The sequence below is a fragment of the Mustela erminea genome, chromosome 19 (assembly GCF_009829155.1).
Source record: "Mustela erminea isolate mMusErm1 chromosome 19, mMusErm1.Pri, whole genome shotgun sequence".
Classification (NCBI taxonomy): Eukaryota; Metazoa; Chordata; class Mammalia; order Carnivora; family Mustelidae; genus Mustela; species Mustela erminea.
In genome coordinates, this window is record NC_045632.1 from 5451197 (window position 1) to 5585034 (window position 133838).

At 55.5% G+C, this 133838-nt stretch overlaps 9 protein-coding genes and 1 long non-coding RNA gene across 34 annotated transcripts in view; 5 read left to right on the forward strand and 5 right to left on the reverse strand.

The window, feature by feature from the left end:
- Positions 1 to 6601: 6601 nt before the first annotated feature.
- Positions 6602 to 36540, forward strand: AP2A1 (adaptor related protein complex 2 subunit alpha 1). 2 transcript variants are annotated; one of them, XM_032323203.1, is made up of 24 exons: positions 6602 to 6806; positions 18059 to 18127; positions 18248 to 18390; positions 18540 to 18733; positions 24293 to 24422; positions 24844 to 24945; positions 26376 to 26484; positions 29826 to 29976; positions 30305 to 30473; positions 30599 to 30736; positions 30902 to 31084; positions 31549 to 31646; positions 31876 to 32107; positions 32197 to 32364; positions 32445 to 32608; positions 32903 to 32968; positions 33280 to 33336; positions 33444 to 33526; positions 33645 to 33734; positions 34900 to 35023; positions 35131 to 35247; positions 35340 to 35409; positions 35635 to 35769; positions 36101 to 36540. In XM_032323203.1, exons 1-24 carry the CDS (start codon positions 6740 to 6742, stop codon positions 36176 to 36178), a joined length of 2937 nt encoding a protein of 978 aa, XP_032179094.1. In that variant the 5' UTR covers positions 6602 to 6739; the 3' UTR covers positions 36179 to 36540. The 2 variants fall into 2 exon arrangements, with proteins under 2 accessions (XP_032179094.1, XP_032179095.1); XM_032323204.1 differs by lacking the exon at positions 32903 to 32968.
- On the reverse strand, positions 36481 to 41032 carry FUZ (fuzzy planar cell polarity protein). Of its 2 annotated transcripts, XM_032323208.1 has the most exons (11): positions 40750 to 41028; positions 40367 to 40488; positions 39996 to 40080; positions 39808 to 39876; positions 39506 to 39610; positions 38542 to 38739; positions 38310 to 38405; positions 37901 to 38007; positions 37761 to 37825; positions 37608 to 37682; positions 36540 to 36802 (listed from the first exon to the last, which is right to left on the reverse strand). In XM_032323208.1, the coding sequence occupies exons 1-11, from the start codon at positions 40858 to 40860 to the stop codon at positions 36576 to 36578; spliced, it is 1260 nt and encodes a 419-aa protein (XP_032179099.1). In that variant the 5' UTR covers positions 40861 to 41028; the 3' UTR covers positions 36540 to 36575. The 2 variants fall into 2 exon arrangements, with proteins under 2 accessions (XP_032179101.1, XP_032179099.1); XM_032323210.1 differs by lacking the exons at positions 37761 to 37825; positions 37901 to 38007 and having other exon boundaries at positions 36481 to 36802; positions 40750 to 41032.
- Positions 41033 to 47496: 6464 nt separating this feature from the next.
- MED25 (mediator complex subunit 25) lies at positions 47497 to 63902 on the forward strand. 3 transcript variants are annotated; one of them, XM_032323205.1, is made up of 18 exons: positions 47500 to 47967; positions 48063 to 48108; positions 48455 to 48579; positions 54860 to 54958; positions 55337 to 55457; positions 55691 to 55853; positions 55977 to 56107; positions 56380 to 56467; positions 56560 to 56753; positions 57185 to 57313; positions 57696 to 57781; positions 57861 to 57918; positions 58061 to 58168; positions 58280 to 58468; positions 58822 to 58893; positions 59028 to 59246; positions 59554 to 59734; positions 62088 to 63900. In XM_032323205.1, exons 1-18 carry the CDS (start codon positions 47651 to 47653, stop codon positions 62330 to 62332), a joined length of 2571 nt encoding a protein of 856 aa, XP_032179096.1. In that variant the 5' UTR covers positions 47500 to 47650; the 3' UTR covers positions 62333 to 63900. The 3 variants fall into 3 exon arrangements, with proteins under 3 accessions (XP_032179097.1, XP_032179096.1, XP_032179098.1); XM_032323207.1 differs by lacking the exon at positions 62088 to 63900 and adding an exon at positions 60215 to 60347 and having other exon boundaries at positions 47508 to 47967; XM_032323206.1 differs by lacking the exon at positions 58822 to 58893 and having other exon boundaries at positions 47497 to 47967; positions 62088 to 63902.
- A 10272-nt stretch (positions 63903 to 74174) lies between these two features.
- Positions 74175 to 82685, forward strand: PTOV1 (PTOV1 extended AT-hook containing adaptor protein). Of its 2 annotated transcripts, XM_032325265.1 has the most exons (13): positions 74180 to 74760; positions 77282 to 77419; positions 77536 to 77618; positions 77708 to 77765; positions 77866 to 77973; positions 79313 to 79468; positions 80031 to 80117; positions 80223 to 80296; positions 80388 to 80445; positions 80710 to 80814; positions 81999 to 82196; positions 82285 to 82354; positions 82557 to 82685. In XM_032325265.1, exons 1-12 carry the CDS (start codon positions 74590 to 74592, stop codon positions 82294 to 82296), a joined length of 1248 nt encoding a protein of 415 aa, XP_032181156.1. In that variant the 5' UTR covers positions 74180 to 74589; the 3' UTR covers positions 82297 to 82354; positions 82557 to 82685. The 2 variants fall into 2 exon arrangements, with proteins under 2 accessions (XP_032181157.1, XP_032181156.1); XM_032325266.1 differs by lacking the exon at positions 79313 to 79468 and having other exon boundaries at positions 74175 to 74760.
- An 85-nt stretch (positions 82686 to 82770) lies between these two features.
- PNKP (polynucleotide kinase 3'-phosphatase) lies at positions 82771 to 89517 on the reverse strand. Of its 7 annotated transcripts, none has more exons than XR_004281370.1 (17): positions 89384 to 89516; positions 88954 to 89117; positions 88262 to 88308; positions 87417 to 87716; positions 86650 to 86729; positions 86489 to 86546; positions 86290 to 86397; positions 85911 to 85982; positions 84958 to 85006; positions 84788 to 84858; positions 84612 to 84704; positions 84439 to 84535; positions 84285 to 84346; positions 83977 to 84086; positions 83649 to 83754; positions 83112 to 83542; positions 82771 to 83001 (listed from the first exon to the last, which is right to left on the reverse strand). XR_004281370.1 is itself a non-coding variant. In XM_032325261.1 (17 exons), the coding sequence occupies exons 2-17, from the start codon at positions 89102 to 89104 to the stop codon at positions 83425 to 83427; spliced, it is 1566 nt and encodes a 521-aa protein (XP_032181152.1). In that variant the 5' UTR covers positions 89105 to 89117; positions 89384 to 89513; the 3' UTR covers positions 83352 to 83424. The 7 variants fall into 7 exon arrangements, 6 of the variants coding, with proteins under 6 accessions (XP_032181149.1, XP_032181148.1, XP_032181150.1 ...); XM_032325261.1 differs by lacking the exon at positions 82771 to 83001 and adding an exon at positions 83803 to 83890 and having other exon boundaries at positions 83352 to 83542; positions 83649 to 83710; positions 89384 to 89513; XM_032325258.1 differs by having other exon boundaries at positions 82771 to 83542; positions 89361 to 89517.
- A 770-nt stretch (positions 89518 to 90287) lies between these two features.
- Positions 90288 to 99422, reverse strand: AKT1S1 (AKT1 substrate 1). 6 transcript variants are annotated; one of them, XM_032325272.1, is made up of 5 exons: positions 99404 to 99422; positions 94415 to 94800; positions 93052 to 93129; positions 92799 to 92968; positions 90288 to 91375 (listed from the first exon to the last, which is right to left on the reverse strand). In XM_032325272.1, exons 2-5 carry the CDS (start codon positions 94791 to 94793, stop codon positions 91232 to 91234), a joined length of 771 nt encoding a protein of 256 aa, XP_032181163.1. In that variant the 5' UTR covers positions 94794 to 94800; positions 99404 to 99422; the 3' UTR covers positions 90288 to 91231. The 6 variants fall into 6 exon arrangements, with proteins under 6 accessions (XP_032181163.1, XP_032181161.1, XP_032181158.1 ...); XM_032325270.1 differs by lacking the exon at positions 99404 to 99422 and adding an exon at positions 98710 to 98856; XM_032325267.1 differs by lacking the exon at positions 99404 to 99422 and adding an exon at positions 98080 to 98352.
- TBC1D17 (TBC1 domain family member 17) lies at positions 99019 to 110159 on the forward strand. 3 transcript variants are annotated; one of them, XM_032325248.1, is made up of 18 exons: positions 99022 to 99224; positions 99505 to 99603; positions 99833 to 99907; positions 103022 to 103145; positions 103872 to 104079; positions 104762 to 104873; positions 104982 to 105140; positions 105475 to 105603; positions 105705 to 105808; positions 106412 to 106506; positions 106942 to 107058; positions 107163 to 107263; positions 107353 to 107452; positions 108373 to 108470; positions 108630 to 108746; positions 109272 to 109358; positions 109452 to 109688; positions 109810 to 110159. In XM_032325248.1, exons 1-17 carry the CDS (start codon positions 99204 to 99206, stop codon positions 109653 to 109655), a joined length of 1950 nt encoding a protein of 649 aa, XP_032181139.1. In that variant the 5' UTR covers positions 99022 to 99203; the 3' UTR covers positions 109656 to 109688; positions 109810 to 110159. The 3 variants fall into 3 exon arrangements, with proteins under 3 accessions (XP_032181140.1, XP_032181139.1, XP_032181138.1); XM_032325247.1 differs by having other exon boundaries at positions 99023 to 99224; positions 109452 to 110159; XM_032325249.1 differs by lacking the exons at positions 109452 to 109688; positions 109810 to 110159 and having other exon boundaries at positions 99019 to 99224; positions 109188 to 109286.
- Positions 110160 to 110440: 281 nt separating this feature from the next.
- Positions 110441 to 133838, reverse strand: part of IL4I1 (interleukin 4 induced 1) — a 37142-nt gene continuing 13744 nt past the window's right edge. The window contains exons 2-9 of one of the 6 annotated variants that reach the window (XM_032325251.1): positions 122234 to 122368; positions 119477 to 119620; positions 115896 to 116134; positions 114959 to 115071; positions 114228 to 114429; positions 112349 to 112417; positions 111901 to 112037; positions 110441 to 111379 (exon numbers count right to left, since the gene is read on the reverse strand). In XM_032325251.1, coding sequence (XP_032181142.1) covers positions 110458 to 111379; positions 111901 to 112037; positions 112349 to 112417; positions 114228 to 114429; positions 114959 to 115071; positions 115896 to 116134; positions 119477 to 119513 — 1719 coding nt within the window. In that variant the 5' untranslated portion in view covers positions 119514 to 119620; positions 122234 to 122368 and the 3' untranslated portion in view covers positions 110441 to 110457. Of the gene's footprint in view, positions 111380 to 111900; positions 112038 to 112348; positions 112418 to 114227; positions 114430 to 114958; positions 115072 to 115895; positions 116135 to 116239; positions 116565 to 119476; positions 119647 to 122233; positions 122369 to 133838 lie in introns of those variants that run through there. The other 5 variants (XM_032325250.1, XM_032325255.1, XM_032325253.1 and 2 more) reach the window with 5 other exon arrangements.
- Positions 118404 to 123847, forward strand: LOC116579676. The gene is made up of 3 exons (XR_004281371.1): positions 118404 to 118626; positions 119836 to 119949; positions 123481 to 123847. It is a non-coding gene; the product is annotated as an uncharacterized LOC116579676 (long non-coding RNA).
- Positions 123918 to 133838, reverse strand: part of NUP62 (nucleoporin 62) — a 23689-nt gene continuing 13768 nt past the window's right edge. The window contains exons 2-3 of one of the 2 annotated variants that reach the window (XM_032325264.1): positions 127740 to 127934; positions 123918 to 126681 (exon numbers count right to left, since the gene is read on the reverse strand). In XM_032325264.1, coding sequence (XP_032181155.1) covers positions 125036 to 126619 — 1584 coding nt within the window. In that variant the 5' untranslated portion in view covers positions 126620 to 126681; positions 127740 to 127934 and the 3' untranslated portion in view covers positions 123918 to 125035. The remainder of the gene's footprint in view (positions 126682 to 127739; positions 127935 to 133838) is intronic. The other variant, XM_032325263.1, reaches the window with a different exon arrangement.

Below are 133838 nucleotides of genomic sequence, written 5' to 3' on the forward strand. Positions count from 1 at the left end.
ACACTTAACTTACTGAGCCACCCAGGGTCCCTGAACACCTTCTAGTTCTACCAAATAAGTCCCTTCCATTAGAATGGCAATGGTTTTATTCATTCTTTTTTTTGTTTTAAGATTTTATTTATTTACTTGACAGATAGAGAGTACAAGTAGGCAGAGCAGCAGGCAGAGGGAGAGGGAGAAGCAGACTGCCCGCTGAGCAGAGAGCCCGATGAGGGGCTCGATCCCAGGACCCTGGGATCATGACCCGAGCCAAGGCAGCCACTTAACCGACTGAGCCACCCAGGTGTCCTGGATTTATTTATTCTTGTCTGGAACTTACAATGGATGGGCCCACTGGTTCTTTTTTTTTTTTTTTTTTAAGATTTATTTATTTATTTATTTGACAGGCAGAGATCACAAGTAGGCAGAAAGGCAGGCAGAGAGAGAGAGAGGTGAAAGCAGGCTCCCCACTGAGCAGAGAGCCCGATGTGGGGCTCGATCCCAGGACCCTGAGATCATGGCCTGAGCCGAAGGCAGAGGCTTTAACCAACTGAGCCACCCAGGCGCTCCGGGACCACTGGTTCTTGGGAGGGGTTCAGCTTCCCTTCCCTTGAGACTGTGGAGTCACCCAACCCCTAGCCCGCCATTCATACTTGATTTTTCATGCAGTTTCCTAGACTTGGCACTTTCTGGGATCTGGGAGACCGTGGTGAATGAGGACTGAGTCCCAGTGCTGCAGGAGTCAGTCAACATTTCGGGTTGGGGGTGGGGCAGGCAGGCAACAGGCCAAAACAAACCAAACTACCAGATGTCTGTAAGTGATATGAGAATCAGCATGAGGAGATGGTGGTGCCTATGCTGGTGGAGGCCCCTCCATCTACGAACTTGAGATGTGAGCCTTTTGTTGCATGTGGCTCTTGCCTATTAAAAAAAGAAACTTGGGGGGCGCCTGGGTGGCTCAGTGGTTTGGGCTGCTGCCTTCGGCTCGGGTCATGATCTCAGGGTCCTGGGATCAAGCCCCGCATCGGGCTCTCTGCTCCGCAGGAGGCCTGCTTCCCTTTCTCTCTCTCTCTCTCTCTCTGCCTGCCTCTCTGCCTACTTGTGATCTCTGTCTGTCAAATAAATAAATAAATAATCTTAAAAAAATAAAAAAGACACTCGGGACGCCTGGGTGGCTCAGTGGGTTGAGCCTCTGCCTTTGGTTCAGGTCATGATCTCAGGGTCCTGGGATCAAGCCCAGCATTGGGTTCTCTGCTCAGCAGGAAGCCTGCTTCCCCCTCTCTCTCTGCCTGCCTCTCTGCCTACTCATGATCTCTCTCTCTCTCTCTCTGTGTCAAATAAATAAATAAAATCTTAGGAAAAAAAAAAGAAAAAAAACCTCAACAGACATTGAACTATAGTCAATGACAGGCATTTTGAAGAATTTGGGGTTGTAGCTGTTTCCTGGAGCTGCCATAACAAAGAATCACAGACGAGGAGGCTTCAACAGCAGACATTTACTGTCTCCCGGTTCTGAAGGCCAGGAGTCCAAGATCAAGGTGTCCGCAGGGGGGCTTCCTTTGGAGGCTGCAGGGAGGGTCTGTCCAAGCCTCTCTCCTCGCTTCTGGTAGCTCAGTTATGACTTGGCTTGTAGATGTTCACCTCCTAGTTCTTCACATTATCTGTCTCTGTATCTAAGCCTCCTCCATTTTTTTTTAAGATTTTATTTATTTGACAGAGAGAGATCACAAGTAGGCAGAGAGGCAGGCAGAGAGAGAAAGGGGGAAGCAGGCTCTCCGTGGAGCAGAGAGCCCAATGCGGGGCTCGATCCCAGGACCCTGGGATCATGACCTGAGCCGAAGGCAGAGGCTTTAACCCACTGAACCACCCAGGCGCCCCAAAGCCTCCTCCATTTTAAATACATGGTCATGGGGGCACCTGGGTCACTGAAGTGTTTGACTTTGACTTCGGTCATGATTTCAGGGTCCTGGGACTGAGTTCTGTGTTGGGCTCCACGTTCAGCAGGGAGTCTGCTTCTCCCTGTGCCCCTCCCCCTGCTTGTGGGGTCTTACTCTCTCAAATAAACAAATAAAATCTTTGAAAAACAGATTTTAGGGGCGCCTGGGTGGCTCAGTGGGTTAAGCCGCTGCCTTCGGCTCAGGTCATGATCTCAGGGTCCTGGGATCGAGTCCTGCATCAGGCTCTCTGCTCAGCAGGGAGCCTGCTTCCCTCTCTCTCTCTCTGCCTGCCTCTCTGTGTACTGTGATCTCTCTCTGTCAAATAAATAAATAAAATCTTTAAAAAAAAAAAGGAAAGAAAAACAGATTTTATTTATTTGACAGAAAGACAGCGAGAGAGGAACACAAGCATGGGGAGTGGGACAGGGAGAAGCAGGCTTCCTGCAGAGCAGGGAACCCAAGCAGAAGGCAGACAGTTAACCCTCTGAGCCACCCAGGTGTCCCTAAATAAGTAAAATCTTTAAAAAAAAAAGGAAAAAAAAGGACACGGTTGTGTGGTGCCCAGATGGCTCAGTCAGGGGAGCGTGCAACTCTTGATGTCAGGATCGTGAGTTTGATCCCCATGTTGAGTGTAGAGATTACTTAAATGCATGAATAAATAAACTTAAGAAGAAAATAAGGGTATGGTCATCCTGGATTAGGGCCCACTCAAATCCCCTCAACTTAACTTAATCATCTGCAAGAACTCTATGTCCAAATAGTCAAATTCACAGGTCCCGTGGGTTAGGACTTAAACATGGAGACAGGATGATGTTAGGACACAGCTCAACCCACAACAGAGATGAACTGCGTTGATGTCCGAAACTCATATTTTGTATAGATCAAAACACAAAATGATGGAAGGAGGGAGGGAAAGCCAGATGGTGAGATATGAGCTAGATCAAGTGGCATACAACGTTAATAACAGAAGGAGGTCAAGATGCATGTTCGCTTACCATTGTTTCAACTCTCTGAATATTTAGAAATTTTCGTAATAAAATACTGGGGTAGAAACTTGGTGATGGGCACGAAAAGATCTGATATGGATAGCTTGCTTTAAAATAATCCAGTAGGGGGTTGGACGGGGGCCTGGCTGGCTCAGTCGGCAGAACGTGTGACTCTTGATCTTGGGGTTGTAAGTTCAAGCCCCATTTTGGGTGTAGAGAGTACTTAAAAATAAAATCTTTAAAAGTAATCCAGTGGGAGGTGAGGAAGTGAAGTGGGGGGGTTACAGATGAGAGGCAAGATCATACATTGAGGATTGTTGGAACTGGCTCTATGGGGGTGCATTATTCCCTCCCAATTTGGGGTATATTTGAAATTTTCTGTAATAGGCTTTTTTTCTGAGAGTGTGAGAGCGCATGCGCATGAGGGTGGGGGGCAGAGGAAGAGCGAGAGAGAAAAACTTTTTTTCTTTAAATGTTATTTATTTAATTTTTATTATTTATTTTTTAATTTTTTAAGAAAGATTTTATTTATTCATTTGACAGACAGAGATCACAAGTAGGCGGAGAGGCAGGCAGAGAGAGAGGAGGAAGCAGGTTCCCTGCTGAGCAGAGAGCCCGATGCGGGGCTTGATCCCAGGAGCCTGGGATCATGACCTGAGCTGAAGGCAGAGGCTTTTACCCACTGGGCCACCCAGGTGCCCTGAGAGAGAAAATCTTAAGCAGAGCCTGTTCATCTCATGGAGCCCAAGTTGGGGCTCAATCTTATGACCATGAGATCATACCCTGAGCCGAAATCAAGAGTTGGATGCTTAACCAACTAAGCCACCCAGGTGCCCCGGTAACAGACTTCTTCAAATGCTGCACAATGTGTTAAAAAAAAATGACAGGGAGTGCTAATTTAATTCCCCTACAACCAGCAGTTCTCTCTTGAGCTGAGATCTGAGGCTGGGGGAGGCGTGGGTTGTGGGGTGTAGGAATGGGTCCAGAGGGTCTGAATGGTCAAGAGGAGGCCAGTGTGACTGGAGCGTTTATGCTGGGGAAGGACATGGCTGACTGATGTTGTAAAAAGTGTCCTGGTGTGTGTGGGGGTGGACTGTAGGTGGCCAGGATGGAAGCAGGGAGAGCCATGAGAGGCATCACTGGAAGATTCCAGGTAAGAGATGATGGTGGTGGTGGTCTGCATGGGTGAGACAGTGCCTACAGAGGGAGGTGGCCGGTTTCAGATGTTTTCTGCCCTTAGTTTGGGGTGAGGGACAGGGAGAGAGGGGTTCTGGCAAGAGTGCCCAAGAGATCGATGGAGGGCCCATTGGCCCAAATGGGAAGACTGGGGATGAATCCAGTTTTTCTGAAGAAAATAAAGAGTTGGTTTGCTGGGGCCAGATTCGTAGAAGCTATTGCTAGTTCAATCCATGAGATCCTTGATGGCCCGTGGGGTTTCCTCTTACGCTCCATCCTAAAGGCAAAAAGGGTCTACTTAAAGCTTATTAGATGCCCCCAAATGTAGGCTTATTCATAGTCTGGTCTTAAAACCTAACAGTGGGTAAGCCCATGAGCCCCTGAGCCCATCATGATCTTTCTCAAATCAGCTCTGTAATTATTTTTTTAATAGTCCTATAATTCTATACTGTCCACGTTCACAGCCACTATCAATGGCTTGTAGCTGCTGAGTGCCTACAGTGTGGTTAGTCTCAGCCAAGACATGCTGTAAATAGAAAATACAGATTTGGGAAACTTGGGAAAATTAGGGATGCCTATGAGGCTCTCTGTTAAGGGTCTGCCTTTGGCTCTGGTCCTGGGATGGAGTCCCACATCAGGCTCCTTGTTCAGCAGGAAGCCTACTTCTCCCTCTGCGTGCTGCTCCCCCTGCTTGTGCTCCCTCTCTCTCTGACAAATAAATAAATAAAATCTAAAGGAAAAAAAAAAGACTTAGGAAAATTAGAATGGCAAATATGTTGCAGTGGCAATATTTGGGTATATTAAGTTAAATACAATATATTTGTTTGAGATTTTATTTATTTATTTGACAGACAGAGATTACAAGTAGGCAGAGAGGCAGGCAGAGAGAGAGGAGGAAGCAGGCTCCCCATGGAGTACAGAGCCTGATGTGGGGCTGATCCCGGGAGCCTGGGATCATGACCTGAGCTGAAGGCAGAGGCTTTAACCCACTGAGCCACCCAGGCGCCCCTTGTCTGTTGTTTTTAACAGGGCTGCTGTCTGTTCTTTAGAGGCATATTAGGAACGGGCTCTAAAACAGCTGAGCATGCCCTTTCTCCTAGAACCCAGAATAATTTTCCCAAGACCCATTCCCAGAAACCCAAATGGATAGATCCATTAAACCTGGAAGGCACACCCCGGCTCTTGTCCTGGTCCCCATGCCCCCACTTTGTCCCCACCCCCACTCCTGGAGTCAGCGTGGAAGTTCACAGGATCCAGGACACTCCCTCAAGCCCAGTTCCAAGAATACTGGAGTACTGAGATTAGAAATGTGATGTGGGGTTTAGTTCCTCTAAATAACAGAAATGTACTCTTCAAGTTCCCTTTGCCCCAAATTTATTAATAGCCTGGGGCATCGTAGTTCCTGAGGCTTTGCCTTCCCCAAAATCAAAGAGGGTCTTGGGGTGCCAAGAGGTAGCTCTTGGGCCAAACCAAGCAGATTCATCTATTCCTTCTTTTTAACCAGCGTTCTTCAATACCAGGTCCCACTCTTGCTCAGGAGGAACTCCAGGTTTGGTGGAAGAGAGATTCACGATTTGCTATGGTATCTGTAGAATGGCGCTATGGTTACCCCCCACCCCAAAAAGCACTGTATTGTGGAAAATGGTTAAAAAACAAAATATAGTAATTCCCCGCTCTGTCATGCTGAGCTGTGTGACCTTGGGCAAGTCATGCAACCTCTCTGGATCTCAGGTTTAAGGTCCGCTTAGTGGGGCTAGATTTAAATTTCTGTTTCCTGGGCTCTGAGATATTAGGTTTCGACATCTCTGCCACTAGATACGGGAGAAGGAGGGGTAAGGGAAGACTTCCTGTTAGAAGATTTTAGGAGTCGGGGGTGTAAGAGAGGAGGGAGAAAGGGAAACAAGGGGACGCTTGCGCAGTAAACACCTCACATTTTCTCGCCCCTCCCAACCACTTCTCTGCAGCAGGGAATTGCAGGCTACGCTCCACCTATCCTAGCCCAGCTGAGTGACAACCCCCATTCCCCTTCCTTCTCTACCTATGGTCGCCCTTCTCCCTCCCCCACAACTGCCCAGTCGGGGGTGGGAATAAGGCAGACTGGCGAGTCCGCGGCGCCTGCGTGGGCGATATACCCGCTCATTGGTCATGGTCGACACAAGTCCCGCCTCCTCGAGCCCACTCCCCCGCCTTCCTTCATGTCAATCCCTCCCTTAGCTGGATCCAATCAGCATCGGACCCGGCCGCACAGAGGGGGCGGTCCCACCGCACGTAACCGAACTCCTCCCGTCTCTCGGGCAACGCCCCTTCCCCCCTCCCTTCCTGAGAACGGAAATAGCGGGCCGCTGGGCCAATCGTAGCAGCGTGCCTTTGTCTAGCAACCAATGAGAGAGGAAGTGGGGGGGAGGGGTGAGCCCGAGTCTGAGTGGCAGTAATCCAAGCCAATGGAAAGCTGATAGCTCAGGACGGCGGACGGGAGGGGCGGGACCCGGGGGCGGAGCCGCGGCCTGCCGCCCGCCCGCCCGCCAGCCCGCCCTCCCCCCGCCCCGCGGCCGGCTAGGCTCCTCAGCGCTGCTTGGGGTCTTTTCCTCCCGGTCCCCGCCTGCCAGCTCCCGCCGCGCTGTTCCCTGCCCGGCCAGGCCTGGAGCCGACACCACCGCCGTCATGCCGGCCGTCTCCAAGGGCGATGGGATGCGGGGACTCGCGGTGTTCATCTCCGACATCCGGAACTGTGAGAGCGCGGCCGGGGGACCCTAGAGGGAGGGGGAGTGTGGAATTGAGGGGCTCAGGGATTACAGAGGGGCCCGGGGCATAGAAAGCCATTTCGGTCGTAGAGGGAGAGGATAGAGAGGCCCCGGGGGGAACTTTAGGGTGGGGGGAATGGAGTGACTTAGGGTGTCATAGAGTGCCCCTTGAGGTGACGACACGGAGTGGCTAGAGGCGTCCGCGAGGGTCTTAAAGCAGTGGAAGCTAGTACGGTCTCATGGCTGGGGACATAGAAGTGTCCCCCGGGAATGCTAGAGAGGCTTGGGGAACGTATTAGCGACGGGGTTAGAGAAACCCCGATGTCGGTAGAAAGGGAAGGAGGTACATGGGTGGGGGGGTACCCTGTGGAGCGATAGAGTGGGAGAGGACCAGAGGAGGCCGGGAGAACGTAAAACACGGGAAGCATATGGGGCCGGGCCTCTAGGGCCTGGCTGAGGGGGTGTCACAGAGGGGAAGAGGCTAGGTAGGTCACTGGGGCTCCTGGCTAGTACACAGAGAGGGCCTGGGAGTAATAGAAAGTCCTAGGGGGTTGGGGAGGAGAGATGGGAAGGTGGGGTACTATAGTGGGACCCTGATGAAGGATAGAGGGGCTCCAGGATGGAGGGCGGTGGAGAGTGGGCTAGAAGGGTCACTAGGCGGGGACAATGGATCAAAGAATATAGAGGAGAGGTGCTGCAGATGAAGGGTCTTAGGAAAACCTGAGACAGGAAGTTGGGGGCCTGGAAAAGAAGACATTATAAAGTGGGGGTTTGGGGAATGTGCCAGAATGGGGAGAGCCCAGAGCTCAAAGACCAGCTCAGGAGCCTTAGGAATTTTCAGGGACAAGATCTGGAATCAGGGGGTTGGGGGAGGCCTGGTCCCAGAGAGAGGTCAAAGGTCAGGGAGCAGGCCAGTCCTGAATCTGGAGCCCTCTCCTATCTGACCACATCAATCTGGGCACAGCGATCATCAGGAGGAGGGGTTGTCGTGACGAGGAGAGACCTGGTGCCAAGTCAGCTCCCAATTCCTGGGAGTGGGTGTTGGTGTTTGGCACTGCCAAGAGCTTCAGAGGCTGTATCCGCATGGGCTCTAGGGTCAGCCAGACCTGGGTTTGGGCGCTGTCACTCCCTAGCCATGTGACCTTGAATGGGGTACCTTACCTCTTGATTTCCTCATCTGTCAGGAGGGACTGCTGACTGCACCTTCCTGGTGAGGTTGTTGTGATAATGTGTGTGACTGAGGCCTTTTGCACATTCCAGGCCCTGGACGGTCTTGGGTGTTATTTTTGTCATTCAGTGGATCTGACGCCTGGACTCTCTGTTAGATGCCCAGAGATTATTTTAGAATTTAGTAGGTATGAAAGAACCTGGCACGTAGTAGGTGCTCAGTGAACGAGGGGGGTGGAAGCCATTGGGTGTCAGGTGGAGGAGAGATGTTATGGTTGTTATGGAAAGAGGTGAGTAAGAAGGGGCTGTGGATCAGGTGGGGGGGCCAGCTATCAGGAGTGGGTGTGCATTGCCAGCCATGTGAAGCTGTGTGACTCTGGGCAAGTCACTTAACCTCTCTGAGGCTCAGTTTTCTCTCTTTTTTAAAGATTTGATTATCTTAGAGAGAGAGAGAGATCATGAGTAGGAGGGGCAGAGGGAGAAAGAGAGAGAGAATCTCAAGCAGATTCTGCACTGAGCTCCAAGCCCAACACCAGGGTCAGTCTTACAACTGTGAGGTCATGACATGAGTGGAAATCAGGAATCAGGAGTTGGCCGATCAACTGACTGTGTCACCCAGGCACCCCTAAGGCTCAGTTTTCTTGTCTGCAAACTCCCCTGATAATAGCATCTTCTCTCTGAAGGCTCATTCATTTGTTCATCCAGCAAATAGTTTTTTTTTTTTTTTTTAAAGATTTTATTTATTCATTTGACACAGAGAGATCACAAGTAGGCAGAGAGGCAGGCAGAGAGAGAGAGAGAGGAGGAAGCAGGCTCCCCGCGGAGCAGAGAACCCGATGCGGGACTCGATCCCAGGACCCTGAGATCATGACCTGAGCCGAAGGCAGCGGCTTAACCCACTGAGCCACCCAGGCGCCCCAGCAAATAGTTTTTGATCACTACTTTTTTTTTTTAAGATTTTATTTCTTTATTTGACAGACAGAAATCATAAGCAGGCTCCCTGCTGAGCAGAAAGCCCAATGTGGGGCTTGATCCCAGGATCCTGGGATCATGACCGGAGCTGAAGATAGAGGCTTTAACCCACTGAGCCTCCCAGGCACCCCTGATCACTACGTTTTGACACTGTACCTGGGACCGGGCAATAACAGTGACAAGAATCCCTGGGTTGGGAGCACCCAGGCTGTGAGGGACATAGAAAATAAACACAATAAATGATACATGCCAGAGGGTGACTGGTAGTGGGAAGGAAAGGTGAGGAGGGACCAGGATTGAGATGATGCTTTGGTAGGCCTCACCAAGGAGGTGACACGTGAGTAGACTTTTAAGTGAGGAAACAGGCCCTACAGATTTTGGAGGGAAGGGAGGGTCCAGATAGAGGGATGGTGCGTTCAAAGGTCCTGGGGTTGCAGCATGCTTGGTGTGTGTTCCGGTAAAAGCGAGGGGACCCGTGTGGCTGAAGCTGACTGGGAGAGGGCAGGAGATGAGGGCAGAGAGGGGACAGGGAATGTGGAAGGCCATGTGGGCCTTTATCTGGGTGAAACGAGAGTGGCGGGAAGGTTTAGAGCACAGAGGGGACGTGAGCTGATTGATGTTTTAAAATAATTCCTCCGCTGCCATGAAGAGGACAGACTCGGGAGGTAGTGGTGGAAGCAGGCAGATAATTAGGGGCTGCTGCAGGCATCCAGGTGAGAGATGGTGTTGGCTTGACTGGGGTGAGAAGGCAATGGTGAGAAGTGGTTGGTTTGGGGACAAATTTTGAAGGATTTGCAAGGGGATCGGATGATGGGGCAGGGAAGGAAAGAGAAAACGGGTCAGTGTCAGTGCAGGACCACAGAGGGGGAGACTCTGACTTGGGGCCGGTAGAGGTATTTTGGCCAAATGAGCTGGGGCTAGAGAACCAGGTGTTCTTCTTGTTCCTCGTCTTCTCATCAGTAAATGTCGAATGGCTGATGTGTTTCAAACCTTATAGAAGGTGCTGGGGACACAGTGGTGAACAGGACAGATCTGTCTGTGTCCCTGGGAAGCTCCCAGCCCCATGAAGGAGACAGGTACTTCCCAGAAACCATAGCCGTCCTTCTCACAACCATGTATACAGATGTTCATAGTAGGGTTAGTCACTGTAGCCGGAAAATGGAAGCAAACCACCCAAATGTCCGTCATCGGATGAATGGGTGTACAAGATGGGGTCTGTCACACAGTGACATAGCAAGCCATTAAAATGAATGATCAGAGGTGCCTGGGTGGCTCAGTGGGTTAAGCCTCTCCCGTCGGCTCAGGTCGTGATCCCAGGGTCCTGGGATCGAGCCCCAAGTCGGACTCTCTGCTTCGTGGGGAGCCTGCTTCCTCCTCTCTCTCTCTGTGCCTGCCTCTCTGCCTACTTGTGATTTCTCTTTCTCTGTCAAATAAATAAAATCTTTAAAAATAAAATAAAATAAAATGAACGATCACATGGGGCACCTGGGTGGCTCAGTTGAAGAAGCGTTTGCATTCCAATCCGGTCATGATCCCAGAGTCCTGAGGTTGAGCCCCATGTTGGGCTCTGCGCTCAGTACGGAGTCTCCTTCTCCCTCTCCTTCAGCTCCTCCCCACTGCTTATGCGCTTGCTCTCTCTCTCTCTCTCTTTATCTCAAATTAAAAAAAAAAAAAAAAGAATGACGCACACTACAACATGGATGAACCGTGGTGAAAACCTCATTGTACATGAAAGAAGCCAGACACAAAAGGCCACATACATGATTTCATTTGTATGAGATGCCCAGAACAGGCAAGTCCGTAGAGGTAGAAAGTAGGTTAGTGGCCACCCAGGCCTGAATAGGGAGTGATGGAAGGTGGAGTGATTGCCAGTGAATGTAGGGTTTCTTTTTGGGGGTGATGAGAATGTTCTGGAAGTAGATCATGGTGATTATTGCATGAGACAGTGGATATACCAAAGACCGCCGAATTGCACGCTTTAGAATGGTGAACTTTATGGTATGTGAATCGTATCTCAATTTTTTGTTTTAAGTGGAAAAACCTTGAGCTGTCCTAAGTCAGTGAGAGAGAAGGCCATGTTGTTGAGAGAATGAAGACTGTGTTTGGCTGCATTGCCCAGACAATGTGGCGGGGTTTGCCAGGCCAAGGGAGGTGGGGAAGAGCTCTGAAGACAGAGGGGCAGCCATGCAAAGGTCCTGAGGCCCAGAGGAAACTGAGCTGAGGCCTATGTGCCTGGTGCACAGGAGGGTGGGGTGGCACCTGACATCAGGCAGGTGGACAGAGGCCATGTTGGTGTTTGTCCTGAGAGCACTAGGGAGGGTTTTAAGCAGGAATGAGGGAAAAGAAGGCCTGCAGGTTGTGTGTGAGCCACGGCTCAGAAATGAGCAGGGGGAGGAAGGGGAGGGCTATGGAGTCCTCCTGCTGGAGAGAACCTGAAGACATCTCGGGAGTTCAGCGGGAAGACTGTAGAAGGAGGTGAAAGGGTTTGAAAACCGAGGGCAAGAAAGGGCAAACTGTGCAGATAAGAATGGGAAAGGTTTGGGCTGGGTCCAGCCTGAGGGCATGGTCCTGTGCTGTCTTGAGCGGGAATCTGCCTCTCAACCACTTAATCTGGGAGCTTCCAGGGCCCAAGCTAGGGCTGTCTGGGTGTCTCCTCTCTGGGGCCCCAGCTCTCCCGCAGGCCTGGGGGAAGTTTGCGAGGGAGTGAACCGGAAGGGGGGTCCTGGATTGCCACAGTGCCCTGAGCGCCTCCATTAGGGTAACATCCTACTCCAAATTGTGACCCATTCCTTTTGTGACTTCTCCCCAAGGCCCTGGAGCACAGGCCCTGCTCTGATCCCTCTCTGGGTCCCCAGGAGACTGGGTCCTCAGGAGACATTTGCTGGTTGAAAGAATAAGTGAACAAACGAATGAATGAATGAGCAAACAGAACGGTCTTTACTGCGCACTGATAGAGTGCAAGACACAGCTCTGAGTAAGGGGATTGCAACAGTGAACCGAAGTCCCTCTCCGTGGTCCTCATATTCTAGAGGAAATGGATCAGTACACAAGTAAATATATAGTATTCAGGTGTGCCGGCAGGTTGGGGGAGCAGGGGGTTGAGAGGAAATAAAGCAGGAAAGGGGTATGGGGACAAAGTTAGGGATAGTGCTCTTGTGTAAGCTGTTCAGAGAGTTTCTTGCTGGAAAGGTGACATTGGAGCAAAGCATCAACTTTGGTGGGTGAATTAGGCCTGCACAAATCTGGAGGAGGACATTCTTGGCAGCCTGTGCAAAGGCCCTGAGGCAGGACTGTGCTAGGAAGAATTTGAGGAGGAGGAGCAGCTGGAAGAGGAGGCCGCTGATGGCCGGGAGGCTAGGAGTTGTGGTTAGAGAGGGAACTAGTGAATCTGTAGGGCCCAGAGGATGACAATGAGGGCTTCACCTTTAGTCTGAGCCATCTGGGAGCCATGGAGGGATTCGGAGCCCAGAAGGGACAGGATCTCTCTGGCCTCTGTGTAGAGAGCAGGAAGAATGTAGAGACCACACACACTTTGGTGTGCCATTGGGGGTCCCCACCCTACCCCAGGCCCTGCACTTTAAGGAACGAGCTTTAGGTTATGAGCGTCCTTGAGATGCTGATGACAGACAGCCCCAGGCCTGGCCTCACCCCCTTCTGTGTGTCATCTAGTGAGCTGGGTCCACAATCTGCATTCACCACCTTTCCTGTGCCAAGACTATTCTGAACGTGGGGATGCCCCCTGGGAATGAAGCAGCCACTCTTCCCAGCTCTGGGGTGCTGCATTCTGACCAGAGTACAGACCCAAGGGCTGACTACACCCTTCCCTTAACCCTTAACGTGCCAGGCTGCCTCTTAGGGATGGTCTTTGCAGCTGTGTTCAGTTTGCAGCTGGTTGTTCCAGGAGACTATTTTCTCCCTCAGGGGTGGTGATGACTTTGCTAGCATGAGCACCACATAACCCAGCCGGCCAGATATAGAAGCTGAAATTTTCCAGTAGCCGCATTCCCAAAGTACAGCCAGTAAAATCAGCTTTAATGCATTTTATTTACACCAGCATGTTCACTGGATTATCTGGACGTGTAATCTGTATTTTCGCAATTATTCCTGAGATGGTTTATGTGCCTTTCTCAATGAGGTCACTTTTTTTCACAGACAAACACTTGCTCCGTATTTCAGAGTTTTCAAAACTTTGAGAGTTGAGAAAACAGATTCGTCAAGTGCCCAGCTTGTTCCAAACCTACCTCTTGAGGTGACTGAGCTGAGAATTGGTTTTTAATTTTGGATGTATGGAAAATACGAATTTCATCCCTCCGTAGCACCAACCGTGGGTCAGGTGCCAAGTGGCCCTGTGTGGCCTGTGGCTCCCGCATTGGGCAGCACAGGGCCAACGTGTTCTGGATTCTGTAGTGGCCCAGAGTTAACAGGCATCAGCTTCCAGAACTCTCTGTGGGACTCTGGGCTGTTGGGACTCCTGTGGGAGATGCAGCACAGGGGGTCCTAGTAGAGAGGAACATCTGTTACCCTGTATTGTAAGCAGGAGGTGTCTCCCGCTGAGGTACTAGACCCCAGGGCCTGCTACCTCCCTAAAAGTATCCCAGTCCCGCCAGGGCGGAGGAGCCAGGGTTTTAGGATGCCTTCTGTGGCAGGACAGGCCCACCTGCTGCTGCAGCTTAGCGCCCGCACACGAAGACTTGAGCTCCCGTCACTAGCGGAAGCCCCAAGGTAGGCAGGCAGGTCCTTGCTCAGCCTTTCCTTACCCTGGCCTACAGCAAGCCCTCTTTTCCCTCTGCATGCTCCTCACAATTACAGCTACCAGCGGACAAGGGGCCCTGCAGCCTCCCATGGCTCCCCAGCACTCTGAGAAAACCCGGAAGAGTCTGGGAGGTCTGGGCCCGGATGCTGTGCTAGCCTCCAGGCCTTTATATGGCCTGGAGCACATTTCCCCTTACTTCTGCTTGGTCCAGTGCCACTCCGAATTTTGATCCTCAAATCCCAGGAGCTGTGTACCAGGAAGACTTCCTCCCCTAGTCTGAGTCCCGTCTCCCAGCCCCCATCGCGTTTGCCTGTGTCAAAGTACTCACTTGTCCCCGTCAACCAGCCTCCTTTCCAATCCAGGAGCTCCCCCAGCACAGGGCTCGTGTGACTCATCCCTGAGCCTGGCCCAGGGACTGTTTGAGGATAAGAAATCCCTTTAAAATGCCCAGACACACTTGCATGCCGCCTGTGATGGTGAGCTCATCTCTCTGTCACTGGCTGGCCCTGAGTGCTAGAAAGTCGTTCCTTCCGTTAGCCCAGCTGCCCTCATCCCCTCTCTTCCATGTGTTACCCTCAGTAGCACCCATGTGCTATCTCTGGGCACCCAGGCTACCCCTTGCCTCAAGATCTCTGCAGAGACCTGCCCCTTGCGGGGATGCCCTCCCTCCAAGGCTGCAGCCCCTTCTCTTCTGGAAACCTGATGCTTTTTTCTTTTTTCTCTCTCTGAACTCTTTTTTTTTTTTTTTTTTTTTTAAAGATTATTTATTATTTGAGAGAGAGAGCACAGCGGGGCGGGGGGTGCTGGTGGGAACACGAAAGGGAGAGAGGAAGCAGATTCCCTGTTGAGCAGGGAACCCGATGCGGGGCTCGATCCCAGGACCCTGGCATCATGATCTGAGCCGAAGGCAGATGCTTTACCAGCAGAGCCACTCGGGTGCCCCTGTGAATTTTTTTTTTCCCCTGTGAATTCTTTTTTATAGCAAAGTGTATCAGTTGTGCAGGAAGCAGTATCGAACAGGTGTGGACCGTTAAAGACTAGACTCTTTTAAAGACAAAATACACACACACACACATGTATATTCTCTAAATATCCCTTAAACTGTCCCTATCTGCTTGATGTGGTCTTTTGCATAGCAGACTGCTCATCTGTGAATGTATATTTATATGTAACTTAATATATAAGTATAATAACTTATGTCTGTATATGTACATATGGAGATAGTACATGTACAGAAAAGCCCACAGATCATGAATGTCAGGCTTGATGAACTCTTCCTGACTGAGTACAGTTGCAGAATCAGCCCCCGGAGGCCGAAACGGCATCCCTGACTCCCCAGCCCCGTCCTTGTCCCCTGTCCTCCCCCGCCAGAGATAACTGTAGCTTCATCATCCAACACTGTAGGTTATTTTGCCTGTGTCTTGAAGCTTTTAATAGTGGTTTAAATGAAGCCCAGGGAGTGCTCTGGCCTCAAATTCAATTGCTGTTCAAATGTCTCTCTCTCTGCGATGAAGTTTAAGCAGGTGCTTTGTAATATATGGTCCATTTATAAAAGAGGATTTTTTTTCCCCTGGTCCCTCCAGAATAGTTTCCAGGAGAGCACTTGAAGCAACTGTGGTCATTGTCAGGAATAGACTAGAGCCTGCATGCTGGTTCCCAGGGCTCCCCCCAGCACCCCGCCCCACCCCCAGGCCCGTCCTCAGCAGTGTGGCTTCCTTCTGGCCACACTCACTGGGTGAACTGCTCCTGAACCCTCCTCACCTTTCAGAGCCTCCTCAAATGTCCCCTCCTCCTGGCAGCCGCCACTGAGGTCCTGGCAGCCTCTGTCTCTGTGCGGTTCCCTCAGGTGTGGGGATAGGGCTGGTTGCCTGTGCCCTCTCGGGCCGGGAACCCCCAGGAGCAGATCAGAAGTGCGGGGTCCGTATGGGTCCTGGGTGGGTGCCCAGATCACCCCCATGTGGGCCCCGCACGCCTTGGGAAATGTGTCATTAATAAATGAAGGGTCAGGTGGCTTCTGGGGTCACAGAGGGGAGTTAAGCTCATCCCTGAAGAAATGGCCCTTTCTCACCTGGGTCCCAGAGACCCTCTCCCACCCTCATCCCCGGGCCCTCCACCCCCTTCCTGAGGATGGAGAGCTGCCACTCTACACTACTTAAGGCCCTTAGTCACGTCTTCGTGCCTTTCCTGAGGTTGGCACTTGGTAAGCCCTTGGAACATGGAGTGGCCACCCAGAAGAGTGGCAGGTGGTGGCCCTGCCCTCTAGGGGTTCCTTGTGTGGTCTGGGGGACAGGGGCAGACCCCTGACACCCACAGCAGGTGCTCTGCTGCAGGTGACCCAGGCCGCGTGGGAGCCACACGGGTGGTTTTAACTTTAACAGCAGCCACATTGTTTGTAAAAGAAGAAAGAAGCTGGCAAATTTCATTTTACTAACATGTTTACATAATCTAATACACCAGAATGAGGTCATTTCAACACGCCATCAGGATTTTTAAGCTTTTGATGAGATATTTTGGGTTCTTTTTCTTGCCCCCACTTGATCTTCCAAACCCAGGACGTCTTTGTCGCCTAAACCCCTTCTCAGGCCGGAACAGCCGTATTTCAGGTGCTTAGGAGCTGCCTGTCTGGCGGCTGCCGTATTAGACTGTGCCACTCAGGAGCTGCTCAGCACTGGTCAGAAAGTACTAATCAGGGGGGCTTCCTGGAGTAGGCGGTAGCTGCAGTGAAGCTTGTGGAAGCTTCCCTGGAAGTTGGGAACTGGAGGTGAGGCGGGATCTGTAAAGACAAGGAGAGCTCATACCCTCGCCTGTTCGCTCGTTCACTTGTTGCACATGGCCTCCCAGGTGCCTGGTCACACGCTTGGGGACACGGATGACACGGCCATGGGTCTGAACAGGCCTCTGCCCTTCAGATGAGCGCATACTTATTAAGCACTTGCTGTATGCCAGGCACTGTGCTCGTGGTGCTCATAATCTGCAGTGGGAGCCGGAGTTGGACCGTAAATGTAAAGACAATGGTAACATGGTGTGAAATGTCCTGGGGAGGGTTTTTTTGTTTTTTTTTTTAATGATGGAAACAAGTATAAGGCATTGGCTTGAAAGAACTGGTCAGAAAAGCCTCTCAGCGGAGGCGACAAAAGCTGAGACCCAAGTGCCAAGGAGAGAACCTGAGAGATGGGCCCAGGCGGAGTCTCCCTGAGATAGGAAGGAACGTGGTGTGTCCATGGACGCGGTGGAGGCCAGTGGGGCAGAACACACAGTAACGTAGGGAGGGGTGACGTTGGTGGGTGGCCAGGGCAGGGCCAGAGGGCTCGGTAGCCACGGGCTGGGTTCCCCCAGCAGGGAGGCAGGGAGGTCAGAAAGGAGGCTGCTGCTGTGATCTGGGTGAGGAGGTCGTGGTGGCAGTCCCATGTCCTGATGGTCAAGCCGAGGGGACTATCAGGTAGAGCCCCCGGGGTTCTGTCTGGATGAGCTGAGTGAGCCGGTCAAGGACAAGATGGTGAAGTCTGGCTCCAGGGGAACTGGGGGACATGGGGAGGGACATGGCAAGCAGCGGGGGTGCCCAAGACCTGGTCACCGTCCTGTTAGATTGCCCTGACGGAGGTGCTGGGCATCAGGGGGCCCAGGACCCAGCCTGTGGGGTCAGGGAAAGCCCTCTAGACTCTCCCAGAAGTGGATCTTGTCAGAAGTGTAGGAATGTTGATGACCAGCTGGGGAGAGGTAGGCAGCCAAGAGATGGAAGAAGTGGGTGTGTGGGGCTGGCAGCTGAGGACCGAAGGATGTGAGGAGAGATAGGAAGGGAGGGGGCGATCTCAGCACCCAAGGATCTGGCCTGGTGACTGGGAGGCAGTGGGACCTTTGTAACACCAGAGCAGGTTTTCAGAAGATGCTGAGTTCGGGGTTGTCGTGGGGGTGAGAGTCCCCGGGGACAGCTGGAAGGTAGCTGAGCCTGTCCATCCGTCCGTCCTTCCTTCCTTCCTTCCTTCCTTCCCTGATCACATATTTCTTGCCAGACCAGTTCTGGGGGCTGGTGGTGGAGGCATAAGTGGCTCTGTGGGCGGACACAGGAGCCCTGAGGACCAGTACAGTTCGGGGACTGCAGTGAGAGGAAGAAGGGAGCAAGTCAGAGATCACCCCATAATGTGTGCCAGTCTTCTCTGCGTTGGAAAGACCATTGAGCCATGGTTCTCACCTCTGTGAGGCTCCCAGCTAGAGATGGGGCCCACCCAGACTTGGCCCCAGACCCAGGGCCCCGGGACCCCAGCTGGGAGGGGCCTTGCCAAGGAAAGAGAGCATAGGGGGTTTAGCTGTCTGGGACCCTCGTCATCTGGCCTGCCCTCTCCTCCCCAGGTAAGAGCAAGGAGGCAGAGATTAAGAGAATCAACAAGGAACTGGCCAACATCCGCTCCAAGTTCAAAGGTAGGCTGGAGGCCTGGTCCCGGGTCTGAGGGGGGAGGGTCTGGGAACTAGGATACTTGGGACTTATAGGTATGATCCTTCCTCATTCTCTCCCCTCTTTCCTCCTTCCTCTGGCCCTAGGGGACAAAGCCTTGGATGGCTACAGTAAGAAAAAATATGTGTGTAAACTGCTGTTCATCTTCCTGCTTGGCCACGACATTGACTTTGGGCACATGGAAGCCGTGAACCTGCTCAGCTCCAACAAGTACACGGAGAAGCAGATAGTGAGTCTGGGGAGGAAGGACTGGGGGCCTCAATTCCTGGGTCTGAGGGAGGAGGGGGCTGGAAGTACAGACTCCGGGGAGGAAGGATCGGGGCCTTCGACCCATTAACCACAAGGCTCCCAACAGCCCCCACCTCCTTCCTCGCCCAGGGTTACCTCTTCATCTCGGTTCTGGTGAACTCAAACTCCGAGCTGATCCGGCTCATCAACAATGCCATCAAGAATGACCTGGCCAGCCGCAACCCGACCTTCATGTGCCTGGCCCTGCACTGCATCGCCAATGTGGGCAGCCGCGAGATGGGCGAGGCCTTTGCCGCCGACATCCCACGCATCCTGGTGGCTGGGTGAGGCACTGGCGACCCGGGTGGGCTGGGGTCTGGAATGGAATAGATGAGGCCCAACAAGGATGAGGCCAAGGTCGAGGGTCAGAGAGATTGCATCACCTGCGCAAGGTGTCCTGGCCAGGAAGTGGGGGCGTTGCGGGGCTGAGAGTCTGTTGGCGGCTCCACGGTTCTCTTGTCATTTCACCAAGCCAACTCAGCGGTGTGATGCAGTCTCCCAGCAGATCTGATAGGGTGTCTGTCTGATTAACTAACCTTTAAGACCTACTGTAGAAGAGGGGATAACCGTAAGTTCTGCTGGAGACAGCCCTCCAGAACTGCTGTATTTTCATTCATTCATTCAGCAAACATCTTTTGGGCATCTGTTATAGGCACCGTGTTGTGCTGATTGCTGGGAATATAGTCATGACCAGAAGTAGACATGGCATCGTCTTCCCAATCATTGGTGGTCCAGAGTGGGAAACAAAGACTGATTGATACTTGCAGGGTGGAATGTACAATTCCTCACGGAACCATGCTGTTGGGGCACATGAGCCCTTTAGGACATTTAGCTGGATGCCTGACCTAGTCTTGGGGATCAGGGAGGGCTTCCTGGAGGAAGTGACATCAGGCTTAGACCTGGGTGAGGAGGAGTTTTGGCTGTACTGGGGTCAGCCTATGTGATTATCCTGAGGCAGGAGGTCATTCGTCACATATTTTTTGAGTCCCTGTGATGTGCTAGGCCCTCTCATGGGTTTGGGGAGGCAGGAGGGAGAAGCAAGGACTGTTATGCCTACCCTCAGGAAGCTTACATCTAACAGGAAGCTTACAGGAGAGGATACCCAAAGAGCAAACATATACATAAAAAAGTAAGATGAGTTCAGATAGTAATCAATGCTATGAAGGAAATAAAACTGGGTAGTGGGGGCAGTGGGGTGGGGGGGTGTGGTGAAACTACTTAAATATACTCCTCAGGGGGGATCTCTCCAAGAAGGTGACTTGCAGTTGAGACTGGAATGATGAGAAGATAGTTATTTTAGAATGTTGGCAAGTGTCCCAAGCGAAAGGAGCAACAAGTGCAAAGGCCCTGAGGCATGAGCCTTCTGTATTCAAGGAACCAAGAGATAGTCTTTGTGGCTGGAGGGCAGTGAACAAGAGACAGAGTAAGGGGAGTTTGGATTTTATTTTCGTTGAAATGGAAGGAGTTGGTGTGTGTTAAGTGGGCACGTGACATGATGGGCTTTGTATTTTTAGAAGATCACTCAGCTTGGTATGGGGGAAGGTATGACTTATATTTCTGGCAATATGGTAGACTAGATTCCTGACTAATGCTCTCACTGAAACCTAACAATGTGGGATAAAAGAGGAAAGGAAGTACTCCAGTGCATTTAAGGAACGTACAGGCCACAAGCTAAGAGGGGCCTGGCACCTGGGGAGATGGGGAGAGGGCCAAAGCCAGAGTTTGCCTAGAAGGCGAACCTAGATATTGGCCCTGCAGCCTCTGGGAACAGGATACAAAGCTTGTCTGAGGAGAAGCTCCAGAGACAACACTTCAAAGTGAGGGTGACCTAGAAATAAATCCCCTTGGGGACTATAAGCAAAATTACCTGTTTCAGACCTTGGCACAGAGCAGCCCACACACTGGTTTTCAGCCTGATTTTCCCCTACCTGGGTTGTCTACAAATTCTTAAGCCAAACTTTAAAGTGATTTAAGCAATTAGTAGCCCAGTGCCCGAGAGAGGCAAACAAGCCTTTTCAGGAGAAACCCGCCTTCACCACAGAAGCCCTAAGTTACGTGAGTAATGCGCAATCAAAAGTCACCAAACACAGGCCACACAACACCATGAGGGAGAACCAGCAGAAGGAAAAGGAAAGTAATAGTAGAATTGGAATATTCATATAGGATGTAAAATAAATATGTTTAATATGTTTCAATAAATAAGAAAACAATTTAAAAATGGAAATGCAAGCAAATTCAAAAAAGAAATGGAGACATTTTTTTAAGCCATCTAGCTTAGCGGCAAGATGGACAGAGCCAAAGCAGAGTGAGTGAACAGGAGGTAGAACTGAAGAAATGATTCCAAACGCAGCCCAGAGAAAAAGAGATGGAAGATTCCAAGAGAGATTAAGAATCACGGAAGATGGAGAGGTCTAATGTAATGCTGTTTAGAGCTCTAGAGGGACACCTAGCTGGCTTAGTGGCTAGAACATGTGACTCTTGATCTGGTGGTTGTGAGTTCCAGTTCCAGTTATAAACACTGGGGTTAGAGGTTATTTAAAAACCTTTAGAAGGGGGCGCCTGGGTGGCTCAGTTGGTTGGACGACTGCCTTCGGTTCAGGTCATGATCCTTGAGTCCCAGGATCAAGTCCCACATCAGGCTCCCAGCTCCATGGGAAGTTTGCTTCTCCCTCTGACCTTCTCCTCGCTCATGTTCTCTCTCACTGTCTCTCTCTCAAATAAATAAATAAAAACCTTTAGAGGGACGCCTTGGTGGCTCAGTTGGTTAAGTGGCTGCCTTCAGCTCAGGTCATGATCCCAGTGTCCTGGGATCGAGTCCTGCTTCGGGCTCCTTGCTCAGTAGGGAGCCTGCTTCTCCCTCTGCCTCTGCCTGCCATTCTGCCTGCCTGTGCTTGCTCTTTCTCTCTCTCTCTGACAAATAAGTAAATAAAATCTTTAAAAAACAAAAACAAACAAACAAAAAAACCTTTAGAGCTCTAGGAAGGGGAGGGAGAGAATATAACAGAGGTGTTGTTTGAACGGATAACGCCGGAGAATATAGCCTAGAACGAAGAAAGAAGCTGATCCTCTGAGTCAAGTAGCTTAAGAACCCAGCAGCAGAACTAGAGACTGGGGTGTGGGTGGTGGCAGGGAGACCACTGAGACTGTTACCGTCCAGGTCTGAGCTAATGGTGGCTGGGACCCCGGTAGTAGCCGTAGAAGACGTCACTGGGTACATTCCGGAAGTGAAGCCGACAGGACGGGTTACATGGGGTAGGAAAGCAAGAGGGGGGCAGCTCGAACAGGTGGGTGGATGACGAAGCCTGGGGAGAAGCAGGGGAGTGAGAGGCAGGCCCCAAGCCGGGTTTGGCCCCGCTAGATGCGAGGTGCCTGGTGGACACCAGGGCAGAGATGTCCCATAGGCAACTGGACGGCAGGGAGTTGGGGCCAGGGAGGGAACTAGCGAGAGGGGGCTAAAAATAGAACTCGAGCCACACACCCACTCTGTGGTTCTAGTCGCCACATCAAAATGAAAACAAACAGGCGAAACCTCTTTTAATATTTTAATTTAACCTAATCCATCTGAAATATGTTCATTTTGACACTGGATCTAACTGAAATTTTCTGTATAATTGTTCATGTCATCACCACACGTGAGGGATGAGAAGCGACCTAAGGCTAAGCCCTGGCGTGTGCTCTGTGGCCTTTTGGGTCTGGCTTTTTCCCCACCTGGTGGAACGTTTTCGAGGTTCTTCCGTGTAGTATGTTGCTCTGCTTCTTTCCTTTTTTATGGCCCAGTAATACCCTTCTGCTGTCGAGGGACCACGTTTTAGTTACCCACTCATCAAAAAGATTCTGTTTGACTCTTAGGAATATTGTACAAATACATTGTGTGAACCTGGTTTTCAGCTCTTACGGGCAGACGCCTGCGCGCGGATTGCTGGGTCATGTGGTACCATGACTTTTTTTCTTTTTCTTTCTTTTTTTTTTTTTTTTTAAGAAAGGGAACAATTGAATTCCCCTTTCACGTCCCCTGCAGCATCTCCATCTCCCCGCCCCCCGTGGCCTGTATTCGATGGTGGTTATTCCCACGTACCTCCCTGTTCTTCTGTACCTGCACACATGCCCCTGTGTGCTGTAGTAGCCGTAAGCCTTACCTCCTCGGTGGAGAGTCTCCGGTTAAGCAAGGCGATAAACAGCTCTTAGTCCTCCGTTCGGGATCTGGTGGGTGTTCCCTCCCCTGTAGCTGGAGGGAACGGTAGAGGTCATCTCCTTCAAGGGCTTGAGAAACACGTCGAACAGAGCCTGGCCCGGGGTCGAGGCTCGTGCTGTGCGCTGTGACGATGGTGGAAAGGCCATGGGATGGGGCACCATTCTACTGCTCTTGGACAGACCTTCTACTGGTTTTGGTTTTGAGCTGATGATGGTCAGACGTTCTGGCGCCGGGACCTTGAACATGGATGCGTGCCCGCCCCCAGGGTGGGTGTCCAGGAGCAGCCTCGCTGGGCTGGGTCTGCGTCACTCCCGGTGACCCCGCTCCTCTCCTGAGGGCCTGTCCCCACATCTCCTCGAGGGCTGCTGTGTCCGAGGCTCGGCCAGCATGCGCGTGTCCACCTGGCTGGAGGGAGGAAACAACACTGCCTCATCGCTACCGTTCGTGTTTCCCCTGCAAATCCAGCAAAACCCCCTTTCACCTGGCCTTTGACTTGCTCAGTCACCCCTCCTGGGGCTTCCCTCTGTGTCCTTTGCCGAGGCTTCAGATGGGTCCTCTCCTGGAGGCCGCAGCGTAGGCGGTCAGAACAGCTCCCTGCACCCCCTCTGTGCCCGAGGCTGTGTTGGCTTCCGGTCCATGGTGTTCTTTCTTCACCCCCCAAGTCCTCTTGCAGAGGAAACTGCCCATCAGAGAGTCAGTGGCCTCTCGCAGGCGCGTGCTCCACCAGTCAGGACCTCAAGCATACGTGTCTGGCCCCAGTTCCTCGGTTTGTGGTGGAGAGATAAACAAGTTAGTCCCAGACTGTGCCTGGCTCAGTGCCGGGAGGAGCGGGAGGACCCTGGCTGGTGCTTTTCCTGCTGTCACCCCAGTATTGGTGCTTCCCTGCTCGCCACCTGCAGCGACTCCTTCTCCCCCTGGGTAAAAAGCAGGGTTGGCACCATGGCCCTTGATGCCTGGCATGGTTTGGCCCTGTCCCCCAGTCCCTCTGTCCCATCTCCCGGCCTCTCCCCCTCCACTTCTCGCTCGCTCACAGCAGCCGCACACAAGCCTGCGGCCACCTCATGGCCTCCACACAGGCTGTGGCCTCTCCCCGAGATGGGCTGTGCAAAGATTTTCGGGATTTTCTCACTAAGCTCAGCTTTCCATTCACCTCCCACCTCGTCAGAGAGCCCTTCTTGCAAAATAGCGTAAGTGGTGCTCCTTGTGCCTGTGCTCATTGGCACCGTAGCACTGACACTGGATGGTGTCTGGTGCGTGTGCTGGGATCCGGGCTGCCTGGCTGGGAGGTTAGCTCTGTGAGGACAGACGTTTGGACCAGTCTGTCCACCCCTCTGTCCACAGTGCCTCCAGCAGAGCCTGCTGCCCGGAGGTGCTCCGGAAGCATTCGGTAAGCGAGTGAAGGTGCACAGGCAGGCTTGGTGGTTGGCGGAGTTCTGCCAATGACCCCAACGCTGCCGAGATGGAGCCTATCTTGCAGATAAAAAAAACGGAGGTTTGGTGCGTGATGAGGCCAGCACCAGAGTGGATCTCTGGTCCCCCGGCTCCCCCACCTGCTGCTGGCCACCCTTCCTGGGAGGAGCGGAAGAGGAAGGAAGGTCTGTGTGGGGCTGGGGAAGCGCTGACCTCCCCCCACCCAATTGTGTCACCACAGGGATAGCATGGACAGTGTGAAACAGAGCGCGGCCCTGTGCCTGCTGCGGCTGTACAAGGCCTCGCCCGACTTGGTACCCATGGGCGAGTGGACGGCCCGGGTGGTGCACCTGCTAAATGACCAGCACATGGTGAGCCCCGGGCCTGGCGCCTGGACGCCCCGGGCAGCCGCCTTCCAGAGCCATCCCTACTCACCCAGAGACCCTTCTGCCTTAGACGCTTATTGTGGAAACCTGGGGGATGTCCCACTTCTGCCCCAATTCCCACCTGGATGCCCAGGGCCTCCCACCTCTGTCCCTGCCTTTACTCAGGTACTTAGAGATCTTGGTCTGGCGTCCTGAGTACCTATCACACACCCAAGTATCCAGAAACCCCCATGCCCATCCCTGATACCCTCCCCCACCCCAACTACCCAGGGATCCTGTCCAGTGTCCCCTGCACCCATCATCCACCCAGCCCTTGAGTCTCTGCTTTCAGATCCATAGGCTGGACACTTGTCCCCAGGCTGACCACCCCCTGCAGCCCTGACCCGCCACTTCTCTGCCTCTGCAGGGTGTGGTCACGGCAGCTGTCAGTCTCATCACCTGTCTTTGCAAGAAGAACCCGGACGACTTCAAGACCTGCATATCCCTGGCCGTGTCTCGCCTGAGCCGGGTGGGTGTGGTCTCATCGTGGGGTGTGGGAGGGGGCCCTGGCACCTGTGTCCTCTGGAGCAACTCCCTGGTCCCCCTCACTGTCCCTGAGAAGCAGCCCAGCACAGTGGTTATGAACTCAGCCTCTGAGCTGGGCTCATCCTGGCCCACACAGCTCATTCCTGCTGTGTGGCCTGGACAAGCGGTTTCTTTCACCTCTGGTCCTCACTGACCCCATCTGTTCACTGGGGACAATACCAGGCCCGGTTCACAGTGTAGCTACTGTCAGTCGGTGTGTATAATGTCAGTATGGGCCTGGGCATCATTGAGCACCCACGGGGTGTGAGTGTCTTTCCTGATTTCCTCCCCCTTACCCCACTGTCTCTTGCTTCCTCCTGCATTCCCTGCTCTGTCTCCTGTTCCTTTTTCTCGAACCTCTCCATTCCCCTCCTTCCTTCTGTTTGTCTCACCATCTTCGCCCCTGTCCTGGGAGCATGCCCAAGGCTGCCGGTGTACCAGGCTCTGGGGACACAGATGAGTCAGAGCCGAGCCCTCCAGGAGCTCCCTGTCCTGTTGGTGGGGAGAAATGTGGCAGGGCAGGCTGGACAACACAGATTTTCATAAAAAGGGTGATCTGGGCTGTCATGAAGGTAGTACAGGACATTGTAGACCCCAAAGGAGGCATTTACCCCAGCCTGGAAGTCTAGGAAGGCTTCCTGGGAGAGGTGATCCCTGAATGAAGACATGGAGTGAATTCAGTATTCCCTGGGCAAGTCAGAGGAGGCCGAGATTCACAGGCAGAGAGGACAGATGCACCAGGTCATTCAGTCACTTTGTCATCGATTCACCATACGCCCGAATACTCGCGTGCGCCGGGCTGGCCGGGGAGAGACAGACAGGGACACTGGGGGCCGGGCACGCACCATCATGGTCATGGCACAGCGCATGGTGGGGAATGCTTCCTAGAGGAGGGATTTCCCAGGTTGAGCAGGCACTTGCCATGAGGGGAAAATGTCACATACTCTCCTGCTAATTCTCCATCTCTTCCCAGAGCCTTTCTTATGTCCAATCTTGTCTTAGGCCTGGGAACCCAGGAAAGGGTCATAGCTAGTTACTAACCCCTGAGCTGCTTCCAGCCATGGGGGACAGCTATAGGGACAGAAGTCTGCAGTGAGCTGATGTGCTCTGTGCTTCATGGAGGAGCCCGGGGCACTGCAAGGCTCCTGTTTGGAGTAAGCGGCTCGCAGAGGGGAACACGGGTTGGCAGAGACTTCCTGCCCCCTGACAGCAGCATTACATGGAAAAGTCAGGAGCCCTGGCTTAGGTCTAAGCTCACTGCGTGCTCCAGGCTTCCTTACTCCCCTCCCCGGGGCCTCAGATGCTTGGGAAGTTGGTGTGGCTCTGCCCCACCCCCTTCCTTGTCCATGCCTCACCCCCTCTTCCGCCCCCCAGATTGTCTCCTCGGCCTCCACCGACCTTCAGGACTACACTTACTACTTCGTGCCGGCACCCTGGCTCTCGGTGAAACTCCTGCGGCTGCTGCAGTGCTACCCACCGCCAGGTACTGCTGCCAACCCCGCCCGCGCCGGGCCCTGATGCCTTGGGCCTGTGCTCTGTCAGGGTTTCTGTGAGGCTGTGGGTGCTGGGGCACAGCCTAAAGGATAAGACAGATCACTCCTGTCTTGTGATCTCCTGCTCTGGGCCAGGGTCCCTGTGATGCTGTGCTGGGGTTTGCTCAGCCCTGGAGTGTAGGGGCTGTTGTCACATCTGTCTTGGGACAAAACCAAGGCTGTGGGAGGAGAGGCCCTTGCCCACGGTCCCCACAGCCAATCTGGGGGTGATCCCGGGCTGTGTTGTTTGGATGACCGTAGCTCTGTGAGAGGTTTTCATGGCCTTACTGTTCAAGGTCATGGCCGTGGTGTGGATGATGAGCCTAGTGTGAGCCAGGCAGCACACTGGGGGTGTCTGTGCCCTCCCGACAGAGCTGGTGAAGGGGAGCCCTCCCTGCAGCATGCAGACAGGGAGACTGAGGCTTGGAGATGAGATGTCATGTATCCCGGCCTGGGCAGCGACTAAGGGGAGGAGCCTGATGCCAGCATCTGGCTCCAAGTCCCTCCCTCTACCCTATAGGCCTTGGGTCCATAGGGCTGAGTGCCCCATTTCCTCTTGCCTGCCTCGTAGAGCAGTTTTGAGGGAGCCCGTGCTGAGCTGCTCAGCACACAGGAGGGGATTGATAAACTGGCTCCCTTCCGTTCGGCCAGAGTACTGCACACCTGTTATGGCCAGGGACTGACATGTGGCCCTGAGTCTGCATGGGCAGCTGTGCACAAGCGTGCATGTGAACACATGACCACGTGTACAAGTCAGGGTGTGTCCACATGTCTGTGTGCACCTGCATGGCAGTGTGTGTGTGTGCGTGCGTGTGCACACAGGCAGAGGCCGCTTCCAGCCTGTGAAGGCCACTGGTGAATTCTGTCCCATGGCCTTGGGAAAGCCTCGTTTGTTCCGCTACTGGGCCTCTTTCTCATCCTGCCAGGAAGCGCTCGGGCAGATCTCCAACCTCACTTCCGTCCCAAGAGCCCCGCCTCATCATTTCGGGGTGTGCCCGGAGCAGGTGCCTCGCTTCCTGTCACCCCCTGTGTCATAGGAATTGTAGCCGTGGCCCCAAGCAGGTGGTGCTGGGCCAGAGAGGCCACCTCCTGATTTATCTACGGAAAGTGTTTCTGATACCGTATTACGGAAAATTTTCCAACATTCAGATAGCTAGAGCACACCCGTCGTCTAGACTTGGGTTTGGCGGTGCATGTGTGCTCTAAGTTTGCTTTTTTTATTCCTGAAGTATTGAAGACTGGTGTAGAGACATCATGTTTATTTTTTTTTTTAATTTTTTTTTTAAAGATTTTATTTAGATCACATGTAGACGGAGAGAGAGGCAGTCAGAGAGAAAGAGAGAGAGGGAAGCAGGCTCCCCGCTGAGCAGAGAGCCCGATGCGGGACTCGATCCCAGGACCCTGAGATCATGACCCGAGCCGAAGGCAGCGGCCCAACCCACTGAGCCACCCAGGCACCCATAGAGACATCATGTTTTTAATCTTTGGATATCTTCTTGCAGGTTTCTAAAAACTATGGGCGTTCTCTACGGTCCCGCTTGAAGCTCCAAAATACTCACAGTGTGTTCAGACTGGGGTCCGTTCAAGATACAAGTTTTTTTTTTTTTAAGATTTATTTACTTACTTTAGAGAGAGCAGGGAGAGGGCCAGAGGGAGAGAGAGAGAAGCAGACTCCCTGCTGAGCAGGGAACCTGACACGGGGCTTGATCTCCTGGCCCTGAGACCATGACCTGAGCTGAAATCAAGAGTCGAATGCTAACCAGCTGAGCCATCCAGGCACGCCTTGAGATCCAAGGATCGAGGGAGGCCTGGCTTGTTCAGTCAAGGGAGCAGGCAGCTCTTAGGGTCATGAGTTCAAGCCCCACACTGGGCATAGAGATGACTGAAACATAATAAGTAAGGGAAAAAAAGAAGAAAAAAAAGAAAGATAAGTATAGAATTTAATTATTTCTCCTAATCTAGAGGAATTGCCCCTTTATTCTGGGGCATTGGCTTTCACTCCACCTTTTTATTATGAAACATTTCAAACGGAAAGATCACCTACGAGAATGGTGTCACGAACGTGTGAGGCCCCGAGACCCGGCAGAGACCCTGAACGCTGCTCTTGGTGCCCTGGCTGGCTTGCTGTCTCAAACATACACTCATTTGCTCACTTAAGTGATATAAGTCGCAGACGTCCTCATGCTTCCCCCGCACCCAAAATACACCCACACACATTTCGTGAGCCCCAGGAACACTGTGCAAAACTACAGTGCCCTTGTCACACCTGAGGAGCTTCAAGGTCATGGTGTCGTCCACTGTCCAGGCACCGTTCACACCCCCCTCACTGTCCACAGCCTTATTTGTACGGCTGAAACAAAATACAGTTCAGCCGAGGGCCGCGACTTACATTTCCTTATGTCTTTGTCCCTTTTGGGGGGAGTCTAGAATAGCCCTCCCACCAGTTTTTGAAGAAACTACCAGTTTTGTGAAGAAACTGGGAGTTTGGCATTGCAGGCGTGTCCCACCTTCTGGATTTGGCCCAGAGTTGCCTTGTGTCCTGCGGCTCATCCTTCTACCCCATGAGCCGCCTGATACAACTGGGTGTGACATTTTCCCCTAGAAGGCTTGACAGCCCATCTGTGCACAGGATGTCACCTCACACCCCACGGAATGGCAGTTATTGGTGTTGGTAGGAGCTCCTGGTTGGCGTGTGTCTGTCTCGGGTGTTCAGACCGTTTCTTGGGGCGACCCTGGTTTCACAGCGTCTCTGGGAAGGTTTCTTTTTCCTGTGAGAAACCTAAAGGGTATCAGTGCTGCAGGAGGGGAAACTGAGGCTCACAGGGGTGGGAGTTAGCACTGAGCAGGACAAAAGCCAAGGCCTGGAGTGGTCTCTTCTTTTTTTTTTTTTTTTTAAAGATTTTATTTATTTATTTGATAGAGAGAGATCACAAGTAGACGGAGAGGCAGGCAGAGAGAGAGAGAGAGAGGGAAGCAGGCTCCCTGCCGAACAGAGAGCCCGATGCGGGACTCGATCCCAGGACCCTGAGATCATGACCTGAGCCGAAGGCAGTGGCTTAACCCACTGAGCCACCCAGGCGCCCGGAGTGGTCTCTTCTGTTGGCCCTCTGCCACCTCCTCCGGTCACTTGGAGACCAAGGATGAGGTAGAAGGAGCAGAGACCCCAGCCCACAGCTGCAGGGCCCACCCTTCCTGGTGGAGATGAGAGCCCTGGGGGTGGGGGGGGCTCTGCCCTGCACATGGGTGGGGCTGGCAGAGAGTTCATCCCGGGACATGCCCTCCATGTCCCCAGAGGACGCTGCCGTGAAGGGGCGGCTGGTGGAGTGTCTGGAGACTGTGCTCAACAAGGCCCAGGAGCCCCCCAAGTCCAAGAAGGTCCAGCACTCCAACGCCAAGAACGCCATCCTCTTTGAGACCATCAGCCTCATCATCCACTACGACAGGTGCCTGCCTGCCGGGTGGGAGGTTCGGGGGCCCGGACTCTTGTGTCCTAGGAGGTTGGGGCTGGGAATCAGGACTGCTAGCTAGGACGATGATGAAGCTGCGAACTGTTACCTCCCCGGAGTGGTGCTGGACCCCTCCTGGGAAAAGCAGAATTCCTAACTCTTTTCCTTTGAGCCCAGCGGCCCAGACAGCCGCCAGGAGTAGTCATGGCGGGGACGGAGGGCGGGAGTTAAGACCCAGGTCTCGAAGGGAACATGAGATGGCTCAGCTGGGCCAGAGTCCTCCACCTTCTTCTCATGACCTCCTGTCTCTGCCTCTTGCTGCCAGCGAGCCCAACCTCCTTGTGCGGGCCTGTAACCAGCTGGGCCAGTTCCTGCAGCACCGGGAGACCAACCTGCGCTACCTGGCGCTGGAGAGCATGTGCACGCTGGCCAGCTCTGAGTTCTCCCACGAGGCGGTCAAGACGCATATCGACACTGTCATCAACGCCCTCAAGGTACACCACTGCGGAGTCTGCCCCAGGCCAGGCCCTGTACACTGGCCTCTGCTCTCTTGGAGAGGCGCAGGGCTCAGGAGCCACCGCAGAGCCTAGAACATTCCGCCCTGGCTCTCTTCCCTCAGACGGAGCGGGACGTCAGCGTGCGACAGCGGGCGGCAGACCTCCTCTATGCCATGTGCGACCGGAGCAACGCCAAGCAGATCGTGTCAGAAATGCTTCGGTACCTGGAGACGGCGGACTACGCCATCCGCGAGGAGATTGTAAGTCCTGGAAGGAGCTGGGTGCCTGGACCCCCGGCTCTGAGGGAGAAGGGGACTGAGGGCCTGGACCCCTGGGGTCTCCGGTTGGGGACAGTGGTGAGCCCAGATCTGGTTCTTCCACGCTTGGACTGCGTGCACACACACACCTGCCTTCCCCGGTGGCAGGTCCTGAAGGTGGCCATCCTGGCCGAGAAGTATGCAGTGGACTACAGCTGGTACGTGGACACCATCCTCAACCTCATCCGCATCGCGGGCGACTACGTCAGTGAGGAGGTGTGGTACCGCGTGCTGCAGATCGTCACCAACCGCGACGACGTCCAGGGCTATGCTGCCAAGACCGTCTTTGAGGTCAGCGCCCGCACAGCGGGACGGTGAGGCAGAGCAGGGACAGCTGGGGCTGGGGGGCCCACCCACTATGACCACCGTCTTGCTCCCTCCTCCTCAGAGTACTGCCTTGGCCTCCCTGGGGGCCAGGTACTCAGAGGCCAGCATGAGGGTCTGTGGGCCACGGGTGCGGGCCACCCAGCGCAGAGTCACTGACCCGCACATCCTGCTGGTTTCCCCAGCCTTCTGCCCCAGAAAGGGGGGCCTGGTGCTATTGGTTTTACCACCTGTGTGAATGCGAGCCAGTCACATAACTGGCCTATGCCTCAGTTTCCCCACCTATCGTCCCACCCACAGCGTAGCGTTTGTGAGAGTTCTATGAGTTAACAGGCATCCCGGGCTTAGCCCTGCACCTGGCACCCCTGAGCAGTCCTGACTCAGAACACACGGCTCCCTGCTGTGCTCACCCACCCTGTCCCCACCTCCAGGCACTCCAGGCCCCCGCCTGCCATGAGAACATGGTGAAGGTCGGCGGCTACATCCTCGGGGAGTTTGGGAATCTGATTGCTGGGGACCCCCGCTCCAGGTGAGGTGGTGAACACGTGCATCCTGGAGGGGTCTGGGGCTGGTGGTGATGGGGCCCCCAGGGACCCTCTTGGCCCCTCACACAACCATCTGGTGCTTGCAAGACAGCGCAGCTCCCAGGAGCCTCTGGGACAGAGCGCTGTAGTGGCCACCATGTGGGGTGGCCTCCGGGGTGGGGGCTCCGGGAGGAGGCCGGGCAGCCGCGTGCTGATGCCCCCTGCCCTCCCCAGCCCCCCGGTGCAGTTCTCTCTTCTGCACTCCAAGTTCCACCTGTGCAGCGTGGCCACCCGGGCCCTGCTGCTGTCCACCTACATCAAGTTCATCAACCTCTTCCCGGAGACCAAGGCCACCATCCAGGGCGTGCTGCGGGCCGGCTCCCAGCTGCGCAACGCGGACGTGGAGCTGCAGCAGCGCGCTGTCGAGTACCTCACGCTCAGCTCGGTGGCCAGCACGGATGTCCTGGTCAGCGCCACGGCCCCCGCGTGCCCCTCCACCCCTGCGCCTCGGCCACCGAGCTGTCCCTTATCCGCTCTCGCCCTCTGGCCCCACAGGCCACAGTGCTGGAAGAGATGCCACCCTTTCCGGAGCGAGAGTCGTCCATCCTGGCCAAGCTGAAACGCAAGAAGGGGCCTGGGGCCGGCAGCGCCCTGGATGACGGCCGGAGGGACCCCAGCAGCAATGACATCAATGGGGGCGTGGAGCCCACCCCTAGCACTGTGGTGAGTCCCAGGGGCTGGGCTGTCTGGGCCTGGGCCGCCAGGCGCTACCCTGGCTCACCTCCACCTGCACCTCCCTGCAGTCAACGCCCTCGCCCTCCGCCGACCTCCTGGGGCTGCGGGCAGCCCCTCCCCCAGCGGCAGCCCCAGCGACCTCTGGTGCAGGGAACCTCCTGGTGGACGTTTTCTCCGACGGCCCAGCGGCCCAGCCCAGCTTGGGGCCCACCCCAGAGGAGGCCTTCCTCAGGTACAGCTGCCTGCCGGGGCCCCAGGCTGCCCCTTTTCCATCTGCCCCCTCACGGTCCCCCCCCTCCCTCCCTGTCCCTGTGCCTCTGTTGCCGTGGCTGCCACTTCCCCTGGCCTCCTCTCTCCCTCTGGCCACTCTGTGTAGTCCTTCCCCCATCGCCATGTCTCAGCCTGCTCTTCCTTCTCTCTTTCCCTCCTCCCTCTTTCTCTCTCTCCCCGGCCCTCTGCTGCCTCTCTGGGATTGGCTGCCTGCCACGCCTGTCTTCTCTGTCTGCTCTGGGATTGGATGGCCCAGCGAGCTGGAGCCGCCTGCCCCTGAGAGCCCCATGGCTTTGCTGGCTGACCCAGCTCCAGCTGCTGAGTAAGGGGTGTCCCCAGGGAGGGCTAGGGGACTTCAAGCTCTTATCAAGGGGTTCCTGATGAGCTGCGGAGGCAAGGATTTGGAGGGGAGTGAAAGTCGGGGTCCTCTGACATGGGGCAGGGGTGGCAGCACACACCAGGGTCCTAGTCCCATTAGAGACAATCATCAGTCTGATTCTGGGGTTCTTTGGGGGAATCTGGGTATGTGGATTCTGGGGTTCTGTCTTTTGAGGGGTAACAGTCTCCCACCTCTAGCTCGGGTCTTCTCTAGCCCCCAACCTCCTCTCATCTCACTGTTTTCCCCGCCTGTAGCCCAGGTCCTGAGGACATCGGACCGCCTATCCCTGAAGCCGATGAGCTGCTGAATAAGTGAGTCACGGAAAGGATCAGGGAGGGAATGGGGATAGGTGGGGAGCACCGAGCAGGGCCTAGACAGGCGCCCCTGGCATCCTGAGCTCCCCATTGCCCCCACCCAGGTTCGTGTGCAAGAACAACGGGGTCCTGTTTGAGAACCAACTGTTGCAGATTGGAGTGAAGTCGGAGTTCCGGCAGAACTTGGGTGCGTCCGGAGAGGGGCAGTGTGGGGATGGGGTTTCGGGGACACCTGGGTTTGGGTGGCATCTGGAGAGGAGGTTAAGGAAGTCAGATGGAGCCCTGCCCCTCCCCACCCTCCGCAGGCCGCATGTATCTCTTCTATGGCAACAAGACATCCGTGCAATTCCAGAACTTCTCGCCCACTGTCGTCCACCCTGGAGACCTCCAGACTCATATCCTGCCGGCCTGGCCCAGCCCCCTCCCCTGAGCCCTGACCCTCCTGGTCTGCCTGCCTGGCCGCAGGGAAGCAGATGAACCCTGGTCCAGAACCATGTTCAGTTCTCTTCAGAGCCTCAGCGTATGGTTACGTGTTCGAGGCTTAGTGTCCTCTGTGAGACGGGGTGGGCCTCTTCTCCCCAGGACAGCCTGAGGACAGTGAAGTGATGGGAGAGGGGTGCCTCCGTTTGTCCCCGTCAGGCTGCTTCCGTGTCCTGAGCTTGTTCTTCAAGGGCTGCACACCACGATTCCGGCGTCTCCTGCATTCAAGAGCCAGGCCTGCGGGTCTGGATGCCCAAGCAGGGCTGTCTGTGTGATCTGAGCCGGTCACTTGGTCTCTCTGTGTCTTCCTGTCCCATGTCTGAAGTGTAGACCCTCTTCCTTCTCATAGCATTGTTCTGAAGGGCAGTGTGGTTGGAAAACTCTGGAAGGGTGGTTGGCATAAAGGAAGGTGTCAGTCCTCCCTTCTTTCTCTGATAGTCGTTTTCATGCCCATGAAATGATAGCAGTTAGGCCCAAAAGCTTTGAGGGCCTTTTCAGTCCTTTGCTGCGTTTAGCCCTCAACAGCAGCATCTCCAGAGCGCCCGGCGGGCTCAGCTCTGTGTTAGGCATGGGTAGGAGGCAGGGGCGGGAGACGCCCAAGATGCCGTCCTTGCCAACTTAAAGGTAGATGTGATCACACTGCAGCCACTTTCGGTGCCCTGACCGTGTGCCAGACACATGGACAAGTACTCGTACTAGATTATTTCTCTGAATGCTAAGGACACCGTGTCCATTTTGTAGCTGAGCCTAAGAGCTCACCCAGAGTCCCCAAGGTGGTACGATCCCAGGATTCAAACTTGAGTCAGCCATCCCAGCCCTAGGAGGGCTTCTGCCTTAGTGCCATGTGACTTGTGCCATAATGGAGGTCCCTGAGCCCCTCGTGGGAGGCCAGAGGGCTCACAGGAAGGGCTTCAGAGTTGGGGCTGCCTACCATGTGCCGGGGTTGGCAGGCCCAGCCCCTTGGAGGCCTGCAGGCTGGGGTTCAGAACCATCAGAGTTCGTGACCAAGACCACAGGGGAGAGGAGGCAGGGGGAGGGGGTTGCCGCCTCTTTCTGTCTTCCTTGACCCCCAGTGGGCACAGCTGGCAGTGCAGACCAAGCGCGTGGCCGCACAGGTGGATGGTGGGGCACAGGTGCAGCAGGTGCTCAACATCGAATGTCTGCGGGACTTCCTGACGCCCCCGCTCCTGTCCGTGCGCTTCCGGTGAGTGGGGTGGGGGCCCTGCCAAGCGGCTGCGGTCTTGATGGGGGCAGAGGGGGTCTGGGATCTGATGGAGCCTCCTTGCCGCCCCTCCCTCCCCTCGCCACCAGGTACGGGGGCGCCCCCCAGTCCCTCACCCTGAAGCTCCCAGTGACCATCAACAAGTTCTTCCAGCCCACGGAGATGGCGGCCCAGGACTTCTTCCAGCGTTGGAAGCAGCTGAGCCTGTGAGCAGCCAGGGGGTGTGAGCTGCAGCTGCTGGGGGGTGCGGGGTGGGGCCTTCCAAGCACCTGACCTGAACCTTTTCCCCTGCCCCCAGCCCCCAACAGGAGGCACAGAAAATCTTCAAAGCCAACCACCCTATGGATGCGGAAGTCACTAAGGCAAAAGTGAGTAACCACTGCACAAACAGGAGTGGGGGCCCTGGACCCACAGCCCAGACCTGCCTCTCCCTAACTGGGGTTTGGGTAGCAGTTCCCATTTTTCCATGCCTCTATTTTCCCATCTGTAAAACGGGGCCAGGTGCCACTCGCAAGGATTTCGGGGAAACTGGTTTGCTACTGCCTGGTGGCTCCCAGATCTGGCCCCCTCCGACAGCTACTCTTCTTCCCCAGCTCCTGGGGTTTGGCTCTGCTCTCCTGGACAATGTGGACCCCAACCCTGAGAACTTTGTGGGGGCTGGAATCATCCAGACTAAAGCCCTGCAGGTGGGCTGTCTGCTCCGGCTGGAGCCCAACGCCCAGGCTCAGGTGAGCAGTGGTCTGGGAGGCGCCCCTGAGACTGACACATAACCCCCTGCCTCACTGTGTTCGCTGTGAGCTATGTCCCTGAGTCCTCTGTTGTCTTCCTTGCCACATCCTTTCTCCGCTTCTGGGTCTCACTTTCACCCTTCACCCTTTCCCTCCTTGTTGTTTTTATTTCTGCCTCCTGCCCCTTCTGTCATCTTTCTAATCCCTTTGTCCTTTTTGTCTCTTATCTCACTGTATCCTCCACCACCACCACCACCACCACCCCCTCCCCCCGGGCTCTCTGTCTCCTCTTCCTCCTCCCTGAGTCTGTGCTGCCATGTCCCCCACCCAGATGTACCGGCTGACCCTGCGCACCAGCAAGGAACCTGTCTCCCGTCACCTGTGTGAGCTGCTGGCCCAGCAGTTCTGAGCCCTGGACTCTGCCCCCGGGGATGTGGCCGGTGCCGGGCAGCCCCTAGGACTGAGGCAGCTGTGGTGGATGGGGCAGCGAGGGGACCTCCACTGGAGACAGGGAAGACCCCAGGGGTGGGGGGATGCCTGGAACCTTCCTCCGGCCTTTTGTATTTTTATTTTTGTTCATCTGCTGCTGTTTACATTCTGGGGGGTAAGGGGGAGCCCCCTCCCTCCCTTTCCCCCTTAAGCACAGAGGGGAGAGGGGCCAGGGAAGTGGGCGCCTCCTCCCCTCCCACCCCACCCCATTGTAGCCCCTCCTGCCCCCTCCCTGTCCAGGGGCTGTGTATTATTGTGAGCGAATAAACAGAGAGACGCTAACAGCCGTGTCTGCGTGAGTGGCTGAGGCATAGGGGTCAGAGGAGCGGGCTGAGGGCCTGCAGAGTGTGGGTGGCCAAGCCCCGAAGCGCGTGGGTGGGACACTGGACAGACAGCAGCAGCAGCAGCCGCCGCGGGCCCACCTGCACAGCCACCAGCCGCCAGCCTGTGCCCGGCTCCTCCGGCCCAGACACCAGGTAGCAGGCTCTTGGCACCTGGGTCCTCTGGGCCGCTTCCTCCACCTTGTCCTCTGCTGACCCTGGCTCTGGAGGAACGACAGGAAGGGCCGAGGTGACCAGGGGGGCCCTAGACAACTAGTAGGCGAACCTGCAGGAGCAACACACATCCCAGGCCTGACAGGTGAGGGCCTCGCAGCTCAGCTGGCTGTCAGTCGCCTGAAGGACATGGGCCTTCTCCCCCTTCTTCCCAGTCAGCCTCCATCCCCCTCTCTACTGGGGATGCCGTGTGCAGCCCACCAGGGGTGCAGTCTGCCTAGCAGTACAGATCATGAACACTCGGGTATGCTGAGCAGATACAGGCGCAACCCTTGGAACCCTCCCCACCCCTCCCGACACATTAGGCAGGGAAGCAGGTGGGGGAGGTGGAGTCACGCAGCTAGGAGGGGCCAGTCCTCCGTCCCTTCCTTTGTCTCCCGAGGGCCTCGTGGGTTCTAAGACAACTTTTCCCTCCTAACCTAGTCTCTGTGACACCCTGCACCCCGAGGGGCAAAGATGATGGCAAAGTGTGTGCTTGCAGCAGTACAGTGGAGTGTGGCTCTGGGAACCCATGTGTGACTCATGGCTCTCCACTACTTACTAACCGAGCCTCAGTTTCTTCCTCTGCAGCAGCAGAGTGATGTGACAGAAGCTCCCCCTCACCTGTGAGAGTGAAGTCAGTCATGGCATCCACTGGGCCAGAGAGGAAGTCTCAGTGTTACCTGTTAGGGCTGCCCAGTGGATTCTGCGGTCTCCAGGCTGCGACCCCCATGAACCTCCCCGCGGGTGTGGATGCCCCATCCTCCCTTATGTGATCAGAGATTCAGTGTCCTCGAGTGTGCAAAGGGGGCACACCTGGTGGGAAGTGCGTGGCAGTGACCAAGGTGTAGAAGGAACGCAGGAGGCGACGACGATGCTCAGGAGAAGGTTCTGGAGGGGGGAAGAGAGGATGAGAGAGAGCCACCCCTGGGCCCAAGCCCCTCCCGGCCTGGCCCTCCTGTCAGTCACCTTGAACCCCGGAGGGCTCCACCGTGAAAAGGCAACGTTTCAGTTCCAGGTGGAGCAGCAGTAGCCTGTGAGAAAGCGGGTGTTGTGGCCGGGGCAGAGGGGGTGAGGACCCCCAGCCCACACCCCCGTCCAAGCCCTACCCGAGGATGTCCGTGTGCAGGGGGAAGCCAGCGGGCAGCGCTCGGGATCCCAGCGGCACGCAGGCCCGCAGCGGGTCCAGCACTGGCTGCCACCAGCGGTCCAAAATCTGAGGCGAGGCCCGTGGGTGAGGTCAGGGGCCGATACCGGGGGGCGTGGCCAGGGTGGAGAGGCGGGGCCCACAAGGGCTGGGGGACCCAGGGGACCAGGGAAAAGGGTGAAGCCTGCAAGGAGGGGATGGGAGCGATAAAGGGACCGGGCTGGTGGGAAAGTGTAGTCCACGGGGGGCGGGGCCGACGAGGGCCGAGTGCGGAGTAGAGAACGCTGGCCAGGAGAGGTGGTTAGCCAGGGACTGGGCGGGCGGGCAGAGGGTGTTACAGGGGGAAAAGCGGGGACACGGCCCGGATTCACCTGTGGATCCAGCTGGCTGAGGGAAGGGCGCGGCCCGCAGAGCAGACACAGCTCCAAGCCCGGCAGCAGCGTCAGGGTCAGAAGCCGATGCGGGACCTGAAGCGGGGCGCAGCAGGGGCTGGCCGGAGCTCCGCCCCTTCCCGCCGAAGCCCCGCCTCCTCACGTTCCGGCCTCTGGCCTCTTGGTCCCTTCGCGGCCCCCTGTCCCCCGCGCCCCGACTCCCCCAGCTCACCGTGGGACTCCCGTGCGGCAGGTACACCGGGTAGTCGCGAGCGGCCTGAGGCGGCAAGGACCCCACCAGCCAGGGGAGCAGGACGGCCTCCGGCGTCCCCAGCCGCCACCAGCTCTCTGTTGCTGCCACCACCCGGCCCGACACGACCAGGCTGCCAAAGGCCGTCCCCGCCGCTTCAGCGAACCCAGAGAGGGCTTCCTGGGTCAGGAGACATGAACAGGGGTGGCAGTGACTTCCCAGGTGGGCCAGGAGTGGGAAGAGACAGGCAGACAATTCAAAGTCGGCCTGCTGGCATGCTCACGTGCCTCACTCTCCCTGGGCCTGGGTTCCTTCACCTTCACAATCAAGTACCATCCCCAAGTCACACTGTAATTTAAACAGCTATTGTGGCTGCTCCCTAGACTGACACGTGTTACTGAAGTTAATAATCCCAACAGCATGAGCCAGGTGGGCGCAATCAACCACCTACTCCTGCTGGGAGAGATCATGTCACCTGCCCCTAGTCATGTCACAGGAGGCGCCCATGCCAGGGGAATCGACAAGAGCAGTATTTAAGGAAGGATAGATGGAAATTCACCAGCGAAAGGAACAGCATGTGCCAGGCAAAGAAGTTGGGAAGTTGTTGGGGTCCGAGGAACCCCCAAGGCAGTTGGGTGAAGGTGGATTGTGGAGTTAGCAGAGGTCAGAGTGAGCACGTTGGAGGATTTCAGATTCCACAGGTCCTCAAACACCAGGCTGGGGGGACGGGAGCTTGTTCTGGGGGCGATGGAAGCCATGGAAGGGCTGTGAGCTGGGTAGGAGTGGGGTAGCTCTCCGTGAAGAAAGACCCTTATGGGGCCAAGTGGGGGTTGGGATGGAACCCAAAGGATGAGAAAAGATTGAGGCAATGATCCAGGGGTAAGAGGATGAGGACTGAGCCAGGGCCAGTGACAAGCTGAAGGGTTCCCCAATGCATTCTCAGTACCTGCAAGACAGACCCCTCTGGAGGAACTACACAGTCCACACACTGAGTCAGGTCCCCGATGAGCTCAGAGTCCCCCAGGAAACTGTCAATGAGGCAGTAACTGGCCTAGGAATGGGAGGAAGGATGAGTTTAGGACCCAGGTGGGCTCCAGATCTGCTGCCTCCCCTTTAGAAAACTAGCCCTGCTGGGCATGGCTCTAGGGTCAGTTGACCAGGCTGCCCCAGGGGCAGCTGGGAAGTGTTAGTTTCTGAATATCCGTGACCTGGGATCCTAACTTCCGTGCTTGCGTACTGCAGCCTCACCCTTAACTCCTTCTTTAGTCTCTCCACGTTGCGAATATTGGTCAGTTCTTCGAGTCCCACAAGAAGAACCTAGAAGAACCAAATAAAAGAGCAGGAGCTGGGGATCTGGACTCCTCTCCTGGTGTGAGGGAGGAGGATGTTAAGAGCTCAGATTTCCAGGTTTGGGGAAGAGGGCTGGGGAGTCTCACCATGGCCCCAAACACCATCTGGAGTAGCCTCTCCAGCCTCAGCTCCGAGGTCCCCTCCTCAGATGACAGCACAATGAGGGTGATGCTGTGAGAAAGGAAGGTGAGAAGAAAGAATGATTCCAGGCCAGGGAAGCAGGACCATGAGGAGAGAGTCTGCCCTTGACCCTGGATGCAAGCTACATCTTTCGCCAGCTGGCACAACCTGCTTCTCATACTGAGAAACTCAGGGATCAGACAGGGTAACTGGCTTGTCGAAGATTCCACAGCCAAGTAAACAGCTGGCCTTGGAGACCTGGTAGGCCTCAGGGTCATCTTCAACAGGGGCCATCACCCAGCCCCTGGCCCTGCCCCAAAAGCTACAGCTTGGAGACCTGTCATGGAAGCTTTTCCACACCACGGTCGTGTCCTCCGTCCTTGCAGAGCTCAGCTGCACCTCGAGATTCTGCCCAAACATGTGTACTCCATTGAGGGAACCGATGACAGAGAACGGAAGCTGGGGGAAAGTTGGGGACATTAGACAGGAACCCCCAATCCCCTCCACCTTGGGACCCAAGTGTCCAGGGTCCCAGCCCCCTCCTCTTTCTACATCCCCTGGCCCTCCTCTTCTGGAAATCAAGATTATAAGACCAGTCATTGCACCCTTGGCCCTCTAAACTCGACTCTGAAACTTCTCCAGATCCTACTCCCCTGACGACCCAGAGTCCAAGTGCCTAGCCCCCTTCTATTTTGAAGATCCAGGGGTCCAGAGCCCCACCTGCTGGCGGGCGGGGGCACCGCCGCGGCAGCTTCTGCAGAACAGGGGGACTCCGCTGGAGGCCGCAAGGCAAAGCAGATGTACGGTGCCCTCGGTCCCCTCCTCGCCCATCTGGAACCCTCTCCAGTCCCCTCGTGGGGCAAGTCAGCGACCACCTTGGAGCATGCCCGTGGTCACACTAAGTCGGGCTGCCAGCAGGCGGTCCGAAGCCGCCGGAGGGCGAGATGGCGAGCTGATTGGAAGAGAAGTAGATTTCCCGCCTTCTTCACCCAACTCAAACCCATCCTCAGTCTCTATTCCAGTACCTCCCCCGAGCCGTTTAGGTGCTCTTCCGCCTCGACCGGAAGTCATATGCCCCTAAGAAAGATGGCAACCATCGTACTTGTAAAGCTTCGTAGTTTCTCCCTAATTGTTCATTTATTTAAAGAAGAGAATGAAGAGCCCGGATTGAAGGTAAGGACGGCGCCAAGGCGTTGTCTGGCGAGCGTCAGGTAAACTAAGATGTTTTTACATTTTAAATTGATAAAGAGCTGAGCCCCACTCAAAGATGGCGGCTGCCACCGAGGCGTTGCCTGGCAACCGCATTCCGTCCACTTTCCAGTCCAAGGTACAGAGAGCTGTGCCCCACTCAAAGATGGCCGCAAGACGAATCTCAAACAAAACCGAGAGAAATACCATCTCCCCTTTCACCCTTGCGGGATGGTTTGGTCCGGCCAACGTTGCCTAGTAACCACCAAATGAGATGGTTGTTTTTGTTATTAGAAAAAGAAGGATGAAATCCTTTATTTTCCAGAATCATAAAAATAAGATTCTTTCTGTAATAAATTTATGCACTTTAGTGCAGCATGCCGAACGTGAAAATACTCTTTCCCAAGCCCTCTCCCGAAATAAAAATTTGACAGTTTAACCCAGAATATTAACACATTTTGACAAATATGATCACTATGTTAATGTTGCCTTCAAACTTTTCCTCATTAGACCAAATAAATATATGTCGTTTTTTTTAATGTCTTTTTATAATCAACATTATGGATCTAACAAAATCAATTTAGCCAATTCCAGATTGACATACATTAGTTTCCTTCTTCTGTGTGTTTAAACTGATAAAGTAAAATTTCATTTAGTTTTGAATATAATGAGCTAGAACTTTTCTCTTTTGTGAGAACAGGGGCTTTCATTCAACCAAATGTATTTACGAAATATATAGTAATGTTTAAAAAAAATTGCTTCCTTTCATACATGTTTTGCCTGCATTCTAGATTTGGTTTCTTTCTTAAGATTCACTTATTTATTTTACAGAGAGAGCATGAACAGGAGGGGCAGAGGGAAAGAATGTCCTGCACACTCCCAGATGAGCCCAGAGCCCAACAAGGGGCTCAGTCTCTCAACCCTGAGAACAGGACTTGAGCCAAAATCCAGAGTCAGACAAGGCTTAACCTACTGAGCAATCCAGGTGCCTCTCTAGATTTGATTTCTTTTTAAAATTTATTTTAATTTTTGTTATTTATTTGAGAAACAGAGAATTAGAGAGAGAGCCTGAGGTGGGGAGGGTCAAAGGGAGAAGCAGGGAGCCCAGTGTGGGACTCCAGGATCATGATCTGAGCTGAAGGCATTCACTTAACCAACTGAGCCACCCAGGCGCCCCTAGATTTAATTTCTATCTTTTTTTTTTTAAAGATTTTATTTATTTGACAGACAGATATCAGAAGTAGGCAGAGAGGCAGGCAGAGAGAGAGAGGAGGAAGCAGTCTCCCGGCTAAGCAGAGAGCCTGCTGTAGGACTCTATCCCAGGACCCTGGGATCATGACCTGAGCCAAACGCAGAGGCTTTAACCCACTGAGCCACCCAGGCGTCCCTAGATTTGATTTCTTGTAGCTGATAATATTAGGATGTTTATCACACACTAAATTGCATCAAACTTTTAGAGGAAAAAATGTGCATACTATAGTATATGAGTCCAGAGGCACCTGGCTATCTCAGTCCAAGGAGCATGCAACCCTTGATTTTGGAGTCATGAGTTTGAGCCCCATGCTTGGTGTAGAGATGACTTTTTTTTTTTTTTCAAGATTTTATTTATTTATTTGACAGATAGAGATCACAAGTAGGCAGACAGAGAGAGAGGAGGGGAAGCAGGCTCCCTGCAGAGCAGAGATCCCGATATGGGGCTTGATCCCAGGACCAGGGTCCTGCCCCTAGAGATGACTTTTTAAAAAATGAGTTACAGGGGCGCCTGGGTGGCTCAGTGGTTTAAAGCCTCTGCCTTCGGCTCAGGTCATGATCCCAGGGTCCTGGGATGGAGTCCCGCAATGAGCTCTCTGCTCCGTGGAGAGCCTGCTTTCTCCTCTCTCTGCCTGCCTCTCTGCCTACTTGTGATCTCTGTCTGTCAAATAAATAAATAAAATTAAAAAAAAAAAAAGAGTTACATTGGGGGGCCTGGGTGGCTCAGTGGGTTAAGCGTCTGCTTTCGGCTCAGGTCAGGATCTCAGGGTCCTGGGATTGAGCCCCGAATTAGGCTCCTTGCTCAGCAGGGAGCCTGCTTCCTCCCCTCTCTCTGCCTGCCTCTCTGCCTGCTTGTGGTCTTTCTCTCTCTCTGTCAAAAAAGTAAATAAAATCTTTAAAAAAAAAAAATGAGTTAGGAGCGCCTGGGTGGCTCAGGCAGCTAGGTATCCAACTCTTGATTTCAGCTTGGGTCATGATCTCCGGGTTGTGGGATGGAGTCCTGTGGTGGGCTCAGTTTCAGTGGTTTCGGTGTGGAGCTCAGTTTCAGTGGTTTCCGTGTTGAGTCTGCTTGGGATTCTAACTTACAGCCCTTGCCTCTGTGCTGGTGGTCTTTGACTCTGAACTCATTACTTGATGTTGACTTGAGTCCTGTCAGGAGTATGTACTTCTAGTTCCACAGATTTTCAGGAGTGTTAGCAACCTGGAACCACTTCAGCTGTCCCGGGAGACCTTGGTTTACCTGGAGAAAAAGAGTACCATTTTCCAGTTCGCAGCTACTTTCGGGCTCTAGGTGATGCCAAAGCAGCCCCTGGGCAGGTGGTTCTATTCCAATGCCCTTTTTTTTGGTTAATTATTGGCTCTCTGTTTGGGGTGGGGGATAGGGGAGGGATTTTTGAAGACCTTTCATGGGGTCTACCTTTTCAAAAAAACATATATATAAAATACATGTATATATATGAGAGAGCACAAGCAGGTAGAGAGGTCGAGAGAGGGAGAAGCAGGCTCCCCGCTGAGCAAGGAGCCTAATTCGGGGCTCAATCCCAGGACCCTGGGATCATGACCTGAGCCGAAGGCAGATGCTCAACCAACTAAGCCACCCAGGTGCCCTATGAAGTCTATCTTTTAAGAAACCACCAGTGTTGGCAAAACAGTATTATTACATCTAATCCATCATAATGCCAGAAGCCGAAGTCCAGGCTAAAATATCCACTTGTTCATTTTTATCATTTGTAATACGTTAAAATAAATGTATTAAAAGAAATGTACATTAAATACATTAAAAGAAATGTATTAAAAATCAGTTAGGGGTGTCTGGGTGGCTGAGTCAATTAAAGTGTCTGTCTTTGGCTCAGGTCATGATCTTGGAGGCCTGGGATCCAGCCCTGGTAGGGCTCCCTGCTCAGTAGGGAGTCTGCTTCCCCCTCTGCTTTTGCCCCTCTCCCCTGAGCTGTGTCCCCCTCAAATAAAGAAATAAAATCTTTTAAAAAAATCAGTTAATACAACCAATCATACACTCAGCTTATCTAAAGAAAGGTTTCCTTTTAGTTAAGAGGGCAGATTTTAATTTTAGGAAGCATTTTATTATTTTTTTTTAAGTTTTTTTAAAGATTTTATTTATTTATTTGACGGAGAGAGATCACAAGTAGACAGAGAGGCAGGCAGAGAGAGAGGAGGAAGCAGGCTCCCTGCCGAGCAGAGAGACACATGTGGGGCTCGACCCCAGGACCCTAGGATCATGACCTGAGCCGAAGGCAGAGGTTTAACCCACTGAGCCACCCAGGCGCCCCTTTATTATTATTTTTAAAAGATTTTATTTATTTATTTGACTGACAGAGATCACAAGCAGACAGAGAGGCAGGTGGGGGGTGGGGGGAAGCAGGCTCCTTGACAAGCGGAGAGCCGATTTGGGGCTTGACCCCAGGACCCTGGGATCATGACCCGAGCTGAAGGCAGAGGCTTTAACCCACTGAGCCACCCAGGCACCCAATTTTAGGAGGCATTTTTTTTTTTAAAGATTTTTATTTATTTATTTGACAGACAGAGATCATAAGTAGGCAGAGAGGCAGGCAGAGAGAGAGGAGGAAGCAGGCTCCCTGCTGAGTAGAGAGCCCGATGCAGGGCTCGGTCCCAGGACCTTGGTATCATGACCTGAACCAAAGGCAGAAGCTTAACCCACTGAGCCATCCAGGCGCCCCTAGGAGGCATTTTAATCTTCTTACCTGTTGATCATTTTTTCTTTCTCCAATTTAATCTTCCTTATAATTTTTTTATTATTATTATTATTTTAGATTTTTATTTATTTATTTGACAGAGAGAGATCACAAGTAGGCAGAGAGGCAGGTAGAGAGAGAGGAGGAAGCAGGCTCCCTGCTGAGCAGAGAGCCCGACGAGGGGCTGGATCCCAGGACCCCGGGATCATCAGGGGGACTGAGCCGAAGGCAGAGGCTTAACCCACTGAGCCACCCAGGCGTCCCATAATTTTATTATTTTTAAAAGACTTTATTTATTTATTTGACAGAGAGAGCCAGAGAGCACAAGCAGGAGGAGCAGCAGAGGGAGAAGCAGCCTCCCAGATGAGCAGGCAGGCCATGCTGCATGGATCCCAGGACTCCCGGGTCATGATTTGAGATGAAGACAGACACCTAACCAACTGAGCCATCCAAGAGCCCCTTCCTTATAATTTTATTAAAATTGAATTACACTGGTATAAAAAATATGGGAGCTGCTTTAGATTAAAAGAAATTTAAGAGGGGCACCTGGGTGGCTCAGTTGGTTGAGCGACTGCCTTCGGCTCAGGTCATAATCCTGGAATCGTCTCCAAATGGAGTTCCACATCTGGCTCCCTGCTTGGCGGGAAGTCTGCTTCCCCCTCTGACCCCTCCCCTCTCATGCTCTCTCTCTTTCTCTCAAATAAATAAATAAAATCTTTTTTTTTTTTTTAGTTTATTTATTTATTTGACAGACAGAGATCACAAACAGGCAGAGAGGCAGGCAGAGAATGAGAGGGAAGCAGGCTCCCTGCTGATCAGAGAGCCCAATGGGGGGCTCGATCCCAGGACCCCGGGATCATGATCTGAGCCAAAGGCAGAGGCTTTAACCCACTGAGCCACCCAGGCGTCCCAGAAATAAAATCTTAAAAAAAAGAAAAGAAATTTAAGAGATATAATGTCTAAATACGTGTTTGGTCTTTGGATTCTGATGCAGATAAACAATGGAAAAAAGCCATTTTGAAAGAACTGGGGAAATCTGATTGTGGATTTAGTGTTAGATGACACTAAGAAATAATTTTATTGGGGGTGTATGGTGGTTGTATGCGAAAATGCCTGTAACTTTTTTTTGTGTGTGAAGATTTTATTTATTTATTTGACAGAGAGACACACTGAGAGAGGGAACAGAAGCAGGGGGACTGGGAGAGGGAGAAGCAGGCTTCCTGCTGAGCAGGAAGCCAGATTAGATTGGAGACTGGATCCCAGGACCCTGGGATCATGACCTGAGCTGAAGGAAGACGCTTAAGGACTGAGCCACCGAGGTGCCCATGTCTGTAACTTTTTAGAGAGGTCTGCCAAGGATGTAGAAGTAAAATGATAGGATGTTGGGGTTCTACTTTAAAAGTCTTCAGCAAGGAAAATAAAAGCAAAAAGCGTTGGAAAAGGTAAATGTGACAAAATGGCAATACGACTGTATGTGAGAGGAAGGCACCCTTTTATCTTAAAGTACATTGCCAAAATACACTGGGGCAAGTGGTGCTGATTCATAGCCCCTCTAGACTGTGTCTGAGCCCACTCTTCCGCCCTCACGGACATTATTCTTTCCGATATTAAGTAACGTGACAAAGGTAAAATGCTTTTTAATTGGTGAAGATAAGCAGTTTTCAGATTTTTACTTGCCATTTTAAATGGTTCTGTGTGGGGGGAGAGTCTAGAAAATATTTCTATTTTCCTAAGTTTTTATTGATGAGTAAGATGTATTTGTGTAGTAAATTTCAGTGAACATATGTGTTACAAATGACTTTCCCAGTTTATCGTGTTTTTTCCAACTCGGTTTATAGTCTTTTGGACAAATTGATCAATATTTTACGTTTTCTGGCTTTGCTGTGATGATAAACTTTTTTTCCAGGCTTCAGGATTGTACAGTGTGTTTCTTTATTCCTTCGGCTATTTTTAAGGTTTCATTTGTTGCATTTACATTTTTAATCCACCTGGAATGTATTTATGTTCTAGGCCAGTTTCTGGCCGCTCTCCCAGAAAACAACAATCAGGTGTTGCCTAGCAACCGCCACTTGGGTTGGAATTAGGCTTCTTTGAGGGGGAAAAACAGCTGCACACTCCGCCCCCCGTGGAAAGCAACGTCGAGCGTTGCCTAGTAACCCTTTTCAGAGGACGTGATTGGACCCTTCACACGACCCCCCCCCCCAATCTCCCCGCGCCAGAAAAAATTTAACTAGAAACCTAATCTTTCCGATAGAAAACTAGGGCAGCGTGTGCGTTGCATAGCAACCAGGTCTCCTGACCCTCCCACTGAGACCAGAGTCGGAACTGGCGCCTCGCTCAAAGATGGCGGCTGACTGCTCCTCTCTCAATATATGTCACTCCACATCCTGACAATGATTCAGTCTTCCCCGTAAGGCCCCCGAAGGGGTTCGCTGTGCTCTTAATCTTGCACGCGGTGCGTATCAACGAGGATGGACACAGAACCAGCGCGCCCTGAGTGCCCCGCACAAACATGGCCGCAGGCGCGTCGAGCGGAGGCACAAAGACATCCGGTGCCGCTGCACGCGCAGCGCAGGCGCACTTCCGCCCATCCCGCAGCGGCGGCGGCGGCGGCGGCGGCGGCGGTGGCAGCGGTGGCGGCTGCGGCGAGAGGCATGGTCCCCGGGTCGGAGGGCCCGGCCCGCGCCGGGGGCCTCGTGGCTGACGTGGTGTTTGTGATTGAGGGCACGGCCAACCTGGGGCCTTACTTTGAAGGGCTGCGCAAGCACTACCTGCTTCCGGCCATCGAGTGAGTCCCGTTTCCGCGACTTCCAGTCAGGCCCTCCGACTTTAGTTTCCACGGTTTCTTACCTGACCCCGACCTTTTGCCTCCGACCCTCACAGGTATTTTAATGGTGGTCCTCCTGCCGAGACGGACTTCGGGGGAGACGTGAGTCTTGGGACTCCTGGGTCTGAGGGAGGAGGAGCTGGGGACCGACTCCCGGGTCTGAGGGAGGAGGGGCTGGGGGTCTGGACTCCAGGGTCTGAGGGAGGAGGACCTGGGGACCAAACTCCTGGGTCTGAGGGAGGAGGGAGCTGGGGACGGGACTCCCCGGTCTGAGGGAGGAGGGAGCCGGGACCGTACTCCTGGGTCCGAGGGAGGAGAGAAGAGGGAGCCGGGGATCTGACTTCTGGGTTTGAGGGAGGAGGGAGCTGGGGGTGGACTTCTGGGTCTGAGGGGGGAGGGAAGTGGACTGGGGTCCCGGGTGAAAAGTTCCTCTGTCCTCTCCTCCCAGTATGGGGGAACCCAGTACAGCCTCGTGGTGTTCAACACGGTGGACTGCGCTCCCGAGTCCTACGTACAGTGTCATGCTCCCACCAGCAGCGCCTATGAGTTTGTCACCTGGCTCGATGGCATTAAGTGAGCTTTTTTTTTGTGCTTGCGGTGGGTTGGGTGACCCTGCGAGGGATCATGAGTGGATGGTGGCTTGGTTTGAGCTTCAGGAACCGTCCCTCACACTGGGTGGCTGAAAGGGCTGAGAGGGATTGTTTTTGTCCATTAAGTCGCTTCCGCGGTGGGTTCTGCGTGCTCAGCGGTTTTGCCATCCTGTGTAGAAGTAGAAAAATCTTCCTAGTTTGGGAGGCCTGTTGAGCTCCAGCGCCCATCTGGTACTGTGGGGTCCTCCACGTTCTGCGTGATTCTCCACATTCTTTGGGTGTTTCTCATCTGTACTGCAGTCTTCCTTTTTCAGCTGGGCCCTTTGAAGCCTGAGTGCGAGGCGGGGTGGGGCCTAGGCTAGGACAGATCCCTCTGTGCTTGGGATGGGACGTGGAATGTTCCCTTTGCCGGCCCAGAGGGTGCAGACAGCCTGCGGTCAGATCACAGCTAAACGGGTCAGATCACAGCTAAATCACGACAAAACTCCCGGACTCAGAGGAGTCCCTATTCTGTTTGCTAATGTAGTTTACCTCCTATCCCTTTGGGGTGGGGGGTGTTATAGTACATACTTATTTGTTGTATTATTTATTCTCAATTGTGTAATAGATTGTCCTAAAACTTAGTGGGTCCAGACCGTAAATGTTAATTATTCTGTGCCAGCTCTGTAAGTAAGGAATTCAGGACTGGCTCAGCAGATAGTTCTGGCTCAGGGTCCCCTGAGGTGGCTGTCATACAGGGGCCTGGCCCATCTATTGTCAAGGTGGCTCTCTCTGTGGCTACGGAGTGACCTCCTAGTGTGGCAGCAGGCTTCCCTCAGCAGCACAACAGAAGGAGCAAAGAGGAGGCTACGCAGGTTTTTATGATCAAGTTTTGGAAGTCACACAGCATTACCTCTGCCGCATTCTGTTGGGTATGGAAGTCAGTCCTGTTTAGTGCGGGGAGTGTGCGCGGAGATGAATGCCAAGGGTGTAAATACCACGAGGTGGGGGTCACTGGGGGGCACTGGCTACCAGGACTTCATAGGCATTCTTTGGGAATTAAATGAGTTGGTGACCCCTTCAGACAGCACCTGGGATGTATTAAGTGCTGTGTTCGTGTTCGCTGTTGGTTCACATCTCGGTTTCTTGGTCGGTGAGTGGATGATGGCAGTCCGGATCTCTGTGGTCTTAGAGGATCAGAGGAGCTCATCTTCCTGTGGTGCCTTCATCCTGCCAGGCTCTGTGTCTGGTCTGTGGTTTGAGTTCACTGAACGGTGCCGGTTCGTGGCTGCTGTTCTCTTCCTACATTTGTTCAGCACGTGCTTGCTGAGTGCCTGCTTGGTTCCAGACTGCATGTGCTGGACTGGGGGTTGCCTGTTTCCTGGGAAGTTGACACCCAAGTTTGACCCCGCATGGTCACTGGAGCTTGTAATCGGGACAGAGTTGGCATTTCCTGATCTCAGGACTATTGACACTTCAGGCTAAGTGATTCACTGTTGCAGAGGCTGTCCTGCACACTCCCAGGAGTTCAGTATTCTCCCTTGCCTCTAGCTACCAGGTGCCAGGAGCCACCTCCCAAGTTGTGACACACAAAAATGTCACCAGACATGTTGGATGTCCTTTGAGTGGCGAGTTGAGGGGACAAAACCCACCCCAGCTGAGAAGTACTGAGATAGATTGTTGTGAGACTTGGATAATGGTAATTGGGGGGCTCTTTGAGGCCCAGGTTCAAGTGTGATGACCCTTAGGTGCCTAGCTCTGAGCACAGGGTCTGGCCTGATTTCTTCCTGGTGACCCTCGAAGCTGCAAGACCCAGCTCCAGTGTCCCTTCCTGTATGCTGGCAGGCACCCAGTCACTCCCTCCTCTGCGCCTGTCACTCCTGGCTGTTTCCCTGTCACACTGCCCTGCCCATGCCTCAAGCGTGAACGTCTAGGTCCCTGGTGTCCCTTCTGCTTTTTTGTTGCCAGCTGGGGCCTGGCACCCAAAAGGCCTCAGGAGATCTTGACAGTAAATAAATGAGTGAAAGCCATGGAGAAGGTAATCACCAAGAAACCAAACATTCTGGTGGTGTTGACTTGTCAGGACACGCAGTTAAACCTCCTTATTTACAGCTTTCCGGGGCGCCCGGCCGGCTCGGAAGAACATGCTAGCCTTGATCTCGGGGTTGAGTTTGAGCCCCGTGATGGGCGTAGAGAGGACTTAAATAAGTAAATAAAAACTTTAAAAACATCTTAAAAATATTTAAGTAAATAAGTCTTTCCAAAGCGTGTAGAAGAGAAGAGGGAAATGCTTTCTGAGCACATGTGGCGCGTATCCACGCCTCCTCCTTAATCAACTTAGAATCAGCTTTATCCAAATGAAGGAGCTCTGTAGGCTGTGTGCTCACCTCGGAATCCTCCCAGTCAGCTGATAAACGTTGGCAGTGCTCATTGTTTCAGCAAGTCCTGTGTAACCATCTAAATTCACTTTCTGTGACTTCGCCGGCTGGTCTGGCACAGAGATCACAAAGAAAGTCTGTGGGCTTTGTTCACACTCGGAGAAGAAATCTTATCTTCCCCCGGAAGGAGAAGAAATCTTATCTTCCCCCTGAACGTCAGTAACTTAAGGAACAAAGCATGCAGTGTGATTTGTGAAATGTCCTTGCTTTGGGAAGATTTATTTCTGCTGTTCCATTTCCTTTCTTTCAAGAGGGGTGGGGTTGGTTGTTTTTTGTTTGTTTTTTTGTTTTATCTCCTCCCCTACAGCAAATGACCCAGAATCAGAAAGAATAGGATAGAAGGAAAAGGAGCCCTGAGTGTTTTCTCTCTAGCACTGTGACCGTGTGTTCGTTCATTCATTCGTTCCTTCAACAGGTGAACAGGTGTTTGTGGAGCAAACTGTCCTGGGCGCTGATGTCTTGGGGATATAAGGCAGGCCAGGTCCTGGCCCTCTTGGAGCTGGTGGTGTTCGCAGCAGTGTGACTGGCCAGGCGGGTCAAGCCTGGTGGCTGTTCAGTCACTCATTTTGACCAGTACCTTGGGGGGCCTCCAAAGGCTCATTACCCGTGAGGGTGGGCAGTGGAGACTGGGGTGTGGGGGATGGGATTGGCAAGAGGTGTGGGAAGCAGTAAGAGGCCGAGCCCACCCTTGGCACCAGGCATGCCGTCTTAGTTCACGTGTGCACCGGTGAGGGCTTCGTTTGGAATTAAGGCTTATCGTAAACTTGATGGTATTCAAAACGTATTTTGGAATGGACCGGGTTTTATTTCCGCTCCCCGTTTTTCCAGCCTTTCTCGTTTCTCGGACAAAAGATGTGTTCCATAGCTCTCTGAGTGGGTAACAGGCAGCCTAGCTCTGGAAGAGAAAAGCAAGTTCCAGGATCTCAAAGTGATTGGCTGATCACACGTTCCCTCATAAGTTGCTTTTTTTAAATTGCATAACAGAGCTGATTATTTTGAAGTGAGCAGTTCCATGGCATTTAGTGTGTGTACACTGGGCAGTCACATGGCCCCAAAACATTTTCACGCCCCTAAAGGGAGATCTGTACACGTGAAGCAGCTGCTCTGTATCTGTGTGTGTTGTGTGTGCGCCCCCCCCCCTCCGCCCCACAGCCTTCTGGCCAGGCCCAGCCAGGACACTTTTGGCTCCAAAAGCCTCGTGAAAATAGAAGTTTGATTTATTCGGGAGCAGGAAGCCGTGGCAGGGTGGGTACGGGGTCCATTCCGTCACTGGGGGCTGCCTCCCAACACTGGCCTTCCATGCGGAACAATCTCAGTGGTAGGGAAGAGCAGGGCTGGGAGCAGGGGTGGGGGTAAGGAGCAGCAGTGGGGCCTGCATGCCCGGAGAGGGAGAACGAAGGCTTCGGGGTCGCAGGGCCTAGAGCGAGAAGGGGGCAGAAGCCTTGAGCTGGTAAGAATTGGCGTGAGAACTTGGGAAGGGAGCAGAGGGTCAAGCTGCTGTGGCTCGTGCATCCAGGAGGCCCCGTGTGTCCTCGAGCACCTTGCACACAAGCTGGAGATGCCTTGGACTGACCACTTAGTCCCCTTCACTGCAGGCTGCCCTGGCTCCGGGCATCAGGTGCGCTGTGGAGGGAAGCCTGACAGTCTCGGCCTCCAGTGACATGGGATATGATTGAGGGTGGGCCCTAAAACCAGGTGGTCGCTGAGGCAGGCTTCCCGGAGAAGGGGATGCTGGGCTGGGGAAGTCATAGGATAGATAAGCAGGGATTTTCCTCCTGGGCCAGAAGAGGGGTGTGTGTGGTCACAGCAAACAGTGCAGGCAGAAGACTGATTATGTGGCAGAGTGCGGAGACCAGGGACATGGGAGGCATTCTGGACGGCTTGTACCAGAGGAGGATGGAACAGGAAGGTGGGCAGAGCCCCCGTGCATGGAGGGCCCCAGATGCCCAGCTGAGAGCTTGGCTTTATTCTGATGTTAACGGACATGGTTGGGTTGGCAGCTCTTTGTTAGGTACATACGTGTGTACGTACGTAGGTAAATTCCATGCAGCGCACGGGGCTCAAACTCTGACCCAGAGATCAAGAGCTGTGTGCTCTATCGACTGAGCCAGCCCCACCCTCTCCTTTAGCCATTTTTTTTTTTTTTAAGATTTATTTATTTATGGGGCACCTGGGTGGCTCAGTGGGTTAAGGCCTCTGCCTTCAGCTCAGGTCATGATCCCAGGGTCCTAGGATCGAGCCCCGCATTGGGCTCTCTGCTTGGCGGGGAACCTGCTTCCTCCTCTCTCTGCCTGCCTCTGCCTGCTTGTGATTTCTGTCTGTCAAACAAATAAATAAAATCTAAAAAAAAAAATTTATTTATTTGACAGAGATCACAAGGAGGCAGAGAGGCAGGCAGGGGTCGGCGGGGGGGGGGGGGTGGGTGGGTAAGCAGGCTCCCCGCTGAGCAGAGAGCCTGATGTGGGGCTCGATCCCAGGACCCTGAGACCATGACCTGAGCCGAAGGCAGAGGCTTTAACCTGTCATCTGAGCCCCCCAGGTGCCCCTATTCACCATCTTTCCTCCTGCTCTGCTCTGCTCTGCTAGCTTGCGGTTATTGCACACATGCACCTGTGGCGAGAGTCGGCCTCACAGCCCTGTGACGGGAAGAATCCCGGTGGCAGCAGCTGCACCACTCAGAGGCTGTCCCCCTGCCATGCTCCACATGGGCTGGGCTGGTCACTGGTGACACTGTAGGAGTGTCCTGGGGATGCCAAAATGAAGTAGTAAGAACTGATCGGCTTAGGGTCACCTGGGGGGTCTCAGTCAGTTAAGCGTCTGACTTGGGCTCAGGTCATGACCCCAGGGTCCCAGATCGAGCATGGCTTACCTTGGGCTCCACGCTCAGTGGGGAACCTGCTTCTCCCTCTCCCTCTGCCCTTCCCCCTGCTTGTGTGCAGGGGGAAGGGCAGAGGGTGCACTCACTCTCTCAAGGAGCACTCACTTTCTCAAATAGGTAAATAAAATCTTAAGTTAAAAAAGAAAAAAAAAACTGGTTGGCTTAGGACCACAGAAAGGTAGTGACTCACAGTTTAGGATCCAGGAGCCCAGGATCAGGGTGTGGGCAGGGCTATGCTCCCTCTGGAGCCCGTAGGGGAATATCTTTTTCTTGCAGCTTCTGGTGTCCCCACACAATCTTTGGCTGGTGGTAGTGTCACTCTGATCTCTATATGGCTTTCTCCCTCTTTCTCTACATTTTCTTCCTTCTGAGCATGTCTGCTTCTGTATCCACGTTTCCCTGTTTTGACCCTAAGGACATGGGCCACGCTGTGACCTCAGTGTAGTGTCCTTACCTCTGTAAATACCTGTTTCCAAGTAAGGTCACATTCTGGGATTATTCGGGGGTTAGAACCTTCAATATCTCTTGGGGAGGGGGACACAATTCAACCCTTGACACTGGGAGGACAGAGGAGGCCCCCATATTGGCCTGGGAGGGTGGGCTAAGGCCAGAGCTGGCTTTAAAGGTGGAACACACAGCCCCGAGGGGAGGTGCATGGGACAAATTCATAGGCCAGGTGTCCTGGGCCTTCGCCTGTCCATGCTCTGGTAGGACCCACCCCCCCGCCCACCCCTGCAGGAGGGACTCCGTCAGAGGAGATGATAAACAGCCCTTGTCCACATTTGGTAGGCCTGGCTGGGGATGGAGCAGGAAACTCCTCGGTGACCCCATGCCCAGGTGCAAGGTGGAGGGTGGGGAGGAGGGTGATGTGAACTCAGGCTCTTTAGGTGTGGTGGAGTGGGGGGCTGGGAGGTTGCAGCCCTGGGTGCCACAGGGGACCCCAGGGCTGACAGCCTCACCCCTTGTAGGTTCATGGGCGGGGGCGGCGAGAGCTGCAGCCTCATTGCAGAAGGCCTCAGCACGGCCCTGCAGCTCTTTGATGACTTCAAGAAGATGCGGGAGCAGATGTGAGTGTTCCCGGCCTGTGGGGGGCCCCCAGTGCCTCTTCCCATCTGGCTTTGTCTGCTGCGGGACTCCACCCACTGCCTCCTGCCCTGGAAAGCACTCCGGGCGGGAGCCAGACCGTGTCCCCTGGCCAGTGCCTGGTCTTGGTGTCCTCACTGGGAAGAGGAACCTGCTCTGGGTCTGCCTCCTGCTTTCCTTACCTGCTGGGCAACTCAGAGGGAGTCAGGAATGTCTTTGGGCCTCAATGTTCTCTTCTGTGAAGTGGGGCCATTCCTCCTGACTTCCTGTAGGGTGGAGTACTTGCCCTCAGCTGGGGCTGGTTTGTCCCTTTCCGGGGCCTCTGTTGTTACCTGCTCCAAGTCTTTCCTTCTCCCTGGCAGTGGCCAGACACATCGAGTCTGCCTCCTTATCTGCAACTCGCCCCCATACCTGCTCCCGGCCGTCGAGAGCACCACGTACTCTGGGTACACGACGGAGAGTCTCGTGCAGAAGATAGGGGAGGTGAGGACTCTTGAGTCTGAGGGAGGAGCTCCGGGAGGAGGGGCCTGGGGTCTGCAGAGCTGCGAGCCCCTCTGCTACTCCTTTGGAAGATCTATAACCCAGAGGCCCACGGGGCAGCTAATACAGGCCCAGGGTCCCTTGGCTTCTGATGGGAGTTTTGCTTCAGAGCCCAGCAGGTGTGGTAGCCTGGGGGTCTCCTGACAGCCCTGCCCTGACTGTGCCTCCTCCTGCAGCAAGGGATCCACTTCTCCATAGTGTCTCCCAGGAAGCTGCCTGCCCTGAGGCTGCTATTCGAGAAGGCAGCTCCCCCCGCCTTGCTGGAGCCGCTGCAGCCACCAACAGACGTGAGCCAGGACCCCCGGCACATGGTGCTGGTGCGGGGGCTCGTGCTGCCGGGTGAGGCCCGAGTGCCAGCAGTGGAGCGACTGGGGGTGCCCCCCTCAGCTCCCTCTGACTTAGATTTCTCTCCCCTCTCCAATCCCTCCACATGGGACTCGGTCGTCCATCCTTTGCTCTCAGTTGGGGGTGGTTCGGCCCCAGGCCCCCTCCAGACAAAGCAGCCTGTCCCCCTGCCTCCAGCTGCACCCTCGGGCACCTCGCTCTCAGCAGCCCCTCAGCAGTCTCTTCCCCCTGTCCCCCAGCAGTATCAGGTATGGACGTGGCCAGGGAGGGGACGTGCTCCTGGGGCCCTGTGGGAGAGTCCTAGCTGGATGTTGGGGTTTATGGTGTAATGGGGAGTCTCCACTGGGACCCCAGGGTGGGTGGGACTCTTAGGGCCAGAGAATCACATCCCTCTGCAGGGATGGGAGTCACCCTGCGTGATGTGATGGCCAGGATAGCTATCCCTTGGGTGGGTGCAGTGGTGTGGCCCCATGGGACACTCGGACTGGAGTGCGTGGTCCTCATCACCTTCCACCCCCAGGTCCCTGGGAACCTGAGTGCGGCTCAGGTGGCGGCCCAGAATGCAGTGGAAGCTGCCAAGAACCAAAAGGCAGGGCTGGGCCCACGCTGTGAGTCCCAAGGGGGGGACATGGGGTGGGTTCGGATCAGCCCGGCCTCTCTGCACATCTGTCCCCACCTTTTCTCTTGGTCTCTTCTGCAGTCTCACCCATTAACCCTCTCCAGCAAGCTGCTCCAGGAGTGGGTCCCCCCTTCAGCCAGGCCCCGGCCCCACCTCTGCCGCCGGGGCCCCCTGGCGCCCCCAAGCCACCCCCTGCTTCCCAGCCCAGCCTGGTCTCCACTGTGGCTCCTGGCCCAGGCCTGGCCCCCCCTGCACAACCTGGGGCACCGTCCATGGTAGGCACTTGCACACCTGCCCCGCTGCCTTACTCCCCCCAGCTGTTTACAGAGACAAGGCCGAGCAGTTTGCCTTCCTGAGGAGGGTGTGAGGGTACATGGGTCTCATCCTGGGTCCTCGGGGCTTCTGGGGGCTTGTGCCACAGACAACTGAGGCAGGAAGGTCTGGGGACCGAATGATGGGGCTTTGGCTCCCAGTGGGTGAGGACTGTTTAGAGGACTCCAGGAGATTCTGGGAGTTGGAGCGTCACGGGTCCTTAGAGTCCTCAGATCTTCCAGAGTCAGAGCATTTGTGGTCCCAGGCACCGTCGGGTGGTGTCGAGAAGGAGCCTGAGTTCCAGTCTTCCTGCTGGTCTGTCTATCTCTTGGGTTGCCCCTCCCAGGAGACGGTCTGACCCAGCTCCACTGCCCTCCTTGCTCCCCTCCGGCAGGCGGGTTCAGTGGCCCCTGGCGGGGTAAGTGGCCCTTCCCCGGCCCAGCTTGGGGCCCCGGCCCTTGGGGGGCAGCAGTCGGTCTCCAACAAACTCCTGGCCTGGAGCGGGGTCCTTGAGTGGCAGGAGGTAAGTAGCTTGAAGAGTCGCGGGGACCTCACGGCCTGTTTGGATGCGGGGCTGGGCTGGGTCCCTGTGGGACTGTGGCACTTGGGGTCCTGAGGAGAGTCTCAAGGAAGCCTTGAATTCAGGATGAAGGAGGTAGTAAGGATTGTGTTGTAGGTTCAGAACCTAAAAGTCTCAGATTCGGGGCGTGATGGGCTTGAGGGGATCAGGGCAGGGAGGGGACAAAGGTTGCAGGACCACTGGTCTGGAGGAGGGGCCCAGGGCTCATGGGACTTGTGCTGGGGCAGGTCCTGAGCTCCGGGTCCCCCAGGGTAGGACAGGAGAGGTTGAGGGGCCCAGGCTTTGGGGCCCTTCTCGCCGTGACATGTGCTGCTTTTCCACTCAGAAGCCCAAACCTGCCTCCGTGGACGCCAACACCAAACTGACCCGGTCACTGCCGTGCCAGGTCTATGTGAATCACGGCGAGAACTTGTAGGTGACGGACAGTAGGGCCGGGGCCGGGTGGGGCCAGGCTTACAGCCTGCTGACGCCTCTCCCCCCTCACCTCCAGGAAGACGGAGCAGTGGCCCCAGAAGCTGATCATGCAGCTTATCCCACAGCAGCTGCTGGTGAGTGGCCCGAGGGGGCACCGCCCGCGCCTCCGGTCAGCTGGTCGTGTTCTCTTCCCTCGTCCCCTCCCTGCCCCGCACCTGCCTCCATCCCTGCTCCTCCCTTCCCCACGCCACACGCCGGCCCCTGTGTCTCCTGCAGACCACCCTGGGCCCTTTGTTCCGGAACTCGAGGATGGTGCAGTTCCACTTCACCAACAAGGACCTGGAGTCCCTGAAAGGCCTCTACCGCATCATGGGCAATGGCTTTGTGAGTCCGGCACAGGGCGGGCTTGGGCACCTGTGGAGCTTCTAGAACCAGCGGGGCTGGGGTGCCCCTCCCCCTCCTCCTGAGGGGTGACTGGGGCTCGTCCTCCGCCAGGCCGGCTGCGTGCACTTCCCCCACACGGCCCCCTGCGAGGTGCGCGTGCTCATGCTGCTCTACTCGTCCAAGAAGAAGATCTTCATGGGCCTCATCCCCTACGACCAGAGCGGCTTCGTCAATGGCATCCGGCAGGTCATCACCAACCACAAGCAAGTCCAGCAGCAGAAGCTGGAGCAGCAGCGCGGAGTGAGTGACCAGGGCCCTCTCCCCCTGGGACCCGCCCCTGCCCCCACCCCCCAGGCCCCTGAGCCCCAGTATCCCTCCTGGGCTGAGACGTGGCCACTTGGGTTCAGTTCCTTCCCCACATGTTCTCTCAATCTTTGTAAGCCTTTCACTGTCTGCAGCGAATCTCTGAGGCCCAGCCCTGCTTCCTGGGGGCTTGGGAGAGTTAGGTGTACCTCCCAGACCACCCACTCCCAAAGAACATCGCTAGCTCCCGACGGGTTCCCTTTCAAGGTTCAGAAGGCTCCCCCTGCCCAAACAGGGCCCCCACTCCCAACGCCACCCCCAGTCACTGACCTGCTCCCTGTCCCACACAGATGGGGGCACAGCAGGCACCCCCTGGGCTGGGCCCCATTCTGGAGGACCAAGCGAGACCCTCACAGAATCTGGTGAGGAGAGGGCTGGTGGGGTCAGGGCCAGGGCGGGGGAGACCCCCAAGGAACACTGTCATTTTGACCTGACCTTGGAGGCGAAGAAGTCTGGGGAATCTGCCTTGTCCCTTACCCCCAACTCTCCCCACCAGCTCCAGCTCCGCCCACCACAACCCCAGCCTCAGGGCACTGTGGGAGCCTCCGCAGCCTCAGGACAGCCCCAGCCCCAAGGTGCTGCCCAGGCCCCCCCAGGCGCCCCCCAAGGCCCTCCTGGAGCAACCCCCGGCCCTCCCCCTCCCGGACCCATCCTCCGGCCTCAGAACCCTGGGGCCAACCCCCAACTGCGGAGTCTCCTCCTCAACCCACCTCCGGTGAGACTTGGGGGTGGGGGGCAGATGGGAGTCATGGGGCTGCGCCCTGGGCCCTGATGGTTTTGGTCCTTTTGTTTGGGAAGAAGGAGGTTGGCTTTGATCAGAGGGTGTGAATAGAGCCCTGCCAAGGGGTCCAGGCAGTCTGGCTCTTCTGTTTGTCTGACATGGGCTTCTGCTAAGATTCCTTTGAAGAAAGACCCCCTCCCCCCCTCCCATAGCCACTGGGAGAGATGTTCTCTGAGTAGCTTCTGTGCAAGAGGTTGCTCCATGGGGTGGGGACTCTGAGCCGCTTTCTTTGTTCTCGCAGCCCCAGACTGGGGTGCCTGCACCCCAAGCGTCCCTCCACCACCTCCAGCCACCAGGGGCTCCTGCACTGTTGCCCCCACCACACCAGGGTCTGGGGCAACCCCAGCTGGGGCCCCCCCTCCTGCACCCACCGCCTGCCCAGTCCTGGCCCACACAGCTTCCCCCGAGAGCTCCACTGCCAGGTAAGGAGGTCCCCGGGGAGGGCAGGGGTCTGGACCGACTGTCCCAGCAGCCCCTGGGCTAGAGCCTCAAGACCAAGGGCTCCTGGGAACTGAAGGCTGGGATTCAAGAATGGTAGCTGGTTCCCCCCACCCCAGGGTTCTTGGGAGGCTCTGAGGGCTCCTGGAAAATACAGCCCAGGGGGTCAAGACCTAGTGGGACAAGATCTTTTTGTGATTTCTTTCCTGTGTGTCCCGGGGTTGATGGGAAACATAGTCTTAGGGTCAGAGAAGTAGTTTGGGGGATGGGCTCTTAAAGGCTCATGGGAATCAGCGCATTTGTGACCAGACGGGGCCAGAAGGTCCCTCTGATGGGTCTCCCTGGGGCTTCCTAGGAAAGGTATTACCTTGGGTTCCCAGAGGAAGAGGGAGGAAGCAGGTCCAGGGCCCTCTAGGGCCCCAGGGACTACTGGGAGATGCAGTCCCTTCCCCACTGCCCCCCAGGTCAGATGCTGCTGAGCGGGGGTCCCCGGGGCCCGGTTCCCCAGCCGGGCCTGCAGCCCAGCGTCATGGAGGACGACATCCTCATGGATCTCATCTGAACCCCCGACACCCAATAAAGTTCCTTTTAACACACGCCCCGGCTCCCGTCACTGACGTCCCCCAGGACTGGGCAGGAGGAGACCTGGGGGAGACCTCTCTGTCCTTGTTCTTGCTTCAGCAGATGTCCCTGAGGCTCTGGGCTGGTGACGCCTGGGCCCCCGCAGTGAGTCAGGCAGTCTGGTGCAGCCCGGCTTTGGGCCGGGGTGGGCGGGACGTGGAGGCAGGCAGGCAGAGCTCACAGGGCTATGCGCCCTCGAGGAGATAGGGCAGGTGCCCAGAAGAGGCCTCTGAGCCAGGTGGGCTCAGTAGTCCGGGAGGAGATGCGGGAGTTGACGAGGCCGAGAAGGAAGGCAGGTGGTGATCTAGGTGCGGGCACAGCAGAAGCAAATGTGTGAGGGCAGGAGAAGGCTTGGGGTGTTCAGAGGTGCAAGCCCAGCAGGAGGAAGGAGGGACCCGGAGAGGCGGGCAGGTGCCAGGTTGGGAGGAGGCTCGGGTTCCAAACTGAGTGGCTCAGGGTCTGTCCTGAGGACGCAAGAGAGCCAGGGGAGGCCACGCGCAGGGTGCTGGTCTAGGCTAGCTGGCTGGCGGGGCCTCTGGACTGTCGAGTGCAGTGGGACAAGACAAGGCCAGGAATGCAGGGGGGAGGCCAGGGTGGTGGCCTGGGGAGGGGAGAGGCTGGTGAAACAGCTGGACCAAGTCAGGGGGCAAGAGGGGCGAGTCTGGGGACTCGGCATGCCATGCAGAGGAATTGGGGGTGAAGAGGTGGGGTCAGGGTCAGCCTCGTCTCTTGGCCTGGGTGCTGGTAGATGGTGGAGCTTCCTGCATGAGGGGCCCGGAGGAGGGAGCGGCAGTGAGTGCGCACGGTCCGGGGAGTGTTCCAAGTGACAGAGGATGTGTTGGGAGTTCAGAAGTGTTGTTAGGAGATGGGGTATGTTTGATTGTTGGAGTCACGGGAGTGGACAAGATCACACGTGATGAGAGACTGGCCCCGGGTGCCAGAGATGGACCTTCCCGGGCTTCGGGTGGGGTGGACAGTGGGGCAGTCCCTGAGACGGAAAACATGGTAGGGGTTAGGTTTGGGACGTGGCAAGGCAAGAATGTCCTCAGGGACATCCGGGTTGGGGGCAGCTGGCTACGGGCAGGATGTGGAGTGCAGGGACGGTCCCACCCGGGGGCAGGGAGTTCACTGTTGTCAGACTCTAGACTAGCTTCGCTTGGCACGTGGTCCAAGCCTGGACCACCAGCATTCGCACTGTTTGGGATGCCAGCTAACCTCCGATTCCCGAGACCCATTTCAGGAGAGAGGTTGCAATCTGGTGGCCTGTGGGCCACTCTGCAGATGATGTTTTGTTTGGCCTTCCCTGTGTTAGCATACGTAGCATTTTTTCCTAACGAGTTAGTTGTAAAAATCAGGATACTTTACACACACACACACACTCTCTCTCTCTCCCTTTCTGTCTCTCGCACACACACACATACACACTCACTCCTCATACACACATGCACACACACCCAATCTGCAGCCTTCGCTTCTCTTGACAAGTCAGAAGTTCTGGCATCTCTGGGTTCCGCCCTTCTGCCTAGCAACACTGGGCTGGAGCTGCCCCTTCCAATGGGGCGTGTGCTCTCCAGTTTCGCCGCAGTCCCCACCACTCCCGTTTGGCTCCCCCACCGGGAGGCAGAGGGTCATTGCCTTTGGGCTTGCGCTGTGGTTGTTCTTGGTAGCATCCAGAGGCAAGTGAAATCTTTCTTGTACCCATGTCTCTATCAAAAGTGGCAAAACGAAAGAGAGACCGAGAGGGCCACGTGTTTCGAGAAAAATGGGAGCGAGCGTATTTCTTTGTGGAAGTGAAGAGCATGCCTATGTGTTTAATATGCAAAAAAATCGTATCTGTGTTGAAAGAGTACAACCTGAGACGTCATTACGAATCAAAGCACAGTAAGAGCTTCGACCAGTACACAGAACAGATGCGAGACGCAATCCTCAGTGAGCTGAAAAAGGGCCTCAAGGGTCAGTAGGGTTTGCTCCGGGAAGGACGCAGGTCTGAGAGGCAGTGTGGCTGCAGAGCACAGTTTGAGTCTCGAGCACAGCACAGCCCGGGCACGAAAGCCTTGCAGCGATGGCGGGTTTTTAAAGGAGCGGGATGGCGGCTCCTGGACGGACGTGCCCGCCCGTTGACACTGTCCCTTCGGCCTGACGGGCATTTGCACTGCGCCGTGAGTCGAAGATGAAACCAGAAGATTTACAAGTCCAGTCGCTTGAAAGAGTCGACTCTGTCGTGGCCTTCTCTGTCATTGCTCATGAACTCTGACCACCCGGTTAGCTTTATTTATTTGTGGTATGAAGAATTTGGATGCGACCGAAGAAGTCTGTGACACGGTGCCCAGGCAGGCCCGACACTGGGAGATGGGCTATTTTGGGTGTGTATTGACAGAAATACTCACACAGACTGACGAGAACTCCTAAGCACAGTCACAGGCCGTTGTAGCTAACGATCTGCATCACAGGGGACCTTGTCAGGACACCTCCATCCCAGGAGGCAGCGCTCGGCGAGGACGCAAGTCAGCTCATTGCCTCAATCACCAGGAATTGAATTGTGTTCAGAAGGAACACAGAACACATTGTGGGCGTCCTCAGCACGCTCCTGTGCTTCAACCATGGGCAGGTGGACGGTGACCTTGACCCAATGTATTTGACAGAAGCTTTGTGACCTGGTCGTCACGTGATGGTGTGGAAGGGATCCGCACTGTTGAAATCTGTCGACTTGGTTCATCTGCAATGAGACAGAAGCCACACCTGGTTCCCCTGAGAAGGTCGGTCAAAGACTTTTGGTCGAGGCTACAACCCCCCACCCCCACCTTCCGAACACTAGTTCTCTGCAAAGACGTTCACAAACAGCTACTTGAATGTATGACCATGTTTGCCAGGTCCTGGCAAAAACAGGGAAGCCACTGGCAAGGAACAGTTCCTTCGCTGCAGTTGGTTTTCAGAAACAAAACATGAGGCCTGGACCATATTCACCCAGCTGGTGGGGCTCTCCACGTCCAGACTTCATGAAAATGAACTAGCACTGTCCAGTTTGCCTCTGTCGGTTACTGTCGATCGTGTGAATGCAGACCACAGGCAGCACCCACTGAACTACAGGGCGCAAGGGGGCGGGGTCCCAACCGGGAGGTCACGCCCCTACCCCGGCCTCCTACAGTGGTCTTGATTCACGGGCTTTGGAGGTGCCCGCGCTTGTAAACCGCTGTTTTCCGTTACAGAATTGATTCAAAGTACATAACCATTCCCAGTTAAGGATTCAGGGTTGAATTCTAAACTGCTCATCCCAACATGACAACCAAGGCCTGACGCTGACCTCTTGGTGTAGAAAGGGGTGAGGTCTGGCTTCAAAATCAAAGGGGCAAAAGAATTATGAAAGAGAAAATTTTAATAATTAAATATTTCTATTTTTCAATTTGTATTTTTTCAATTTTGAATTTGAAATATAAACTCCAGTATCATCCATGTTTGTATTCTGTTCCATGCATTCACCATCGTGCAGTAAAAATACAATTTGATGATAATTCTGGCCGTCGACTTTTCTGCTGCCTGGCTAGTTCACTCATTTATGTGGCCTGCCTGGCTCCTGTCGGCTCCTGTTCGAGTTTAGCGTCCCTGCCGTGGCACTGCTGCACAGAATCTGGGGGCGGGAAGGAGGCTGGGAATCGCCATTTTAACGAGCCCCCCGGGTGTCCCTCGTGTAGGCGAAAGATGGAGCAGGAGATGCTGGAGGTGGTCCCAGGGCAAGTGGGTGGCGTTTCCCAGGCAGTGGTGGAGCAGGAGTTTTTGAAAACTCAGCGTCAGAGACCAGGCAGGTGATGGAAATGCGTGAAGCAGACGGGTGTAAGACAGTAGGGAGTGATGGGGACTGTGGCGAACTTGCAGAGTGCTCCCCCCACCTAGAGGCATTCACATTGCAACTACAACAAACACTGTGAGGACCAAACAAAATCCCCTTGTGCCTCTGACAAGGCCATTGGGCCGCCATTTTGCGACCTCTGGAAGAAGACGACACGGGGACAAGGACAGCCCTGAGATAGATCCACAAATCCGGGCCGGGCAGGGAGCCAGAAGGCAGGCGGACCAGGCAAGTGTGTTCTGGAAGCTGAGCATTTCTGAGGAGAGAGCGATCGGCAAACCTGTTGTAAGGAGAAGCCAAGGGGCGAGCAGCCTGCGCGGTTTCCACCTGTAGGAATAGCTCTGCGGGGGTGAGGAGGGGAGAGACACAGGTTTGAGTCCAGGAAAAACTGATTAAAAAGATATGTTTCCAGTTGCTGGTTTGTCCATCTGTGGCCAGTGAGGCCCTCTGGACCTCAGCACCTGGGTAGATGAACCAAAGGGACCAGCCTCAGGGACCTTCAGGTCCCCTTCAGGGACTGCCCTGAACCGGGTGCATGTTCATAAGGCGAGGCAGAAGAAAGCACGGGGTTCCTAGAATGCCTAGAGAGGGAAGAAATGTCCAGGCACCTAGAACTCAGCTGCACATTTCCCAGTCCTGCTGGGTAGAGGTGGTTGGCTATGTGCTTAATGTGCCTCTTAGAACCAGCCAACATCAGGAGCACATCTGGGAAAGGTTTTCTCGGAGTGCAAGGTACTACTATTAAAGCCACTTGAATGGTGGAAGAAATAGTGAAAAACTTAGAACAGCAGGGGTTAAACTCCAGCTGCTGCGCCGATTAGCTCTAGCTTTGGGCTGGTCTCTCTGCCTCCCTGAGCCTCAGTTTTCCCCAATGTCAAGTGGTAGCTTTCCCCCAAAGGACTAAGCACATGGCAGGCCCAGCACAGGCCTCTGCACAGGAGAGCTGCTCTTAGCCCCTGCTGTCCTCACGGGCCAGACGTACTCCTAGAAGCCACGAGTAGTGAGTAAACCTGTTCCTGTAAGTTCGGAGTCACCAGAGCATCCATGAAGGTCATCACTGGGTGAGCGACTTGTTGGAAACATTTCATTTTGGATCAGTTTGCTGTGGGACCACACATCTAGAGCTGGAAGCAAGACTAGGAAATTCGTGAGAATTCTCCCAACTGGCAAAAGTGGCAGGACGTAACTGGGAGAAATTAAAAAAAAGGTTAGGACAAAAATGCTTAAACACCAGCACGTTCATTGTGAACCTGTCTTGGGTAAGAGAAAATGCCCACCTGATGCTGATGATGGAGAAAAACTGAGAAAACAAGACCTTCTAGAAAGGGTATATTGGCTCAAGGTACACAAAACACATATTTTTTCCACTGTTTTGGGTTTTTGTTTTTAAATTAACTTTAAACGTGTATTGAGTTATACACATGATTACAGTTTCACAAAGAGAAAAAGGCACTGAAGTGTATAGAATAAAAAGTTCCCTTTTGTGCCTCTTTTCTCCCCTCAGCCCAGATGCGGCCACACGGAACCACTTTCTGTCCCAGAGGCAGATGAATCATTTGGTGCTTGGGTTTCTGTGTATTTGGTTTTTGAGACATTTATAAGCTCCAGTGTTTCTCATATAAATGGGGTCAATTTATTTTGTCCCCCCCACCACTTAAGTCGTGGCCCCTGTCTGTGTCTTTGCACATGGCCCCATTAAATGGCCCCATTCCAATTCCACACGGAGTCCAGCCTGTAGAAGTTGTTGGCGTGGAACAGACCCCACCAGTCACTTACACAGGCAGCAAGCATTTGTCGCACGGTCGCTCTGGGTCAGGAGTCCAGGCACAGCCAAGATCATGCCTCCAGCTCAAGGTCTGTCCGGGCTGCAGTCTCCTCTGAAGGCTCAAATGGCAGAAGGCTCATCCCGAGCCCATTCATGGGCTTGCTGGTGGGTTTCAGTCCCTCAGAGGCGACTGGACCGAGCGCGTCAGTTCCTTGCCATTGACCGGAAGTCTCCCTCTGTTTTTGACCACATAGGCCCCCACGTAGCGCAGCTCACAGCATGGCGGCTGGCTGCTCCGGAAGTGAGGGGCAGCCAAGATAGAAGCCAGAGTCTCTTTGTAGCACAGTCACAGAAGGGATATCCCATTGCTTGGGCCATATTTTGTGCATTACAACAACTCAGTTGGCTGCATGCACACTGAAGCTGAGGCGTAATGAAGGGTGTGTAATACCAGGAGGTGTTGGGTTCGCAGGAGCCATGTTAGAAGCGCTTTGCCACACCATGCGTGACGGTTGGTTAGCTGTGCAGGTTTTCATGTAACCAGAAATGCTGCTGAGACGGAGCGTGTAGGGATTTTTACATACGTTTCTGCTCGCTTGTGCAGGCATTCCTGTGGGATTCAGTCTTAATAGCAAAATTTCAAGATCGAAGAGTGTGCCAATTTTGTTTGGATTTAGTTGACTCTTTAAAAATTGATTTTATTTTTATTTTTTAAAAGATTTTATTTGAGGGGCGCCTAGGTGGCTCAGTGGGTTAAGCCTCTGCCTTCGGCTCAGGTCATGATCCCAGGGGCCTGGGATCGAGTCCCGCATTGGGCTCTCTGCTCAGGAGGGAGCCTGCTTCTCCTCATCTCTCTCTCTGTCTGTCTCTCTGCCTATTTGTGATCTCTCTCTGTCAAATAAATAAATAAAATCTTTAAAAAAAAAAAAAGATTTGGGCGCCTGGGTGGCTCAGTGGGTTAAGCCGCTGCCTTCGGCTCAGGGCATGATCTCAGGGTCCTGGGATCGAGTCCCGCATCGGGTTCTCTGCTCCGCGGAGAGCCTGTTTCCTCCTCTCTCTCTCTCTGCCTGCCTCTCTGCCTACTTGTGATCTCTCTGTGTCAAATGAATAAATAAAAAATCTTAAAAAAAAAAAAATTAAAAAAAAATAAAAAATAAAAAAAAAAAAGATTTTATTTGAGAGAGAGTGATCGAGAGAGAGAGAAGGAGCAGGGGGAGGGAGAAGCAGACTCCCCGCTGAACAGGGAGCCCCACGGACCTCCATCCCAGGGCTCCAGGGTCATGACCTGAGCCAGAGGCAGATGCTTAACTGACTGAGCCACCCAGGTGCCCCATGAATTTATTTTTTGTATTTATAAAAAAAACCATGTGGTTCACAGTTTAAGAGGCATCAACCTGATGCCTAGTCTCCTAGTTCCCTCTGGAAAACAGTTACCAATTTTCTACTGTTTTTTGTTGTCGTTGTTGTTTGTTCGTTTTAGTTTTAAGTAGGCTCCACACCCAACAAGGGGCTTGAACTCATGACCCTGAGATTAAGAGTCACATGGTCTACCAACCGAGCCAGCCTGGTGCCCCTCAATTACCAATTTTCTTATGTGTCCTTTCAGAGCTTCGTACAAGCTGGTGGAAGCAGACAGAGACATACTCGTTTTCCGGCTCTGCTGTCCAGTGGCAGACTAGTTTATATTTTTAAAACAGCTTTATTGAGGGCTAATTGTAATTATATGTGTGCACGTATGTAATGTGCACACAGTGATGAATTTGGACATCTGCATACACCTGTGAAGTGATTCCTGCGATCCGGGTAGACGTCTGTCACCTACAAGCTTTCCTTGTGTCCTTTTGGATTTCTAGAGGGGGCGGGTAATTACGAGCACAAACCTGAGATTTACCCTCTTGAGATTCGGCTCACAGTGGAGGATTGCAAACTGTCAGCACTGTGTTATACAGCAGATCTCGACCACTTAGAGTCAGCTTTTCTCAGTGGGTTGTTTTTTTCATGGGTCAACGTATCTTGTCATTTATACCAGGGCGAAAAGCCCTCTGTCCTTTCTCATGGCTGCAAAATATTCCCAGTGTGAATGCCTCCATTTCTTGAAGCCCCTATTATGGGCCAGATAGGGTGCTTCTGACCTTTGTGGGTGCCCATTTTAAATTGAGACAGAACTACCAATTGCCCCTCCCCAAACCATCTGGTTTCTCACTAGTTTGTGGGTGTGGATCTCCCTGCATGCAGAGAGGCAGAGGCACGGCGGGACGCGGTCATCTCCATTTGAGCAGGAACACCTCTGGAGCGTTTGGAACAGTGTGCTGGGGGCAGCTGTGAGAAGTGCTGTGACAGGGACCGGAAGGTCCCGTCTTGACTTGATAGTCCTGGTGTGCCTCGGGAACGAGGGACAGGAAAGCGAGGTGTTTGCTCCTGATGCCCCTCATTTTTTTCCATCAGGTGCAGGTCCCGGGCTTCTGAAGTTAATCAGGAACCTGGGCTCAAGACTCCCCTCAGCCTATCCTTGGCTGTGACCTCAGGCTCTTGCCTCCCTACCTGTAGAATGAAGATGATAAAACTGCCATCCTCATGGCCGGAGTTTAAAAGGGAAACGCTAAACATAGTGTTTAGGAAATATCTATTATTACTGCTTTCCCGAGAGTGACCCTTTTTCAAATGAAGTGATCCGGACTGGCTGACGACCTGCCAGGTTATTACTGAGAACCTTGAGGACCTCACTAGGATATCAGGAGGCAGCTTCAGAGGCCCAGTTGACTCTGAAGGTGGTAAATATGCAATTCATTTGTTTGAAAAATATTGATTGGATGCTTGCCAGGGGCTGGGAATGACGCCTTGGAAAGATGGGCGTGGTCGTGCCCTCCGTATTTAGCAGGAAGCGGCCAGGTGCCTCGCCTTGCAGACAGTCTTTCCTATCTGTCAGGGGAGGCTCTAAGAGAGTGACCTTGAAGGGCCCTTGTGAGAATTTAGTAACTTCCCCCCAGAGTCTAATGTGGGTCAGGCTGTTCCCCCTGATGGCTGTCCTCCAGTAGGAACTCAGGAGTCCCGCTGCTTTGGTTCAATAACCAACCCCTTCCTTGTGGGGTCTTTGGTCTCCAGCTGGGAACAGAGCGTGGGCATGAGAGTGCACGAGACTTGTACCTGCCTAGGACCAGAAGGGATGCTCCTGACATCAGGATGCCTGTGCTTTTGCTCCCCCTGGTGAGAACGAAATCCTCCCAGTCTCCTCTAGGGGAAACTGGGACAGGTGGTGTTCTGGTGTGCCCTGGAAGGGGAAACGGGGTGTTGAACGCATCATACCACTTCTGGAGAGGTATGGAGGGCATTCGAGGGGGATGTGCACTCGGACCTAGAGTGCTCCATGCTGCCCTTTTGGGACATCACTATGAACAAGCTAGACCTGGTCCTTGTCCTTACAAAGCTCACAGGCTAATGTGGGAGCCACGGACAATTACAAATCATGATGAGAAAGTTCAAGGAAGAATATATAGAGCCTGGAGAGCACGGATCAGGCAGATGGTTTGTTTTTTTAAAAGATTTATTTAATTTTATTTCAGAGAGAGAGTGCTGGGGAGGGGGAAGGGAGAGAATGAGCACAGTGGGGGAGGGGCAGAGGGAGAGGGAGAAGTGGACTCCCCGCTGAGCAGAGAGCCTGACCTGGGGCTCCATCCCAGGACCCTGAGATCATGACCTGAGATAAAGACAGACACTCAACTGACTGAGCCACCCAGGCATCTCCAGATAGGTTTTTTTTTTTTTTTTTAAACCATTATTTTTTAACTGTGAAACCAAAAAAAAAATCTACAAGACAGAGATCTCTTTACTCCCATTTTGTCATGTAAAGCATTCTTATTTGTCTGTGTTGCCTTTGTGTTCTTGTCTACATCCAACCTGTATGTACTCCCAGTTTGCCCTTCTAGTAAATTCAGTCAGCTTGGTTAAACAGGGTTATTTGGAAAAGACTTGTCTACGTCAGGGTAGGCTGGGATGGGCTACAATAACAACTTCTAAACTGCGGGGACTTGAAATAGCAAAGGTGGGTTTCCTCCCTCCTGCTGCATAGAGGGTCAGCTTGGAGCTGCTGCCGATAGATCTTAAATATTGCCGGCAGAACGGGAACTGGTCTCCCACTAGTAATTAAATGCTCCAGACTGAATTCACATGTCACTTTGCTCATATGTCACTGGCCAGAATTAATCACATGGCCCCACTGGACCATAATGGGGTCTGGAAGTGCAGTCCTTTTCATTGCTGGGCGAAGTGGAGTTAGAAATGTACGGCAGATAGCACTCATGAGCATTGAAACACTTTAAATATTTTGTTTTAACCAAGAGCATTTAAACATTCATCTCTTCTCTTTATGTAGGACCAGGACCTTTTCTTTTAAGTCTTTCTCTCCCATTTATCATACAACATCATAATGCTGTATAAACTACATCCACAAAGCACAAGTCATTTATCATTTCCAGTGTTCTGTCTTTATCTTTTCTTTCTTTCTTTTTTAAAGATTTATTAATTGGTGTGCCTGGTGGGGCTCAGTTGGTTAAGCATCCCAGCTTGAATTTTGCCCCTCCTGCCACTGGGTCTCACAAGTTCTCAGTCTCTCTCTAAAGTCAATAAATCCTGCTGGAAGTGGAGGAGGGGCAGAGGGAGAGAGAGAATCTCAAGCAGACTCCCCGCTGAGCTTAGAACCTGACCTGGGGCTCAATCCTGTGACCCGTGAGATCATGACCTGAATCTAAATCAAGAGTCAGATGCTCAACCAACTGAGCCACCCCAGCGCCCCTCTTTTGTCATTTTTCTTTTTAAGTAACTCACTTTTATTTCTCCAATGCAGGTAACCTGCTTACCATATAAACAACTCTCTTGAATTAATATTTCAGTGGTTTGATAGGATTAAGTTATTAACTTAAAGCAACTGGCATAAACAGGTTTGGTAAGAAACCGCTACTTTGCAGGAAGCATACAGCACCACAGATGCGAGCAGAATGGCTTAGTCATATCAGCCTGCCAGCCTGGGCAGCAGGTTCCACAGATGAAATGGGCAGCCGTCTTTCAGACTGGCACACTGGGTAAGCCGGTTGGCTTCAGAGGGCTGTACTGTAGTATGACTTAGAATTCCGGCCTACATTTTTTTTTTTAAAGATTTTATTTATTTATTTGACAGAGAGAGATCACAAGTAGGCAGAGAGGCAGGCAGAGAGAGAGAGAGGAGGAAGCAGGCTCCCTGCTGAGCAGAGAGCCCGATGCGGGACTCGATCCCAGGACCCCGAGATCATGACCTGAGCCGAAGGCAGCGGCTTAACCCACTGAGCCACCCAGGCGCCCCCGGCCTACATTTTTATTTCGCATTTTGGGATGTTTCCATTTTGTTCTCACTGGAGTGTATCCTGGCACAACTTTCTCTGCTTAGATGATCCTGGAAATTCCTATCCACATGTGTGTCCTGATGGGAGCTGAAGGATGATGGAGAGCAGGAAGGATGTGGAAGAGATTGGTCTGGATAGAGCAGCAGGGGTCCCACACAAGCATTAGGGGAAGTTTGTGTCGAATTCTAAGGGGATTGGGAAGCCACTGGAGTATTTTGATTAGTGAAGGGAGAGACATGGTGGCAAGAGTTAGGAGGGTGTTATCTAGGCAAGAGATTGTGAAATCCTGGACCAAAGAGAGTGGTGAGAAATGAGGACTTAGGGAAATTAAGGATGCTTCTGTCCCCGTGGTTCTGTTTCCTTGCTGCTGCCAGTGATCCGTTGTTCTGACATGGGTGATTGTCAGGGGTCTGGAGGTAACTGCTGGTATCTAACTTGTGGTCTGGGTCCAGAGAACACAGACTCCATTTGGTCACAATCCAAGTCGGATTTGGAACTCAGGCCTGCGCAGGTGGCTTTGTGGGTGGGGCAAACAAGGACTGGAAATACATTGTGCCTCGGGGGTTCACGGGCCACCCCTCCTTCTCATTTGCTGGTTGTTCTCAGGGCTCTCACCGCTAAAGGGATGGCGTATCCTGGTCCCTGTCTACAAACGTACTCTTTGTGGACTCAGTGTCTCCTTGACTGGAGATGGAAGACTCCTGAAGTTGCATCTCCAGCCTCTCCTATCCACATTGCTTAGTCAACATCTCAAAATTGACATATCACAGAAGAAGGGATTTCCACCTGCCCCCAGAGTCAGCTCCCTGATAGCCTGTAATAGGCAAACACCTTGGCCTCATCCTTCCTTCCTCTTTCTCTCGCTCTCTACACAAGTCCTTTGGGCTCCCTCTTGAATTGTGCAAATGATCACCTCTACTGTGGCCACCCTGCCTGCCGTCCATCCCGTCTTATGCCTCCTGTCTGGATTATTGGCACAGTCTTCTCTCTGCCCTTCTTTCATTCCTCCCCTTCCATCTGATTTTCAACATCGCAGCCAGGGGAATCCTTTAGAAAAGATGTAAGTATTTCAAAGATTATTTTTCAGTAGGCAACGTTTGCATATGGAGAAAATTCCAAATAGTCCAAGAGAGTAAATGGAGTTCCTTTCCATGCTGGTGACCCCATTCCCTCAGTCTGCTGCCTTCTCTCCTCAGAGGCAACTGTGGGTCCCACCTGTTTCCGTAGACTTGCAGAGATACTGTGTGCATGTTTCTGTGCATTCTGTGAACGATCTGTTTAAGAACAAGTGAGTCTATCCCACTCCCTTGTTGAAAACCTTCCGAAGGTTCTCCAGCAAAGAGATTAAAATTCAAATTCCAACCTAAGGCCATAGGACTCTGCTTATGGGCCCTGCCTGGCACCTCCCCATATCTACCACTCTCCTCTACCCTCAATCCACTTCAGCCATGCTCACTTCCTTTACTCTCTTTCCACTCTCAGGATTTGTGCCCTTGCTCTTCCCTCATCGTAGGACTCTTCCAGCCCAAATAGAATCACAGGCTGCCTAAAGGTCACTTCCTTGACTCCTCATGGCCACCATGCCCTCCTCCTATGTATTTGCACTATTTGTAACACTTATCCCAAAGTGTGATTATTATTTGTCTTCTCCAGTGGATCTTGGGCTCCTTGAGGGACCCAGTCTCTTTTGGTCATCACAGTATACTCACTGCCCACAGAGAATGGAAATAATAGTACTAATAATGATTTTTAGAAGTTTTTATTTTAATCACCCGGTGTTTATCACAATGACTTTTTTGTTGTTGTTGTTGTTTAAAGAAAAAGTCAGGGGCGCCTGGGTGGCTTAGTGGGTTGGGCCTCTGCCTTCAGCTCAGGTCATGATCTTGGGGTCTTGGGATGGAGGACCTGGGATCAAGGGTCCTGGGAATCTCTGCTCTGCGGGGAGCCTGCTTCCCCCGCCCCCCCCCCGCCTGCCTCCCTGCATACTTGTGACCTCTGTCTGTTAAAATATTTAAAAGAAAAGAAAAGAAAAAGTTAACATTTAACGGGCGCCTGGGAGGCTCAGTCGTTAAGCGTCTGGCTTGGACTCAGGTCCTGAATCCAGGGTCCTGGGATCGAGCCCCACATCGGGCTCCCTGCTTAGTGGGAAGCCTGCTTCTCCCTCTCCCGCTCCTCCTGCTTGTGTTCCCTCTCTCGTTGTGTCTCTCTAACAAAGTCTTTAAATAGAAAAGAATAAGTTAACATTTAAGTCGTTACCATGCTGAGTACCAATCCTACTACTTTAACTCATTTAATCCTCATAACCACTTCACGGTTACGCACTGTCCACGATTCAAACAAGCAAATTTAAGCAAGCAAGAAATGTTATACAACTTCTAGTAAGTGAATACGCAGGCATGCAACAGTTGAGTGAATGAGTAAATCAATGAACGGCCTCAAGAAGCCGGCGTCAGGAAGCGGGAGGAGGTACCTTGGGCGGCGGGCGGGGCCTGGGGTACAGGCGCCAACGGGCACACAGCAATGACTGGCGGCTGCCTCGGGATGCCTGGCCCCGCCCATGCCGCGCAAGGGCCGCTGGGATTTGTGGTCTCCGGTCCACCTAGCCACGTCACGGCGTCCAAACACTAAGTCCTCCTCTGGTGCAAGGTACGATCTGTATCCCCAAACTTCTAGGTAGGCTCCTTTACTCCCAGACCCCTATTCCTTATTCCTCCTCTTTCTGAGGTCCGTTGGTGTAGTCTCCCGGCTCCGCGGGTCCCGCTCTCAAGGTAGGGTCTCTCGGTGTTCTGTCTTCCCAGCCCGTAGCCAACTTGGTATCGTCTTCTACGTTCACCAATCCCCCGCACCCTTCGGTATGGCCTCTCCCGCCACACCCCCCTGAAGCTGCTGCGCGCACGTCCCCTCAGTTCCTCCCCCTGTAGCTCGAGCCGCCCAGAGTATCTTCCAATGGCCGTGTTCCCCGCCCCACACACCCTCTCCGTTTCCTGAGGCTCCCCCGGCCCTGTTTTGGTACAGCCCGGCCACGCCCCCTCGCGGACGCTCTTGGTACGCGCCGCGCTCCCCCGCTCGCCGCAGTGGTTTGGCCGCGGCGACCCCTCTTCGGCGGCGCGTCCCCTGCGCTTGGTACAGCCCTGCCCGTCTCCCCCGAAGCCGCGCGCCCGCGCCCCTCAGTCGGTGGAGCCTGCAGCCCCCTGTGTGGCCCGTGGCAACCCCCAGCCCACTCGGCCCGTGCCCGCCATGGTCCGTCCGCGCCGCGCTCCGCACCGCTCCGGCGCTGGGGGCCCCCTCGGGGGTCGCGGTCGCCCCCCGCGGCCCCTCACAGTGCGCGCCGCCCGCTCGCGCTCCTGGCCGGCCAGCCCTCGCGGCCCGCAGCCGCCGCGGATCCGGGCCCGCTCGGCCCCTCCCATGGTGAGCCCCCCGCCTTTTTTCCAGAGCCTTCCACGGCCCCGCCCCCGCCGGCCCCTCCCCCGGGCTCGGGTCTTTGTCCGCGGCCCCCTCCTTTCTGGGGTCTCCGGGTGGCCCTAGGGGTGGTCCCGAGTGGGATCGGGTTCCCCCGTGGAACCCCCCCGGGTGGTACGCGCCGGGCTCTCCCCTTTGTTGCGCGTTTGGGCTGGGGTGGCGGGGGTGGGGTACGGGGGCGGGGAGGGCTCAAATTACTGCTGACTCCGCGTCCCGATTTAAACGCAGGGTGGGGGGCGGGCGAGCGGCGTGCACGCTTGTTTTTCTAATTGGAAAGTTGGGTCTCTCTTCGGGCAGGAAATCTGGAAATGGTGGGGGGTCTGAGGGCCCGCGGCGAGAGGGGTCCGCGTCTTAAACTCGCGTGCTCAGGTGTTGCACTTGGGGGTGTTCATCTCCGGGCCCGCGCGGGTCCGCACGGAGCCCGTGGCGTTGTGCGCCCAGGATTTGCACGCCCGCCCAGATAAGGGATGCCCTTACGGAGTGCAGCAAGCCCCAACATAAATATCTGGCTTTGCAAGTACATTAACTACACACGCTTCCCCAGACCCAAATTACGTACGCAAAAATGTTCAGGCGTACTTGGAATAATAGTAAAACTGCACATCCTGGCGTTTCACGCTCGCCCAGATGTGCGTTTTGCCCTAGACTGGCTCTGGAGTTCGCTGCTTCCCTCCACTGCCCCGTCGTTGTGCATGACAGGTCGCTGTGGCGGCCCCACACGAGCCTTAAAGAGGCTTCCTGGGATCTTTAATGTAGATATCAAGTCTCTGAACACCTCCCACAACTTACACATATCCCTCCCCTTCACTGGCTCGCCCCCCAGTTCAGCAGTCTCATTTAGTTGTCAGGAGCGTTTCTGGGCTCTTGAAATGTGCATGGTAAGGCTTTGGATCTCCGGAGTAGGAAACAGGCTTCCCTGTAAACAATTTACATATCAGAGGCAAAGGCAAATTTTGCACACACTTGCCCAGCTGGGAGAGTTGCTCTGGGATTGCAGTTAAGCCTAGCCCCTTACTGTCCTCCACTTTGATGGGCTCCCCTGCTTGTTGCAAGTAGACCTGAGCTGCGGGGTCAGCTCACCCAGACAAAGCCGACTTTAAACACTTGCGCCTGCAGTTTACTCGGCCCTGGGTCCTTGAGCGCATTCGCCAGGATCCGCAAAGGCCTTTCGGCTCTGTGCTCTGAGCAGCTGTTGTTAGACTCTCTCTACCCCACCTGTGGCACCTGCAAACCCAGGGCTTCAGCACCTGTCCTGCATCTCAGACGCCACCCGGCCCGGGACACACACCAGCACGTTCCTACAGCGGGATGCTCTCTGGTTTTCTTCCTGGCTTGATACCCCTGCCCAAATTCCTGTATCACCTGCCCGGATCAAGGACATGCTGGCTCAGGTTTTTCTGTTTACTTTTGAAGCCTCCATGAAATACTTTTCCTGCCTGTCTTTCTGGGACTGGAGACATCTGTGTGCTTTGTAGGAAATGCGGAGGGTGTCCATCAGTAGTACCATGAAAAGTAACAATTGTTACTTCTTTTGCTGCTTGGAGGCATTTATGAGGGAGGTTTTCGGGGCTTGCTTGCTGCCAGCCTGTTCCAGAGCCTTCCCTTGTTTGCTTTGAGATGTTTTTAGTTTACAAAAAAAAAAAAAAAAAGATAGCTGGTAGAGTGCCCTGGGAAGAGTAGAATGTGGAGCTTTCTTTGGCTTTATTGCTGGAACGTTCTTCTGGTGTTCGGCAAATGCTCGGCAAATTCGGAGATGTTTGAGACCCTCCAGGTGGTGGTACACTGCCTCTTCCAGAAGTGTCCCCACCTCCCTGGATGGCTCTGTGTGCTTTATCTTCTCCCCACTGAGGTCAGCCTGGTGTGGTTGCAGCATGGAGTCTGCAGGGCAGGAGAGCCTGTGACCCCCTGAAAGGCTTGGCGGGAGCTAGAGGGGGAGGGTCCGGACTTGGCTTGAGGGCCACGCAGAGCTTTGGGAGAATTTTGAGCGGGGGAGGGGGTTGCGTCTTGGCAAACCAGTGCGCCAGGCAGCTAGCCGCGGTGCGGGCTGGCCTGTGCGTGGTGGGGACTCTGAGGAGGCCTTGGGCCCCCAGAGCGTTGTTCTCTGAATTGGATCGGGACAGAGGGACTAAGAATTGGCTTAGGCCAGGGGCTCGAGTGGATGGCATCTCCTGAAGGGGGTGGGAGGGCGTTCAAGGCCGAGTGCACAGCTGGAGCGAAGTCTGGAGGAGGAAGCAGACCAGTGTGGAGGTGCCAAGGAGGGTCTTGGGGGCTCGGGTTCTGGAGTAGCGTTAGGAAAAGCACGTGGAGGTCAGCTGCTTGGGGTCTTGATCCCTGGGAACGGGGTTTGGATGTGGTTCTGGGAGTTGCCAAGCAGGGGATTTGGATCTGAACGTTGCGAGGTATGTTGGTGGGGGATAGCCTGCCTCTATGGGTCCCTCAGCCTCAGTTTCCTTGCTCCCCTGTGCTGCAGCAAGGTGCTCGGGTGTTCGGCGCCTTGGGTCCCATTGGGCCCTCCTCGCCTGGTCTCGCCCTTGGGGGCCTGGCCGTAGGTGAGCACCGGCTCAGCAACAAGCTGCTGGCCTGGAGCGGCGTCCTCGAGTGGCAGGAGGTGAGCTGTGGCGGGTCTCCTGTGAGTCCCCGCAGGGGCTGAGGGCTGGCCTCTGTGGGTGGGGCAGGCTGGGGCATCTGGGTCGTGTCCAGTGACCCCTCCTGCTCCCACGACAGAAGCGCCGACCCTACTCCGACTCCACCGCGAAACTGAAGCGGGCCCTCCCTTGCCAGGCCTACGTGAACCAGGGCGAGAACCTGTGAGTAGAGGCAGGCGTGCGGGTGTCAGGGTGGGGGCGGCAGGCAGGCGGCTGGGGTGGGGGCTCCCCTGACTCTCTGCCCCCCGCAGGGAGACTGACCAGTGGCCCCAGAAGCTGATCATGCAGCTCATCCCGCAGCAGCTGCTGGTAAGACCTGACTCCGGTCCCCTGCAGCCCCCCCCCCCCCGGCAACCCCCTGCTCCCCCCACCCCCTGCAGTGACCCAGAGGTCCCCTTGTTGCCCACAGACCACCCTGGGCCCCCTGTTCCGCAACTCCCAGCTGGCGCAGTTCCACTTCACCAACAGAGACTGCGACTCCCTCAAGGGGCTTTGCCGTGTGATGGGCAATGGCTTCGTGAGTAGGGGGTTGGGGCCCCTCCTGAGTGCGTGAGGACCTGGCACAGCGGGAGGCAGGGGCCTGGGGGGCACGCTCTCTCCATGGCATCTCGTCCCTCTGGAAGTGGGGGGGTCTCAGAGCAGCATCTGCGGGACCACCCTGGCTGGGGCAGCGGTAGGGGGCAGAATGTTCTGTGCGGAGGCTCCTTCCTCCTCTGGCAAACAGGGCTAGTGCCTGGGTTCCTTCTGTGGGGCTGTTATGAGGAGTAAGTCTGTGCATAGTGCTTGGGGCAGTGATTTGCGTGGGTGGCAAGGGCCCGCTGGCCATGAGCCGGGGAGACCATGGTGCTGGGCCATCAGGAAGTCAATCTCAGTCTGGTCTCTGCAGGCCCTGTGGTCTGGGCCTCATCTCATCTGCCCCTGGTTTCGGCAGAGTGGTTCAGTTGTGGAAGGGGACAGGTGCCAGTACGGGATACATGCAAGGAGAGTAGGTTGCCCAGGACACCATGGGGCTGAGCTCTGGGGTCCCCTCCAGTCCCTGGTCCCTTTTGGGACCAGCACCTCTCCAGCCCCCTCCTGTCTTCAGGTCCTGTCATGACCCTCTGTGTCCAGGCAGTTCCTGTTCCGTCAGGGGCTGGACAGACTGGTTCGGTGTTGACTCTTGGGGAAGAGACTGGTCCCCTTAATTCACCACCTTTGCAGAGGGCCTGCTCTGTGCGTGGCCAGCAAGGCCCTCAGGCTGTAGGGAAGGCCATTGACTGCACACCTCCCGTGCCCCCGGCCTCCCATGCCTGGTCCTACTAGTAGTTCTGGGAGGACCCACTGCACACAGGTCCAGAAGGTGTGGAGGACAAGTTCCCTGAGCAGGTGGCCCCTACGCAACAAGAGACGGCCGGACAGCCTGGGGAATTCTCTGAAGTGCATGCCCCTTCGGTCCTGACAGCCGCCACCGAGGGCTCTGTCGGACTCCTGGTTTCCCAAGTCCCACCGAGGAGGCACTAGGATCTCATGTGACAAATGTTTATGTGGCGTGGACTGTGGAGGCTACTGTGAGGCCATTTTACAGATGGGAAAACTGAGGTCCAGGAACATGAGGTGATTGGCGTCAGGTGACAAAGCTGGGAACAAGCAGAGCTGGGTTTGTGCTTAGGGCCTTTTTGGAGGCTGTTCTGGCCCTGCTGGCAAAGGCGGGTCCTGCTCTAAGGGATGGGACTGGCATTAAGAGGGGGACTTGAGTGGGAGATGGAGCCCCAACCCCAGATTCATCAGGTGGGGGAGACACCGAAGCACACGCTCGGAGGGGCATCTGGCCCCTTGGGCTGCCCCAGGGCCCCTGATCGCCTGCTCCCCTCCCCCAGGCGGGGTGTATGCTCTTCCCCCACATCTCCCCCTGCGAGGTGCGCGTGCTTATGCTGCTCTACTCGTCCAAGAAGAAGATCTTCATGGGCCTCATCCCCTACGACCAGAGCGGCTTTGTCAACGCCATCCGGCAGGTCATCACCACGCGCAAACAGGTGTGCCGTGGCGCCCAGGCCAGCCCTCAGGTCCCCAGGCAGCGAGCGGGTTGGTGAGGCTGGGTCGGTGAGGCCTCGAGAGCATGGGGCCTGATGGGGGCAGCTCCTGCCAGGAGGGACACCCGCATGGAGCGGGGCACGGACAGGGACGTGCCTAGGCAGGCTAGCGGGGAGTGCTGCATGTGGCTGGAAGGCTCTGGAGGGTGATGTGTGTCCTGGCTCATCCCTTACAAGTTGCTTGTGAATCATATCTGTCTTGCTCGTTGTGTTCCGGCTGTGCAGCAAATTATAGGGCTGTTTAGTTCTTAGAGGCCGACCCTGTGGGCTTGGTACCCCAGGTTGAGCATCAGAGACTGGTTCCAGGGCGTTCAGGAGTTGTGGGAGGTCTGTGAGCAGGCGGATGGCAGGGCCAGCACTGGGGAGTCCTGTGGGGCTGCCAACAGCCTGGAGGCTGAGGAGCCAGGAAGGAAGCTGGAGCGAGGCTCATGGACGGCTGGGAGGCTGCCCAGAGGCCTCCTCTGGGGCGCTTCTGGTTACCAGGCCCCCTTTTCTGCTTCCACAGGCCGTGGGCCCTGGCGGTGTCGCGGGTCCGGTTCAGATCGTCAACAATAAGTTCCTGGCATGGAGCGGTGTCATGGAGTGGCAGGAGGTGAGTCTGGGGTGGGGGGGTCCTGGGTGACCTCGAGACCAGTGTGTCCTTCCTGACTGGGGTGCCTCCCCACTCCTGATGTCACCCTCTTCCTCTCCCCAAAAGCCCAGGCCTGAGCCCAACAGTCGGTCCAAGAGGTGGCTGCCCTCGCACGTCTACGTGAACCAAGGGGAGATCCTGTGAGTGGGGGGCAGGGGGGGCTGGGAGGCCAAGGCAGGGTCCTGGTGAGACCCAGCTTCCTGACCCTCATCCTCTTGGGGCCCCCCACAGGAGGACCGAGCAGTGGCCGAGGAAGTTGTACATGCAGCTCATCCCGCAGCAGCTACTGGTGAGTATGAAGCAGGGGTCCTCAGGCTGGCCACGGTCCTTCCCCAGGGAGGGGACCCTGGGGTTGCCAGACAGAGAACATTCCAAAGTGCAAGTGCACGGAGGCTGGCCACTGTGATGAGCACAGGCAGATGGATGCAGATAGTGGCTGGGGTTGGGGGTCCACATAGGACCCATCTGAGGTTGTAAGTCAATGACGCCACAGTGTGTGGACCGCACAGAGGCAGGGCCTCCGGGTCACGGAGCTGCCCTGGCTGGCCCGCAGACCACCCTGGTGCCGCTGTTCCGGAACTCGCGCCTGGTGCAGTTCCACTTCACGAAGGACCTGGAGACGCTGAAGAGCCTGTGTCGGATCATGGACAATGGCTTCGTGAGTGTGGCGCAGGGCTGCGGGGCCAGGAGATGAGCGACAGGGATCGTTTCTCCACACCAGCTGGGGGGGGCGTCATGGTGGCCCTGGTGGCCGTAGGCTGGCCTTGTGTCTGGACGCGTGCTGGCTCCTAGTCCGTGGACTTCCCTGGGGCTCTGCGGTCCTGACCCTACTTTACAGATGGGGAAACTGAGGCCCAGAGGCAGGCCCCGGGTTCATTCAGAGCATGGAAGGGCAATACCACGGAGCGCAGACCCAGTACTCCCAGGTTCCTGCTCTCCCTGGGGATAGGGAGCCACTGTCCTGTAGGTTTATTAGCGAAAACTCGAGGCTCCCCCAGGCCCCTTGCCAGGCAGGGAGGTCTGTCTACTTCCAGCCGGGGCCCTCAGAGCACTGGGTTCTCTGCCAGTGGGCCTTGGCCTCACTTTCTCCAGCAGCGAGGGGAGGCAGGTATCCTCCAGGGCTAAGGAAAGTGCAGCGGTCACTGCATTCTTATGGGTGTTGCTGCACCTGGCCAGCGTCTGTCCCATAGCTGAACGGATCGCCGCTGGACAAGGGTCTCTGCCAGCCAGCTGTGGGTTTCTTCCACATTCAAGAGTTTGCCTTCTTTTGTCCCTCATGCTCTGCTGCGGGCTCCAGTCGGTGCACTCAGGAAGGGCTTCCACCGGCCACCGCTGCCGCAGCTGTCCCCCGAAGGGGCGCCAGGGGCCTGTGAACCCTCTGGCTCCGTTTGATCACCTGCGAGGTGGGGGTGGGGACCCCGGGCCAGGAGGAGCAGGGGTCGGTGTAACAGCTGGAGCCCTTGGTCCACTCCCTAAGCTGGCAATGCAGTGGCCATGGTTGGCTGTGTCCCTGCCTGTGGAGGGCTCACGGGGCTTTGGCCACTCTGGGGCTGCATGTGGGGGACTGTAGGGTTGGGCTTTGGGGGGCTGGCAGGGCCTGTGCATCTCACGTGGTGGCTGTCCGTCAAGGTCAAGGCCACCCTATGCGCTTGCTGCCAGTGGGGTGCTTGACCATGGGCACTGCCAACTTCAGGGCCCCTTGATGCAGAGTCTGTGAGTCCCCGAGTGGGAGTGACACCAGGGCTGTGAGAATAGCCGTCAGGATGCTTTGGCACAAGGTGGCCTGTGTGGGTGGGAGTGTCCGTGCCTGGCCAGACGCCCATACCCTGCTGCGCCCCCCAGGCCGGCTGCGTGCACTTCTCCTACAAGGCGTCGTGCGAGGTGCGCGTGCTCATGCTGCTGTACTCGTCGGAGAAAAAGATCTTCATCGGCCTCATCCCCCACGACCAGAGCAACTTCGTCAACGGCATCCGGCGCGTCATCGCCAACCAGCAGCAGGTCCTGCAGCGGAACCTGGAGCAGGAGCAGCAGCAGCGCGGGGTGAGGCCAGGCTCCCTGCCCCCCAGCCCCCCACCTCCCCTGCCCCCCAGCACCGTCCCTGCTGCTGACACTGCCTCCCTCCCTGCAGATGGGGGGGTAGTGGCCACCCCCAGGCTGGGCCCCTCCAGGAGTCACAGACGAGGCCCCTGCTGAAACTGGTGAGTGGCACTCAGCTCTGGGGGGGTGTAGAGGGTGGAGTGGAGTGGAGTTTAGGAAGCCAGAGTGGGGCCCTCCCTGGCCTTGAGACCAGAGAGGCAGGTTCAATCCCGCTGGTCCCAGGATGTGATGGAGCTGCAGTTTCACAGCCATAAGCCGTGGGGGTGCCCGGGCCAGCCCCTCCCACGCTCCTCCTGCCCGCAGGTCAGATGTCTCTGAGCAGGGGCCCCTGGGGATGGCAGCTGCCCAGCGAGATGGAGGACCGCGGCTGGAGAGGTCTCCAAGGACGGTCCCCACCCCTGTACGTGTCCCCAATAAAGTCTTTTAAAAGCCCACTGGCTACTAGGCTCTGTGTCCAGATGCCTTGGGAGTTGGGTGGGGGGTCAAGCCCAGCCCATCCCCAGGTTTGAGTCTTTCAGTTGCGGGGGACTGGGAATGTGCGTTTCTCACGGATTTCCGAGGGAGGCCACCTCTGACATCAGTCACCCGAGCCAGGATGGAACCGCGTACTTCATGGAGCTGCCCTCAGTGGCTGGTCAGTCCCTGGTGAGCCGTGGCCAGTGGCCTGTCCTCCCTGGAGCTGGCAGGCCATGTTTTGGGACCTGGTCTGCTTGCCTCTGCCCCTGTGGATCCACCAGGTTGCACCTGGCTGGCAGCACACACAGGCTGGGGCCCAGACAGTAGCAGGACCCCGTTTCCCCCCCACTCCCTAGGTCCAGGCCACCCCCCTGAGGTCAAGTCCAGGATACAGTTTCTCACCAAACGGGGGTCCAGCACTTGTCTTCAGGGTCCCATCGCTTGAGCCTCAGCTGGCTCTGTATCTGGACAGCCGCAGGCAGGGAAGAGCTCCCTCCACCCCCTTGGGGGTTCCCCAGTCTAGGATGCCCACAACCGTGGGTCTGAGAAGCCTACCCTCTGTGGGGAGGCCAGCAGCCTAGTGCTCCCAGCCCTGCCTGTCCTGAGCAGACCACCCTCCTCCCCAGCACAGTGCTACTCAAGTGTAAAGAAAAACAGGATTTATTGGGGGTGAGGTGGAGGGTAGGGGAAGGGGCAAGGACTTGGTGGGGAGCGCTCAGCCCTCTGAGAACTGGGTATACAGGCGCTCCAGCGTGGGCTCCACATTCAGCCGGAATGGGATCTCCAGGATTGCGGAGAATCCTTCTGCCAGGGTCGGAGCCTCGAACTGCTTTCTGGCGCCAGGGGGTGCAAGGGGGGGGGGTGAGACCCGGCCCAGCGCCCTGATGCCCCCCCCCCTGCACCCACCTCCTGGGGCCTCCCTGCAGGGAGGCTGCTTACCTGTAGCCATACATGACCACGTCTGACACGGGGGCATGGGAGGAGCCCGTCATCTCTCGGAACTACGGGAGGCAGAGGAGCGGGGGTCACAGGGGCGGCCTGGGAACTGTGGGGATGGAGGGGAACGTGACAGCAGGGGCGCAGTCCGGCTCACCCGGTTGTTGTGGCGAGCCTGCTCCAGGGTGGCCGTGAAGAGGAAGCAGCGGCAGGGGACCCCCGCATCTTGGGCACACTTAATGTACCTGTTGGGGCCGGAAAGGTGGCAGGCTGGTCAGGGGCCCTGACCACCCCTCCCCCTACCCAGAGGCCACCCTGGGACCCCCTGTACCTGGCCCGGCTCGGAGGGTCTGGGTTGGTGTTGTCAATCACGACCCGTTTCCTTTGCTTTAGAGCGTTCTCACACATGGTCACACAGCGCTGCCACGAGCCCAGTGTGTCCTAGGGTACAAGAGGCAACCCTAAGTGGGGGGGCAGGGATATAGCAGGACAAGGGTGTGGGGAGACCTTGCAGGAGGGAGGACGGCAGAGGTACAGGGGAAGCAGGGAGCTGGTGAGGAGCCCACAGTCGGCGGGGGGCAGGCAGGGGTGGAAGGACCTCGGGGCCCCTGCCCACAGCCTGGGGGTACAGTGGCTCACCCTGTTCACGTGGATGTAGCCCGCAGACACGAGGTGCTCCTGGAGGAAGGTGGACTTGCCAGCTGTGAAGCAGAGGCAGGGTCAGGGTCAGGGGGGGCCTGAGCACCCAGAGCCGGGCTGGGGCCTCTGCAGGTCAGGAGTCAGGGTGTCTCACCCCCAGGAAATCCCACGGCGACCACCACTTCGGGGTCGGAGCTCAAGAGGGAGCTGGACTCAGGGAGGTAGAGCGGCCCCGAGGGGGAGATGGTTCTCTGGGAGAGGTGGACACAATGAGTGTGACCCCCTCCTCATCTCCCGCACCCCCCACTCTTGTTCCTAGAGCCTCACCGGGTCAAAGGTGGGGAGCACAAAGCTGGCGATGGGCCAATTCAGAAAGAACTCCTCTGGTGTGGCGAAGGGCAGGCCAAGGTTGAGTGCAAACTGGGTGAGGATTGGGGATGGGGGCACAGACGTCAGACAAAGTGGGGACACACCTCCTGGCGAGAAGGGGACAGGGGCCTCACCAGACGGTCTGCGCAAGAGAAATCTTTCTTCTTCCGCCCAGGGGCCCAGTTTGCTGGGCGCCCAGCTGCATCTGAAAAACAGGAGACACACCCCCTTGTCACCAGCGACCTTGGGGACAGAAGTCCCTGGCCCTGGGGGATCCACACTCAACCCAGCCCTGGGTCCTTACCTCCCACGAAGACACTGTCCCTGATGGAGATGGGCATATCCTCATTGGCCTGGGAGGGACAAGTGAGAAGCCCGTGGGCATTGAGGACGCCACTCCCGTATCTGTTCCCCTAGAATACTAAAGGGTGCCCTGTGTCAGGACCCCACCCTCCTTCACTGCCACCACCTGGATCCTGGACTGTTCATCCAGGCGGCTGGGCTCTGGGCTTCCACCCTCACCCATCTGTTCCTTACTCAGCCACCAGAGGGTGCCAGTTCCTATTTCCTGAGCTTCCTTCCCTCCCAACCCTCCTGAGCACCCTTTGCTCCTGTGCTGGTAAAAGGGAAGCCCTTTACCTGAGGCCCCCCTCAGTCTCTTACCTGCCAGCTCTCTGACCTCACGCCCCAGCCTCATCCCAGACCTCATGGTCCCGGAACAGAACACACTAGTCACAGCCCTGCTTCAGGACCTTTATACTCGCAGCTACTCCGGACCTAAACCGCTCTTCCTAGCTACCCACGTGGCTTCCTCCCTCCCCAGCTGCAGACCTCCGGGGGCACCTGGGAAAGGCATGACCTGCCCACCGTAGGTAAACCCTGACATCCCTTGCTTCACCCCTCCTGCTAGCTCACACACCGGTCTGTGCATCCACAGCCTGCACCCTTACGGGTACGCGAGCACCCAGCACATCTGTCCTGTACACTGACCTTCAGCTCAAAAACCTGTCGCGCTTCAGAACAAATGCACACACAGAAGAACGCATGAACGTGTGATCTGCTGCCCACCCACTCGGATCTTCAGGGTTCAGGAGCCCTGCCCTCATATACCCACTTGGGGACAGGAGGAAAAGAGGAGGCAAGGACCAGGGAAGGAGATGGGAGGGAGAGAAGGGAAGAGGCCAAACACCAGAGACATGCAGGGGGAGCCTGGGCTGAGTTAGGGAAGAGGGGAGCCAGGGGGAGGCCACCGCTCACCTGCTCCTGCAGATGGTCCCACATGCCAACCACCGGCTTCCGGTACAAGCCGGCGTGCGTGGCCACCAGCACCTGTGGGCAGAAATCAGACACCATCCCGGGCTCATTCCTGTAATCCTTCGAGGGCATGTGGGTGCCAGGGATGCTGCCCCGATCCTCACCAACCCAGAGAGCTCCCGGTGCCCGGGAACCTACCATTTATACGGGGTTTCTGTTAGCAGAACCACCCAGGGCCTCTGGTTGCTCCCAGGGTCCCCAACCCTCCCCCTCCCCTGGATTTTGTACCTTCTCCCTGGGTCTCTGTTTCTTCCTCTCTGCCCCTCCCTCTAGGTCCCCATCCCCCCACCTCCATGGCCCTCATACTCCTCTGCAGCCACACCTGAAAGGGGAGCCCCAGTTTCTCCACCACGGCTTCCACTTTAGCCTTGAACTCCTCTGCCGGCAGCTTCCCACGCCCAATGGCCATCTGGTTGGTGAAGATCACCAGCTGGGGAGCACAGCAATGTCACTTGGTGCCCTCCTCACCAGGGCCCCGGCCTGCCCTGTGATCCGGTCACCGCACACAGAAGCACACACACCTTGTAGCCCTCGGCATCCAGTTCCCGGAGCTTCCGCGGAATCTCGAGATACAAGATCCTAGAGCGGATGGGAAAGCAGAAGGGTGACCTGGAGCCCCATGGGGTGGGGAGGGGGGTGTCAGCCTCACTCTCACTGCCCACCTTGTTCTGCCTCTTCTCACCTCCAGTCACTGGGGCCAGTGGGAAAGACCTTCCCAGAGCGTGTGGTGATGAGGGTCCCGTCTAGATCAAAGCCGGCCACCTGACGTCAGCAAGAAAAAAGGAACATCAACCCTGTTATGCCTCCGATCACTGGACTCACAGGCTGCGTCATGTCACCCCTGCAAGGTAGAGACGTTACCACTCACCTGTCACCCAAGGGGAAACTGAGTCACAGAGCGCCGGCACATCTTACGGAAAGAAGATCCATGGCAAAGATGGGTCCCTGCCCCTCCCAGAGTGCACAGCCTGAGATCTACACTGTACCCTCTCCTACTCCTTCAAAGCCCCAGGGCTAGCAGTTTTAAAATGGGGTTCACGTCCTACCCACCCATCTCCTCTGGCCTCCACCTCAGAAGGCCGACTGGGAAAATAAAAACAGGAGTGAAATTGCTTAGGTGCTAACCCCGCGTCGAGGAGGCTCCACGAGCTTTTCACAGGCTCATCAGTTTACTGGTGAGACCAGTGGGGCTCGGAGCGGGTGGCCTGGGGCCCCATGAGCTCAAGGCTCTGCTAAAATGATAGGTGTTCCCTCCTGTGGTTTCAGTGGGTCAGGCAGGGGCTGACAGACATCCATTTCCCCAAGGCTTACAACATCCCCTGAATTTGTCATCAGGTTTGCTTCACAAAAAAGCAGAAGCTAAGAGAGGCTGAAGGACCGGGGCGGGGGTGGGGGTGGGGGGGTAGGGGGGTGGGGTGGGGACACTCTGTGTGGCTCCCTCAGCCTCACCTTGCCGCGGGGCTTCACCCCAGGTGCAGTAAACACCAGCAGCTTCTCGAACTTCTCCCAGCCCGGGGATGACTTTCGCATCCGCTTTTTCTGTGGCTCAACATCTTGTGCCACATCTGGAGCCACCGGAGGGGTGCGGGGCGGAGTGTCCTGCTGGGATTCAGGTGTGCGGGCCTCTTCCCAGCACAGGGTTAGCGGGTGGAGGCCGTTGACCAAATACAGTGTGTCCCCCAACCTCAGAGAGCCTTCTGACCCCGGAGCCAGCTCCTGGGTCCCAGCAGTTGAGGGGTTAATTCCCAGCTGCAGAGGGAGAGGGAGGAGCTGGGATTGACTGCATCCCAAACCATCAGCCCCTCTGATTCAAACCCCCACTTTAAGGACTACCTTTCCCTACCTGCCAATCAGACCGGTAAGCCCCGCCTTTCCACTGTACACCACCAATCAGGGATGAGTGAAAGTTACAGGTTCCAGTCTTACCACTTTATTTTTTTTAAAGATTTTATTTATTTAGTTGACAGATAAGAGATTACAAGCGGGCAGAGAGGCAGGCAGAGAGAGGGGAGGAAGCAGGCTCCCCGCTGAGCAGAGAGCCCGATGCAGGGCTCGATCCCAGGACTCTGAGATCATGACCTGAGCCGAAGGCAGCGGCTTAACCCACTGAGCCACCCAGGCGCCCCAAGTCTTATCCACTTTAAATGTGGATGGATACCCGCTGAAGCGGCAGCTTTACGTGATCGTCTCTACTCGCCACACCCGCTCCCCTCCAAACCAGGTCTTTCCAATGGGCCTGCTGAGTTGCCATTCCTCCCCAACGCCACCCCCAGACTTTGCCGAGGAACTGGTACCTGTTTCACTGCCACAGTCTTGGTCCCGGGGTCTGCGACCAGCTCCACTGAGGGTTGAGAGTGTGGAGTCAGAATGTGCATCCTTGTGCGAGTGCCTTCTCCACTACTGGGAGCATGGCCAGCTTCAGGCCATGCGATGGGGACGCTACATCCCACTCGGGAGGGAAAGCAGTTTATTTCCAAATGGGATCGGCTGTCTCCTTGACATGCAGTAATCAGAGGCCTCAGAATTGCCTGTGAGGCGGTTCTTGCCTAGGGGCAGGGCGGGCAGTTTTCTGTATAGAACTGGCTTCTCCTTGATGACGCTGTATGGCTAGGTGCAGGTCCTCGGCTTCTTCCATTACCCCCCACCCTGCTAAGCAACAAGTACTTTTAGGATGGGCTCTCTCCTTGGGAAGGGTCGTGACCTGACTCAAACCTTCACGGTGACCTGTGAGCATCCTCTGATAACTGTCTCGGGATTGGCTCTACCCCTCCCCCCTAAGGGCTCTGGCTAGTTCCAGATCAGGCACAGCATTTCTCTTTCTATGCTCCCCAAAGGGCACCTACCAACTTCAGGACTAGCTACACCGCGCAATCCAGCCCAGTGGCCAAGCAGCTCCCTTTTACTGGACTGGCTGTCCCCTTTTCCCCAAGACCGAGTTCCCGCGCCAGCAGCGGGCCACACCCCCCACAGCTCCGGCCCCGCCCACCTTGGTTTCTGGAGCACTTCCGGTCGGTAACCTGGGTCAAGGGTCCCCGGCCCAGGACAAGGACTTGTCTATCCGAGGGCAGGAAGATAGGGGGCGCGCCCCCAGGGGGACTCTCCAGCCACAGGCGGCCCTGGGCCTCCACCTCAGCCATCCCGGGCGCCAGCCTGAAGGGAAACAGGTAAACAGGTTTGAGTGGCAGGTCGCTCTCAAATTGCTACAGGAAGTCCCGCCTCCTCTCGCCCCCCGCCCCAGTCAGAAATTTCCCTTCTTCCGCTGAAGGATCAGGAAATCCCACCCTCTCGCCTGCCGCCGGCTCGCGCCGTTTCCCAGGCGACGACGCCCCTCTCAGTCCCGCTGCGAACCCGACCCTAACATTCCAGGGCAAAGGCCAAGAAGCTCGCGCGCACCCCTGACTCGGTCCCCCGCTCACCGTCCCGACCGGGGCTCACTTGCCACTTGCGACCAGGGAATTCCTGCCCGAGGCGCTCTGCCCGCAACTCCGCCGGCTGCTTTCTCTGTTCCTCGGCGGACGGAAATGACTCGCCCTCCGGAATTGGGCAGAGCCTTGGCTCCTCCCACGACAGAAGCCCCGCCCCACGACTGCGGCTTAGCGCTCTGACCTTCATCTCTCCTGCAGCAATGAGAGGCTCCGACCAGTAGGGGGTGTGGGTCCTCTGTTCACAGATTTTCCTCTTTACACCTTGAACTCCTAACATTCATTCCCTTAGTTACAGGGGACGAAACTTTTCCTCTTGAGGATGATTATCAGTCCCCCGACAGTAGCCCTGACCCTCAATACGGCGACTTTCTCATCTTTAAAGAGGGTATAGTTTCCACTTCATGGAGTTACTAGGATGATTAAAGGAGTTAGTAGATGTAAATAACTTTATACAAGTGTTTGGCTGGCAGCTCTCTCTTTAAGTCTTGTCTGTTGCTAGCATTCCTCAAGTGGTGGTCTGATGGGAGAGGAAGATTCCAGGTTTACTTGACCCGACCCAGACATCGCACCAGGTGCCATTTGTTCTCTAATCTTCAGCTGTTTTGTATTAGGCAGAAAACTCCCGGCCTCAGCGGGACGTTCCTGGCTTTGCTGGGGACTATGTGCACTCAGAACACTGATTCCTTAAAGACCAGTCACATTCCAACACTCGTCCCCCAGAAGATTGGAGGTTAATGGTCACATAGGACTAGAATTCTTCCTTCACACCCCATGAATCTCTTTTCTTGTCTGTAAAATGGGGACAATAACAACTCCCAGCTTTGCACTGAAAAAATCAGTGAGATGCCGCTCTTTCGGCTTCACCAAGTGTTTGTTGAATGAACACACTTTATACTCATTTGTCAGAGGTAAAACTCTTTAATCTCAGACCACCCCTCCCAACTCCCGATCCCCACCCACGACTCTCTCCCCCCACACAAGGGCCGGAGAGCGAGGGCCCCTGCCCCCCACCTTGGGTGGACGAGGGCCCTTTAAGGCACCTGTGGGGGTTGGGGGGAGAGGGGCGGGAGCTGGTGCCGTCCTGGATGCAAGGACGAACTACGATTGGCAGGCTGTTATGGGATGGAACCAATGAGAGGGTGTCAGATGCAGGGACAGGATTGGGCCATCCCTGGAAGGGGGCAGAGGGGAACGTAGTCAGGACTCGGTCAGAAACGACCCCAGTCCCAGTAGTGTAAAGAACGTAAATTTAAGGCCGCAGGCCAATCCTGGGCACAGGAGGAAGGTTTGGCCACGCCCTCAGGAGTCTAGAGCCAATCAGGCGGGGAAAACCCAGGAAGGGGGGGAATGGCTACTCCCAGGATATTGGTTAAGCCCTTTGGGTTCAAGCCAATCAAATGAAGGAGTTGCCCATTCTCTAGGCCGAACAGGCTTGCCACTACCCAATCCTGGGGCTTTACTGTTCTCTTTCAACCATTGCCGCGCGGGCAAAGCCCTTGTTGCTAGGCAAAAAAACGACGGGTAACCCCTGCGAGGGATTTAAACTAGCCACGCCCCGATCTGGGAGCGACCCAATCCCTTAATCGAACGAATCTGTCGCCGGGCAAAGCAAGCGGCGACAGACCCAATAGGGAAACTAGATAGGTCCCACTCCTCGGCACGTGAGAGGATCGTGGAGGGAAGGACAGCAGGGATTGGGAGGGAGGGGGCAATCCCGGAGCCCCGGGGACCTGAGAGGCCGGTCCCGGGTCGGACTCGGATTGGCCGGCCCCGGGGGCGGGGCAGGGGTGTAGTGTGGGGCGGGGCGGACGCTGGGCCGGGAAGCGTGCTCCCCGAGCCTCAGTATTTCCGCTTCAGCTTCTGGAAGTCGCTGGTGTTGAGCCGCGGTCGCGGCAGGTCCCCGAAGACCTGGGTGTCCTCGGCCTCCCGCAGCACCAGCGCTCGCATGCTCGCCGCGATGCGGTCCAGGTCCGGCGAAGAGGGCTGCGGGACCGGGGCGGGGTCAGCGCCCGCTGCGGCCCCGCCCTCGCCCTCCCCAACTCCAAAGTGCCGCCAAAGTAGCACTTTGCCTACACCCACTAAGGCCCCTTACCCTGACTTGGTCCGCGTAAGATCCTCCTACCAAACTCAAAACACCACCTCCTCCATGAAGCCTTCCTGCCCCTCTCCTCCCCTTCTTGGCCTGACGCTATGTGCAAGAACAGCCACCTGTCCCATTGCCCTTCCAGTTCCTTCTTACACAAAGGAACTGTGCTGCTCTGGTGACCATCACTCTGCTGACCATCAAGGCTGTGTGCACTCAGAGAGAGTCATGTCTAAAGATTTGGGTTGGGCTTGGCACTGAGTCACGGGAACAATCAGGCCTCTGCCACCGGATAGCTGTCAACAAGCATTTCATCTCCTGAGGCTTTGGTCTCCCCTTTTAAAACGCGGGGCTGATGACAGAGCCTGAGACAATCAGCACAGTGATTGCTCAAGTACTGTCCACTACCATGCTGCCCGCGCTGTAGGGAAAGGATCCCTTTTCCGGTTGGCCTCCACCAAAGAGGGGCCCTGTCATCCTGTCTGCAGCCCCAGCAGCTAGTGCAATCTCCCTGATGGCCTGACGCCTTGAGCTGGGCCCAGCCTTCCCCAGAATGGGAGAGGCCACGGACAGAGGCTGGACCTCCACCCATTCAGAGACTGGCCAAGTGCCACCACTCAGGCCTCAAACATTGTTAACTGGGCTTCCCCCATTGGCAGTGCAGACAGCAGCAGCAGCAGCAGCAGCGGATAGAGGCTGCCACTGTGTGAATGAGCCCCCTGAGAGGCACCAAGGGGAAGGGGACCATGAGACCGCAGGGCCTCCACACTTGCCATCTGTAACTCCTTTCTGAAAGGAGGCTGTATTCCAATCCCAGCCCTGCCCCTCCCAAGCTGAGGTCTCGGGAAAGTCACAGATACTCCCTGTGCCTCGGGGAGGTTCAGGGCTAGGTTAGGAAGAGCCACCCAGGCCAGCCCATGAAGGCCAGAGGGAGGACTGGACGGGAGGCGGTGGGGGAGGGGCAAATTCCAGGAAGAGCCAGGAACATGCAGGGTGGGGACAGAAGGTGATCTAACCCCTCTGAGCCTCAGTTTCCCTTTCTGGAGGGGATATCAAAATATCCGTGTCTTGGCTGGAGCAAGTATTCTGTAAATGAAGCTGTTCCTGAAAACCCAGAAGAGACTTTCTCTGCAAGGCACTGGAGTACAATGCAAGGCTGCAGCTGTTAAACCTTTAGGGTTCTGGCCCAAAAACCTGCCTCAGGAGGTGGAGGGCAAGATCAATCCTAGGAAATGTGTCTTCCATCCCTGAGGGCTTCCTGGAGGAAGTGGCTCTGAGTCGTTCCCTCCACCCTCCTCTCCTCTCCTCCCCTTTGCTCCTCACCGGCCCATTCTCCTCATCCGATGACCGTGCTTCTGTCCTCTTCTCCTTGAAGGCCCAGACGGGCACGGACACAGGCAGGGACTTGGCATACTGCTGTGTGGGCAAGGCTGAGGCCGGGGGCACTGAGTAGGCTGGGGGGCCAGCAGGAGTCTCCTCACTCAGGCTGCCATCTGGGAGAGAGGGCAGACTTCAGTCTCTGCCCTTGCCTTCATCCCAGCACCCCCCAGGGGTGAGGACAGCCTGGGACTCTTACCGTCTGTGCTCTCGGGGTCCGACTCACAGAAGGGAGGCAGGTCCTGGAGTGTGGCATCCTCGTCCATCACAAAGAGCCCTGTGGGTGTTAGCAGCCCAGGCCAGTCAGGTCCCCACTACTCTTGGCTCCAGCCACCTCCCACCGCCACTGTCTCCCCACTCCTTGCATCCACCAGGCCCTTGCAAGCCACAGGGCCCCTGGAATTGTTCTCTCTGCCTCAAAACACCCTTCTCTTAGTTATCTGCCTGGTCATCCGCACAAATCCAGTTTCTGTTACACCCTCGGATGAAAGCAACTGGCTGAATATACATGAAATCCACACGGCATCTGGGATGAAGGACTCAAAATACCAACCGAGTACAAGACGATTATGATCCCTGTTTCACCGACGGGGACCAGGAGGTACAGAAAAGCTAAACCACTTGCCCCAAGTCTCCCACTTAATAACCATGTCACCGGGATCTGAACCCGGGCCACCTAGCTCTGAGGCTGCCCTGAACCCTATGCGGGTTTTCTCCAGTGAAGAAGCCAGCGTTAGTAGTAACGACAAATGAGTAAGTCCTGCTTACTGAGACCTTCCTGCAAACTCCTAATCACTCTTCAAAGCCCGAACGTTGTAGTCCAGTCTCTTCGAAGTATCCAGCCTCTGGATTCCCCTCTAAAACAGCCAGTGGCTTTTCCTTCTGGCCTCCTTAAGCGGTTGCCTATGCCCCTGTAACTCCCATCTTTGTTCTCACAAGCATTAGGCACCGCATGTTTGGAAACAATTCTTGTTCTGCTCAAGCTCCCAGCTCAGGTCCCGACCCCATGGGCTCCACAGGGCACTGCCTCCTGTCAGGACTACCAATTCCTTGGCCAGACAGGGAGTCTCCCCAAGAAAAGGGCCCAAGGGGCACCTGACTGGCTCAGTCAGTTAAGCATCTGCCTTCGACTCAGGTCATGATACCAGGGTCCTGGGATTGAGCCCCACATAGGGCTCCCTACTCAGCGGGGAGTCTGCTTCTCCCTCTCCTGCTCCCCCTACTTATGCTCACACTCTCTCTCTGTAACAAATAAGTAAATAAATTCTTTTAAAGGGGGGGGCGGGGCGGGCCTGAGTTGCTTTGTGTCTCTGTCTGGCACCTTCCAGCCCGGACCTGGCCCCAGGTTAACATGTAAGGATACAAGCTCGGAGAGGGGCCATGACCTGCTCAGAGTCACACAGCCGGGCACAGGCAAGCCAGCCCGCCCCCACAGGCTCTCAGTGATTGCGGGTGCCACAGAACACCTGGGTTCAGAGACAGGCAAGTCCCACCCCTCCAGGAAAACTGCCCTTGGAGGCAACTTGCCAAGCCAAGAGCCACCCTGCCCCGGTCTGTCTCACCTCCGTTGTCGCTGACACCCAGCCGCTCCCCAGAGGTCTCAGTCTCTGTCGGCTCGTCCTCATCTTCGTCGTCGTCCTCCCTGGCCAGGGTAGGCCGAGGTGGGCTCCGCGCAGGACTGGGTGGCTGTGGTGCTGGCGGGGGTGCGGGGGGCCGGGCAGCAGCGGCGGCCCTGTGGGCCAGGGCGATGTCGTGGAGGCAGCGGCGGGCGGCCTCGGCCAGAGCCCCACGCCCGTGGGCTGCATAGGCACAGGGGCCCGGGCGGGGCGGTGGGGGCGGCGCGGCAGTCAGCAGCACCAGCTCCGTGCCTGTCCGGGCCCGGAAGCGCTCAGCGGCCCCCACCACCGCCTCCCACAGCTCCTCGGGGCGCCCCGACGCCATCCACGCCCTGCAGAGCAGAGCAGGACAGAGAGCTGAAGCCCAGCAGATTGACTGCACAATCTACACCTGCCCCCAGGCGTCCACCTGCCCCTAGACGCCACTCTGATCCCTCCCGGCCACCTTGTTCCCAGCTGGGTTCACCCCCTTCCCCCAAATTCCTCCCCATCCGGACCTCCTGACTCCGTCCGTCCCCAACCCTCCAGCCCCATCCTTCCTGGTCCATCCAGTTTTCACAGCCCCAGTCCCCACCTTGGCCCTGCCTTGTCCAATACAGAACCACCAACCACATGTGACTAAGGAGCACATGAGATGTGGCAGGTCCAAGGGGAGCGGGACCAGGAGTACGAAATCCACACTGGTGTTTGAGGACTTCGTACAAAGAGGGAGGATGTCAAAGGTCTCAGTGGTAGTCTGACGTTGATCACACGTCGAAAACACGACATTTCAGACATAATGGCTAAATAAACTATGGTGGAAATGAATTTCATCTGTTTCCCTTCTACTTTTTTAATGTGGCTTCCAGGAGATTTGACATGACAGGCCCGGCCAGCACTCCTTCTGCTGGACCATGGTTCCCACCTCTTCCTGAACCTCTCAGCCTTCCCCTGCCCCTCCCAAGTCTCCCCAGCACAGAGTTGTGGCCGCTCAGCCTCACACACTTCCAGACTTCTGAGGCCTGAGGCCTACAATCCAGATCCCGTGTCCACCAGTTACTTGTCAGTCCTTCTCTCACCCTAGCGTGGAAGGAGCTTTCCCTCACCCCAGATCAGATCAGTCCCCCCTCTTTGGGCTACAACATCTGTGAATCCCCCCATTCTAGCACAGGGCGCTCTGGGGGAGGACTGTGTGGGTCCATCTCCGTCTCTGTCTCCCCAGTCACTGTGGAGCTGCCCGAGGGTGAGCCTGGAAGGCTGATCCCAGAGCCACCAGCCTTGCCCCACTCAGTGGCAGGCCTCAGAGAGCAGGGGCGGAGCTCTCTTTGCTGAGACTCCATTCACGAAGCTCTGTACTTCCGAAAAGACTGTTCTGCCAGTTCCTCTGGAAGTCATCCTGATCCCCCAGGACGGATCAGCTGATCCTGATTCTGATTCTGATCCTGATTCCTTAGATGCACAGTGCCCTGGGCTACCTCCATTCCAGCCCACTGTCCCTTGAGCTTAAGACAATCGTACCTCTGTCTGCCTCCTCCATCATATTGTGAGCTCCCCAAGGTCAAGATAAAAAGAGCAAAGGGTTGGGACGCCTGGCTGGCACAACTGGAAGAATATGCGACTCCTGATCTTGGGGTCATGAGTTTGAGCCCCACACTGGGTATAGAGATTACTTAAATAAATAAACAAACTTAAAATAAGAGAAAGAGAGAGATAAAAGAGCAAGGGGCACGAGGGCTGGATTCCTGCTATCTCAAACCTGCTGTGTGACCTTGGAGCACTCACTGGCGCTCTCTGTGCCTCATTTTTCTTCTTCCTGTAGAGTGGTTGAGCCAGGGTGGCTGGGAAGCTGAGGAGCCTCCTCAAAAAGGTAGGGGCACCCCCCCTCACTGGAGGAATCCAAGCACGGTTCTAGTCCAGCCAGGGTCATGTGTAGCCTGACTTCAATTTGCTGGCCCTTTTCAACTCCTAAGCACATAAGCCAGTGTTTGCTGAGCACTGACTCTGTGTAGGGAGCCCACATCTGTCATTTCACCTCCAACCTGACCCACTAAGGTGGGAGCTGTTCTCTTCCAGATGAGACAGCAAGGCTACAAAGCCCCTGCTGGAAGCCACAGGCAGCAAGAACACAACCAGCACTATTCGTGACAGACCCCAGAGCAAATTCACTCAGTGCTTCCCACAGGCCAGGCAGGGATGCCAAGCAGGTCGTCACCATTCTCATCCACCCTCTCCCCAACCCTACCATGGAGGGGCTGTTATCACCCCACTTCAGCTGCAAACCAAGGGCCAGGGAGATTCAGTATCTTGATTAGGGTCATAGGGCCAGAGAGGAGAGCCTGTTCTTAGCCCCAAATGCCATCTTGCCTTCCTTAGCAGGAAAGTTTTATGTCCAGATAGGGAAAATGAGACTCAGAGAGCCTCAGGGACTCGTCAGAGGGCCCAGAAGTTAAATGGGTCAGAGTAGGATTGACTCTGCTCTCTGCCTGACTCCAAAATCCAACAGAACTGAGAGGCGGCTCAGGGTCTCTCTCCCCTAGGAAACCAAGGCTCAGGGCATGGAAATGATTGACCCAAGGTCACACAGCCTGGCTGTGGAAGGCCTGGGGCTCTCACATCCCTGGGACATCAGGATGAACTCTCTGACCTAGATCTTAGGGTAGTTACAGGACTGAAAAGATTGAAGTGGGGAGAGTGGGAGGGAGGGTCTCCCCGCTGTAAGGAGGCCTGGGCAAACAGGAGGAGGGCAACTCACGCCTCTCTGCGAAGGCCTGAGGGCTCTCTGGAGTGAGTTCTCCAAAAGTAGAGTGGCCAAGACCAGGGAAGACGCCACCCTTCCAGCTGCTGGAGGAAGTCCTGTATCCTCTAAGGAGCTCAGAGATGGATGGAGGGTTCCCCAGCCCCCCAAACTGAGGACTTTAGGATTAAGGAAAAGTGAGGCTTGTCCCCCGCAGCAAGGGGAGGGGAGAGCTAAAGTAACTGGCCTCTTAATATGAGACGAGGAGGTGAACTGAAGAAAATGACTCTAGGAAGAGGTGAGGAAGGAAGCGAAGTCCGCCAAAGAATGAGGGATGCTAGTGAAGCCCCCTTCCAACCACCTGTCAAACTGGCAGGGCCTCCCACCCCCCCCCCCCAAGTGGGAGAAACTCGAAGATGCCCTCCCCATCCACTACTCCGCGTAGCCGGGGGAAAGATGAACGTCTGGGCATTTCCTTGACCTCCTCCCCACCTCGGCCGGGGGTCCGGGAAAAACCCACTTCTCTAGGAAGAAAACAGGAAATCCCGCCCAGGTGGGGGCCAGGACCGGAAGTCCCGCCTTTGGACGGGTGAGGGGCGCCCCGAGTACCCCCAGAGCAACCCCCAGACCCTGTGGAGATGGTCCACGACCAAGGCAAGGATCCTCTTGGGTCTGGAGACCGGAGGATAAGGCTGTCTAGGTTTTGCCTTGGGTCAGACACGACGGTTCCCGCGGGCGACCCCTTTCCAGCGCTGAGCGTAGGGTTGCTGGAAGATCTCTGCCCTCTGATCTACGCAGGCCATACCCCTCCCACGAGCGGCTCGCCCTCCCAGCGCCCCTCTCCTCTGGACGGCCAAATCCTCCCCACACCGCGGTTCACAACGCCGCCTCCACTCACGTGCCCGTAGCCAGCATGGCCGGCCCGGCGCCGTCGCCGCCCTCAAAAGACATGGCGGCGCCTTGCGTCACTTCCGTGCGGCTGGCCCGCCTCCACGCTGCATACTCCGCCTCCCTCATTCGGCCGCCCGAAACCAAAATGGCCGTCATCGGATCACAGTGGGGCAATGACGACAGCGGGGTGCCCATAAGAAAGATGGTGAAGGAACGGCTTCAGCTTGCCCGGAAACGAGCCAGAACCATTTCGATTTGCTCCCAATACGGCCGTCACTACGTGCCTTCTCAGGACCACAGTAAACTAAGGCCAGCGACCTGACGTCCCTTACCCATCGTCGACCTTTTCCACAGAAGTGGAGGAAAGCAGTGCCCATTAACGACATGGTGTCGCTTGCCCAAAATGTATATGGATTCTCCCTCCAACTTATCCCCTTTCAGCACCAAAGTGGGGAAAGATCCAAAGGCAACTTTTTTTGCTTCGGTTTGCCAGGCTTCAATATGGCGGCTCAGGCCACCGCCTCCCGACGGTGACTCAGGAATTCAACGGGGTCGGCTTCGTTCCCGGGGATACTGACGGCTTCATCCCGTTAACCCAGGTCCCTCGGCACCTCTTGTGACGTACACCTCCTCTCACCTTCTTTTCCTTTACCCGTTTCTTTTCCAGGACCTCTATGTCGCGCCCCTCAGGGAGATGGGGCATTGTTAATGCCCCGCATTAACATGGCCGCAGCAGACAGGCTTTGGCCGTGCCCTCGAGCAAAATGGCATCTCACTGGCTTCGATGCCAGTACACAATATGGAGAAAGAAGCCGGTGTTTCGGCGAGAGCTTGGGCGAGGAGGTGGAGCCCTCGGAGCCTCCCCCTTGTTTACTTCGTGGCGGGGGAACAGCATTGCGCTTGCGCACTCTTGCTGGCCTGCTCCACCTTCGCCGTCTGCGCCATGTGACTTACACACTCGTTGTTCAAGTTCAGCCACCCCACTCTGAAAGATGGTTACATCCACTCCTGTTCTAGAACAGGCAAGGGCGCTACCACTGCCCAGGCTTGAGGGGGGTCTCCTATCCGGATGTGACAGCACGATGACCCGGAAAGGGAGAGGGCCGGAGGAGTGGGACCTCGGCGGCGACTATGGAGGGAGCCGGTTACAGGGTAGGCAATGGAAACGCGTTCTTATCTTTCTGTGGATGCGAAGCGACGCCCTCCGGTAGTCGGCTTCGCCCCAACGCCCTGCCCGGGCTCTGGGAACCCCGCTGAGCCTTAGCGAACACACCGTTCGTTTACAAATGCGCTGTCACCCTCTCCTCCACTGCCCTAGGTTAGACGCTTACCTTTTAGCCCCGCCCCGTGGGCGGCCGGGAAGTGCTTGTGGGCCCCGCCCCCTTGAGTCTTCCTGCGTGTGGGTCCCGCCCCTCACTGGTTCTGTCCCCAGGTGGTGTTTGAGAAAGGTGGCGTGTACTTGCACACCAGTGCTAAGAAGCACCAAGACCCGGACTCCCTCATCGCTGGCGTCATCCGCGTTGTGGAGAAGGTGGGCCGGAAGGGAGCAGGGCTCGGGCAGGCCCAGAGCCGGTTGGAGGCGGCATCTGGAGGCGAATGGTCTGGAGGTCCCAATGGGACTGTGGGAAGGCAGGGGGTGCGGACTGGAGCGAAAGAAGGGGCTTTGTAAGTCTGAGGGGCCAGAGGAGGGAAGAAGTCTGGAAATACGACTTGGGGAGATTGGGGGGGGGATGTCTCTCTAAACCCTCTTTTTTTCTCAGGACAGTGATGTCCTTCTGCACTGGGTTCCGGTAGAAGAGGCTGGGGATTCCACCCAAATTCTCTTCTCCAAGAAGGTAGGCTTTCCTCCCTTCCCCTTTCTCTACTTGTTTTTTCCCAGGTTGGGGCAGTGGAAGACATTTGAAGAACCTGGGTGTAATATCAGACTTACTCTTGGAGCATATGTGATCCTGCTTGGGGTCTAGGCTCTCTTGGCCCCTTGGTTTTCTTTTCTCTGTGAAGTGGGGCTGAAGGTGCCCATTTGAAAGAAAGCAGACACCATGAGATTCATAGCGGTGGGGAGGCAGCCCCCTCAACCCCTTTCCTTTTTGGGAGAGCCCTGTGATGCTGCAGGAGGTCAACACAGCCAGTGGATTCAGGTTTCACGGGCTCTCAGTCCACAAGAACTTGAAGGGGTGTGGCATTTCCCCAGGAGCGGAAAGTATACTTTCTAGGGCTTCTTCCTACTCTCCGTACCAGACTTTGCTCTTTTCATTATGAGAGACTCCTGAGGCTTTTATTAGAGATTGTTACAGACTTTTCATCACCAGGCCCTGTGCTGGGACCCGGAGATGAGTTTACCCCAGACCCTGCCTCAGTCTTCACACTCATTCTATTTTGGGAAACTGAGGCACAATGATTGGAAGCCCCTTTTGTAAGGTCAGAAAGCTAGGAAGTGTTGGAACTGGGGTTTGAACCTGGACTCTGTGGTTTCAAAGGCATGCCCCTTTCTGGAGGGAGCAGGTATTAGCGCTGAAACTCAATGATGAGAAGGGGGCAAGAAGGTATTTCAGGGACAGCAGGAGGAAGAGCATTTCAGGATATAGGAGGAGATGGGATGTCTCTGTAGAGGGGGGTTTGCTGGGATGGTGGTTGGGCTTGAAATGCACAGCTGAGAAGCTTGGACTGTGTTCTGGAGGTCCCCGGGGGAACTATGGGAGGAGAAGGGTGTGGATGTGGAAAGCTCCGTTGGGAAACCCATGCGGGGGATGGGCAGAAGGCCAAATGGAGGGAGGATGGAGGCTGGGAGGTCAGGGAGGTTAGAATGATGGGTCAGGGAGAGAGAAGGAAGCCTCACCTGGGGCAGTGGGGCTTTGAATAACCTGGGAGTGGGTAACAAATGGAAATTCCAGAATTCTGCTGAGGAACACCTGGCTTCCCAGGGTTGAGGAAGAAGCAACCAGCATTTTGCATTTTTCATCAGCCTCACAGGCCAGCTGAGTGCCTTTCTTGAAAATGTGGCTGTCCTCCTCCATCCTCTCATCCTTGATTAACAGATACCCACTGAGGCAGGCTTCAGTGGAAAAGGCACGTATGCACACAGGATACAAGGAACACAAGGCTCCAAGGAACACAAAATCAGGCTGGTGACAAGTTCAGGAGACACATTTTTTCCTCTCCTCTCACAAGACACTCGGGCGAGATGGAGCTGCTGGCCTTGGCTGGCGATGTCATGGCCTAGATCACTGAGACCCTCCTGTGCATGCCCTGGTCACCTTTAGATGACTCGTTCAGCTGCATCTCCTTTTAAGGCAGGAAGAGGGGGGCGAGCAGGGTGCCAGTCACATCTTTTCTGCTCATTGGGAAAAGCAAGACATTTCCCAGACACTCTGCATCAGCGAGGAGTTGTTTTCGGCTGTGTGGGATAGAAACAGAAGTGACAGCAGCTTCACCTGCATAGAAGCGCCTGCCTCTGCGGTTGAAAAGGCCATGTGTCACCACCAACCTGGCTTCCTTCCAGCATTGCTCTGCCATCCTCACAGCTGCCTTGTGGTCCAAAAAGGCTTCTGGAGCTCCAGTTTTTTGGGACTGGTTTCGCTCCCTGTGTTGCAGGTTGACTGAGGAGCTCTGTTCGTCGTGATTGGTCAGGGAAGCATGCTGCTAGAGCAGCTACATTCCTTGTGGCAGGGGGCAAGAGCTCTTCCCTGGCAGTTAAACAGTCCATCCTGGAAGGGGTACCTCACAGTCCCCTGGTCAGAGCCAGCTGCATGGCTACACCCAGCCATGCGATCCTGCTGTGTGCCCAAGAGGTAGAGGGCTGCAAACGCTGGCGGAAGGCAGTGTTGACTCTCCTTATGTTATGTAAACGTTGGTGAAATATCCCATTCACCCCACAAGACACGGGATGGCTTTGCTGGGGCTGGCTCAGCAGCCTCGTGGACAGGTGTCTCTGTGACTCCCCTCATGGCCCTAGTTGGCTGTCAGAGCTCCAGATACAGTGTTCTCCTTCCACAGCCTTCAAAGACTGGCCTGAATAGGGTGGTGGTCACTTATGTAGGTGCCCTTTTTTATCAGGAATTTTCCTCCTTTTAAACTCTTCAGAGGTGGCATCTTGGCTCCCACTGGCCAGAGACAGATCCACAAGGAAGGCTGAGAAAGCAAACAGTGGGAGGCTTTGTTGTGGGAGGGGCTCTGTGAACCTGGAAGGAGCAGAGAAACGGCTTTTGGGTGGACTCATTGTCTGGGTCCTTCAACAAGGACCCTCGTGCAGGGTTTTATTGCGGGAGTCCTGGGACACTCCAGTTACTTTCAGCAGAAAGGGATTCAAGGCGGGCCAGTAGAGGCTTGGCGAATTTGTACGAGAGCTGGCAGAACAGGACTGACCCTGTAGAACTGACCTGCCCGGGGAGCTGCCACCACCTCTGAAATGAGGGCAGTGGGGAGAGATCATCGTGGAGCCTGTGGAGACCCAAGAACACTACCACCCGAGCTGCCACCCAAGGGCAGGAAGCCACTGGGCCCTCACCAAGCCAGTGACTGGGCGCTGGGACACAGAGCTAGCCACCTCCTCCACCCTAGTCACCTCTCTGTGCCGCAAAACAGGAGCCTCCCCCGTCAGCACCCACCCTGGGAGTGGCAAGAAGTTACCCCTGCCTCCTTCCTGCCTTCTGCCTCCGCCTTGTGGTGTGACCCGTAGCTGCAAAGGAGTCTGGGAAATGTAGTTTTCGCCTTCCAGCCTCTGCCTGACAGAAAGGCATACACTAGCCCATGAAAGGGACTCCTAGCCTCTGCAGCTCTCTCCCTGTCCTTCCCTACGGCCTGTGGCCAGCACTGTTGGCTGACTGCACGTCGTCTGCCTCAGTTTCCCTATTTGTTTACTGGGGCTGCCTTCCAGGGCAGCCTCGGGGCTCAGATCTGGAAACCCTCAATCCGCAGCGCCTCACTCTCTTCTCTTCCTTTCCTCTCCCAAGGACGTCAGTGGGGGTGATTCCTGCACCTCTGAGGAGGAACCGACCTTTGACCCTGGCTATGAACCCGACTGGGCTGTCATCAGCACTGTGCGGCCACAGTCTCGTCACTTAGAGCCCACCAGAGGTAGGCTGAGCCTGGGCCCCTGAGGGGCAGGTGGAGACACGTCTTACCTCAGTGGTCAAGGCTCCACAGACTTTGCTGGCCATAGTCAAGGTGACTGTCCGTTGCTGGCCTTCCAGTCTCAGGCGCGTGGATCGGGGTGCAGCGCTGTCCCCGGCCCAGGTTCCGCCTGGCAGGGTCTATGGGGTTTGCAGTCTGGCTATCTCTCCGGGCTCCTGGGTGGGTTGTGGGCACCCCCGCAGGAATCCTCTGCTTGTGAAGGTGTCCAGGCTGTGGCGGTGACAGTTGTGGGGTGAGAGAGTGATTTGGGCTATTCTGGAGTCCTACAAGGTTCTGGGGGCACCAGAGGAGGCATCCGGCCCCTCCGGAGAATGGAGAAGCCTTCCAGGAGGAGGTGATGTCAGCCCCTGGCCCTGGGGGACACCTGGGAGTTTTCTCCCAGCAGAGAAGGTAGCCATGCAAGGCCAGAGGCCCTGGGTGTGTTTAGGACACTGGAGTGTGGGGCTTGGAGTGAAGGAGAGGCTGGAGATGAGATGTGCGGGGGGGCAGGAGATGGACCTCAGGGAACTGCCACCAGGTTAAGAACACAGTCTTTGCTCTGAGGGCCACAGGGAGCCAAGGGAAATTTTCGAGCAAGTCAGTCGTGTTTCCAAGGAGACGTGGCTCCCCATGGAGATCTGCGCTGCCTCTGCCTCCCCAGGCCTGCTCCCAACATGTGCTCTTCCCCAGGTGCAGAGCCCAGTTCCCCTCGCGGCTCCTGGGCCTTCTCAGTGAGTCTCGGGGAGCTCAAGTCCATCCGCCGGTCCAAGCCGGGCCTCAGCTGGGCCTACCTGGTCCTGGTGACCCAGGCTGGGGGCTCCCTGCCTGCCCTGCACTTTCACCGAGGGGGGACCCGCGCCCTTCTCCGGGTCCTCAGCCGCTACCTGCTGTTGGCCAGGTGAGCCTTTTCCCAGCATCGGGCCTTTGTGGCAGGCCCTGGCCCCCTGCGGCTGCAGCCTGGCCCTTCAGGGCTGTGAAGCAAATTTAAAGGTAGACAAAGGGGGCGGTGCCTGGGTGGCTCAGGCCAGGATCCCAGAGTCCTGGGGCTGAGTCCCGCGGCAGGCTCCCGGCTCGGCAGGAGGCCTGCTTCCATCTCTCCAACTCTCTCTGCTTGTGTTCCCTCTCTCACTGTCTAATAAATAAATAAAATATTTTTTTAAAAAAAAAACAACAAATAAAGGCAGATGAAGGGAATCAGCTGATACATGTAATCACAAAGCCAACGTGTGGTTTGATTTCAGGCAGGACTTAGGTCCTGGAACTTAGGAAGAATTGCTCTTTTGCCCTCTTAAGTTTGTATTGTTCTCCAGAGATCCCTTAGCAGCCCTGGTGACCGAAGCAGCTCCTTCCCCAGCAGCATCCCGGAGCTGCCTCTCCCTGGCCTGTCCCTAAATCAGTTCCTGTGGGAAGCAGGAGGGCCTTGGCCCTCAGTGGCCAGCCCTGGGTTGTGTGTCCACCCCTGGGGTCCAGCTGTAGGTCAGGCTGTAGGTGAGGGACTCCCCAGGGGCAGTTGGACTGAGAGAGGGAGGGGACGCACGTGGGGCCCTCTGCCTGGGTGTCACCACATTGCCCCTCCTCAGCTCCCCACAGGACCCCCGCCTCTACCTTGTCTTCCCCCACGACTCCTCGGCCCTCTCCAGCTCCTTCCACCACCTCCAGCTCTTCGACCAGGACAGCTCCAACGTGGTGTCTGTGAGTGTCCCACTGACCAGCCTGGCCCCTGTGGGCAGGGAGGGGCGGACCGTACTGGGTGAGGAAGGGGGGGTGCAGCTGTGAGCACCCTGTTGGCCCTGTCCGCAGCGCTTTCTCCAGGACCCCTACTCCACCACCTTTAGCAGCTTCTCCCGTGTGACCAACTTCTTCAGGGGAGCCCTGCAGCCACACCTAGAAGGGGCCTCCCCTGATCTTCTTCCACCCCCTGATGACGAGCCGGAACCTGGGTTTGAGGTCATTTCCTGTGTGAGTATCAGGTGGACCCTCCTGTCTTCTGGCTGTCACCTGGGCAGGTGACTAATTCCCTAGGCCTCCTTTTCCCCCAGAACGGGGATGATACAGCACCCCAGTCATAGATCGCATGAGGAGGGGCTTTGAGGAGAGTGCTTAGAGCCTGTGTACCTATTTCCTGTTATTGTGGGGGGAGGGGAGCTTCCTGACATGAGGTGGCTTTGGTACTGAACCCTGGGGTGGGGTGCTTCCCACCCTGCGGGTTAACTGCCTGTGGAGCTAACCTGCAGGTGGGCGGGGCTGGGGAGGGTGTGGGAGGCCCTGAGCTCACCGGCCTTGTGTCACACAGGTGGAGCTGGGGCCGCGGCCAGCCGTGGAGCGGGCACCTCCACTCACCGAGGAGGAGTGGGCCCACCACGTGGGCCCTGAGGGCCGCCTGCAGCAGGTCCCCGTGCTGAAGGCCCGCATCTTCTCCGGGGTGAGGCGCTGGCTGTGTGCTATGGGGTTGGGGAACTAGGTAGGGCTTGCGGGTGGCCATGGGAGGCCCCTCTGAGCCGCCGGCCCCACTCTGTCCCCCAGGGTCTGAGCCCTGGCCTGAGGCGCGAAGCTTGGAAGTTCCTCCTGGGGTACCTCAGCTGGGAGGGCTCAGCTGAGGAGCACAAGGCCCACATGCGCAAGAAAACGTGAGTGAGAGCCACTGCGGCCACCCCAGCCGACCATGTCCCCCATTCCAGCACGATACCTGGCCCATCACAGGTGCACTGATGGGCTCGCTCCGCAGTCGTCAGTCATGAGCCCACCACGTGCTGGGCACCCGCCGTCACACATGGAGATGGCAGTAAGCAGGCAGGCTCGTCCCCCGTGGGCATCAGTTTTTGTTCCAGCAATATAATGTCATAGCTGTCGTCACTCTGCAGCCGGTTTCCTTACCCCGGGGGGCCTGCTTCTCATTCCTGGTAAACTACACGTTGTGCCCCTGCTGCGTGTCCTGGTTCCCCGCCCTGGTGCTCTCTGTCCAGTGGGGATGACAGACTGAACAAAAGCCCACAGTGGGGTCCCTGGCTAGCTCAGGAGAGTGTGTGGCTCTGGACCTTGGGGTCATGAGTTTGAGCCCCAGGGTGGGGGTACAGAGCACTTGAAAAAAAAAAAACTTTAAAGAAAAGCTCACAAGGATGTTGTGTGTCATGAGAGATGTCAGGAGTGGCACAGGGCAGGGGGAGCGGTGGCCAAGATGAGTAGGTGGCCTGCTTTGGTGGCCTCATGTCTCACCTGCCCTTTCCTCGCAGGGATGAGTACTTCCGAATGAAGCTGCAGTGGAAATCCGTGAGCCCTGAGCAGGAGCGGAGGAACTCACTGCTGCACGGTTACCGCAGCCTCATCGGTAGGCTGCTGGGCAGGGCTGGGGTGCAGACATGGCACACAGCGGGAAGGGTAAAGGGAAAGCTCTTGCCTCCCTAGGAGTAGGGATGATGTCATCTTCCGTGGAGAGATGGGATGGGGCAGGGAAAGGGAGCCAGACTCCTTGGGTTCAAATCTGCTGCCTACTTGCTGTGAGATCTTGGCAACTGATTTTGCCTCCTTGGGTCTCAGTTTCCTGTCTATGGATGGTTCAGTAACCGTCGGTCGCTGGGAGGCTGTGGCGATCTGGCAAGAGGCAAGCATAGTGCCTCATTCAAGGGTGCTTGAGGTGGTTTCCGGACCAACTCACACCTGCCTGGGGTCTGCCGAAGGGAGGAGCGGGGGCTGGTGCCCGTGGCCAGGAGGGACGGGCCCCCACAGCATTCTCACTTTCGCATTCTGCGCCCTGTGTTCGCAGAGAGAGATGTGAGCCGTACTGATCGGACCAACAAATTCTATGAGGGTCCCGAGAACCCAGGGCTGGGCCTACTGAATGACATCCTTCTCACCTACTGCATGTACCACTTTGACCTTGGTGCGACGCCAGCCCCGGGGGGCACTAGGGGCCAGGCCTTCCCTTGGGGGCTGCTGGGGGCCTGGGCTGGGCCCTGACCTCCTATCCCCCCCACCCCTGTCCAGGTTACGTCCAGGGCATGAGTGACCTCCTCTCCCCGATCCTCTACGTCATTCAGAATGAGGTGGATGCTTTCTGGTGTTTCTGTGGCTTCATGGAGCTCGTGGTGAGGCCCCAGGCAGGCGCGGAGACAGGCCCCTCAAAGGATGGGGGTGGGTGTCTGCTTCCTCATGTGGCCCGCCCTCCCTCCCGCAGCACGGGAACTTCGAGGAGAGTCAGGAGACGATGAAGCGGCAGCTCGGACAACTGCTGCTGCTGCTGCGGGTGTTGGACCCGCAGCTCTGCGACTTCCTGGGTGAGTGTCTCTGCGGGCAGGCAAGGGCGGGGGGGGGCGACCCTCCCTTCCTCCACCCTTCTCCACCCCCCACCGCCAGTCTCTGGAAGTGGCCACGGACGGGCTCCAAGACGTTTGGTCCTGATCTAGACAAGGGAAACATCCCTGCAAAAGCCAGAATGCAAAATTGCCATGTAAAAGCAGGATTGTGGTTTAGAGCGATCTTCAGCGAGTCCCTGTCCCAGGAGTGGGACCTGCAGGTTTCCTGCAGTCCTGTGCTTGGCAGATGGGCCTGGGGCCTCAGCATGGCCACTTCCGGGGGTGCTTGGACACCAGCCGCCCAACTGTGCGGCGATCTGTCTGAACTATGTACAAGAACAGATTTAACCTGTCCTGCTGGACACTACGGTTATTTGCAATTTTGCATTATGAGGAGTATCATCTGGATAGTTCCTTTAGGCTAAATTCCAACAAGTGGCATTATATTCTGGGCGATATTTTTACGGCTTTTGAAATGTTCCCATCACTGCTTTCCTGGAAATTCTTACTAGCTGATGTTTCTGCTAGCCGAGTCTGTGAGAGTGTCCATTTCCTCGCACCTCCACCAGCACTGGGTATTGATAGCTTTTATTTTTTCCCTGAGTGTCCTGCATCCCTTTTATGTGATGTTGGGGCATGGAATTCGCTCACCTCATCTGGAGCCTGGAAGGCAGGATGGGAAAGCTTCCTGTTGACCCAGAGCATTCTTGGCTCAGCTCCGAAGCCTTCCCATGCTAGGCACGAGTTACTTGCCTAGACTAGTAGAGATTCCTACAGCCAGGATAACTTCTTAAGAGTCTCGGGCTGACCAGCCTGCACACTGTGAATTAGGAGGGGATTGGAATGGAGTTTGAGCTTGTTCTTTGTGGAGCACCACCCCTCCCACCACTGTCTTCCTCCAGATTCCCAGGACTCTGGCTCCCTCTGCTTCTGCTTCCGGTGGCTGCTTATCTGGTTCAAGAGGGAATTCCCCTTCCCAGATGTCCTTCGGCTGTGGGAGGTGGGCCTGCCACTGTGGGTGGGAGGGCAGAGAGGAAAGAGAAACCAGTCAGCTGTCCTGGGCTGGGATGTTGGTGGGAAGTGGGCAGGGGGTAGGGCAGACCTCGGTGGGACTTCAGGCAGAGGCTCGGCCATAAACACCTCGCTCTGGCTCTCCTAGGTGCTGTGGACAGGGCTTCCTGGTCCCAATCTGCACCTGTTGGTCGCCTGTGCCATTCTGGACATGGAGCGTGACACCCTCATGCTTTCTGGCTTCGGCTCCAATGAGATCCTCAAGGTGAGGCCCTGGCTCCTTCCAAGTCCCCCTCCCTGCCCGTCCTGACCTCTGTAAGCGGATATGTTAGCTGAGGTGTGAACTCCGTGGAGGCTGGCACTGTGCCTGTGCCACAGGACCTTGGGGTAGTAGGTACTTCAAATAGGATTATGGAAAGTATGGTTGGCTAAGTGGTGAGCACCATAGCCAGGAGACCTGGCTTGTTTTTCTCCTCTTCCATCCCATCCCTGGCTCCCAACAGTGCCCTCAGAGTGCGGCCAGCCCATGAGGGGGGGACCTGCCCCTTCCCCAGTACATGAACGCGAGGCAGGGTCATGGGGAGAGCTCAGTGTCCTTTCCCTTGGTTGTATCCTGCCTGTGGCAAAAGGTCTGAAAGGACATGACCTCCCCTTCCCCTCAGCCCCCAGCTCCACCCAGTCTGTCTTTCCTCCGTTGTATCCCCAGCACGAGGCACAGAGTGGGCACTCGGGCGGTGGTGGTTGAGTGCTGGCCCGCAGGAAGGCCGGCCTGACCCACCCCCTCCCACAGCACATCAACGAGCTGACCATGAAGCTGAGCGTGGAGGACGTGCTGACGCGGGCGGAGGCCCTCTACCGGCAGCTGACCGCCTGCCCAGTAAGTCTGCCCCTCTCCCACCAGCCTCCCCCCTGCCCCCCTCCCTCAGGGGATAAAACTACTGACTTCTTGCCTTTACCCCCACCCCTCCAGGAGCTGCCCCACAACGTGCAGGAGGTCTTGGGTCTGGTGCCCCCCACAGAGCCCCAAAGTCCCTCACCCCCTACCTCTCCACTGCCTCTCTCACCCACTGGGGCCCCACCGGCCCCACCGCCCCCCGAGGACACAGCCCCGCAGCCCGACAGCAGCCTGGAGATCCTGCCGGAGGAGGAGGAAGAGGAAAGCGCAGAGTCCTAACCCCCCCAGGGCCGGCTGGCCCACCCAGCACAGGCACTTTATCCTGCTCTCCAAGTTTGGGGAGGAAGGGTGTGAATGGGGCGGCCTTCCCGCCATTGCCTCCCGTGCCCTCCCAATGAGCTGATTTGCTTACATGGACACTTCTTGTGTCCAGTTGTCCTCGTGTAGGTGGAGGAAGGAGGCTGCCTCTTTGGCATGGACCCCCAGGGGTAGGGGGTGGTGGCTCGTGGTACCTTTTGGTCCTGCGGTGGAGCCAACACCTCACCACGTGATCCTGATCCAGCCAATGAGACGGAAGAGGAGGCCCCCCTGTGGGCCGGTGGAGGTAGTGCCCTGACCCCTTCCTGGATCTGGGGCTTTTGGAGGAGTGAGGATGTGGTGCTGGGGTATGGCCGCCCCCAGTGCTGTGCGGGGACACATCCCGGACATAACCGAGATGGAAGGACCTGCAGAGCTGTTAAGACGCTCTGGAGACTCTGCTTACCAGCTTCTTGTTAAATAAACTCGTGTTTAACCTACTGTCCATCGTGCTTTCTGTGATTAGCATCAGGACTCCCATCTGTTTCGTGACATCCAGAGTGGACACTGTGATTACCATTTCCCAGGGGCGCAAAGCAGTTTCGTTCCTGTCCGCCTTCCCCAGTGGAGCCCCGCCGCTCAGGGAGAAGTAGGACAGCTTCTGGGGATTTTAGAATAGGCGCACCCTTCTACCGCGAAGGCTAATGGCTTTGCTCCATACAACCGGGGAAGCAACTGAACCCAGGGAGTGGGCAGGACCACAGGGCTTTTTCTGAAAATACTTTTAATGCTCGGGTCTCTTGTGGGTGGTGTGCCGAGCAGTTATCCCGTGCGCAGCCTGGGCGTGGGTGGCACCGCCCTTTTCGAACTCGCAGCGGGAACGGCTGGGCACCAGGCGCACTACGCCCTCCTCGGTGTCGCTCTCGACCATCATGTGCCCCTCTCGGCTGTTGATCAACACCGCAGCTCGCAGCGCCGACTTGACAGCGGTCTCCACCCAGCCGTGCGGGTAGGCCGTATGCTCACCGGCGAAGTAGATGCGGCCGTAGGGGACCGCCCAGTCGTAGTCTGGCCCCTCGTCCTTGTCTTCATGCCAGAGCAGCGGCGGCTGCACCACGAAGCCGCCCTGGCTATGCGGGTCCTCCGCCCAGCGTTTGACGATGCCGCTGCCGTCCCACAGCCGGTACACAATCGGCCCGTGCAGCGCCGCCACGTCGTCGAGCGCCACGCGCATCGCGTCTTCCGGGCGCAGGCCGGCGAACGAGGCCGCAGCGTCCGACCACGTGTACGAGGCCAGCAGCAGCGCGCCCTCGCCCGGGGGCGGGTAGAATATCACGCGCGACGGGCGGGCGGTGCTCGAGTGGCCGCCTTCGATGTGCTCGTCATGCCAGAAGGGCCGGCGGAAGCTCAGGAACACTTTGGTGGCCGGCACGTAGTGCAGCGCGCGCAGCGCCTCCTGCCGCCTCCGAGACAGCGGCGGCGAGAAGGTAATGCGCTGCAACGCTGGGCCGCTGGCGGTCAGCAGCACCACGTCGGCGGTCATGGCCTTCAGACTCCGGGCCCTGCGCGAGCTGGCGATGTGCACGCGCACATCGTGCGTACCCTGCGTTATCGCCACGACAGGCGCGTGCAGCAGCACCGGCCCGGACAGCGAGCTCAGCAGCGCTCGCGGCAGCAGGTCCCAGCCGCCCACGATGCGGCTGTACCTGCAGGCAGGGCGGGAGCATGAGCCCGGGGCTCGGACCCTGCAGCTCCTCGTCTGCTCCTCCCTGCGGGACCCGCCCCCCCTCCCCTCCACACCGCCCCGCGCACTCCCGGGTGGGCGTTTTAGTTTTTGGCAGCAGGTCCCCTCTTCTCCCGCCCCTTCTCGGAGGCCCCGCCCACTCCCTTACGGGCCTTTCACCTGCCTGCTCCTCGCTGACCCTGCCCACTCATTACCCCTGCCCTCGCCAGTCCCCGACGTCCCCCAAGGGCCAGGGAGCAGAGATGTGTCCGAGCTCGGCACCGCCCCCCTTCTCCTCTGGGCCACGCCTTCCTCCGGGAATCATTCCTACCCAGTTCCTCCCGAGGACCCGGGATGAAGAGGCGAGTGCGGCAGGACACAGGCGCCCCTTCTCGTCCTCCCACCAGTCCCGACCCCACCCAACACTGACGGTCCCGCTCGCCCGGTTCCTCGCGCTCCCGGGTCCCGTTGGCCCCGCCCCTGCCCGCAGGCCCCGCCTCTCACCTGAGCCGGTCGCTGAGGCAGCTGTGGGCCCTTAGGGCCTCAGCGAAGCTGAGATAGAAGAAGCCGTCTTTGGACATCACGTCTCCCAGGAGCCGCACGGCAGGCTGGCTCAGGTTCCCCTCCCCGAGAAGGTATTCCTGCAGGACCGGTGCACGCCCAGGTCAGGACCCAAGTGGGCTGCACCCGCCGGCTCTGGCCTCAGCCCTGTGGTCGTCCCTCCCAGGCTGAGCATCTTGGTTCCCTGATGTGACAGTGAACTTAGTACGGTTCTCTGAAGCTCAGGGATCCAGTCCCTGCTGTTGTGACAGATGAGGGAAGAAAGCCCAGAATGGGAGCGTGTGCTGAACCCGGGGTCAGGCAGGGTTCCCACCTTCTGACTCCAGGGCTACCGGCCAACGGGCACCCTCCTTGTTCGGGTTTCTCAGCAACGCTGAGGCCCCCCACTTACCAGGAGCGTGTGTTTTTCAAACTTCTTCATTGCCTTTCTGCAGCCCAGTGTCTTGAGATCTTTGAGGGCCTGTGGTGGGACAAGAGGATGACGCTGAGCTCCAGGGGCAGGACCGCAGAGGCCAGGTTGGTGTGCAAACCCAGGGTCTCCTCCTGCACCTGCACCTGCCCCTGCCAGCCATTTGCCACTCCTGCTCAGGCCACCTGGTCTTTGCCCATGCTGTGCGCTCGGCCTTGCCCTCCACTGAAATCCACTGTCACCACTCTGTAAAGTCTCCCCAAGTTGTTACTGCCCCTTCCTGCCCCAGCCTCAGCCCACCCTCACGGTGTCACGCTCAGCCCCACTGGGCACGGTTTGTTCTGCATCTGTCCCTAGCCTATGAGTCACTGCTGTATCCTGCTGGTGCTCAGTGATTGTCACCTGGATGGCTGTGGGCACAGACAGAAGCAGAGTCCCTTCTGCCACCCGTCAGCCCCGAGGGGCTTAGTCACTGGTTTCTCTCCTGCCCAAGGCCCTCTGGTGGCTCCCCAGTGCCCAGAGCCCCAGGGCTGTGCCCTCAGCCGGCCCCTCGGTCACCATCTCTTAGGGCAGCTCCAGTTCTGCTGCACTATATACAGGGCCCAGTGCGCCCCCCCACCACATCTGCACCGCTGTACGGTTCCCCACAAGCGGCCACCCTTTACCGTGCTGTTCAAGTCTCTTTCCTTCCTGACAGCCCTGTTTCACCTTAGCCCTCTTCACTGTCCACCTGGCTTCTCTCTCGTGTCCAGGGAACTCCCCAAAGTATGTGCCCCTTCACTCACTCATCATTCACCTCGAGTCTCCTTAGGCTCCGTGGACAGTGCCAGGCCACAAAAATGGCCTCAACTCAGTGCCCACCTTTGTCCCAGAGGGGAGACAGACAATTAGGAGCTCCCAGAGGAGGCCAAGTCCTGCTCCTCCCTGAGGGCACCAGGGAAGACTTCCTGGAGGAGGGAGGTTGGAGCTCGTTCTTGGGGGATGAGCAGGGTTCGCTGGGTGGGAAAGGGAAAAGGCCTTCCAGGCAGGGCAGGAAGCAACAGCAAGCAAGGGCATGGGTGCAGAATGGTGCAGGAGCACAGTGGGTACGAAGGAGGAAGGAGCTTGGGTGTTTGGGGCACCATGAGGACTTTGGGGGTAACAAAAATTTCTTGGAGGCTGGAACAGGTGGGAGAGACCAAGACATTCAGGGCTTGAACCTAAGGCTAAGGCACTGGGGAGCCACTGGGGGCTGTGAGTAGGGGATGAGCAGGGTGAAGGTCCAGGGTAAAGGATGAAATCTGAGCTGGGGCAGGGGCTGTGGGGACACAGAGGTGGGAACAGTGCAAGTGCTCAGGGGGCAGGAAGGATGGGGCAGGGGGCTACTGATGGTGGAAGGGAGAGGGAGGGAGCTAAGATCTCACCTGGGGGTCTGCCTGCCTGGGACTGGGGTGCAGGTGATGGGGCCATTATGAGAGGGGAGAACACAGGACCATGAGTGGGATTAGGGAAAGATGCTGAGCTCAGTGGGAGCTGCCAGGGGTATGGGTATGGCCATACCCGGGGTATGGCCAGGGGGGCACAGACAGAAGTCTGGGTCTCCAGAGATGGATGGGGAAGATCCTTGATCAGCAGATCAAAGTTTAAGCCAAAGACTTAAAGGGGAGGCTGTCAGGACTGTGTGTGTGTGTGTGTGTGTGTGTGTCTGTGTGTACAGGGGTCAGAGACCAAAGGCTGATGGCGCTCTGGGGACGCGCAGCATTTACGGGAAACCACAGTTTCGCCAGCAGACAACGGGAGGAATGAGAGACACAAACAGCCAGGCTGGGAGGAGGCTGGGCAGAGGCAAGAGGGGCCCGGCCGCAGGCCTCCGGCTGCCTACCCGGTTGAGAGCCATCTGGTAGATCTCTTCGGGTGAGTGGCCCTTCTCCCTGGGGCGCAGCTTGTAGCCCAGCTTCTCGGGCATCTTCTCTACCACGTAGTTCCGCAGCTTCAGGTTGTTCACTTCTATCCACGTGTTCTCATCGTACTGAGTGAATTTGGTCAGGTTGAGCCCTAGGCTCTTGCAGAGCTCGTGGAGGATCCTGCAGGAGATGGAAGGACTGGTGAGGGCCAGGCACAGCGAGTGTGTGAGCCGGGGGGAGTCGGGACCCCTCTCTGGGGCTCTGGGGCTCTGGGGATGGGCACCAGGCTGCAGTGCGGCTAGAGTCAGGGTCCTGGGTGGGGGGGGCCTGGAATGAAATGGGAGCAAAGCTCAAGGCTGGACGGCTGCAGGTGTGGCGATTCAGGTCTGTGTCTGGAGCAGGGGCTGGGTTTCTCTGGGGCGGAAGTGGGACTGGGGACAGAGTTCAGGTTGGGGAAGGGATAGGTTAGGGTCTGGAGGTCTGGCTGGACGTGGTGGGGCTGGAGATGGGAGATCCTGAAGTTAGAAGAAGTACAGAGGGGGAGGTGGAGTCTTGATGCAACTTGATTGGGGGCTTAGGTTTGGGGTCAGAGTTGAAGTTCAGTCTGGCCCTGGATTAGGGATGGAGTTGGAGATCTGGCTGAGTCTGAGCATAGCTGTGGGGCTGTGGGTGGCCTCAGTGCGCGCCTGGCTGCCTGGTCAGTCCTTACCTGTGTGAGCTGGGCATGCGCATGGCTCCCAGCTCCCCAATCCAGCCCGTCTTCCGGTCCCGGTAGGTGAAGATGCGGCCCCCGATCCTGTTGTCTGCTTCCAGGATGGTGACCTGAGGGACAGAGGGGACAGCAAGCAGGGCCCTTCAGCTCCTCCCACTGAGCCCCCATCCCCAGCCATCCATCACCATCCAGGGCAGCACAGACCTCAACTAGAGAAGGACCCCCCCCTTTTTTTTTTAAGATTTTATTTATTTATTTGACAGACAGAGATCACAAGTAGGCAGAGAGGCAGGCAGAGAGAGAGGGGGAAGCAGGCTCCCTGCTGAGTGGAGAGCCCAATGCAGGGCTCGATCCCAGGACCCTGAGATCATGACCCGAGCCAAAAGCAGAGGCTTTAACCCACTGAGCCCCCCAGGAGCCCCTAGGACCCCCTTCTTTATAGAGAAATGAGAGGAGCTGGGAGAACAGATGTCAGAGCAAACATGTACCATATGACACTCTAGACTACAGCAGGAGACAACAAGCCAGATTGCAAAGGGACTTCCCAGCTCAGAGGGTGGGGAGATTTCCTGCAGGCACAGAGATCCTGGCAGAGCCCATTCTCATTCTCGGATTTCAGTGACGGGGCAGTGGTTAGATCTCAAGGGTCACTTCTCTTTGAGTGGAGTTTCCATCTCCAACAACACAAACTCCCCTCAGGAGGTCGGAGGACATTCAGAGGGAATTCCCTCAGGAAAGTGAGAGAGCAAGACAGGGAAATCAAAGGCCTCTCAGCCTCCCTCTGGGTTCCACTCCCCAGACCAAGGGGCAAAGCATAGCTCTTCTCCCCACCTCCTACCAGCCCCGTAACAGGGATGTGGCCAGGCCCCTCTACCCAGGACTCTCAGCCCGCAGCAGGAAAGACTCAAGGCAGACTCCAAGCAGCCCTTCTCACCTTGTGTCCCGCATCACTGAGCACCTTGGCAGCTACCAGCCCAGCTGCACCAGCACCAACCACAATGACCCTCTGAGGCTTGGAGGTCCGATTGAGGCCCAAGGTCACAACCTTGAGCAGCACCTCATAGTCAGGATCATGCATACATTTTTCAAAGGGATCCTGGCTGTGGGAAGTCTTCCAATCCAGGGAGGCCTCCAGGCTGAGGAAGAAGGAGACCAGGACGAGGAGGTACCGGGCTGGAGGTAGGAAGGACGGGGACAGTGCGCAGATCAGTAGGCTTGTGTGGGGGGAAACGTGGGCTCCGTCCCCCTGTCCCTGTGCCCCTTCCTTTGCTTACTTACCTAATGAGGCCATAATTCGTGGTGGGAGATGGTGTCTAGTTTGGAGGGGAGGCAAGGGTCACTGTGACAGGGGGCCTGGCCGCCCCTATGGCCTCATAGCTCTGTCTGTCCCATCTATCCGCCTCCTGTTCTGTACTCACCTGTCTGCCCTTTGGTCCCCCTCCCTGCACTCCTTTCTCTTCTCTGTTCCCCTCTCCTCTGTTCTCCCTGTCTCCAAGTGTCTGTTTCTGGGGGTCCCAGTCTCTGCAGCCTCCTCTCTACCTTGGCTCTCCAAGCAGCAGCACCTCTGTCCTCTGTCGCTCCCACTGGTCTGCCCCGTCCCCCCTGGCCTGTCCTTAAAGGAGCTGAGCCCCGCCCTCCCCTCCCTCTGGGAAATCTGTGGCAGGGGAAACGAAACCACTTTCCTGGGTAGTAGGGTCAGGTGCTCAGGGTTTAGTTGAAGCTGGAGGGAGTGGGTGTTGGGGAAGGGGGTTGAGAGAAGCAAATCAGTCTATTTTCTTCCTCTTGCCCCAAATAGTTCTGGGGTCGTTGGAAGGCCAGAAATAAATGCTCAGGTAACCATGCAAAGGGGGCCTGGTCTCAGGATCCCTGCGTCTGCCCTTGGGGCATGTTCCCTGTGACAGCCCCCAAGTCCTTCTGTGTGTCAGTTGTCGCTGTGCCCCAAAGGGCCCTTGCTGGCTCCAGTCCCCTCCCACAGAGCCGCTCTGAGCCTCAGTCTCTGAGGCCGGCCTGCCCGGGTCCTGAGCCTGGTGCCTGCGCACACGGTTCTGGTCTGCAGCTGTCAAGTGGGGGCAATTAAGTGTGGGTAGAATTAGGCAGTGAGTTCAGGTCCGGCCTTGTGAGCAAGCACCTGGGTCAATACTAGAACTTGCTCCTTAGGAAATGCCAGCTGCTGCCACCGTGTGGGTACTGGGAAGGGCTCAAGGAGTGACCCCCTGCTCCTCAGCCCTGCGCAAGAGGCAGCCCAGGATATGTGCTCATCCTTCCCATCCCTCACTGAGATGCTCAGCTGTGGTGCTCAGCTCAGGCTAGGGTGCCAAGGACCACCTCTGCAAAAAGGCTGCAGGGGCCTCTGGCCTTGGTTTTCACCACCGCTATATGTGGGGTGCATTTTCCCGAGGCAGGCAGTGAGAACAAGATGACCTGGCTGCAAGGAGCCCCCTCACCCCTGGCAGCAGGGGTCCTTCGGCTTTTGGGGCTTTAGCCAAGGGGACGTGTGGTAGGTCCCCTGAAGTGGGTGGAGGTAGAAGATGCAACTTCGGGGATTTTTCCTGGCGTGGGGCAGAGGGCACCAGGCAGCTGGTGAGGAGGAGTTAAGCCAGAGGCAGCAGATCCTCTGCAGCAACAAGATGGGAAAACCCGAAAGGGTACATCAAAGGGGGATGTGGTTTGATGGAGGATGGGGGAGGGAGGGGTCCTATGAGTCAGAAAACATATGATGCGGGGGCCTGGGAGGCAGCGGCCAAGAAGGAAACACAATCCGCTGGACAGAGCCTTGAGCCTCGAGACTGAACGCCAAGGAAGCGAAGGGCACAAGTCAGCACAAATGGCAGAGACCGTCCCACGGTGAGGACCCACTAAGGTGGTCCTGGTTTCAGTGCTTTGCACTGACTGTGCGCCCTCACTGCGCTGCACCTGACAGAGGAGGGATCTGAGAGATGGAGGGGGGGTAGGCAGGGGAAGACCCCAGGACTTACCCAAGGCCTCAGAGTGGGAAGACCTTCCCCTGGCCGCCCCTGCCTACTTCCCTCCCCGAGGCGCGGGGCACCTGAGCACTGCCACGCTTGGACGGCACTCACGGTAGCAGCAGCCGCAGGAGCACGTGGCACCATCGCTCCTCTAACCCCAGGGGCCTCGTTGGAAGGGAACCCAGCCAGCTGACCAAAAGGCTCATGCTCCAGGGCCCACAGCAGGAAATGACAGAGCTGGGGGTCGTGCTGGCCCATCAGCTCTGCTTCCTTAAGGCAATGTCCGCACAGAGAAGGGAGCAGCCGCAGCATGGAAGCAGAAAGGGTGGAGGCAGCAGAGCCATGAATTCCTGCACTTGTCTAGGCAAGAAGTGTTGGTCCCCAGAACAGCTTGAGGGGTCCCACTGGGATCCCTGAGCTGACCCCCCTGGTTTCTCTCCCATACAGGATTGCTGTGCAGAGCTCCCTGGCTCCGGGCACACACCCCCGCTGGCTTCCTGGACTCGTAGAGAAGTGAAACACCAACCTCAAGGGGTCAGCGGGGCAGGGAGAGGGAGGGAGAGGAACCCAACTCATGAGGTGCCCCAGGACTGGGAGCCAGCAGGGCCTGAAAGGGTAGGGATCCTGCCGGGGCAGGGTCTGATCAGTCTGCTTGCTGCTGTGTAACACCTACAGATGCTGTGTACCACCACGTCCCAGGTACTTGATACGTTTTACTTCATTTACTCCAGTAAGGATCCTGACAAGATGGGCTTAGCTGTCCCCATTTCCCAGTGGAGAAAACTGAGGCCCAGACAGGTCACCCGTGAAAAGCGGCAGCACCTGGGTTTGATCCCAGCAGCCTGGCTCCAGGGCCACATTCTGAGACACCTGTTCATCAGCAGCAAGCTCGGCTCATGAACGAGGGAGCAGGCCAGGCCAGGGTGTCTCTGCCTCATCAACACTGACATTTGGGGCCATCTCTGTGTGGGTCGTCCTGTAGATTGTGGGATGTTGAACAGCCTCACTGGCCTTTACCCACTAGATGTCAGTAGCACTTGTCCCTCGAGCTGTCACCACCACAGATGTCTCCAGACATTGTCAATCATTCCCAGGGGAAGGGGAGGCAAAATCACCCAGAGAACGACCCGGCTAGGCTCAGGTTGATGCTGAATGGAACACTGAACCAAGTGGCTATGGTCCCAGAGAAAGACCTGGGTCCAGCTGGCAGGAGAAGAAACACTGGGGGCCTCACAGCTGTGCGGGGGGACAGGGCTTGTGCTTTATACATATGATTTTCTCTGAGGCAGTTCAGAGACAGGGAGTGGTTGCTACGAAAACTTTGACCAAGTCCCTGAGGCAGTAGGGCGTGCCCAGGGGATGCCCAGGGCCCCAGGGGAAGTCAGGGGCCCAGACCTGGATCAGGGAGGGGCTCAGAGAGCAGAGGACAGACTTATCCAAGGCCCTTGGTCTTTGGCCTGAGTCCTAGACAGAGTTCCCCTTCCCAGAGAGCCCTCCTGCCCCTCCTCCCCCCTTCCAGAACCCCTGGGCCCCATGGGGGGGCACTCACTGCATGGCTGGCTCTGGGGGGCTCTCTCAGCGCCCATGGCCTTTCTGGTTAGCCCGGGACAGAAGTCATCATTGGGCGTGTACGAAAATGGGGTCAATGGTGGTAGCTTTGTCCTGATTCCGTTAGACCAAAGGTGCCAGGGTCCTGGTGAGTTCAGAGCAGTTGGGAGGCTGTGGAGGCAAGTACTCCCTTCTCAAAAGCTTTTTATTATGGAAATTTCAAGCATATATAAAAACAGAGAGACTGGGATGGTAAACCCAAGTGCCTCCATCACGTCCTAGCCCATCTTGTCTCATTTACATTTTCTCCCTCCCCCACTGCATTATTTTACAGCAAATCCCAGACATTTTATTTCGTAGGTAAATACTTCAGAATGTTTCTCTACAACAGAGGTCTACAAACGTTTTCTATAAATATTTGGGGCTTTGGGGGCCACACTGTCTCCACCTTGCCTACTCAACTCTGTCCTCCAAGTAAGTAGTCACAACATGTATAATGAACTGGCATGGCTGTGTTCCAATAAAATTTTATTTACAAAAACAGGAAGTGGGACTAGAGTTTGCCAACCAACTTCTTTTTTTTAAATTTTTTAAAAAAGATTTTATTTATTTATTTAACAGAGAGAGACACAATGAGAGAGGGAACACAGGTGAGGCAGTGGGAGAGGGAGAAGCAGGCTTCCCGCTGAACAGGGAGCCCGATGTGGGGCTTGATCCCAGGACCCGGGGATCATGACTTGAGCTGAAGCCAGACGCTTAACGACTGAGCCACCCAGGCACCCTGTCAACCAACTTCTGCTTTAAAAAAATATTAGAAATATTTGCTTTAAAAAAAACCAAGAGAGGGGTGCCTGGGTGGCTCAGTGGGTTAAGCCTCTGCCTTCCGCTCAGGTCATGATCTCAGGGTTCTGGGATCGAGCCCCACATCGGGCTCTCTGCTCAGCAGGGAACCTGCTTCCCTCTCTCTCTGCCTGCCTCTCTGCCTACTCGTAATCTGTCAAATAAATAAATAAATTAACAAAATCTTTAAAAAAAACACAGACAAACTACAATACCAGTATTACATTTAAAAATGGCATTAAAGTCCAATTTCCTGGATTGTCTCAAAAAAATTTTTTTTCCAAGCAGGCTCCATGCACAGTGCGGAGCCCAATGCGAGGCTTGAACTCAAGACCCTGGACTCAAGACCTGAGGTGAGCTCAAGAGTTGGAACACTTCACTGAGCCACCAGGTGCCTCAGAGAAGCCCACTTTGCATTTGAGTGGTATCAAGGGTCTTTGCTCAGTGGATTTGGGGTTTGTGTCCTTAGAACTTGGGGGTTTATGTGACCCCACGGCATCAGACTGGGCCCGAGCCTGGCAGAGCAGCACACCAGGTCTGGTTTTGGTCATGGGGAAACCTGTGGAGGTCATGGGGTTGAACCAGGACGCCGTCTGGACGTGAGGTGCGTGCCTAGGTGAGTCACTGATGTTTGAAGTGATTAGTGCCACTGCGTGAGGGCTGTGGGACAGGTACAGGGGCAGTGTGGGGCAGGTAAGTCTGGCTGGCAGCTGGCTGGTGTCCAGAAGCCAACGTGGTTTTTGAGGCTGAGGGATTTTGTTCCTGGAAGTTCTGCAGAAAGCCCTTGCCCTGAGAGTCTGAGGGCGGACTTTTCAAGCACCCAAGTAATTTCAAGGTAAATTGAGAACTTGGGAGCTGTGGTGTGCTGGGTCCTAGCAGTGCACAAGAGCTGACTGATTTTTTTAAAGATTTTATTTATTTGACAGAGATCATAAGTAGGCAGAGAGGCAGGCAGAGAGAGCGGAAGGGAAGCAGGCTCCCTGCTGATCAGAGAGCCCGATGTGGGGCTCAATCCCAGGACCCCGAGATCTCGACCTGAGCCAAAGGCAGAGGCTTTAACTCACTGAGCCACCCAGGTGCCCCGAGCTGACTGATTTTTAAGATCTTTGGTTTTTGTTTTGCATGCCATTCTTGAAAAAAAAATTATACACATTTAATGATTAGTCTTATGAAAAACAAATTTAGAGGTGCCTGGGTGGCTCAATGGGTTGAGCCTCTGCCTTCAGCTCCGGTCATGATCTTGGGATCCTGGGATCGAGTCCCGCATTGGGCTCGCTGCTCGGCAAGGAGCCTGCTTCCCTTCCTCTCTCTCTGCCTGCCTCTCTGCCGACTTGTGATCTGTCAAGTAAATAAATAAAAAATCTTAAAAAAATTTTTTTTAAAAACTCAAAACTCACCATTTCCCAATCATTCGATTATATTTTACTATTATGTATACTCTTGAGGAGAAGCAATTGTTATCTGTAGATATCAATTTCCCAAACTCCCAGTCCGTGACCTCACATCTGTGGCTTGCAGTCAACCCTGGAGAGGGCCTCTACATCACGGTATGGGGTGGGGGTGGGGGTGGGGGTAGGTGGGTAAAGGGCATCAGCATTTGCCACCCATCAGAGCTTTCCCCTACCCTTACCCCGGGGAGCTGACTGTTAGGTTTACCAGCACACCACTGTTTGGGCATCATTCATTTCAACCTCCGCTAGGAGATGAATGGAGCTGTGGCTCTGGAAATCTTTAGTTGTTTGAAACATCTGACCCTTCTGATGCCAAACTGTGCCCGACAGGCAGAGGCATAATGCTGGGGAAGCAGCTGGGCTCTAGAATCACTTAAGGGCTTCCTTGAGATGGAAAGAAAAGCCATAACCATACATCGAATTGCCACTCTTATCCCTCAACTGGAAGAAATGCAGTAACAGCTTACTGAGAGATTCGCCTTTAAAAGCCTCTGCTGCCAAATTTAGTCACCACATTTGCTGTCTTCATACTATTTAATGAAGAGGAACTTAAGTAGAGGCCGTTTGTCCGACCGGCAAAGAAGCGCATCTGTGTTTTCTTCCTGGAAAGGGAAACTGCAGTTACAACGAAGCCATCATCTATCTGCAGGGTGGCACCCTGTCTGCCACCGGTCCTTTGGCAACCCCGGGGACCCCTCCCTAGTGCTCCCGGGAAGCCTTTTGGGGCCATTTTCCCCATGGTGCAAGAGCACCATGACCATCATCCTGATTTATAATTGTGTTTTCCAAAGTGGGGTGCCCATGGTCCCTTGGGCCATGGGAATAAGTGAACTCAGTATTTCCATTTAAAGAAGTACCTAAGTGAAAGCAGTTAAGCATTACTATTGTTCAATATGCAAAACAGGTCAATTAGATTAACATTGGAAATGCAAGCTCAAGAAAAGTTTTTAGCCCCTGCCAGCAACCTCTTTGTGAGCAGGAACACTGTTCCATTTTTGTGACCCCAGTGCCAGATCAGGATCTGGTATGTAGGTGCTCCAAAACTAGATGTTGAGGGGCGCCTGCCTGGGTGGCTCAGTGGGTTAAGGCCACTGCCTTCGGCTCAGGTCATGATCCCAGGATCCTTGGATTGAGCCCCTCATCGGGCTCTCTGCTCAGCAGGGAGCCTGCTTCCCTTCCTCTCTCTCTGCCTACTTGTGATCTCTGCCTGCTAAATAAAAAAATAAATAAATCTTTGAAAAACAAAAACAAAAACAAAAACCTAGATGTTGAATGCATCAATGTGGATAAAATATAAACGACCTCCTACTTTCCAGGATGACTTGAGGCTGCTCCAACTCTCCTCCCTTTAGGGAGAGGGAGCAGATGTGGGTCTTGCAGTTAGGCAAGGCTCAGACTGCACAAAGGGCCAGTGCCCAGGGAGAGGAGCTTTCAGAGAATCAAGTGGGTTAGTGTGGGGTCTCCCCCCTCTTCTGTTCTGTTCCCCTCCCTCTCCTGTGGCTTCTTCTTAGACAGGACACTTGTTCTCGGAAGACAAAGATGGTCCAAGGAAATGACTTATGACCAGGACTTTGGGAAAATGGACCATACATCTCCAGGAATTAGCTTTGGGCATTCCTTAGCAAACACATGGCTTAGCGAGGAAGAGGCTGAAGGGGTAGACCTCCACCCCAAAGCAGGAGATCCAAGCACTTGGTATCATTCTCACCCACAGGAGCCAGGGAAAGAGGCAGAATGCTGGGCCAGTATCTGGAAATGACCCCCATACAACTCCACATCCCAGCTTCACCTGTTTCCCACCTTTGAAGCATGACTAGTTCCTCCAGCTAGCCCTAGGAAATGGACAGGAATGCTGCCGACAGCTCCTGTGGCCTCTGAGCGAATGCCTTAGGGAAGATGGCGGAGGAACTGACATGCATGTGTATCTACGATGGAAGCCAGAACATTACGGGCACACATTCCCTCATGCACTGCTCTTCTGCCATCAGCACCAGACGAACCCACGACCTGCATCTGTGTGTATGTGTGCCTCAATGATGTACTGTCTAGTTCTGGTTTCTAAGTTCCAGACAAATGGCACCCCACTTGATGTAGTCTTCTGGAACCTGCTCTTTTTCCCCAGCTTTCTAAGTGATACACATCAATGGCAACTTTTTTGTTCCAAGGTAAATTTTATTTAGGAATGCAACATATAGTCATAGTATCTCAGACAGTGCAGCAAAGTATAAAGACAAATACAAGACATTCAGGAAACAACCGGTTGGCTTCTGTCTTCTGGACACCACGGATCTCTCACTGTTAACAGACTAGGTCTGCTCCAGCACTGGCAAGTTCCAACCCAAGTCTGTGGCCACCTCTGGCACTCGTGGCCATTTCAGCAGGCATTTTGTGGATGAACATTTGATGCCGTGTTTCATCTCCATTGTTCTTTTGAAAATGTGACAGGGATTGTGCTGAGGACACAAAAGGGGCCAAGAAACACAGTCCCTGCCCATAGGGGCTCACATTCAATAGTGAGACAGAGAAGTTAACAGTCGGCACAAGACATGCACACGCTCTATGTCGTTTTGGAGCCTCAGGACTGCCACCGGACCCAGGTCTGGGGCAGCTGAGAGGGCTTCCTGGAGGTGAGGCCCAAGATAAGGACAACTGAAGGATGGGGTGGCGTGTCAGCCAGGCAAGGTAAAGACCTCCTGGTGCAAGTCTGACCCTTTTCTCAATATTACATTTAAGTCCCTCATCTGACTATCCTTTCTCCTTTGAAATTCTACATCCCATGGTTGGTCCTATTCACAAGCCCCTTTCTCGCACTGGCGGTCAGTCTCCACAGGCTCACGCCTTACACCAGGACACCGTCTCCTCGAGGACGGACTCTTCACGGCACCTACGACTATATGTTGGGCAGAGTGGCCGCTCGGCAGACCCTGGCTGGGAGACAGATGGTTTTGGGGAAACGTCTCCAGCACTCTCTACTGGCACTTGGCTGGAGCAAGAAGGATGGATGGGTGGTGGTTGTGAAAGGGGTCTGAGATACACAAAAGATACACAAAGAAACCACACCCACAATGCTGCTGCCCAGACTAGAGCGCTTAGAATACTTCCGTTTTCACTAATGCAAAGCAAACCACAGAACTGTTCTCAACGGCATGGTCACATGAAAGAAAGGAACAAACAGGTATTCACTGCAACCAAACACTAGACAATAACTGCATGCCCCCGCTGCCCTCCAACGCCCTTGGAGCGCACAGGCTCCGAAGACGGCTGGCACGTCAGTCAAATGTGATCCGGAAACTGCGTTCCTGCTCCTTGCGACGCCCCTCGCACACCTTGGTCACCTCCTCCACCTTCCTCTGCAGCAGGGCCGAGTTCTGGTCGACCCACTGCAGCGAGTCCATGTGCGCGTTGAGGATCTTGCAGATCTGCTGCAGCGGGTCGCTGGTGTCGGCCGGTCCCCCGGACGTGTTCAGGTGCTCGATGATGTCCTTGAGGTCCTGGGCCATGCGCTTCAGCTGGGCGTCGATGTTCTCAGCCAGCTTGTAGGTCCTCTCGCGCTCCTCGTCGGCGTGCTGCAGGTACACGGTGCCGCTCTGCTCCTTGACCGACTCCTCCAGAGGGCTCAGCAGGTCTTCCAGCTCCTTCTGCTGAGACAGGATGAAGTCGAGCTCTTGGTCCAGCCTCTTCTGGTCCAGCTTCACTTTCTCCACCTCACGGTGCAGGGTGGTGATCTTCTCCCCGTTCTCGATCAGTGTGCGGTCCCAGGCGTTGACCTGGGTGGCCTGCTGCAGGAAGTGCCGCTCCTGGTCCTCCAGCTCCAGACTCCACTTGTTGATCAGACTCTCCAGCTGGGCGTAGGTCATCACAGGGCTGGTGGACGCCCCAGTGCCGGTGCTAGGCCCCGGCGGCGCGGCCACGGCAGCTGGAGCGTTGCTGGCGATCCCAGCTGGTGCCAGTGGCTTCAGATTCAAGGCGAAGCCAGTGGTGGTGGTGGTGGTTGTGGTGGTGGTGGCAGCGGTGGTGGCGGCGGGGGCGGTGGATGCTGTTGTGGAGGTGGTAGAAGTTGCTCCAGGGGCCTTTAAGCTGAAGCCCAGCGTTCCGGCCCCAGGAGTTCCAGCCGTGGTTGAAGGGGGACAAAGGGAAAGCCCCGTGGCGACAGATGAGGTCGGAGCGGTAGCTAGCGAGGCGAACAGTGTGGGGCCAGCACTGGTGGTGGCAGTAGCGGGGGCAGGAGTGGCCGGCTGTGTGGCTCCTGCTCCACTGGCAGCCGGAGGGGCAGCCGTGAAGGGCAAGCCGGCAAGCGCCGTGGGCTGAGCCGAAGTCCCCAAGGAGCCGATATTGAAACCTGAGGTCCCGGTCTGGGATGTGCTTCCCCCTGTGAAGGAGAATCCCCCCGGTGTGGTGGACGGAGCAGCAGAGGTGGTGGTGGAGCCAAACACGAAGCCGGTGGGTGCTGTGCTCTGGCTGGAGGTGACAGTGCTCGAGATGGCATTGGTGAGGGTGCTGCTGCCGAGCCCAAAGCCGCCAGTGTGTGCCGTGGCTGGGGTGGCCGTTGCGCTGCTCAAGTTGAGCTTCGGCGCGCTGATTCCTAAGGAGAATCCAGTTCCTCCCGTAGCAGCAGTTGTGGTTCCAAAGCTGAATCCTGGGGTCTGTGTCGTTGGAGCTTGGGTCGTGAGTGAGAACAGGCCAGTAGAAGGGGTACTTGCTGCCGGCTGGGAGGGAGTCCCAAAATTAAACCCACCAGTGCCAGATGTAGAGAAAGAAAACCCGGTAGCAGGTGTGGTTGTCGCCGTCTTTGCAGCGCCAAATGTGAACCCGCCTGTGGGGGCCCCAGTGCCTCCAAAATTAAACCCGCTCATGGCTCCAGATTCTGGTGGCGGCAGCTACGCTGGTTCCCAAAGTAAATCCGTCGGTCTGCAACCTTGGGAAGATTTTTAAAGCAGAGTAAGTCACGTGATCAGATGGCAGTTTGGGAAAGGCAGCCTCGATGGCCAAGGTGGAGCCATTTGGAGGGTGGCGGGACTGGGTCATGAGAACATGTGACCGCCACCCAGCTCTCTACTGTAACCTAGCCAGGCCCTGTTAAGCTAGAGAGGAAAAAGCCCTGGGGGTCACGTACTAGGAACCAGATGTGCTTGGGACCGGCACAGCCACAGCCACAGCCACATTCAGCACCAGCAGGAGTATTTGCTGCCCTAGAGGAGAGGGCCAAAGAGCACCTGAGGAGGTTGGATCAAGGCACTTTTGGAGAGTGGGACTAGAAGCACAAAACACCACCTTCAGAGGCGCCTGGGCAGCTCAGTGGGTTAAAGCCTCTGCCTTCGGCTCAGGTCATGATCCTGGGGTCTGGGATTGAGCCCTGCATCAGGCTCTCTGCTCGGCAGGGAGCCTGCTTCCCTTCCTCTTTCTCTCTCTTCCTACTTGTGATTTCTGTCTATCAAATAAATAAAATCTTAAAAAAACAAAAACAAAAACAAACAAAAAACCCCCACCACCTTCAGGACCTGCTCCCCAGGATTCCCTGCTGAATGCAAGTGGGAGGTGGTGGACTGATCGGAGTACTGCCCTGAGCGTCTTTCTGGACCTCAGAGAGAGGCCCCAGAAAGCAGGGCTCTATGGCAGGGCATTAGCCCCCTTCAGTGCACACGGCTGACCACTTAGGAGGATGGAGGCCTGCTGGAGCGTCCCCCTGCCTTCCTTCTAAGTCAGCTAACTTAGAATTCCCCTGAGATTTTTCTCCAGGGACTCAGGAGGTGGCCTCCTTCACCTACAGGTGCATGTGGGGCACCCCCCATCCTCCCAGCCATCTGCAGCTGAGCTGCACAGAGTGGGGAGGAAGAGGGAAAGTGATCGTGGACCCAGAGGATTCACACATGCTCACAGGGCCCTCCACTGGCTCTGGTGAGGGAAGAGAAGGGAGTCCAGAAGGGCCTGTGAACACCAGGCCCTGTTCTCAGACACCTGGGGGTTGTGGCTGACCTCAAATTTAACACGAATTCATGGTTGGCTGCCACTGCTCAGTGGGTTCCTAGGCCACAAGACGAGAAATGCCAATTCCAGTGAAGACACCAAGGTGATTCCCATGCAGCTTGCTGTGCCCAGTATGCTCTCCTTAGCCACCAGACCCTCAGCTAACTTTACAACGGTCCTACAGAGAGGTTGTGATGATGGTCCCTATGCACAGACGGGGAAAAGAGAAGCTCAGACGGACTTAACTTGTCAATTCTTACCCCACGGTGGGCCCTGAACCTGGCCATGGGCTGTAAACCCCTCTTTATTTATACTCCATCAAAATGGTCCATCTGGTCACAGGGCATGCAGCCCTGCCCTGGCTCATGGCCGCCATGCTGTACCCCAGCCTCCATCCCATACCCCGCACAGCTTATTTTCCCTTCGTCTAAAACAGCTCAGGCAGTTGAGCAGCAAGACTGCTCCCTGTTCTCAGGCACAAAGTTGGTTCTCCAGAGATAAAGGAAAGACCAGGTTTGAACTCTGCTTCTGCTACAAGTCGTGGGTCCTGGGAAAGTTACTCCTGAGCCTCTCTACACCTATTTCCCCAATTCTAACAAGAAGGATGAGCCCCTTCCACTGGGAAGGATAAACAAGGTCATGAGGGAGAAGCCAAGTGCCTGGCCCAGGGAAGCCATCCTATTTCCTGAAGTCCTGTTTCCTCCTCCCTCTCTCTTCTGGGCCAGTTTTACTTCTTCAAGTGTCCTCAGGAATCCTCTTGTGCCCTGGACCAGAGGAACCCTGCTGTGGCTGCCCCTCTCCAACTTCTACGGCACCCTCCCCCTTCCTGGCAGACCTCAGTATTTCCTTTTTCTCCAAAGACCCATGCTTCTAGGGAGATGACCTCAATGTGGTCCGCTCTGCCCCTGGGGCCACCTGCTTTAAGCCAGATCTCAACTGGCTGCCCATCAGCACCTCCAGGGGTGGGTGTTTGGAAGGTACACTGCTGCCAGACTGATGGGGGCAGTCGCTTTGTCGGGGGAGAGGGGGGTGGCGTGTGGCAGGGCCCTAGACTGTAGCATTTTTATAAAGCTCTTCTGGGGGTTCCTGGGAAAGGTCCCTTCGTTCGCACTACAGCAATGTCTGAGCCCCCGGGCCACTGGGACCCCACAGTGCCCTGCGCCAGACCCCTTCTTGCAGCGAGCGCACACCTCCTCACTTGAGTACCATGGCAAGCCACATCTGCTGTTACTGGCAGCTCAAGGCATCCGAACAGCTACGCCTACATGTCTCTGTTCTCAAGACCTCAGCCCAAGAGAGCTTCTATTAATAAGTTGCAGCTAAATTTTTCCACAAGAGCATTTATAAAAAGCTCTTTGTAACTATTAAAAAACTACAAGAAAAACAAGAGTCTGGGGGGGCTTTTCCAGTTTAATGGCTCACCATTTATTAAATGCCTCATCGGTTTCTGATACTACACATGCTAGGGATCTACTAACAGGGGCAAACACTATTGGTTCAGCCCCGTGCTATGTGCTTTAAATATATTATAGCTCACTTACTCCAAAAGCAGGACCATTTAATAAACTGGGAGAGTGAGAGGCCCACAGAGGTCACCTAAGCCATGGCCCTTGCCCTTGAGGTAATCAGAGACATGGGAAATGTGAACTTGAGTACCAGGGCTCTAGGTAGGGACAACAGAGGATGGGGGTGGGGAGGGGTCAATAAGGGAGCATTTTCCTGAGCTGAGCGTGGAAGGATACGAGGTCAGGGTTAGTCAGGTGGATGGGAGGAAAGGCCTGTGTGAGGCAGAAAGGTTGACACAGGTGTGTCTCTGGGGTGCTAAGTGATTTGGTGTGGCTAGAGGGACTGTGTGTGTGTACATGCAGTAAAGAGTTCACTCAGAAGGCCTGGGTTATCCACCCTACACATCAAAGAAAAGACTGGCCCTTTTCTGGTTCCTGTAAGATAACCTGCGAGCCCTGCCAACTTGACCTCTGCAGGGGCCAGAGACTAAGTAATGAGTCAGTCACAAAGACACTCCGGCCTATGTGACTGACCCCCTGTAAAAACCCTGGATGCCGAGGCACAGGTGAGCTTCCTTGGAGGGCAGTAGTCCATGTGTGCTGTCACACGGTGTTGCCGGGAGAATTAAGTGCTGCTGTATGACTCCATGGGGAGAGGCCACTGGAAGCTCACCCCTTCTCTCTCCCAGACTCTGGTGCACCCTTCACCTGTGCTGATTGATTTTTTCCCCTTTTGTTGAAACCATGAATCTAACAGCTTTGCTGAGTTCTGTGAGTCTTTCTAGAGAATCACCGAACCTAAGGGTGGGTTTGGGGACTCCCGAGTACATCGTGTGTATAGTGCTGTGTGATGTGGCGGGAGCTGCTGGTCGGGAAAGGACATGTTGATGGCTCAGACTTCATTTTGCGTGAGTCATGGAGGGACTTTAGAGGTGGGGAGACTAACAAGGCCAGACACATGTGCGGGAAACAGACTGGAAGGGAAGAAACTAGAGGGTCAGGTAGCTGGGAGGAGGGTGCAGTGGTGGTCTAAGCCAAGAGCCTGAGCGAGGGGCCAGGACTCTGGGGACAGAGAAGAGAAAACCTCAATCTGGGGAATGTGTGAGTCTGTGCAAAAATGGAATGAAGTGTTGGTTCTGCAGGGGCTGACTCAAGTGAACAAAGCCATCCACCAAGACCAGGACTCTGGGAGTTTCTCACAAAAATGTGTCTTAACAGATACACACTATTCTGAGCTCCAAAATAGGCTTTCCAGTTTACTGAAGGGGCAAGCTTTCCACAGGAGCAGCTGACAGTGCTTGGGTCAGGTGCTTAAGCCTGGGCGGCCACAGACGTGGCATCTATAGCTGGGCCTGGAGTGAGGAGGGTCTGCCTCAAAGTCACCGAGTTACTGACAAGAGACGCCTACCCCACTCTGTCCCTGTTTGTCAAGCCACATCTGCCTGCCCTCATAGCCCAGGGTAGTCGTAGATTCTGAACGACAGATTCGTCCTGTCCCCTGGCTTTGAGGACCACGGTTCTCTGCCATCACCTCCAGCTTCACTCAGGTCCACTAACCTGACCTCTCCAGTTCTTTGCTACTCCAAATTCCATCTTTATCTAATTTATTTCCTTAGCCCTATTCTACGTACAGTTATGACAACACAGACAAAACAAACTCTCTGTAGTGCAACATTCACTCACGCAACAAACACATCTGAGCACCTATGCATGGGCCCTGTTCCAGACCCTGGGAATATGGCTGTGATGGGGAGAGTGAGTCCCTGCTCTCATGGAGCTTCTCCTCCAGCAGAAGAGACAGACAGGAGAACAACAAACTTCATAAAGGAATCCTATGTCACGCTTTAATAGGCATTAGGAAGCATTAGGAAGGAAGAAAAAGTGGGGCAGGAAAAGGGGAACAGGGCAGTGGCATGGGGGTAAAGGGGTTGACTGAGTCATACTGAGGAAAGAGCTAGAACAAAGGCCAGGGGCAGGGGGGTTTGGCCATGAAAACAGGAGGCCAGTATTGTTAAGGGGCAGGGGCCACACTGTTCCCAAGCCCAGGGACTGATTCTCGCTCCCTACCCCAGCCCATTTCCTGTATCTGGAGCAGGGGTGTTTGGGAATTAATATGAGGGGACCTCGGCCTTGGACCAAAGGAATGGAAGGATTGAGAAGGCAATGTGTGTGTGTGTGTGTGGGGGGGGTCTGTGTGACAGAATAATGGCCTCTATACATGTCCACCCCCTAACTCCAAACCTATGAACACGAGAGCTCACATGGCAACAGGGACTTAGCAGATGTGATTAAATTAACGGTTCTGAGATGGGGAGATTACCCTGGATGGACTGCATGGACCCTAAATATAACCATGAGGGTCTTTAAAAGTGGAAGGTGGAGACAGAAGATGTGACCATGAAAGAACATTCTGAGAGATACTATGTCGCTGGCTCTGAAGACGGAGGAAGGGGTTCCAAGCCAAGGAATGCAGGGGGTCTCTAGAAGATGGAAAAGGTAAAACATGGATTCTCCCTCAGAGATTCCAGAAGGAAAGAGGTCCTGTCGACCCATTTCTAACTTTCTGAACTGTACGAGAATGAATGAGTGCTGTTTTAAGCCACTACATCTGTGATCATTTGTTATGACAACCGGAAGTTGACAGAGGAATGGGGAAGAAAGAACAGGATGGACTCAATCTAGACAAATGGATGGGAAACACATCCTGGAGTTGGGGCCAAGGAGAGGCTGGAGAAGAGAAGTGATAGGGCCAAGGTGCACGGTCTGCCTCTGTGCAACAGGGCCAAGGGAAGAGGATACAGCAGTCACTAGGGCCTGGCAGCTGGGGAGCAGGTGGGAAAAGAACAGAGAGCTGTGATTCTGAGAATCTGGACATCCCCTGCTGCTGGGGTGACCGAATCAGGGGAGTGGATGTGTGCAAAACCCAGCAACAACAGGCCACCTATGTCCTATGACAGAGGGAGGGGCAAGGTGGCCTGGAAACATGAGAAGGGCTGATGATGGTGACAGTGTCAGCCCACAGGGCAGGATTTTCTGCCTTTGTTCACTACTGTTATGCCCAGCACCTAGAGCAGTGCCTGGCATGCAGCAGGCACTCCATAAATAACTGTGAGGGACCGACAATCTGACAACTAAGAACTATCATTTACAGAGCACCACCTATGTAATGGTCCTGGGTCAAGAATACTAGGTAGGAGGGCGCCTGGGTGGCTCAGTGGGTTAAGCCGCTGCCTTCGGCTCGGGTCATGATCTCGGGGTCCTGGGATCGAGTCCCGCATCGGGCTTTCTGCTCAGCAGGGAGCCTGCTTCCTCCTCTCTCTCTCTCTCTCTCTGCCTGCCTCTCTGCCTACTTGTGATCTCTCTCTGTCAAATAAATTAAAAAAAAAAAAATCTTAAAAAAAAAAAAAAAAAAAAAAGAATACTAGGTAGGAGCACAATGAATCCTTCCTGGATGGGAAACAGGTGATGTAACTTCTTCAAAGTCACAGAGCAGCAAACACTAGTCCCAGGATGGGAAACCAGATCTTTCTGGGGCTAAGTGCTGAAGTTCTGCCTGGAACAGGAAGGAGATGTCAGAATTAAGTCTTAAAGGATGAACGGGGCTTTCTGGGCAGACAGGTCACCGAGAGAGTAAGATACACAGGCCAGCTTCTGTACTCTTTGTGGCTGAAGCAGCAGGCTTTGGGGAGGAGGGGTTGGGGGCCAGGTCACAGAGGTAGATTGCTAGGCTTGTCCATCCAGTGGAGACAAAGCTGTAACATGGTTTCCCTTCCTGATCCCATAGCTGTCTTTCATCTTCACACCTCAGAAATGTAGTGACCCTGGGGCGCCTGGGTGGCTCAGTGGCTCAGGTCATGACCTCAGGATCCTAGGATCGAGCCCCCCATCAGGCTCTCTGCTCAGTAGGGAGCCTGCTCCCCCCCCACCCGCCTAGTTCTCTGCCTACTTGTGATCTCTCTGTCAAATAAATAAGATCTTAAGAAAAAAAAATGTAGTGACCCTTCCACACTAGGATCCTCCACTGGGGATGGAGACAGCTGCTATCCCCTTTCTTTACACCAGTTCAACTCCACTTCATTTAGGGCAGCAGCGAGTATAGCCAAAGAGCTCGCCAAAGAGCTCTATTTCTCAGGGCTTCTCGATGGGGCTTGGGATTATGAGTCCTGGGTTTTCTAGTCCACTGATGGACTGGGATGGGGACTGCAGACAGTAGCCCTGTAGCTGTCATTAGAAGTCCAGACTGTGGATTTCTGTGTGCTCTGAGGAAAAGGGTCTTGTTTGTCCTTTTCTGTCAGTCACTTGGCAAGACTCCACAGCCTGCTGGCCAAAGACCCTGCTTCTTCACTCCTAATCCTGGGATCTTAGGTTCTAAATTCATCCCCATGCCTGTTTTATCACATGAAAAACAAGGATTACAGCTCACAGATCTGCAATGGGCACTTAGCACGCTGCACTCTTGGCCCAGGAAAAGCTAACCTCTTATTAATGCAAGTTCTGGCAGCAACTAGAGCAGATGCTCCTGACATTTCAGCCCCATGGCCACCTGGTGGCGCTGCCAACAATGCTGAGGCCAGGGAGCAAAGGAGCTATCACAATTTAGCAA

Coding starts and splice junctions, on each gene's coding strand:
- AP2A1 (XM_032323203.1), top strand. CDS start 6,740: ATGCCGGCCGTCTCCAAGGGCGATGGGATGCGGGGACTCGCGGTGTTC. Junction 24,946..26,375: donor CCGTGTCTCGCCTGAGCCGG/GTGGGTGTGGTC, acceptor TCCGCCCCCCAG/ATTGTCTCCTCGGCCTCCAC. Junction 31,085..31,548: donor CTGCCAAGACCGTCTTTGAG/GTCAGCGCCCGC, acceptor CCCCACCTCCAG/GCACTCCAGGCCCCCGCCTG.
- FUZ (XM_032323208.1), bottom strand. CDS start 40,860: ATGGGCGAGGAGGGGACCGAGGGCACCGTACATCTGCTTTGCCTTGCG. Junction 40,489..40,749: donor GTGCCCCCGCCCGCCAGCAG/GTGGGGCTCTGG, acceptor ACTTTCCCCCAG/CTTCCGTTCTCTGTCATCGG. Junction 36,803..37,607: donor TGCCACGCACTTCCCACCAG/GTGTGCCCCCTT, acceptor TCGTTCCTCCAG/AGCCAGGGTCAGCAGAGGAC.
- MED25 (XM_032323205.1), top strand. CDS start 47,651: ATGGACACAGAACCAGCGCGCCCTGAGTGCCCCGCACAAACATGGCCG. Junction 47,968..48,062: donor TACCTGCTTCCGGCCATCGA/GTGAGTCCCGTT, acceptor CGACCCTCACAG/GTATTTTAATGGTGGTCCTC. Junction 58,894..59,027: donor CGAGACCCTCACAGAATCTG/GTGAGGAGAGGG, acceptor TCTCCCCACCAG/CTCCAGCTCCGCCCACCACA.
- PTOV1 (XM_032325265.1), top strand. CDS start 74,590: ATGGTCCGTCCGCGCCGCGCTCCGCACCGCTCCGGCGCTGGGGGCCCC. Junction 79,469..80,030: donor TCATCACCACGCGCAAACAG/GTGTGCCGTGGC, acceptor CTGCTTCCACAG/GCCGTGGGCCCTGGCGGTGT. Junction 80,446..80,709: donor TCATCCCGCAGCAGCTACTG/GTGAGTATGAAG, acceptor GCTGGCCCGCAG/ACCACCCTGGTGCCGCTGTT.
- PNKP (XM_032325258.1), bottom strand. CDS start 89,104: ATGGCTGAGGTGGAGGCCCAGGGCCGCCTGTGGCTGGAGAGTCCCCCT. Junction 86,547..86,649: donor ACTGGCCCCAGTGACTGGAG/GTGAGAAGAGGC, acceptor CATCCGCTCTAG/GATCTTGTATCTCGAGATTC. Junction 86,398..86,488: donor TGGATGCCGAGGGCTACAAG/GTGTGTGTGCTT, acceptor TGTGCTCCCCAG/CTGGTGATCTTCACCAACCA.
- AKT1S1 (XM_032325267.1), bottom strand. CDS start 98,267: ATGGGCACCCCGCTGTCGTCATTGCCCCACTGTGATCCGATGACGGCC. Junction 93,130..94,414: donor GGGTGTCAGCGACAACGGAG/GTGAGACAGACC, acceptor TAACACCCACAG/GGCTCTTTGTGATGGACGAG. Junction 92,969..93,051: donor GGACCCCGAGAGCACAGACG/GTAAGAGTCCCA, acceptor CCTCTCTCCCAG/ATGGCAGCCTGAGTGAGGAG.
- TBC1D17 (XM_032325248.1), top strand. CDS start 99,204: ATGGAGGGAGCCGGTTACAGG. Junction 104,080..104,761: donor CGCTACCTGCTGTTGGCCAG/GTGAGCCTTTTC, acceptor GCCCCTCCTCAG/CTCCCCACAGGACCCCCGCC. Junction 108,747..109,271: donor GCTCCAATGAGATCCTCAAG/GTGAGGCCCTGG, acceptor CCCCTCCCACAG/CACATCAACGAGCTGACCAT.